This window comes from Notolabrus celidotus, chromosome 23 (assembly GCF_009762535.1).
Source record: "Notolabrus celidotus isolate fNotCel1 chromosome 23, fNotCel1.pri, whole genome shotgun sequence".
Lineage (NCBI taxonomy): Eukaryota > Metazoa > Chordata > Actinopteri > Labriformes > Labridae > Notolabrus > Notolabrus celidotus.
This window is the reverse complement of record NC_048294.1, coordinates 12,153,199-12,281,405: the sequence shown is the minus strand read 5'-3', so window position 1 is coordinate 12,281,405 and position 128,207 is coordinate 12,153,199. Positions and strand designations below refer to the sequence as shown.

The following is a 128,207-nucleotide window of genomic DNA, read 5'->3' as shown; positions in this document are numbered from 1 at the left end:
AGACATCAAGAGAAAAGTAAAGTCATTATAAAGCAATTACCAGGCATAGCTGTGTAATTACAACACCAGGCTTCAAGAGTGCACGAGGTGTTCACTGCCCAGCTTTGTGATCAACAAATACAGAATTTCAATATTAGCTCCTAGGCATGTGTATATTTGTGTATGTATAGTTAAATTGTATGGCAGAAATCAAATATCCCTGATGATAATGATACTATACGTCATGAGGGAAAACACCAATACCCAGCCCTCTGCATTGCAATTGCAAAGTTTGGTGGCTGTTTTCCAGCCTCCTTATAAAGAGAGAAATCAGATAACCGCAGGCTTCCTGGCTGTCCTGACACAGGCCTGATAATGGATTGAATAGGAGGACAGAATCAATATGGCTGTCCCCACTCTGAGCCAGGAAACCAGCACTGGAGAGCAGACTTTTGTAATCTGCAAGGGACAACCTGGCTCGTACGGGCCTCTTAGCGACCTTAAAGCTGGCAGAGTCAAGTGATCTGTCAACAGCCATCAGGAGCCATTTGCAGCAATAATTCTGTTTCCATTTCTGCTAAATGTTGGGATCAGAGGTGGTTTCAGTGCTCTTTAGCACAACTGTGTAACTGGAAACCAAAGAGAATGGTTTGTTTGACATTTTGAACGTTTTGACTCATTGTTCAATTTTCTCTCCTGGAAAAAAGAATGTTTTACCTCAGCCATCTATCACAAAAGAGATCATCTGAAGGCATTTGGAAAAAAGGAAAAGGTATTGTTGGTAGTTTTTTGATTTGTAAAAGTTCACAAAATCAACTTCTGTTTGATGAATTTTTTATTCAAAAAGTTAAAAGAAATGTACATGAACAAGTAGCTGGTTTTGGTAGTGGTGTATAATTTAAACAACATCTGTTAAACTCAAATATTTTAAACTTTTGTGACTTTATGTTACCCTTATGCCAGATCAGAGCTTTTAGTTTGCTTTTACTATCATTTCCTTTTTGACGTCAAAATTTTCAAACCAGTCATCAGATGATAAGTAATCAACTGTTTGGATCTAAGGGTCATTTATTAAAAATACGTTATGGTAAACAATATCCTTTGGAGAGGTTAAGTTCAGATCTTTGTCTTGGATTCATGAAAACAGATCAAGCGATTAATGTAGAGACTGGCTTTGAGCTTCATGACCCTTCTTTTCAGATAATTTATAACATCAGCAAAAAGTTTCCTAGAGACCTGATAGTCACAACTACTAGTGTGCGTCTTCTTAAATACAGCCTGGTGTTATTTTTAATTTTTTCCTATTCAAATTTAAATCCTAGACTGTATAAATCATGATAGTCTCTGTGACATCATCCAATGGTATCTGAATAGTCTGTTTGAAGCCTGACAATGGCAGTCACCATGTTGGAAATGCTGACTCTACCTAGCTTTGTGTCAACCTAAAAACAAGCACAGAGTTGGAGCTGAGGCAACCATAGACATATAAAGAGTAGACGCCGCATTGACCACTACTACCTATTGGCGTGGGGCCGCCATCATAACTCGCTGAATACTAAACTGATTTTCATGTATTCTTTTTTTTCCGCAAACGTCATACATGTATGTCTGATACAGGACACATGGTTTGGCATATTTTAATATTCATAGTGGGCTTAACAGTAATAGAATATTCTGATATGTGATATATTTGATGTATGATAGGTATTCTGCCACACAGTACTCTGGCATCTTGAAGTCTCTGCTGCTTCAGTTTACATTTACAGGTAGGATCATGGGTATGATCATGTGGATGACCGGACCAAGATGATGGCTGTATTTCTTGCGCCCCAGCAGCCAATGTGGTGTCTACTCGTTATATGTCTATTGAGGCAACCTCATGCCCCCTGGCAAACAGCTGTAGAGCACCCTGCCTGATGTTAATGGAGCTTCATTGGTTTTAGGAGGCAGTCTCAAGTAGATACCGAAGGGACTGGAGATTTTCCGCCTCTGCATTGGCAGAGGTTCCTGCTCGATTTCAAATTATTATTTTTTAAAGTTATATTTTTTGGGGCTTTTGCCTTTATTTGATAGGACAGCTGAAGAGAGACAGGAAATGTGGGGAGTAGAGAGCAGGGGAAGACATGCAGGAGATAGTCGACTGCCGGGAATCGAACCGGCGACCCCTGCAATGAGGACTGTAGCTTCTGTACCTGGGGTGCTTAGACCGCTAGGCCACCAGCGCGTCCTCAAATTAAATTTAATACGAAATTGAGTATTGAAAGTAAAACTGCCTGTAGTAAAGCATGCTGTTGGCCAAGACGGACTTCAGGCCAAGATGTGTCTTTTCTGTGCGTTATTTAATGTTTGACTGAGCAGCTTGAGACGGGCAAATGGAGTTGAGAGATGACATCCAAAAAGGGAACAGCTAGTTGCATATGCCAGCAAATATTTGTTTATTGAGAATAATTTAAGATAGTGTGTCATTTGTTGACTTCCAATGAGTTCCAGAATTTCATTACTGGATTTTGGTCTCCAAACAGATTGTTTTCCTGAATGCTGCCAAAGCCCTGAGACACACTAGAGGATGATGCCACTCTTAGAGCATGAAACCTGAACACTTCCAGTGCCAAAATCCAGTAACACCATAAACTGTATAAAATATGGACGTAGTATCCGTGACGTCACCCATCTGTTTCTGAAGAGCTGTTTTGAGGCCAATCGGCAATGGCAGCCATATTGCTGCTGTCGAGCCATTGTGACGTAAAGAGGCGGGCTTTGAGCCTCCTAGCCAACAGCTACAGTGTTCCCGCCAGTCAATCAAGTCAGCTGTGCCTCTAATTGGAAGATTCATAATCTTACTATTTTTGAAATTGCTGCGTTAGAAAAAAATTCACCCTCCGTACAGTGTGTGCCGATCGAGAAATGAGCTATCCAGACTAAACTGGTCTTTTGTACCAGGCTGTAAACTTCCGGAGCCAGCCTCAAGCGGATCCTCGATGAACTGCAGTTTTTAGCACTTCCGCATTTGACTCACATTTTTAGACCGGAGGTTGCCGCTTGAATAACACGCATACAAATTGTGAAATTTAACAAACCAGTAGTAGCCTCATGGTGCCCAATTCTTACATAAAGTCTATAGGTCAGACTCATAAACATGGCTGGTATACCAGAGCAGGGTGAAGAAATGGAAGGGATTGGAGGTAATACTCTTACTCTAATAACAGCTCTGTCCTCAGGATAACCTGTGTAAGTTAAATATTTTGAGCAGAGTGGAAAAAAAGCATCAAACACCGGTTATAAATAGAAAAAGTCACCCTTTGAATAAATTAGGAGTGTTTAGTGCTTGGAGATTCCCAGGTGTGCCGGCTGCATGTGATGTATCCTTTGCTCGTCCTTTGTACAGCAGGTAGTGATAACCAAGAAACAGCAGGAGAGCTTTCAAAGACAGGCAGTTCGGAGGGCCGTCCAGAGACAGGCGCAGATGCACCAGTTCCTCAAAGGATGACCTTTGACCCTGTTTTAACCTGACCTATCTCTGAAGACTTCTCAAGGCTGACATTAAAGCAGAAGAGGGAAGGTAGAGGAAGAGCTTTGACGGATTTCGTCATTCTTTGTGATTATTGATGCTCCAATGAGCTCAAAGAAGAAACTCAGATTGGAGAGCTGTTGAACTGGTCTACCAAAAAAGGAACATGAAATAAAAATGACGTTTTTAAACTTCAGAGAAAGGACTTCTTAAAAAAGCCACCAGACAGCAGATGGACTCTTGTCCTAAAAACAGGTTCTGTTGGTTCAGTGTTGAGATGTATCTCTGCTCAGACACGGTTTAGCACTTAAATGGAACTGCTGTTTGTACCTGAGAGGTTTTTAAAAAAAACAAACAAGTAAAACTGAGGAGAAAAAGCTTCTGACCTCAGCCTACAGTTCTCATTGGATAAAGCTCTGAGGTGTTGGAGGGCTAATTGAAGATAGTCTTTTATTGAATTTCTTTCTTTATCACAAACTTTTCCCAGGCAACACCCACAGTGCAAACTTTCTGGGAAGAACTTTATCCAGTTTTTAAGCGATAAAAAAAAAAATCCTTAGATGTTTTTCATAAACTACTGCCTCCACCTGTCAATATCTATCATGATTTAAGTTATGTATTAAAAAGGTTTTTATCAAATCAAAAGTGTCAATGCCTTTTGTTTGCCTACTGGAGCTGCTGAGTTACAAGAGGCAGTAATGAGCTGCCCTCATTAGCTTAACCTGTAGGGGTTTCAAGATACATTCAGCACACAGATGAGATGATACATGATATTAAGTTCACAAAAATGATCAAACTGATACCAGATCAGACATTATTTTAGCACTATTTTGAAGAAAAATATGACTGGATGCTCATTCCAACAAAAGTCACACAAAGCAAGAACAATGCAGGTCCATATTGAAATATGTTAATGAGTCATCATCTTGTAATGAATGTCACTTCAGTTTTGCTTTCTGAGGATGAATCATCAGAGGCAGTAAAAGACACGACCAATAGGAAGGCACTGTGAAAGGTTTTGACACAATCTCAATGACTGAATTCTCTCTTGTGTGATTCATCGTGAGTCTCTTCAGACCTTCAAACCTGATAACTGTGTATGAAACTTCTAACAGTGTGAGTGTTAGAAGACTTTCCAGAAATACAAAATAAAGAGAAATAGAATTCACCCATCCATATGCTGTACCTCTCATCCTGTTTGGAGTCACAGGGGCTGGAGCCTATCCAAGCTGTCATTGGGGACAAGGCAGGGTACACCGTGAACAGGTTGTCAGCCTATCATAGGGCTGACATGTAGAGAGAGACGACCATTCATGCACACACTCATGGCCAAATTCCACCGGGTCCATGTCCGGTCTTTCTCTGACCCATCATGGCACCAGATCTGATGGGTTTCTATTCTCAAAAATGCATTAACTCCGACTGGATCCACACTGTTGCGTTCCAGCTGCGTCTGAGATCCGGCACACCAGAGCCCTCTGGATCAGATACGCAATACTTCTATTTTGCAGGATGCCGGAGCATGATGCATCAATCTCAACAGAGCAAATCGAGTGGGACAGGAAGTCAGCCACCAAACAAGATTAAAACATCCTGTCTTTTCAGAATAAAAGACTCCATGGTATCACCAGATCATATTTCACTTATACGACAACAAACCATTATGATGAGCAGAGCCAGGCCTGGAGTCAACAGGTCAGCAGTTTTTAGACACCAATAAAGACAACATGGATGAGAAGAGGAGTCAGATACTCATTAATGCAGCAATCACTGCATTAACACCTTTACTCTGATCCGCAGGGGATAACACACGGACCTGACACGGATCTGGTGGAAGTCCGATGTCACACCTATGGGTAACCAATCAACCTGGTGAGCATGTTTTTGGACAGTGGGAGGAAGCCGAAGCACCGAAAGGGGCCAACTCATGCAGAGAGAACATGCAAGCTCTACGTAGAAAGGCCCTAAAACCAGTGTAAATGACAAATATAATAACTATGTCTCTGACTGAGTAAGAAACAAGGCTAAAGTGACTCAGAACACTGGGACAGAAGTAATCTGGAAATCTAACACCTGGAAGACAGCAGGTGCTTATGCTGCACTATAAAACAGGCTGTAGGCTTATTAAAGAGTCTGGGGTGACACTGACCTGAAGAAAGAACAAAAAAAAGTTTTGTTCTAACAGGCCAATCAGAATGACTGATATAATTTTAACAGTACAGTATAGAAACTAATCATTGTCATGTCTCAGAACAGTGCTATACTGAAGCCAAACACGTCAGCATATGAGCTGCAATAAGTTACGCTGGTGTATAAAAAAAATGGCGAGTACGCTGGCGTATGTTGCATAAGTTATGGTAAGTTTAGAGCACGCTGAAGCACGCTGGTATACGTCGTAGTCGGGCGAGTATGCAGCACACGTCAGGCATATGCCTATCATAAGTTCTTCGTAAGTTATGCGATGGTTGACACACATTCACACACGTAGAGCTGTGTGTCTGCGTGTGTGTCAGTGTGAGAAGCCTTGGAGCCCTCACTCAGTGTCAAATAGCAGAGCCTCTGAAACAGAAGCTGAAGCCAGCATGTCGGAGTCTGGTGGTGTTCAACGATGAAGCTGCTGTTGTTCGATTAAATGAAGTTCAAAATGTCACGATTTTGAAAGCGCAGTAAATAAGTGTAACTTCTTGTAAAGACCAGAGGCTGTGTTCCTGTTGGTTTCACTCCTCTGACACTCCACGGCTCATCATGTTCTTACAAAGAGAGACTGCAGAGCTTTTAATTTTTTTAATCAACAATGCAAGTGCATCTAATTTCAAAACATATACATTGTCATGAATCTTGGCGTAATATTTGATGACAGGCTGAAATTTGATCGACAGGTTTGTTCAGTTGTTAAAAACAGTTTTTATCACCTGAGGATTTTATAAAAAGTAAAGGGGTACCTGCCACAAAGAGATCTTGAGACGGTAATCCATGCTTTTATTAACACTAGACTGGATTACTGTAACTCACTATATTTTGGCCTGGACCACTCACTATTGCACCGCCTGCAGCTGGTACAAAATACTGCTGCCCGTCTCCTCACTTGCAAACGCAAGCGTGACCACATATCCCCTGTCCTAGCTTCGCTGCACTGGCTCCCGGTTGCTTTTAGAAAAGATTTAAAAATGTTATTGTTTGTTTTTAAAGCTCTTAATGGCCTAGCCCCCCAGTACCTGACTGAGCTTCTCCAGTATCATGTCCCTGCCAGGACATTGAGATCATCTGGTCAGTTGCTATTGGTCACTCCCAAAACTAGGCTTAAAACCAGAGGTGACCGAGCCTTTGTGGCGGCTGCTCCTCGGCTCTGGAACAACCTTCCCCAACATATCCGCTGTGCTGGATCAATCGAGATTTTTAAATCCTCTATTAAGACTCACCTCTTCTCCCTTGCTTTTAATCAAGGTTAAGTGGACATCTGGCATAATCTTGAATTAAATTTAAACTCATTTTATTCTATCTTATTTTATTATATATTTGCACTGTTTACGTATTTTAGTATTGTATTTTGGTATTGTATTGTATGCTATGTTTGTCATTTGTGCTGTTTTTGATCTGTACAGCACTTTGGTCAACCCTGGTTGTTTTAAACGTGCTCTATAAATTAAGTTTGAGTTGAGTTGAGTTGATTAACGAGCGGCAGCCTTTTCATACATTTCGTCAGCGTTATTACGCTGCCGCACGTTTTGCACAAGTGGACTATAGTTAGGCATAAGTTATGAATATGCTATGTATACGCCCAAAATTGAAAAAAACACTGACAATTTAGCGTATGTCAGTGTTTTAGAGGCATTTTGATACGTCAAGAAAACGCTGGCTGAATTGTCAAGGTGTGACAGGGCCATTAGTGAAATCTAAAAAAGTCCAGGATGTAACTCAATCACTACTGACCCCACAGTGTTTCAGACTGAACAGATTTCATCACACTGGATAAATTGTCCTAGTCTTTAAATTTCTGTTTTCACCACAGGTTTGAAAAAGTATCACTAAATCAAAGAGCATCCAGAACAAATATATCTCTAAAGAAATCCAGTGTTGCCGCCTCACATACAGAAGGGAGCTCATTTATATTGTTCACATGAGCAGGAACAGCTCAAAGCTCTCCTGCTTTTTGAGGTTAATAAGTGGCGAGACGTACTGATAAATTATTTACGTGTCTTTCGTTTGCATCTTCATTTTGTAGTCACTGCTCATCTCCTCCTCTGCTACATACCTGAGAGTGCTTGACCCAAACTTGTGTGGAAAATGATAAAATGCAGGGGAATCTGTTCCTCCCAAAAACGTCAATAACTCGAAGGGAGGTGGAGCAGTGGAGTGAAATAAACATCTCTTTCTGAGCGTGTGGAGAGGATTGTGTCCCACAGCTATCTGAGTTTTCTTGAAAGAGGTTTGAGCTGATTTTTTTTAATCAATGCATGTGAATAAAAAGATTTACATTTAGGGGGAAATTTTGCAACACATTGATGATAGTAATGTAAGTGAATCATACATTTTTGCTGGTGATCTTCTAAAGTGACAAATATTTGCTGACATTTAATGGAGTCAACAATCATCTTTATTTCTGAGCCTGGCCTTTCCATGGCTTGACATTTATCCTGCACTTGATTGGTTGAAGAAGAGGAAGTACTCTAACCTCTTATGCACTCCATACCTATCCCTTGTTCTCCCTGTCCCTTTCAATTAAGGACTCTGCCCTCAGGGCTGCCTTAAAGGCGCTCGGAGGCTTTAAGGCTTCTTGTGTGGCCTCACAAAGGGCACTTATTTAGCATTCATTGCATTTCTATCGGCACGGAAGGGCTTCAACACGCAATAACTCGTTGTTGAGGCAAATGGAGCAGTGTGTACAAACTGATAGGCACGGTCCGTGGCGGTAAAGGCTATAAATAGTGTAAAAATATTCCATTTTGAAATTTTTCTTGCTTGTCATTGTGAGGTTTTAATTAAATTCAGAGAAGATGAAATGCAGTGTGCACACAATGTGTCCTGTGATTCATAAAACGCCCAATCAACTAATAATCAACCAAGTGTGTCCCTCTTATCAGGCCTGAGGCATGTGGAATAAATTAGTTGTCATGGAGTTTCCATGATAAGATGGATGTTTAACAAAGAGAAGGAATGAACCCACCTTAAAATCAACCTTTTCAAGGCAAGGAGCCTATTTTAAAACACTCTTTAAAATACAAATGAAATGCCTCTGACACCATTCTTTCAATATGTTAATTGAGTTGGCTGTGAGGGAAAATTCCACTTAATTTACAATGTCCAGCGGCCATTTATCAAGCACATCACTGCCCAAAGAAGTCCTTCAGTATATGTCAGATAGAACAGTGAAGCCCTGAGGGGATGATGTTCACCAACGTGAGTATGACTGACTAATTTGAATTATGTGACATATTCTGAAACCCTGAGTGATGTTAAAGTAAGCTAGAGTAGACTCTAGATGAACCATTATGTATAGAACACCATTGGAGTAGGCTTTTTACCGTGAACTCTGGTTCTGCTTGGGTTCTCTGCCTGTTATCAGGACATTTCCCCTCCCACTGTTACCAAATGTTGCTAAAACCTTGTCCTTGTGGTGGATTAAGACGAGTTACTATAACTAATAGAACAAAGAGGTCTAGACCTGCTCTGTAGAGTGTCAATAAATAACTGTTGTGTAGATATTGCACTAAGAGATAAGAATTCATTCATTAATTGGCTTATCAGATGACTAAAAAGTTGCCACTTAAGTCATGCTATATGTTCTGGTACATTTCTCAATGGATTGCAGAATTTGTTTCTTGCTCAATCACATTGCTCCAGAATTTACAATCGTTTTTTTTTTGTTGCATGATTTACACCAAATACCCTCCATTTGAACCACTCTCTCATCAGCCAAAGCTTAATTTTGTGTTTGCCATTGTTATTGCTATTTTTGGTCTGTTTGGAATCGGAGTATCATTAGCTAAGATAGTAGGCATTAGCTGAGATTTATCCTTGAAACCATAGGCTGTTGGGTTGATCAATAGCCTTGTGGTTGGGTCCCTTAACCCCATGTATAGAGGCTCTTTGCTGGGGTTTGAATCCAACTCTTGGTCTCTTTCCTTAATGTCATTCCCCACTCTCTTGTTGATTTCTGTCTATATTCATTCTCCTATTTCTCTGCTAAAAGACACAAAAGGCTAAAAGAAAACCCAGAATCTTAAAAACAAAAAAAGGCCATCCATTTATGAAACTGAAACTTTTTCTATATCTTAGATATCTACGTTAAAAACCAAGTGCCAGCCCACTCAGGTCCAACATGTTACACCTTTTAACTGTTCCACGTACACACCTCAGCACTCCCGGTGACAGAGCCTTCCAGGCTGTAGCACCTAGGCTCTGGAACGCTCTGCTGATATCCCTGCGCTCTGCAGAATCTGCAGATTTTTTCAAGTCTACATTAAAAACCCACTTATTTAGGGAGGCTTTTAGTTAATTATTGGATCAAGGATCATGTAACCTCTGTAATTTTTATGTTGCCTATCGGTTCTATCTTTCTTTCTGCGTGTCTTGTCGTTGTAAAGCACTTTGTGACTGTTGTCTGTGAAAAGCCCTATATAAATAAAGTTTACTTACTTACTTTTGTGTTGACAAAGGCAAGGCGGAAGTGCAAAAAACTGCAGTTCCTCAAGTGTCCACTTGGGGCTGGCCCCAAATACCAAGGAATCCCCATTACAGCTCATATTAAAATGCCAATTTTCACAGAGGAATTCAACTTGTTAACAGCGTGGTACAAAAAATAAATCTCAGTCTCGACACCTCGTGTTTTTATTTGTAACAGCAGAGTGGGGAGTGATTTTTAAATAATTAATTCATTTTGATTATATAGAGACTGAGTGATTGGCCAATTAAAGATCATCTACATATTAAGTACAAAGCTGACCTCTTTAAGTTTCTACTGCATTAATACTAAGTGAAAGGGGAGGGAAAATACTTGCTTCATAATTTCTTACTTTACATCTCAGTGTTTAAAATCATCATCTTATGTATTTGTGACTTTAATCCTAAGGGCAGAACATGCTGATGTTGATTTCCCTTGTAATAGTTGCTGATGTGATTACTAGATATGATATATAATAGATATGATTTATGAGAGTTCTAGAAGGCCCCAATCATAAATGTATTTGCTTCTTGGAACAATTAAAAGACCTCTTAACCCAATATAGGCATACAGTGTTAGCACCTCACTGACGCAACAGCAATCAAACTCTAATTTAGCCCGGGTCTGCTGCTGCAAAGGAGTGATGCAGCTAATGCAGGCGCCAGGCGACCGAGTCAAAGATCTATTATCCTTCACTTTCTGAGTGTTTTATTATTATCAGGATGAGCTATTGTTGCATGTGGGATTCAATTTGTGTGCTGTTTTCTCTCTACTCTCTGATGAGATGTGAGCAAGCGGTTCACTGCGAGGGTGTTAGATAGAGCTGTGAAGACATCAGGGGAATGTCAGTGATTCATTATTTCATTTTTACGCAGTGTCAGACATTATTTTCACAGATGTTCAGAGGATCCACTGATGTATAGCATTGTTGAGTCGCTCACAGCTCAATGAACTGATAAGTGCCGCTACAAAGCAGTCAGCCTTGTTTGCATTAGCCTCTGTTCCTGCCTACTGTGAGAGAGTAATGTCATAGTACAAGTGCGACTGACTCTCACACATGCAAACATTCATTTTATGGCTGTCATTTCTCAGAAAAACTCTCTTTCTCTTTCTCTTCAATAAGTAAATAACAGTCTTCAAATGAAAAGATAGAGGGTGTAATTACATTTGATGATTTAAAGACATAATTCTTTCAAAGCTTCAAAGCTTAAGTTTACAGCTGTGTCATAATTTGTGCTACTAGAGAAACCTCACCAGCATCTCTGTGAAGGTTATTTGGTTTAAATTACACATTTATTTTCTTCAAAGATTAGTGCCGTCTAAAACAAATCCTCTTCTTTGTATATAGTGTGGCTATAAGTGTGCCTTTCAGACCGGCATGTTTGATTATTAATGCATAAATGCATTTAATGAAAACTAAATTATCTTTTAGGATTCAATAAGAGCCTGAACTCTGAACTTTGAGTAAAGAGTCTTTAATCATCTTTTTGAAAGGGGTTTTACAGTGACTCAAACTGCTGACAGAACTCATCCTCTGAAGTGTGACGCAAAGTATTCCAAGCCAGCAAAGTCAGCCCATTAACATTGAAGAGGGCATTAATATTAATCTGGGTCTTTTATCGGCTGTGGTGCTGCAGGCTGGGGGAAAGCCCAGTCGGTGAACTGTGAGAGAGTCTTCATCTTCCTGGTGGATCTGTAGTGACAAAATCTGAGTTTGCTCCTTGAAAGATGTCTGAAGGAAGTCAAAGGCAAGAAAAATGAAGAGCTTTGCTCAACAAACGGGATTACTATTTGTAACCCAAAAACTCTGCTCTTAATGTTCTTCCAGAAATGGACAAAGACCACCGGGCTCACTAAAAAGTGAGGGAAAGATCTGAGACAAAAAATTAAAAAGATACAACTAGATCATGTTAGTCTAAAGCTTGACTTGTTCTCTCACATTAGCTTAAAGTTTGATAAGGGTACAACTGTTGTCAAATTATGTAGTGTACGATGTTAAAAAGGGAGACACATTTTTGATGCAGTGGGTTGTTAATTTCTGAAACAGGTCAGTATCTAATTTCTAAACCCATAACTTTGCTAGCTAACATGACAACAATAAACAAAAGATTTGATTATGCTAGCTAGCTAGCTAATCCTTCTCCCCTAACAGGACAGGCATCCCCCCCAAAGAAAAACACATAGCATGATGCAGTTGAAATTGATGACTACACCATGCTGTTTGAAGGTTTTTTGTTTACTTGTTATTTAATGGTTTGGTTACTACTGTGTGTGCTAAGCAAGTTAGCTATTTATGCTAATATGATATGATATGATAATATGATTTTCCTTTTGTTACAATAGGTTAAAGCCAGGGGTGCAGCTCGCTCGGCTGGAAGTGAAGCTTCCACGAAAGCGTCTGCCCCCTGGTGGCTGGTTGTAGTATAGGTCAAAAACTCTGTCTCCCCCATTCATTTCAATGGGGCTGCAGTCAAACTTTAAAAAATAAATACAAGTTGTACGAATGTTTCTCACATTTGTATGCTATAGTGATATGTAGTTATTATTTGACTGTTTTGTGTTCAAGGCCTCTTTATACTGAAAAGTTTATTTTTCGTTAGTTATTAGAGGTTAAAAAACGGGGTTTTACTCACGGATTCACTTTGATTGACAGCTGCTGTAGAGGGAAACTCCATAGGATCTCGGGACGCAACGCTGTATTGCGGAGCTCGTTACTGTGGCAACACAGAAATTACCGTGGCAACCACTGCAGCGCAGACTCATGCTGCACAATAGCTGCGCATTGGAACGGGATATTTTGGCTTCAAAACCGTGCAACAGGAAAAGGCGGAGCAACAGTGTCCATTTTATATACAGTCTATGGTTAAAGCATGTTTAATCAATTTCTTGCAGTAATGCTCTTGTGGTTTTGTTGAAAAGAAGAAATACTCTGTATAGGAAGAGCTCATAAGGTCTAACTAAGATATGTATCAACATGTGGAACAGTCCAAACCTTAAAAGCCTGCCGCGCTTAATGATGTTTGGAAAATTCAGTTATTTTAGGAAAGCATGAAGTGAATGGTATTGTGTTTATTATTATATGTTTAAAATCACAGTAAAAAACCTATTGGATCAAGAATCTTGAGCTACTGAGCTACTGTACATTTGTCCATATTTTAACACCTTAATATGCATTCACTGAACTGCGTCATTATTTCCACCACATACTCCTGCTGCTAGATTTCATCTCAATGTTGTTAGTCAAGGGAGCAAGTGAAAACCATCTGACCATACACGCCATCTTCATCCAATCATTCTGCTTAGCCTCTGGTTATGTTTAGATTTCATTTTATGCCCAAAGGATTGGACTGATGAGAGGCACTGATGCTGAAACCATTGGGAATGTGAAAGATCTGGCCTGTGGGTAACTTGAATGGCCCATGGTTTTTGTGATTGGACTTCAGATTAAGTATTCTTGAATGATCAAAAATCTGCCTGCAGGGCTGTAACAGCGTGGGTCTCCAGTCCCATTTGGTTTTTGAACTATTTTGTTCACTGCATACCAAATATGGATTATATTGTCAACTCCATCACTCATAAATCACTGTCCAGCCTGTCAGAGAGAGGTGACGTGATGTGTTATGGATTATATATGTTTGGGTTGAATTCAATCATCCAGCCATTTTCTATACTGTTAATCCGGTTGGGGGTCAAGGAGTGCTGACCCTAATCCGACGTTTAAATACAAAAATGAGGTCCTGAAATGTTTACAGTTAAGTTGTACTTGTTTTTCAAGAGCATAATGACCGAGGGTAGAATTTGCATTTGTGATATGACATTTTAGGGTTACAATGCAAAATTTTGAGCATTTGAACTTGTACACATTAATTACTGGCCATCCTGAGTGAGTCACCATGAGAAGCTGCTGTGGTCAATGTGCCTTTTTGAATGTCAAGTAGAAACTGAACATAATACTCACTCATTTAAGGAAGCACTGTTTGTGTACCACCATGTATGTCCAGTCCCTGTTCCCCTTTTGGCTCTGCTTTAGTCTCCACCACCCTGAGAAAAATGTTTTCTTCTTTAGCTGCCACTCCACAATATAATTCAACATTTTGTCACTGGATGTTGTTGGGAGCGTAGTAATGAAGTGCATAAAAAGGTTTATCAGAGCTTCTTTGCCCAAAATTTCAGAGGTAGAGCTGAAACAAGGAGCTGAAAGAAACCAAAATGCTCATGAGAGCTACTGATGGAAGTAGAGTATCAATCTCTAAAAATGAGGCAACAAACTACTTTACAAAATTTAAAGAAAACTGTCAATAAATGTCTTTCAATTGAGCTGACATATTGCAACTCTCTTTCAGTCTTCTGAATTTTTTTCCAAAATAAAAGATTTGCAGTCTTAAAACTATGATAACTTACTTCTTATTCTTCATTAAATCCACCTCACTATTGTCTTAACGGATTTCACAAAACAACAGCTTTTCATTGACCTCTTTCTGCTCTGCTCTCATGCTGAGCACGGCTTACAAATGAGTGACATGAATGTTTCAGAGGGTCATGACAGCACAGCAGAAGCAGCATGGTAAGTGTCCCTCCAAGTAAAAGAAATATATGTATATATTTCCCTGATTAAATGTTCACCCAGAGCTCCTTATGATCTCTTTGAGAAATACAACAGTGGGTGTGAAAGCAAAAGCTCCCCACAATTGCTCACATGCTGCTGTGGGTTACTGTGATAGTTCACATATTATTATAGCAGTTGCAAGCTTTTTTTTTTAATCCCCCAAAGAAGAAATTATCATAATGTAATAATATATGGACACTTAAAAGAGGATTGCTTTTTGGTGTGGCTCCCTCAGCTGCAAAGTTCAGTCTCGTTCAAGGACACTGAAGCAAGGCAGAGATGTATTCACTGTGAAACTAACTCTTATATTATTCTGGATTAAACACAATGGCATCAGCAGCTGTCATATACAGATGCTAATTGATGTTGGTTTCTTTAAACATGCGTGTAAAATGTATTATAATGAAGTATAATGTAAATAAAGTGCCACAATGAGCATGGTTGTATTTAACATGCATGAAAGGTTTTGTTTGCATATATTAGCCAAAGTTAGAAAAACAGACGCCTTTATGAATCCCATTATGTAAATGATTTAAGTAAACAGATTTCACAGATTTACATCTATTTGAACTCACAGGGTCAATGTCACTGATAAATATTGATTTTTGTCACATGACAAAACTCATCTTGACACAGATGAACCAAAATGAGGCCAAGAAAACATTTTGTGTACAGACACATAATGGCCTTGGTTTGGCCAAAGGTTTGCATATTGAGATTTCATGACCAAGAATTTAGCCCCAAATTATGAGTCACTTTATTAAAAGGGAGAATATAACTAGCTAGAAGAGAGAATAAATAGCCAACCTCAAAAGTCTCAGGATCTTGTACACTAACAGTCATGTTATCCTTTAAAAAATTGCACATTAAGAATCTTAAGGGTCTTCTCATCTACACTCCAGAAGTTCAGAAGAAATAACAGTCAAACTTTTCAAACTTGTTTTCAGGGACATGGATTTAAAGAGATTAATCTTCTCATTTTTTTGTTGAAAAGCCATTATTTGCGAGACCAAAGCTTTTATTTTGTTACTGATGAATGGTTAAAGCATCAAGTTAGAAATGAAAATTAACTCAACGGAGAAATCTTTTGATCTGCAGAGACTTGTATTAATCGATCACAAGCAACAAAAGCTGACTTTTTCAGTTTCTCGTGCTTTATTCATCTTGTACAAAAGTAAATAAAATACTTCCGCTTATTAGACTGCTGCTAACTGGAAAAAAAGAAATCAAAGAAAAAAAATAAGATTAAATTGCAAGGCACTCTCTACTGATGAGTAAAAAAAGACTTTAAAAACAAACGAATGTGTTTCAGCATTTACAAATCTTAATGCCACCTATTTTAAAAAAGTTGTAGCCCCAATGTTTTCAAAATGGTTATTTACCCACCAAACAGTGTGTAAGAATAGAGAAATGGGCAATAGATTGTTGTAGTGTTAGTGAACAAAATTACATTTTTTGATGGGAAGGGCTTAGATGTGTTAAATAGTACTAGCAAGCAAGTGGTTTTTGGCTTGTTTTCAACAAACTTTTAAGACTCTTATGACACCTACTATCCAATTCAGATTCGCTCCGTTTTGCCTCCCACTAATACTGTGACGTCATTGTGACATAGCCCCTGAAAGCCCTTAACCCGGTTTTGAGCCAGACTCTAAACATGTTTATGTGACCAGTAGAAATGGGCATTTTAACAGGGGGGCGCTAACAGGGTTACTTTGGCTTTTGTAGCCAGCCTCAAGTGGTCATTTGAAGAAGTAGTGGGTTTTAAACTTCTGCATTGGCGCCAAGACTGGAGTTTGCAGCTTTGTTCCACATCAGTGGCAGCCATCTTGTTTGTTTAAAATAACAGTCCCTTTCAGTGATCTTATAACATCTGCCCCATTCTTGATATACAGTTGTGATTGGCTCGACCTGAATCACGTCTGATAGAAATCTGTCCAAGCAGGAAGTGAACCAGCATTATCTATCAGAGACAACCAAAAACAAGAAAAGACCTCTAGACATCACCAAAATGGGAAGATGCCCATCACTAAAATGACATCCTAAATTATGATGAAGTGAAGCAATGATACAAATATTTGTTGGCTGCAGTGCTACCCACGTTTTTGGCCGACCCAATTTAAAAGTATTTGAAATAGTCGCACCCATATAGCGAGCGGCCAGGTTTGACTCCCAAAATATATATAGTTGTTGCCAAAATTATTAGAACACTGGGCATACTGAAAGGTTTAGTTGTTTTTGTTGAATTAGTCATTGAATTACCCATAAAATGAATGAAATTTCTACAAAGTCATCATCATGCTCTATTAACCAGAGAATAAAGCCATCATAAAGAGATTTAGGCCATTTTCCTTTAAATAACAAGCTAGGCCTATTTCACAGTCAATGTCACACAATCATGTTCCTTCACAAGCCAAACTACCTGATTTACCATTGTCAGGTGTGATTGTGTTTAAATTGATGGTGATGCAAGAGTCTTAGGTCACAGCTGTGTGATTCTTTTGAATGTAGAAGGCCTATCCTGCTCATTTAGTGATTGGTAATATCAGGGTTTTGCCACTGAGGCAACACCACCAATTTGTATCAATTCAAAGCCTCTAGAAGTAGTCTTGAACACATGTTGCTCTCTGAACATGGCTAAGGGGAAGAAAAAGCTAATGAGTGAAAAACGGGTTCAAATAAAGGCCCTTTGTAATGCTGGCTGGAGTTACCACCGCATAGCCAAGGACTTGCAGTCCAAGAACTGTAAAGTACCGCTATGATGCCACCAATTCACACCACAACAGAAGGTGGAGAGGTAGAAAAAAGAAACTTTCAGACAGACAAGTGAAGCATCAACAGGTGGCATATTAATAATTGATGGCATCATGGATAAGGAAGTATACCACAAGATTCTTGTGAGGCACGGAGTACCATCTGGGAGTCATCTTATTGGGCCTGGATTTATTTTCCAAGAGGACCATGAGCATAAACATTCTTCCTACTATAGCCACCTGCAACAGAAGTATTCTGCTGGAACTTTGAAAATGATGTTACAATGTTACAATGTTACAATGTCATTTAGCAGACGCTTTTATCCAAAGCGACGTATATACGAGAACAAGAACAACACAAGCAAAGATCTAGACAAGAGGAAACAAGATCAGTAAGAGTAACAAAGTGCTTCAAGTCCATTTTGTAAAATAAGGAACATCTACAATGAAGCAACCAAACCATTTAAGACTTTAAGAGCCGTTATCATCATCAACAATTAAAATCACCAAAATAATGACCAAAGTACCAAGTGCTGGGTCACTAAAGAGCTCAACACAGATTCCCAGAGTAGAGCAGGAAAGTGCGAGTCAATTGTAGCTGGATGACATGGTCTGCCACTGGGGACAACAGTGGAGAACAAAAATGATGGACTGGACCCCTCAAAATCCAGACCTCAACCCCATCTTACACACATGGGGCGAGTTGGAGAATAAGCTGGACAGATCTATTGTACATTCAAAGGAAAGCCTTTGGCTTGAGTTGCAGAAGGCATGGGATAACATAAGTGTTGAAGTTCTGATACTATGTCCGAGAGATGTGCTGCAAAAGGTGGACATGCCAAATATCAAAGTTAAAAGTTAAAAACAGCAGGACTCACTTCATTTGATATTTGCTGTGCTCAGAGCAACCATCTGCATGTTGCATGAACATTATCAAATTAAATCGTGTTTTGGAGGCACAAAAAATGTCAATATATTCAGATCTGTCAGGTGTTCTAATAATTTTGGCCACCACTGTATCTATTTCAAATATTCTCAAATATTCTTTATAAGAGCTTAATTATTATTCTGCCCATCGAATGTAGGCGCCTCAATTGAAACCCTGAACAGGCATGGTAAGATGATAAAGAAAAATGTCATATGAGAGACCTTTAAATGAAATATACCGTACAGTATATTGCCATATTGCCCCAAGCCTTAAAGCTCCGTACAGCTCCATTTTCTTTATGAGTGCTTCTCACTCAATGTTTTCCCTTATTGGTTTTTGAAGTAATTAGTATTATACTAATAGTAGCATTGAATTAATTGACAGTGTTTAGAGGAATCAAACTGTTTCCTAATGTACACTGTTACTGTATTGTTGACGTGTAGTGGAGCCTTCACTGAAGAGAAAACACTTTCTTTTGTGTGAAAAAAAAAATCAATTCAGGATATCAGTGCCTGGCATCAGCCTCGGTTGTATGATGGATTAGTGTTAGAGGAGCTCTCCTCCCATTAGGTTATCAATCTTCAGAGGCATCACTGCTGACAATGTTGGATAGAGACCGAGCTGCTTTTTCCCCTTGTCAGATGTCAGTGAATCCAGATTACTGAGGAGGGAACTGCTTTTTTATTTAGTCATGGAGCTCGGCCAGAGTCACATGAGAGAAAATTGGGAGCTATTGACGTCTCATCATGAGATAAATGAAGGGCAGAGAAGTCTTTTGCTGCTTTTGAAGGAACTTAATGGAGCAGGGAGATGGCTGGAATGACTTGAGAATTTGCATAAGTTGTATGCGTGATCAGCTCTTTTTGATTACAGCTGCAGTGTGAGGGTGTGAAAGCAGATCTACTGTAACTCTCTGTAATACATCTGCTGGGTTTAGACTCAGCACAGTATGTGGACAAAACTAAGCTGCTCCAGCTCTCTGGGAAATCCCAATCCCCAACAAGATCTCTCCATTACTATTGATCAAAGCAAAGTAACACCTGGTGTACTACATTCAACAAAACCTCCATCTGTCGAGCTCCTCATAACCACCACACAGTCCATTCTCTGACAGAGAGTTTGTCCAGGGAGCTGCAGACTTCTGAAAATCTCAAATGTAACACTGCTGACATCTGAAAAGTCTGCTTTGAGGCCCTGGAGTATAAATTGTTCACCCTACCTCCTGCCATTTCAGTTCAATGTTCACATTCTAGCACACAATGATTCCACTAACTTACACAGTAACAGAAAACCAAGATAAAGCACTAATAGTCATGTTCCTGTATCTTAATGTGCATTAGGAGAAGTTTGGGGTTGGTGGCTAACAAGGTAAAGGATTTTCATGAGGTGCAAAAAGATCATGGAATAAACTCAAATAAATAAATGATTAAAGTCCTGAAACTGGGCTCTGGATAAGGTATCAACAGATATTAAAAACAACACTTAATGTGCTCGGACATAAAAAGGAAATGACTAAATACCTGCCATAAAACTGCCTGAGTCAACAACTCAGGCAATTCAGGCAGGAGCTAAAGATCAGGGTGATGGCAAGGAGACCCTACAACCTGAAAGAGTTGGAGCTCAGTGCTAAAGATGAATGGGCAAAATACCAGTGGAGATGTGCAATATGCTGGTCAGCAATTATAGGAAGCGTTTGATTGCTTTAGATAGCCAATAAAGGCATTTCTATTGATTATTAAGAAGGGTATTAATAATTTTGGACATGCCACTTTTTGTTTAAATGTGAATAAAAGCTAAAAATCATTTTTTCCCCAATGATGCCTCTTGTACATCGTCTTATTACATTCTGGGAGATGCCTGTGTCATTTCCAATCAAGAAAAACCTTGCTGGTTGAAAAAAAAGTAACTTTAAGTCAAAATTTGCCAAGGGTATGAATGATTTCAGGCTTAACTGTATATACTCCACATAACGTAGATTATGTGAAGTAACTAAATATGCACCTTTGTTCTTTTTTTTTTTTTAACCTTATCCTAAATCATACAACGAAACTTCTGGACTTTATGGTCGCCGGTTTGGCTCTGTAATTTAGTTGTGCACCTCATGTGCAGAGGCAATAGTTCTCAAAGCAGGCAGCCCTCGTTCAAATCCTTGTCCCCACTTTCTGCCCCAAGTTTGAAATTCTATCAACAGTCCAGTAAATAATGGCATGAACACCTCAGAAAACTGACCCCACCCCACAAAAACGTCTACACTTTGCACTCAAGATATCATGTAATCACATGGTTTCCTTGACTAGCCGGAGAAGCTAACGAAAGTCTATGAATATCAAGCTGTCTGAAACCAAGAACAACAACATCTCCTCTATTTTAGCAAGCATGATAAGCTCTTACATATCGGCAGATTAACTCCCCTCTTGCACTTTTTACGCTTAGAAAGGTATAATGATGGGGTGAAGCTGTTCAGACTCTGATCCACAGTGCCTCTCACGCTTTCGCAACCAACATCGTGCCGTTTCAGAGTTCAGTTTTTAAGCACAAATGTGTGTTAATGGCGAAACTTTGTTTCAGTGCTGATGCAGAATCACAATGTGTAATCGGCTTATGTCATCCAGTGAAACTAAAAGTTTCAATCTGACTGGACTTGTCTCCTTTATTAGATTTTTAGGACAATGCTAATGCTGAATGGACATGCTTGTTACACAGTTAGATTGTAACTGTGTGTTAACAAGAGAATCTTAGCATCAAACACTTGGCTGCCTGATTTAATGATAACTACCCTGCAAAATGGCATCAAACCAAACATTACAAATATGGCAACACCATTTAGGCAAGTGTGTGTCAGTCTTTGCGTTTTCAGAGAATATGGCTAAAGCTACAAAGTAACACAACTTTAACTAGTAGACTGGATGAAAAACAAGAGGCTCGGAAATTTGGAATTGCAGAGAGATTATGAAAAACCATCTGGCACCCAGCGAGTATGAGTTTCTGGGGCTTCAATGTGCTGATAACTGAGCATTATATCCTCAGGAAATCCTCAAAAGAAAGCTACAGTTAAGGTACTTTAAGCTAACTTCCCTTAGAGCAGTCTGAGGCTGAACACTTGGGAAGAAGAAAACAGTCATCAATGCATTTCTGGATCATCATCATCAGCTCATCTTTGGCAGAGCCCCTATTAAACAGCCATCAAACCACAGAGTAAAGCTGAACACCCTGCAATGATGCATGAAATCCCCCGTCACTTATTAACTTTATTGCTGCGAGGCGGGCGGCTCATCGATCATTATGTCTGAGTTCATTACTAGTGCAGAGTACTCACGGTCAGCTGTGAATTATTGATGCTTTTTATAAATAACATTTCATAACTGGCATGAAAAAGTTAAAGTCTTGTTCCTTAGAGATCTTGTGATGCTGTGAAATATTTCTGTGCTCGAGGGCGAAAATGAAGAAGTGGGATTATTTTGTGCCTATAACTCATTCTCCAAATCTGTTCAGCGTCCGCTCTGCTACTCTTTGAGACTTAGAACAGAGAAAAACTGATGAAACCACTGTTAAAAAATGGACAAAGTTGCCACAAAGATCAACTTGTTATCTATTATTTTACTTGCTGTGTTGAATATCAAAAGGATGTTGTTGGCTTTCAAAATCAGTAAAATTACTCAATGTGCTTTTTTGTGTACAAGCTCCTGAGTGAAGACATAGCCTCTCCAAAAACTGGATGATGTATAGTGCCAAACACACTGGCAACTGAGATACGAAGCTCTATGCACTGCTAGCAGATGGAGACTATACTGAGAAACTTTATATTGTGTTAAACTGGAAAGAAATACAATGAAACATCCAACCTCCACTGCAGGGAAGCTACCACAGTGACACGTTGGGCCCGTCCATCTCACTACCACAAACCACACTAACCCTTAAAATATTACTGTGCAGAGACTGAAGCTATATTCTACCTACAATGGATTACACTTGAATGTAACATTAACATCTTTAATTAAAATAAATGAGCATTACCATCTATAAAATGACGCAATAGAAGAATGAAATCAGCTGTTTTTAATAACCAATGCCGGCTGCGTTGAGAAAGTGTCTGTTAAAATAACAGAAACACAACTTCCTGTGAAGAATATCAGTCAGATATTCAGTTTATGTTAAAGCAAGAAGAGTTTGCTTCATAAAACTTTTGTGGTGATGTTTTAATTTGACCTTTTTTACTGTCTTAGGCCAAGGTTGTTTTATTTCAGGTTTTGATTAATACTTTTTTTGAAGGCTTTTATTTTGAAAGGACAACATGCAGGAACTGCAGTTTTTAACAGAGCCGCATTGGCCGGAGGTTGCCGCTTGAGAAATACTAGGGTGAATATCTGGTCAACCTTTCCGTGCCTCCTCCTGTATGTCATTCTTTCCTTTCTTTTCTTTTCTGGAATCCTGATTTTGTCCAACAGTGTCATAGCAAGCTGCAGAAACAGGCTTTATTTTCACTTTTTACAACAAAGACTCTTCATGAGGAAGCAGGAAGTAGTACTGCTTTTGACCACAGGAAGCGCCAAAATTGCAACTTACCAAAAGTTCCTCACAGGAGCTTTAAAAGGCCCTGAATCCATATATTTTAACTAACTGCATCTGATTCAAGGTGATTGGGTCTGACATGAACATGGTTATCTACTACAGTAAAAAAATTATTTCACTTTAAGATTTCTGTATTCGTGTTTTGGACTGTTCCACTAAAAGAGTATTGGAAACATTTAATTCAAAGTCTAATTACCGCTTAACAGCTTATTTTTGATTAAAGTTTTGAATAGTTGTGTCAGTAAGTTATAGCTCCAGCTCTGATTGCTGTGTTTTAGTCAGACATGCTTTGTGTTGGAGAGTCATTGTTGGATTCAGGGACTTTTTCAGGGTCTTTTAGTTCTACTGCTGATTATTGTGCTGTCTTTAAATAATCCCCAGTAATGTATAAAACCAGAGTCAGCACTTTTAAATGTTAAAGCGATAAAATCAATTTTTCTGAACTGCACCCTTTCAACCTCTGCTGGCCTGGCTCCATTTTCCTGAGGCTAATTTCACACAATCTCTCTGATTGTGTTCCAAAAAGGAAAAAAATCCAAATACCCTGTGAGTGTGTTTGGATTTTCTCCCCTATGAGAGGCACAGTGGAGAAGCCTCCTACATCACGCTGTTCTACTTGAAATTCAATGAAGAAGAGTTGTGAGGCACTTAGTGTGAACGATGAGTGTGTGTGTGAGGTCAGGTCAGCTAATTGAACCAGTAAATTTTCTGTAACGTGTCGCACGGCAGATCAAGAGGGTTCTGTCAGCTGGGGAACATTACTGCATCACTGATACTGCCTGGTGTTGATACAGATTATAATCGACACTTGCGTTGACAGCTAATACATTTTGATGTTTTAACCCAGCATAAAACAGCATTTCTAGAAACTGGAATAGTAGTATTCTGATAGAAAGTATTCAAAATGCACCAAATACACTGGCAGTCAAAAGCTTGGAAACACCTTTCATTCAAGAGTTTGTATTTATTTTAATTATTTGAAACAATGTAGATTAATATCAAAGACATCAGAGCTATGAAATAATATATGGAATTATTTAATTCACAGAAAAGTGTTAAACAAACCAGAATATGTTTTATATTTTTGGATTCTGTAAAGTAGCCCCCTTTTTCCTTCATGACAGCTTTGCACACTCTTGGTATTCTCTCAGTCTGCTTCATGAAGTGGTCTCCTTGAATGGTTTCTAATCAACATCTTAATGTGTTTGAGACCATCAGTTGTAATTAATCTACAATGTTGAAAATAATTAAAATAAATAAAAAACGTTGAATGATACAATTCAAGTACTCTGGGTATAAACTACATTTTAGCAAGAGTGAACTCTTTCCCGTTAACGACCTAGCCAAGCAAATACCAGAGTCTCATTTCCATTTTAAAGTTGTCCCAGATGGTTTCAGATACCTGGGGGTATTCATAAGTAGTTCGTTCGATGATCTTTTTAACATGAACTTTCGTCCTCTGATGGAGAACTACAAGCTTGATATGGCCCGATGGTCCTCACTGCCCCTATCCCTGATGGGTAGAGCTAACCTGGTAAAGATGGTACTTCTCCCCAGGCTCCTTTACTTATTTCAACAAGTCCCCATTTTTATTAATAAGTCCTTCTTTCGACAGTTAGATCAGATGGTGTCCTCTTTTTTATGGGCTAATAAACCGCAGCGAGTCAGAAGGTCTGTGTTGCAACTCCATAAAAAGTGTGGTGGCCTGACACTGCCTAATTTCATCCAATACTATTGGACATGCAACATTGACAAATTGCGGTATTGGATGGACAGCAGGGATGAGACCTGTCCCTCGTGGGCCCGCTTAGAATCTCTTTCCTCGAATTTCTCCCTCCAGTCCCTCCTAACTGCGCAGCTCCCTCTTAAATTACAGAATATCTCCCTCAACCCAATTGTATTAAACTCACTTAAGGTGTGGCTACAGTTTCGTAAGCATTTTGGTTTGGACAAACCCTCTACCTTAGCCCCAGTTTTTAAAAACCACCTGTTTACCCCCTCTTCTATTGACCCTACTTTTCGAATGTGGCACGACAGGGGTTTACGCAACATCAAAGACCTGTATAAGGAAGGAGTATTCACTGACTTCTCTGAGCTGTCGACCAGACTAAATCTCCCCGGCCAACACTTCTTCCGATTCCTTCAAATCAGACACTTTATTAAAACAAAGTATCCTCATTTTCCCAACCACCCACCTGGGTCCCCGATTGACTCTTTCCTCACCTTTGACCCCACTCAAAAATGCTCCATTTCTTTATTATACAGCGCCATTGACTCCCTTAACCCCGACCCCACAATCAAACTGAAACTGACATGGGAGCAGGAACTTGGCATTACTATACCTGATGACCAATGGGAGCAAAGCCTTGCTCTTGTCCATTCAGCTTCGCTGTGTGCCAGACACGGTCTTTTGCAGTGTAAGGTTATATTCAGAGCACACTACACAAATGCACGACTGGCTAAAATCTACCCAGACACTGATGACACTTGTAACAGATGCAAGAATTCACCTGCTAATCACTCCCATATGTTCTGGTCCTGCCCACAACTACAAGGTTTTTGGAGTCAAATTTTTGGTACACTGGGAACAGTATTTCACACAGTCCTTCTCCCTGACCCACTCACTGTCCTATTTGGTGTCCCACCTTCTGGAGTGCCCAACCTCTCAGCGGCCCAACGGCATGTCTTAGCCTTTACAACTCTACTAGCTAGACGCCTCATCCTGTTCAGGTGGAAGCACACGCTCCCTCCTTCCCATAACAGCTGGCTCAGGGAGATCCTCAGTCATATCCAACTCGAGAACATCCGATTCTCACTTGCAGGATCAAGGAATTCTTTTGACAAGACCTGGAAGCCCTTCACCGAATACTTAGACAAAACAACTGTTCATCCAGATGAAGCTTAGTTGCCCCCCCCTCCCCTCTCTCTCTTCCCTTCTCTCCCCCTCTTCCTCCTATCTATCTTTAATGCCTTAATGTTTGTCTAGCTTTTCCATTTTTAGTCCTTTATTTATCTATCTTCCCTAATTTGGTCTGTTTTGTGTGTTTTGTGTGTTTTTTGTTTTTTGTTTTTGTTGCCTTATGTAAGTAATGTGAGGTTTTGGGTGGGAGGGACTTGGGGTTATGGTCGTGAATAGGCCACTAAAATTGTTGCAATATGTTGCATTGAAATGCTGTCATTTGTGCACAGATTCTTTGTACCTACTTTTTTTCACACTGTCAAGCTTACATGCACTGTAATATCAAAATCAATAAAAAGAATTGTGAAAGAAAAAAAACATTGAATGAGAAGGTGTGTCCAAACTTTTGACCGGTAGTGTTTATAAAAATGTAGCGATGAGTGTTACGCTATCATATCACAAGATTTGTTTTTTCACGCACTTCCATAAAAATATGTCAAATAAATATATGTAATTATGATCACACTTCCTACACAGGGTCAGGCTCTCTAACTTTTATGAAACATGATGAAATTAATATCTTAGAGTGAGTATACTTATTATGACATAATCAAACATTAATTTCATGATATAACAACATAAGTTAAGCATATATTTATCACCTGTCTCTGATAAATACTTGATTCTGATTGGTCAAACCCCTGTAACAGCGTTTTTTAATTCTCAACAGCAAAAATGATGCCAGGGACAACCTGTTTGCATATGAGATCAAATCAATATGCAGAAATGAGTCCAGTTCATTTCACCTCTGCCTGTTGACACTGTGGCAAAAACTACGATTGAAAATAACTAAGGAAAGAAGGGATGAGGAAGCAGCCCGAGGAGCTACTGGGTCCTGCCATCTCTGAAAAGTGGAGGGAGTTCCTGTTCTGCAGTCCAGGCACCAGCAGTTATTTAAAGGATGTGTGATCCCTCTCAGAAAAAGGAGAGCTGAGTGAGGACAGAAATGTCAACATTAATATTCCTGCAGGAGTCTCTTTCACCCTCTCTAACCTTGTTGGAGGAAATGTTCACTTCAGTGTGAATTATAACAAATAGGCAGGCTAGTGTTTAACTTGACGGCGAATTAAAATGTTCAGCTCAATGTCAATGTTTCAGGCTCCTTCCGACTGGAATAATTTACCTTGAAATCTTTGTTTTGCTATCTCAAAACAAACTGTTTATGTTTTCAGTAAAGCCCTCACTGTTCCTCTACCTCATTTACTTATTTATCCATTTATTTTTTAGGACGATTATAATTATTTTGTGTGTGTTTAATCAATGCTCCTTTAGTTTATTGAATTTTATTCTATTTTCCATTTGTTGGTTGTACCTTGTTTAAGGTTGTACCAACCCCTGTTTTGTTGTTGTTGTTGTTGTTTATTTGTTTTAGTTTTAGTTTTAGTTTTGAAGGATTCATGTTTTGTTGTATATTTTGTATTGTACTGTTTTCTATTTGTCATTGTCTGTCTGGGACCCCCTCAAAAACGAGATGGCACATCTCAAGGGGTTTACCCAAATAAATAAAGTTCTTCTTCAATTTGTTACATGAGGAGACTGATAAGAATCTGTTGCCATGGAATCAGATGGACTCATTTTTGAAGTTGTATACATGAATAATTTTAAAATCAATGTAATCAAATTCAAATTGAAATATGGTGTCAACTTGTTCAAGTCTAGCTGGGTAATAAGCGTGGTGATGTAAAGTGAACAGGTGGCTCTCCACTTCACAGAGTCCTGCTCACCCTGTCGCAAATCTAATTTGCATAACCAGCTGTTCACTATACATTACCCCACACATGTACAGTGGTCTGGGTGAACACTTGATTCTGAATGGCTGAAGGCTGTCAGATTACTCTATAGAGTAGTTGCATATCTATGCATTAGTTTCCTGTAAATCTGTTATGAATTGCAGGATGTTGGCCATGTATCTAAACTAAGTGACCAAAGCAACTTACACTTAGTCAGAGCCTCCGGTTATACTGATGCAACTTGTTTACAAGATAACATCTCATCACAACAATGAGGGAATAAACATTCTTTTATCTATTTATGCTTCATAAGCAGCCCTGCAGGGGGGAATGACTTTTTCAGGTGTTGTCAAATCTCTCCTTTCCAGTTAATGGAGTTATAGATTGTTAAAAACTTCTTATTCAATAGCAAAAACACATGAAAACACAACTTAGTAGTCTTATTTTTTATTTCTAGCAAGTGCTCATGGTATTTTATAATTTGTTATGGACTCTGCACTTTGTACAGTTATGACCTCCAGGTCATCCTTGTACTTTGGTAATGGAATCCAAACAGGGCATTATATCTTACGTAACATAAACATAAAAGTTTTCTTTTTTTTTTTACATGTTGAGTTTGTATATTAGAATAATGCAACATATTTTGTCATATCTTAGAAATATAATGTTGTAATGTTAGAGTTTCCCTTTTCATTAATATAATACTGGTTTGTGTTTCTTTCCTTGTGTGATCAGAGATATCATCAGACCTTGTTTTTAATATTCGTCGAGATTACACACAATGACAGTATAATATTTTGTATCCTAAGGTGTTATTTCTCGGTTCAAACTTTTCACCCTATTTGTGTTCAGTTTAGAAAATGACTGAGATCTGTGCCCTGAGCTCCACCAGAGCACCATTACCTTCATGGCATCATTATCCTGACTGAAGGGAACGACTGACAAATAAAGTCATTAAACACAAACGACTGGAGGGAGGAAGTTATTCATGTGATTGATCAAAGCTCCTTTTTCTACACTAATTATACACTCTGTGGCTCTGTTGGTACAGCTGCAGATGAAAAGACATTTTCCTCATAAATTTGAGCTTTTTACAGGGAGTTCCTTTCACAATAAGAGCGTCACATGCTGAAAATGTGTGGATCAGATTTGTTCATTAGATGTAGACCATTTGTCATAACATACTTTGTGTCTACACTGATATCGTTACAGCCAAGGGGAGGATGAAGCCAATAAATAAAATGCTAAAACTGTCAAGAGTAAGTTTCTGATACAAAACGTGTCATTTCTATAATAATTCTGAATAATAATTTGCACTTAGGTCCTATTAGGGTTGTGAGACTGGCGGCCTATAATGATCAGGCAACAAAAGGGTTCATACTGAGCTTTTACTGGCCTGGCTTACCCTCTCACAGTCCCTTGTCAAGCCTCAGAAGCGCTTTTTGTGTTCATTAAACAATGTGGGGCTCGGTCCTCAGCAGAGCTCTCCAGACACTGTTCATTGAGCTCTCCTTAACTGACCTCTCTGCTCTGATAAACAGGTAACACTGCTTAACCCATACTTCAAACATGAGCTTTTGTACAAAAATCTCTGATGTTCAATTTATTTTTTGCTGTTTTTGTTCAATTTTAAAAGTTGTTCCAGCAGGAGTGATTTCAAGTGACTCACCAGCTCATTTAGCTTATAATTAAAGCCTCCCTGTGGGGATTTTGACCTCTAGTAGCGCTTTGAAGCTGTTTATCCACAAGTTAGTCCTTGTTTTGTGTCAACGCACGACTCACATGTTTGCAGATGATGTAATTCTTCTCCTGCCAATGGTTTCACACTATCCCACTCATCTTCAGGTGGTGGGAACACGCTACAGACTCAAATCTGAATCAAAAAAAAAAGGGAAAAAAGGATTCAACATTGTTTTTTGTTAATTGTCCTTTCATCTTTTTAAAAGTTTTATGTGGAGGTAAAAGTATTCAACACATTAAATGAGACATTAAGAATGCACAGTGTGTTGGCGGGTTTATCCTGTATAATCACAGTACAGCTGAATACACTGACAAATTTGTGGGAAAGGTGTTTCTGATGTGACATACAGTTTCAGCTCATTTTGAGGATTTAGGACTGCATAATAAAACTGTTCTGTTCTCAAAAGTGACTGAGGAAGTGACTTGAAAGAGCAAAATACTGAGAAAAATAACAAGAGTGTTATTTTTGGAGCAAACTGGAATAAATATTAAACACTACTCTGACCCCAAAACAGCCGCAAATACTTATGTAATCACCAAAGAAAGAGGTTGTTGAATCAAAAAAAACTTTTAATAAAAACAAGCAAAATAAACAGGTCAATGAAACACAAGACAGCTACACTAAATCTTCAGAAAAGTGAAACCACAAACATTTGAGCTCCTCTCACTGACAGGCAGAAGTATAAGTCATAAAACCCGCCTCCTTCATGTAAACAGATGGGACATGGGTTAAACTTTAAATTCACAATACGCGTCAAATGCATTTCTCTCCAACATGGTTTCTGCCATTACAGTTAGTCCTCATCATGCTAATTTATGCCTAAGTGTTGATTATTCCCAGTAGTTTAATTTAATTAGATACTTATTAGATGCTATAGCAAGGTCTAATATGATTGACAGCTCTGTTAACACATGTGGCTCTTGCAGCGCTCTGTACTGGATTAGCAGAGGAGGAGCAGTGACAGAAAATGTAGCAGGCACTAACAAGAGTTGCTGAATATTCCATGAGTGTCTGCTTCAAACTGACACAAGGCAAGGCAAGTTTATTTATAAAGCACTTTTCATACAAAGAGCAATTCAAAGTGCTTCACAGAGTTAAAAACAAAAACCAGAACAGTGACAATCAATAAAAACACACAGCAAACACTTCAAACATTAAAATTGTATATGAGGCCAGTTATGTTTGATCTGATCTTCTTTCTCTCTCTCTGTACTTATGTAACTTAACGTACATAGATAAATAGGGTTGGGTTTTATTATGTATTTAAATTAGGAGGGATTATTATAAATAATCAGCCCCCCTTCACTGCTCTGAAGTTCGTAACTTGCAGAGTCTTACTGTCCCGCCGGACACAGAATCACAACTGATCTCGTCTTAACCGAAATGAACCTTAAATCTTTCGATTCATCTCAGAACTTCTTCCAAAGGATTAAGACTCACACATTGAATCTTTTCTGTGTTGAGTCACAACCAAAAGCTGGCTCAGACCTCTTGACACCCCCGCAGGGTGCCCGTATGCCCAACATTTAATTGTAGATCCAATATCAGGTTCATTCCATAACGCCACACCTTTTCAGAAAATATCCAATTTAAAATATGACATTAAACAAACTTAAGCATGAAAACGTAGACATTTTTAAATACAAGATCAAGATAAAAAGAAAGTAAATTTAGTTACAAAATGTCATTAAAACTCAGTTTGTTAAAAGAAATTAAAAGTTTGTAGTTACAGACAAAATTAAGATGTAAAATTAGTTAAAGGTTTTAAAAATTGGTTTGCATCCATTGTTGAGCAGTACAAGCAGCAAGGAGCTGTCACGATGTGGTCTGCAGTGACCTGAGGTAAAGGAGAGTCGAACCTTACTGGCTCCAAAATAACATCACCAGTGCAAGATGTCATGTGACTCATGGAATGTTTTAGCGTCACTTATATTGTATATTGGACGGAGATAGAGATGCATCATATATAGTCAATGATCTGGACCACTTAGTGATCTCCTGTATGAACCAAAAACGGTTACAGTGTAGACACTGAGGGATCTGTGCTGTGTTGACTCATGACAGCAGACTCTGACTCCAAATGACATCATCAGCGTAATATATCAGCACACAAGAGAGGGGGTAGGGTATTTTGGCTTCACTTTTTTTCAACAGGAGGACGCAGAGATTCATTTTTCACCTTAGGGAATATAAGTGACCTACAACCACATTCACCCAAGATCTAGGACACAATAGGCGACATTCGGTCGGGGACAATAAAAGACCACCAATTCCTCCGCATTGACACACATGAAGAGTTACAACCATTGAGAGCAGAGGAGAGACATCATTTCCCATCATTGCTGAGCTCATTAAACAAACAGGAAGTACATCTGCCAGGTGTATACTCATCTCACCTCCTGCACCCTCGGCACCCTAAACCCTGCAGACCAAAATCCTCTGTTCTCTGCTTCAAAGGAGCATTGTGTGTAATTGGGTTAGTTTTTAACATTGAGAAAAGCTCCCAATCAATAAATGAGGCAAATGTTCAACAAAACAGTGTGTGTATTGGTAGTGGGGAGGAGGATGATTCATATCTGCTCTGTACTCGTTTGGTATTTCTGGTTCTTTGGATGTTAACCTGGACCTGCAGGTCGCACAGGGAGCTGTGTGAGGAAACTGAGGGAGGAAGACTCCTGACTGGGAGGTCACAGGTTCAACTCTGTGAACAAGCTATCAGTACGAGTAGAGAGAGTGAGTCATACACTCACCTCCCTCTAGTACAGATACCGAAGCACTACTGAAGTAGACTCCGGTACAGATGTTAAGTACAGACGTGCAATTGTACCAGGAATTCAACACTGATCTTGGAGATGAATTATAAAATAATCTTGAATCCCAAGCTAACAGGCCTGCATTATGGAGAAACTGAAGGGACAAGATATCACCATCACTTTAACATAACTAGTTTTTCAGACATTATATTAAAAAAAAATGTACATAGCCACCCAGTAGGTAACCCATTGGATCCTTAACAACCATTTTGCAACTTAAAGGTGACATATTATGCTCTTTTTCATCAAAATATATTGGTCTAAGGTCCCCAAAACATGTCTGTAAAGTTTATTGCTCAAAAAAACACTTTGAAATCAGATTTTGGTCTGCCTGTAAACCCTTCTTTTTCAGCCCTGCTCAGAACAGGCTGTTTTCTGTGTCTGTGCCTTTAAATGAGAATGAGCTCTCTGACCACGCCCCCTCAGGCAGTGGATGTGGCCTCGGCTGTCGATCTAATGTTTACATGTTGGCTGAATAGACACGGCTGCTCACAGACCCGCGTTACTTCAACCCTCTGAATTTGATCCAGAATCTGTATTTTATACAGTCTATGGGCTGAACAAGCTCCGAGCTCTGACTTCCGTTACAGACCGGATGGCTTTATGACGTATGAAAAACACTGAAAACTGAAGCGGCTCGTTTCAGCACACATTTACAGAAAGGTGGAGAAATCAGAACAGGGGCAGAATGGATTTTTTTCATTTTTGGGGGGTTTGTAGACATGCCAGGGACACATAATTCAGGTAGAGAACCATGAAAAAAAAGTCGATTTTGCATGATATGTCACCTTTTAAAAACATAAAATTTAGCCATTACCATCTTGTTTTTTGGAGCTAGAGGTGACAACATTTGGGTGACAGTTCGCTATAGTAGCTACTTGTCCATCACAGGTAGCCACGCCCTACAGCACACTATCAATTTTACCCAAATGAGGCCATGTGTAGCGACGTAGTCTGTACTTTACATTTGATACCACAAGCTAATTGGACAATGTTTACTTTGGTAATAAATCCACTAACTAGCATACTAGCATACTAGAATTAGCATACATTTTGACATCTTGTTTGCATACAATCAGGCCCTTTTTCTGCAACGAGTGGAGCACCCCGTGCTGGCCATTACAAATAATACAAGTTAAACCAAGTGGCAACCTCTGATGTTGATAAATCAAGCCAATACAGAAGTGCTAAACACTGCAGTTACTCAAGTGTCCACTACATCCATGTGGGGTTCACACAACTTTGTCACCAAGCTGCTTCTCACTATAGACAGTTTATGGTTGAAATCCAGCCTGTGGCTGGACTGTATATGGCCATTGTGCCTATAGACTTTAGACTTTATTGGCTCGCTATAACAGCAGGGATCAGGCTCTTGCCAAGGCAAGCCCTTCTGCACCTCAGTGCTCTGTACCTGCGTCCTGAAGGGAGTGGGATGAGGTAGGTGTTTAGTGGATGTGTGGTGTCCTGTTCTATCGAGGTTGAAATGTGTATGATGGCCCTGTGGTTTATGTCTGGGAGGTTTGGTGTGGGGAGACCAATTATTTTAGAAGCTGTGGTGGTTATGCGTGTGAGTTTGGCCTTGTTTTTAACAGATAGCATGTTGTAGAAGCAGGTGGAGCAGTACAGGAGGATGGATTGAGTCATGATTTGATATAGCAGCAGAAGGAGACATATAGGGCCATACTTATACAGGGAAATCAATCAATCAATCAATCTTTATTTGTATAGCGCCAAATCACAACAAACGTTATCTCAAGACGCTTTTACAAACATAGGAGGTCTAGACCACTCTATGTCAAATTATATCTAATCTATCAGAATATATATCTAAAAAAGAAATGTTCATCAAAGACGACAGATTGGCCATAATCCTCCTGTCAGCCACCACCTCCACAGGGTCCAGGACTGTGTTCAGTCTTGCTCTCCTGTATCCTGTCCGCCCACAGCAGGTTTAATCCTTCTAATGTGGCGTTTGTGTCTGGTGTTTGTGTCCGGAAAGTCAGTGGAAGTGCCAATATGGTTTTTAAAGCCTGCTAAGGATGGAATGGAGGACTGGGCTCACCAATCTGATTGGATAAAAAACCACCCATTGGGAAATTCCAACACTCAACCACCCATTGGTGTTACTTTATCACTCATGTAATTTGGAGGTCTACTTTTTATTGTGAACTCTCATGAACAGGCTCCCTATCAATAACTTATCCTATATGTAAATTCAACCTCAGAGAAAAACCTTAACCCCTGAATAAGTTTTCAAAATTTAGAAAAGTAGGGATCGAACTGGTGGTAGCATGGATGTGTGAACACTGATGAAAGGGTGTTAACATTTTCTAAAGTTCATGACATACATAGGTTCCAACAGGTAAAATAGCAAGTGACATGTTGAGTCCACGAATAGCTGATCCTTATATATCAAGGATTAAATGTCAGTAGTGACACCAGGATCTCTGTGTTGTGTTTTATTTTGTGAGGCTGTTTTATATATTTTATGTTGTCGTGCTGCTTTTGGTGAGTAGGAAACAGTTTAATCTCACATGAACAAAAAGTTCAATTTCATTTTAATCCCCTGTGGGATTAAGAAAAGCTGGGAAGTTTTGTGTTTTCCAATTGCATTTTCTCTCTCCCCTGTACTTCTAGAAGCTCATAACGTATTTCTTTCATAGAGGAACATTTCTCGCTGTGATCCACCAGCAGCCTCGTTCAACATGAAGGATGCCAGAGTATCTCTTGAGCTTGTTGACTGTGAGGCCTGGTGTTCTCCTGAGGTACTAGTACCAGCTCTTTTCTGTTTTCAATTCCAGAGTTCTCCGCCATCTACTCAAGCTGGAGACGCCGACATACGATAATAACAGACTGAAAGCGGAGCAGTGTGCAAGAAAGCCACAGAAATCCTTTGTGTAATGTTACGGGCTGCTTTTAGTTTGATTATTTGACAAGTGTGTGTGTGTGTGTGTACAAAACTGAGTGCCAATTCAAAATTTCTAGTGCCAATACACTCAGGAAACAGAAGACCAAGACAACCCTTTCATAATAAAATCAGAGACAAAATGGACACAATGAGCTACCTAGCATGACAGAGGAATACACTACCTAATAGAATGAGCTACATGACTTGATGTAATGAGCAACCTGACAGAATTGGCTACCTGACATGATATTAAGGTACCAGACCTGACAAAATAAGGATATTTGACAATATTGGATGATCTACATGAACCTGAGGAAATGAGCACACTTGTTAGTCCAAACTGTATGTATTAAACAATTGTTCTTGTTAGAATAAACTTTGTAGTGCAAACTTGTAAGAGCACACTTGTAATGGCACCCTTTTTATAAGTGCAAACTTGTAAGTAAACACTTGTTAGTGCAGACTCATGAGTATGAACTTCTTACGAGTGCACACTTGTAAGTACATATTTGTTAGGACACACTCCTTATAAGTGCACACTTGTTGGTACACAGTACTAACAAGTGCACACTTGTTGGTACATACTAGTTAGCGGACACTTTATAAGTACACACTACCTACGAGTACGTAGGTAGTTGTAAGTACAGACTTACTTACAACTAGTAAGTACACACTTAATGTACACATGTAAGTACACACTTGTTAGTGTACACTAGTAAGTACACACTTGGTAAACACTTGTAAGTACACACTTGTTGAGGCACACCTTTAAGTGTACATTGGTTAGCACACACTTCTTCAGGTGCATGCTTGCAGGTGTTTTTCATCTATAATTATTTTCCATTTTATTACGAAGTTAATTTTATTTTTACACATACTAACTGCATTCCCCACACCACTGCTTCAGAATTAATGGTTGACAATTAACTTTTTTTTCTTTATTACATTTTCAAGGATACATTTCAAGAAATATATTTTTTCCAGGAATTCACCTCTGTCTCCTGGATAACCTTGGCTGAAATCTAATTATCTATGAGTGATGAAGGCTTTTCATTGAATTTAACAGTGATCCACAAATGTCCCCTTTCACAGACTGACTTCTTCTTTCTTCTTCTTATTTGTTTTATGTTAATTTCAAAGCCACAAATGTGAACTATTTCTCCACAGCTCTTCATGACTGGAGAAATGTTGATGTTTGTAGCTTACTTCAGCACTGCTGTGTGTGTGTGTGTGTGTGTGTGTGTGTATGTTTGTGTGTGTGTGTGTGTGTGTGTGTGTTTGTGTGTGTGTGTGTGTGTGTGTGTGTGTGGTGTGTGTGTGTGTGTGTGTGTGTGTGTGTGTGTGTGTGTGTGTGTGTGTGTGTGTGTGTGTGTGTGTGTGTGTGTGTGTTCACTATTGAAAGTTGATAGAGTTACTTTAATGGGAAATGGGACACACTTTTTAAAATCCAGTCTGTAAGTTTGAGTCAAGGAAATTTAAAGCTCCTGTCAGTAACTTTTGGTTTGCATGGGTTTTGGTGCCTCTTGTGTGCAAAGCTGTGTATCATATCTCTTTGCTGATTTTGTCCTGTATGTGTGTATTTCATTAGTGTGTGACATCAAAAATTACAAAATACACAAAATCAATTTTGACGCTGATGATTTCCTTTTTTTGCCTTTTGTAAGGCATAGAGAAGCTTCACTATTGATATCAGTCAGTTTAATACCCACTTAAAAAATCCTCACAGGAGCTTTAAGTCAGGAAAATGATTCTAATCTTACTGTGATTTTTGCTGCAGTATCAATAGTGCCTTACTGACACTGGACATCTTCATGACTTTTCCATTTATAACTAAGTTCTTCTCATCCTTACCCTAAGGAGCCAAATCTGTATCATTTTGACTGCTCAACCTGGAGAACACAGGAGAACATTTTTGTTCCTTGAAAATGAAGACCTTGCATAAAACAGTTCAGGAAGTGTAATAATTGTGACCTTTAGAGCCTCCTCTCCAATCAATGATAACCCTGTTATTGGAGATAAACAACAGGACATGTTTTCGTGAGAGTAAATATTGCAGAGCAAAAAGGTTTAGTTCCTGTGCAATAAAATCTGCTCCCACTGAGGAGCCCATGCCTTCACAAACACAGATGCTATAACACTGGAGCATGAGCATGTGTCTTATTCAACCTGTAAATACATTACACACAAGGCAGGGCTCACAGGAAACACTTGTATGTTGATGATGCACTGCTTTATGTTGTAGTCCGACCTGAATGGGTGTGTTTATGCAGAGTGTGCGGATGTGTGAACACCTGTATGTTGATGATGCACCGCTTGAGGGTGAATACGAAGAGCGGCAGACACCTGGGAGGCTAATCCATTTATCTCTACCTGATTTACACAGCGGTGTGTCTGAAAGAGCAGACTGAAACCCCAACAAGCCTCACATCTTCACTGTCCCATGACTCACCTCTTCCTCATCCACTCACACTCCCTCTGCCACAGAAACACACATATACAAACACACACGCATAAGGCTCCATACCATGAAATCCTGCAAACATCTGTGAGGTGATTGTTTACCTGAAATAACCTGAAATCATCTTTGCTTTCTCTTTACAGACAAGATGGAGCAGGTGACAGTGGGAAATACCTTGTTGGGTGTGCAGGAATAGTGAGATCCAGTGAGATGAGGGTTTGAAGGAGGATAAGACACTAAAAAAAATAAGTGAATACCTTTAAATTCAAAGGTTTTTCCTCTGGTACCAAGACGCACAGTTGGGGAAATCTCAGTTTTCTTGTTTAATGATTTTAATCAGATTTTTTCGGCAAGATTACAACCTTGTCCCTGCAGTGTTATCATATTCCAACAATCTGATATAATGCTGTGTGCAGGGGGCGGGGCAGCAGTGAGGGAGTTTTATGAGAACAACACATGGGGCATCATTAGGAGCGCGAGCGCACCATGCTGAAGGAGAGAGAGCTGCGGCTGGACTCAAGTCCTGACATCCAAGAGAGGCGTGAAAAGACTATTACAGAGCGCGTGGAAGATTATGTATCATTTGAGTTAGATCTATGTGATGAACAGGCTGTAGGTGTCCTCCTAAAGACTCAATCTCTGCGCGCGTATCCATGTCGTCAGATTTGTCGAGAAAAAGCGCGCTTTTGATGGACTCCTCAGTAAATAAAGGGCTAAGTGTGAGTTCATGCCAAGATCCAACCACTCCTGGATATCTATAACGCGCACACAGCCAGGATGGATCCGTTTAACGCCACCGGAATGGACGCGTTCACGGTCATCCATCTGAATTCCTCCTGGAGCGCGGACAGTGGATATTCTATAGCAGCGATCGCCAGCATCGCCGCGCTTGTAAGTTTCCTCATCCTCTTCACGGTTGTTGGAAATATTCTTGTTGTGATCGCGGTGCTGACGAGCAGGGCACTGAAAGCCCCTCAGAACCTCTTTCTGGTGTCTTTAGCCACCGCGGACATCCTGGTCGCCACTTTGGTGATGCCGTTTTCTCTCGCCAATGAGCTCATGGGCTACTGGTATTTCGGGAAAGTTTGGTGCGGTATTTATCTGGCTCTGGATGTTTTATTCTGCACTTCTTCTATCGTTCATCTGTGCGCAATAAGCCTGGACCGGTACTGGTCCGTTACGCAGGCTGTAGAGTACAACCTGAAGCGGACTCCTAAGCGCGTCAAGTGCATCATCGTTATAGTGTGGCTCATATCTGCTTTCATCTCATCCCCACCTCTCTTATCTATAGACAGCAGCAGTTACATCAGCTCGCTGCCTCAGTGCCAGCTCAATGATGACACCTGGTACATCCTCTCCTCCAGCATCGCCTCCTTCTTCGCCCCCTGCCTAATCATGATCCTGGTGTACATCAGAATCTACCAAGTGGCCAAAACCAGAACAAGGAGCATGTCAAGTAAAGAGCCGAGGCCAGATGGTGTCACACAAACTGAGAACGGATTGAGCAAAGCCAACTCCCCTTACCTTGGAGACAGAGAGAATGGTCACTGCCAGTGTCCGCCTACGCCCAGCCATCGCACAGTCACCATGGGGCCACAGACCGATGATGCTGACATGGACGAGAGCTCTTCCTCAGAGGGCAAAGGTCACAAACCCCAGCAACAGGACTCTCAGAGAGCCAAGAGGCTTGGTCAAAAGAGGAGCTCCATCTGCAAACAGTCCACACGTATCTCCAGAGTCAGCAACAAATCCATAGACCTGTTTGCCTCCAGGAGGAAACGTCGCAGGAGCTCCATAGCCCGGAAAAAGATCTCCCAAGCCCGGGAGAAGAAGTTCACCTTCGTGTTGGCTGTGGTCATGGGGGTCTTTGTGATCTGCTGGTTCCCCTTTTTCTTCAGCTACAGCCTGTACAGTGTGTGCAGGGTGTCTTGTAAGATCCCTGACCCGCTCTTTAAATTCTTCTTCTGGATTGGCTACTGTAACAGCTCCCTGAACCCTGCTATCTACACCATCTTCAACCGAGACTTCAGGCGCGCTTTCCAGAAGATTCTCTGCAAGTCGTGGAAAAAGTCCTTCTAGGTCTGAAGCACTACCATGACAATTTTAAGGGAAAATATCAAAGTGAATTTTTCTATAAGGATTCGTCTTGTCTATTGATGTTACATCTCATCGTCCTGTTGTAATTAATGGCAGCTCACTTTCAACCCCCTTACTGGGTGTCGCTACGAGCTTCAACTTACAGTATGTTTACATTTCAGGCTTTTCTGATCTGATAAGTGAGTGCCACTGTCTGTTTATTCCCACTGATATGTGTTGTAAAGCTTAATAATGTCTTTAACATCAGAAAAAGATGCGCACATGGCCGGACCTATCTTCTGAGGGGCCCCGGGGCAACACCAAAGTCCTGGGCCCCCTTGGCCCCCCTGGTTAACCCCACTATCTGCAATGTGTGAAAAATATCTTAACTTTTTGTGCTAACATTTACCACAGGTTTGCTTGAGTAATAATTCAATTTATTTTGTTTATTTGAGTAACTAAACATATATGCCAAAAAAAAGGAGAAATTAAAGGGATCCTTATGACAGAACCTCTACTGAGAAGGTGACACTGTGGGACAAATTGCATTTGTGTTCTTGCCTTAAATTAGATGAGAACATCAATAATTTGGTAACTCTTGTACAGTAAAAGTCTTGTTGCATCATGCAGCAAGTTAGCTTAGCATATATAGATGGACAAAGCTACCCTGACTCTTACTAGAGACATTCAAATCGGCTGTATAGCACTTTTTACCTTCACTTTTCAGCCTTGTTTGCATAACATGTACAAAAAAAGATAATTCACAGTTCTAAAGAGGGTAATGCTATCCTTGTGGCGATTGGCTGCAACTAGCACAAAATCCATAAACTTACTGGTTAAAAACTGTGGATTGTTGTTTTTATACCCCAGGATTTTGCACAGATTAAACAGCATTAAAAAAGTGTTAATTTGTGAGCTTTATGGGTATTAGTAGGTGGATTAAATTCATCAAAACATTCCAGGCTACGCATGAGCTGCCGAGGTAAGCTAAGCTAACCGGCTGCTGGCTTAAAGCTCCTGTGAGGAGTTTTAGCTGATCATTAAACCAACTGAAATAAATAAGGTTAGCTTTTTATGATTCATAAATGGAAACAATACCAGATGACACTCAAATGACTATTTCTATGATTTACAACAAGCTGAAGAGACAGCTGTTTTTATTTTTACAGCTGCTAATATTCAAAGTGAGTAATACATTTGATTGCAGAAATAGTGCAGGATATTTATTTTTCGTCAAAAGAAACTACTAGGACAAGATTAGCATAGACATTAAAGGTATCACTCTGTCCACAGGGGGCTCCAAAATCAACACAGACATGAAATTCATCACAGGAACTTAAAGCATACTGAACAGACTGTCAATCTCCTTGTCCAACTTCCAGCTGGATACAAATTATTCAAACTATTCCTTTAAGACATTTAAGTGATACATCAGAACATGTTCAAAGGTCTTCGTTACATCAGTGTTGTGCTCATGTTCTGCACATTTCTGAAAAATGTTCTACTTGACTGGCACAAATAAGTTCAAAAGCAGTTTGCATCAAGCTCTTTGGGTCTCTGAGTTCTAAAGGCCACTGACCCCTCAGTAGAGATTAACAATCCTGTGTACGCACTTGTGATTTTAAACCTTTTCCGCTTGTGTTCCTCGAAAATGTCTCTGTTCACATGTGACCCTTTTAACACATGTAGTCAGTCACAAGCAGTGGAACCACATTGATGTACCCAAAGAATGTTATCTTCTCTTTATTTTTTTTTTAAATGACATTTCTGGAAGAAAGTCTGAAATATGGCTTCACTACATCTGGACCTCTCTGATAGGAAACCCCTGACTTTGTTAGATCAAAGAGTAACCATGTCTCATAATGTCTTTGTCTGCTCGTCATGATGCTGTCAGCCGTGTCAGCTACGCAGCTTTTTGAGCCTCTGCTGTTATAACAACACAAGTGTAACCAAAGTGTTGGTGGTGAAGTCATGATGGTGTTTCATAACCCAGCTGACAAATGGTACAGCACAACAGCAGACTAGTTCTCCACGGAGTCTTTGTTCTGATCTCTGACTGCACTTTAAAGATTTGAGGCGATGCTAAGAAGGGCTGACACTCAAGTATAAGCTTAATTATTTTTACAACGCACAGACAAGGGCATCACCTTGGCCGTAAACTACATAGTATAAGGGGAGAAATGGATTTCATGTGTTTTTACTTTCAAAGGAACTACCTCTATGTTGTTGTTTTTTGTTGCTGATTTATGTTTTGCACACGTTTCCTCTGCTCCTTCAACTGTCTGCTGTCGTATGAAATAAAACATGAACAAGTCTTTTATGTGAGCTTTTTGTGTGATGCTGCCATATGGAGTCACTTGAAAAAAGGTCACGCACACATATCAAATGCTTACTCTGCGATCACAGAGTTGTTTCTTGTTGCTGCTGTTCCACTTTTCAGTGTCAGGCTCAAGGGTAGAGCCTTTAAAATCGAACAGCTTTAACTACAAGGTGATCACTACTTTTCCTTTGCTTTATATTCATTATTAGATGGATGTGGAACGATTGAGTACAGTGTGGATGAAGCACTTTTAATGAAGCTCAAATCTGCCTTGTGTTAATGAAATCCAAATTGGTAGTTTACTTTTCAGCTGATGGAGAAAATCCTCATTTATGCAAAGCCAATCAGATGATGCATCTGGTTTCAATTTGTTGTACAGCCTCGGTGTAAACAGTGTCTTAATTTGTTGAAAAACTAAAACAATCAGGAGTAGTCGACTGCTGAAGAGCTTATTATCTCTTCCTATCAGGGGACCTTAAGCAGACAACCTCACCAGTGAATTTAAGTTGACTCAATTTCAAGCGCAGGCAATATTTAATTCTCAGACATCTCAATGAAGATGTAATGACAATAAAAAAAAGTGGGCTGTTATTCTAGGGTTCCCTGGCTCAGTAAAATCTGTTGTAACTGTTCAAAACGAAGGTAAGACTATTCTATCTTCTTTCAACTCCTAAATTAGCCATTAAATGAACATAAATCTTGTGGCTTACCCTTAAAATGGCTTCAGGGTTTTATATAACCTCAAACTGTCAGTTGGACATTCAAACATTTAAAGCTGGCTGCTCTCTTAGTCTTTCAATTAACCTTAGAATAATGTTATCATTGATTTGTTTGTTGGATTTCAGTTAGCTAGTTAGCTTAAGTTAGAAGCCCTGTTTTCAAACAAGCTAGCAGTAGCCGTTATCCACCTCTACTAACGTCTGACGTCTTCAGTCGTTTCACAGCAGACTGTCAACACAACATTAAGGCATTTCCAGTGTTTTCTGCTTTCATACAGTCATTAAAGCAAAATTAGTTTCCATTTTAATCAACCAAGCATAGAACTTTAATACTCTAGTGGGCTACAGTTAAGCTAGCTAAGCTCACAGTCTGCTGAGAGCCTGCAGGATATTATCTGCTTTATCAGGTGTTTTTACTTTAATCATATTTTTTTTAACATGGGGAAGGGGATGAGACCTCTGTGGATAATTATTTTAGTAGTCAAAACCCAGTGAACACATTGCAAAAACTCAAAATCTTACCAAGTGAAATTGTCTAATTTTTAGTCTAAATGTCTTATCCCACTTGATTTAAGATAACTTAAATAACAAGTAACATTTGAGCAAGATAGAGGGATTTGTTTTAAGACATCTTAAATGTCTTGTTAAGTCAAACAATCTTAAAATGATCTTGTTTTGAGTTGTAATTTAGAAGAAACAAGGTTTATTTTACATTTCATACATTTTTTAAGCTGAGGTCTTATTTGTAGAAGACGGATAATCTTGATTTAAGACACTTTACTTGATTTAAGTAAATGCATTTTATTGGAGAATCTATCAGAAAACAGCTCCATTGATAAAAGAAGAAAAGAAAGAAAGAAAGAAAGAAAGAAAGAAAGAAAGAAAGAAAGAAAGAAAGAAAGAAAGAAAGAAAGAAAATTTGTTTTTTTAAGGGTGGGTTACAGTTTTCAGGCTCTGTTTCTTCTAAATTAGATAAAAATAAACATCCTCAAACTACATGCACACAATGAAACACCTACTTTTGAGCATAGCTGGCTTATCCTAAAAAACAACATGACTGAATATTAGTATATCCAGCTCACTATGAGAAGACATTATATCTCAAAATGCTCAAATTAAACTTTGTAATCTTATTTCAAGTACAAGATGGTCTTAAACCTAGAGAAGTGCCGTTATAATACAACTCAAACTAAGGAGAATATATCTCAAATGAAGAAGTTGACATGAAATGTATTAGTGTAATTATCTTTTTTTGAGTGAAAAAATACTAATTGTTATCATTCCTGGGACTAAGCTTTAAAATACTGGTCAAATATTGCTTCAAATAAGTTTTCCCTGCTAAATTTAAGATCACAGTTTTGTAAATATTTTGTCTTATTGTAACAAATCTTACCAAGCAAATTTCCACTGGGTCTATTGGCAGATTTGTTCTGCTTATTTCAAGGTAAAAGTACCTTGAAATAAGTTATTTTCTCTTCTTTTGAAGGGGCATTTTTTCCAGTGCAATTAATCCTAACCTATAATAAGTCTCTGCCCCACCTACGATTTAGCTAAAGGTAGCTTTTCTTGGAGCTACTTCCAATGTTCTTACACTACATATTTAGCTTTCAAATGGTTAAAATCTGTCTCTTATTTAAAACACAGAGAAATTGTAAAGTTGTTTTGCTTAGTCAGCAACATAGGGGCAACACAGATGTAACAGAGGCGTAACAGAAGCATAACAATGTCTTTGTAAACGGGATCTAGCAGGACAATAATCACACTAAGTTACAAGTTTGTGATGTAGTATTTAACTGTAGCTGCTATGTCTGTTTCAGGGAGGAGGAGACCTCTGGAGGTAACTTAATAAACTGTTCCTGCCGACTCTCATACGTTCTCTGTGTTCTATTATGTAGCTTAAAAATAAGTGAATATAGGCTATATGACAGCCAAATGCAAGTCAACTCAAGGTCTCCCTGACAGATGATTTGAATTATTAACTTTTTGGGGGCAGCCCTATTTCAGCGAAGGTGACCATTCCCGTTTCAAGGCTGTTGGGACCTTTTAACACAACAGCTTTGATGTTGAATCTGACCGTAGGCAGGGCTGAGGTGAAACTGGATTCCCCTGCATCACATAACTCCTGTTTCTTTCCTCCTACTGCTCTGCTGTAGCTGAGTATGTGCAGCCAAAAGCCGTTTGTAACATGTTACAAGTCCATCTGCTGTTTGAACAAAAGAACACAGTGTCCTCGCCGGTTGAATTATTGAATCAGGAGATTAAACATGTAGGTTCAAAGCAGCTGATGCAGAACATTCAACACATCTCTCCTTCACCAATCTGCTTATATTGTATTTAACCAAACTGCTCCAACAGGTGGTATTTTGTTTTTTCTCTCCGCCACTTTATGTTCAGTATGTGCTAAATCTTTAACCAAACCTGAGGGGGTTTCTTTATAAGGTCAAAGACAAGGTTTAGCGCTCTCCAGATGCAATGATTTTTATGGATTGATAGGTTGAGGGAGGACATTGTCTTCCATAGTAGGATAAATAAAATGCATTTGGCTGAACATTATCCCTTTCTGTTCTCAGGAGTGGGGAAACAAACACTGGTTTATTAGGGTTTGTGATCGATTGCAGTGACTCAGCAATGAGTACACAAGGTGCTGAGACTTTGTTGTTTTCAAAACCCTCTGGACTGCTCTTTGTTTGAAAAGTCAGTGCTGTGGAGTAATTCAGGAAATCGAAAGGTTGTTCCCTTTTTTTTCTGGCTTAAAATCAAGCTCTAGGTACCACTAGGGAAAAATATTCTGCTGTAGGCTGGGGCCAGATTTGTTTCGCAGTGTTAAAACTATGTTTAAAAAAAATCTCAAATGTTGGATGCAAAGCAACTTTAATGTTGCTGTGAGGAACATGTCAGCCTTCATAATACTCTGCGATGAATGCTCTTTGGCTCTCTTAAGCCAGCACAGTTCCAGTCATGGCCACTAGGTGGCTCCAAAAACCTTCAGTAATTTTAAGCAATCCCTAAGGAAGAAGACTGTTCACAAGAAACTTCCAATACAGACGATAGCTGTTTTCAAAATGGCCTGCTACATACTACCTACTAATGTAGTAGTCAGTAGGTACTGTCTACTACATACTGCGTTTGAATTTAGTATGTAGTATGACTGTTCTGTTCGATCTGTGTTGCAGTATGCTGTGCATTGTGGGAAACAGTACGCGAGGCAGACTGATCCGCTGCATACTGTGAAAGTTTCCCGAATCAGTAGACATCCGGGGTAGTTTTGGCATACTGCAGATTTTGCTTTTGTTCATATACTACATACTACATACTGAATTTTGGCCAAATCAGTACGCACTGCTAGTATAGTAGGCGGTTTAGAAAACAGCCGTAATGACAGTAAGACTCAAGTGAATATTCAGACGAGCCACTTGGGGGCAGCAAGACTAGCTGTAAACACATCGAAATAAAAAAGTAATGCTGTGTTCCAAATCCGGTGACAGCATGCTATTGATTTAATGTATAGTGTCACATTGAGTATGCAGTACGTTTCAAAGTCATTGTGTGCATTTTATAGTGTATGCGAGGAATGCCAGGATGTATACTAGACTGGCCAAAATTCTGGAGTATGACACGAGAGATCACTAGTCGTACTGAACTGCCAAAAAGGGCATTGTGGCTCTTCAAACTAGGCAATAACAGATCCTATCAGTCAGCAAGCAGTGTACGAAGTAAGGAAGTAATACATTTTGTATGTATTACTTACTCCGTAAGTGTAGTTACACAAGTTTACAAGTAAACATGTGCATATTGTTGTCGAATTCTACACACTGCACAGCAGATGGCTAGCTTAGGCAGCGTAGATGAATGTGTTGTAAATGACATGCTAGCCATCAGTATGTAATACATAGCCTACTGAGTTTGTAGTAGGTTCTATGTTGGCATGGTTTCAGACACAGCCTAAGTCTAATATCTGGTTAATGCGCCACCCAGTGCTACGCTGTTAGCACATAAGCTTGTATCTAACTCTGTCGTTATGCTAGCTAACTGGTAGTGTGAAGTAAAACAGATGCCAGCTATTCTATAATGAGGTTGATAGAAACAATAAGAGTGAATGAAGCAGGAAGTTTTTAGACTATCGAACCAAAATAAGAAGCTGAAAGATGCAAAAGGAGTGAAAGGAACTGCTAAGGATAATGCTCTGCTGGTTTTCTACTCCGAGCCACGCCCATTTCTTCCAATGTTTCCATAGAAGTTATGACTGTTGCAGCTTTAATTTTACTTCTACTCGACGCAGATGAAACACTTAGTTATTTAAGTTTTGAGAAAATCATCAGATTAATTGCGTTGTGCTGCAGCTTTTAAAAAATCTGCCTCCCAGGTGATGGCAAACTCTCACTAACTCACACAAAGATCTAAACTTTCCAAAACTAAGCCCAGTGAGGAATCTGAAAATGTTTCCATCAAGCGAGGGATGTTTGCCTGATGTTGCATGTCTTTGGATGTATTAGTCAGCTTGCCTCCCATAAACCCTGCCTCAGCCCCTCACAGGTTCAATCATGTAGAGCAAATTACTATTTTATGGCTTCAGACAAATGGCAAGATGGTGATGAGAAAAACCAAACTGTAGACCATAAAAAGGTTCTGTCAGGTGAAACGTGTAGTGTGGAATCTTTGACACCACAAGTAGGAGCTCCATGCATGAAGTTAAGAATCCAAAAAGTCACAAATATTGTAATGCCTCTTTAAAATAACCACATTCGAACATAAAAATCTATGTGACAACTAAGTTTTGTAAACAGGGGAATTGTCTGTACATGCAGATGACACAGAAAATGCTCAAACAAATAGCACAATAGTATAGCTTACTGTCAAAAGCTACAACAAGAATCTGACAAAGCTTCTCTTGATGCCGTCTAATATCAATATACTTTAGATGGAAATACCCTGTAACAAATGGTTCACTAAACGACAAGAACTCTATGGTAGGAAGAATTAGCATAATAAGTGTTTCTCAATAGTTTCAAGACTGCACTTCAAGAAAATTGCATCCTTGTCTTATATTCAACAGCAACATTTCCAGTCTCCTCTCCTAAGTGTACTTTAGTCAACAGCAGTACATTTTTCTTGTGTCACCATTAAGTTTTGTGAAGGATGAAAGGCCTCAGAGTGTTGTGGTTGTGGCGCTGCCTGCAACACCTGGCTGGCTCCAATTTTCTGCCACACATCAGACCCTCAGAGTGAGGAAAAATGGGCCGACCATTAAAAGACAGCAATGGTTCTTCCCAAAAGAACTATTTGGTGTCCGAGCCCTTCAAAATAAAAGTTAAAACTAAATTTATGTTGACAGGTTTGCCTTTGAGTTTTCCCTCTTTGGACCTATAATTCCTAAAAGTACAAAATGCACACTTGATTTATTAATTTCTACATGCTGCTCTCTGAAAATAATCCACGGAGCATTATTTTTGTCCCACAGCGTTAGATTAATATTTGATGTAATGACATAGAGTTTGCTGAACCAGCATCAAAGTACTGTGACTCCTAAATCTACATCTCAAAGTGTGATGCATTGTCCTATCGACTGACTTCAGCCAATCATACATCACAGTGCAGCTGTCAGGCATAATGATGAAGAGCACCCCTGATGCTATCTCTCTCACAGCATAGATCAAAAGTCTTTGCCTGCTCAGAAAGCCGCCTGGACGTCTGAACTGCTCAGTTATGATTAAGTGTGGATGACTCAACTAGAAACAGTGAACACATAAAGACTCCCTCCTCCTCACAGTGGCCTTAAACCACACCCTTCTGCAATAAAACTTTAAAAACCTGAACTTTGTTTTTTAATATTCTTTCTCCCAACCCAGTATTATCATCACATGTGAGGTCTGCCCCACTTTATTCTTTATTAAGCTCAATAAAGTCCTAATGTCATTGCTCATAGACATGTTTTTGTGCCATCTAGTGGTACTATAGCACAACCCACAGAGAAGTGTGAAAATAAAGATGGCTGCCATCTCTGCCAAGTCAGTCTACAGCTGAATGTTTCCAAACTGTTATTTTTAAAGAGGTGTTATTGTTCTTTTTCATAGTTTAAAAAGAAATATTGATTCAAAATGTTCGATGTCAATTTAAAATTGAACCGCTTGCTCAAAAAGTCACAATAATTTATGAGAGGGACACATGACTTGCTCTATTTGTGATGTCACAGATTGGTGAATCTCCTAAAAGAGCATAAAGGTAAAACAAACCGAACAGAAACAGTCTTCTTTCTCGTTTGTCCTTTTCCAAGCTTTCTGGTTCAGATTAGGGGTCCAAATACCCCCTCATTAAGGAGACATTTTATTGTACTTCTTTCGCTTTACTTTTAATGCAATAAAGAGGGGATGCTGTATCCAACATGCCCCGCCATCTTTGTAAAAATATTCTGCAGCTTTGTTAAAATAATATATTGAACAGTCCTGCATGAACTATGTGCTCGTTAAAAGCCATTGTTTTTTTATAAAACCATAATTAAAGCTACTTGCAGGTTGAGATGATTTTGGCACCCCCTGTGGAAAAAGTGATTCAGATTATCTCTTTGCTTGCTCTGTGCATGTGTGGGTAGTTCTTTGTCATCCTTACTTATCTTAAAGGTCAAAAGCCCAAAGTCCACAGGATGCGTCGCGTTCCCATTCTAGTCAATGCTCTAGGGACCATAGGGCGCATCGTGTCTCAGCTCCGTCTTGGGCGCGTGCCCCCTTGCTTCTCTGCCAGAGATACGCTTCAGGTTATTTTTGCGCCTAGCACACGTCAATATGCACAGCAAAGAACGACCTTGACAGGAAGTCAGGCACGAGGATCACATGCAACATCCGCCAATTTCAAAATAAAACATCATATACGGACTCCCGACCGTTTAAAGATCGCATAGATCAGAAATACTCATCGATTATGGATGTAAGATACAAACAGCCAGATATCTGTGATCCATGTCGACTACAACAGGCCTTTACAGTTATGCAGCATACTCAGTAATGATTAAAACACAAAAGTAATGGAATACTATCTAAATGAGCAGAATTCAACTACAGAAAGGCTCTGTAACCTGTTGCTTGTATCTGTTGCATCCTGTGGTAACATGCAACTCACAATGAATCTTGGGGGTGGGGGGAGAAAGGCTCATTTCAGCAGTGTGCTGTTAATTGCCTGTTCTTAGACTTACCCTGTGGCAGTGTTTACAGGCATTAAAACAACTTCAGAGAAATAACCAATCCTCTCTTTTGTGGTCTGACATTTTTTACATCATACAGAGGCATTATTATTCATTTCAGTCTGTTTCATAACCAGATACAAAGTCTTCACAGGAGCTTTAAAGTATAAATTTAATCAATACAGAAAAAGGCCCTGTTGCTGTTACCTGCTACATATAACGTTCTAGGTGATGTTTTAGCGTTGTAATACTGTAGTTGGGTGAGGTATGGCTACTTTGAAATATTTTATTAAAGGTGTGTACTGTAACTGAAGCTGTAGAATAAATGTACCTTGGTGAAAAGTCAAATGATTCCATCTATAATTTATCATGTTATCTATGTTTTTTCATATGTACTTCGAGTCTCCACTGTTTTTATTATCTTATGTTCTTTCAGTGAGATACAGAAGAACAGGAGGGCCCTTAAAACACCCCATAAGTCACTTTTATGGTTGTGTTTGCTCCAGCGAGCTCATCCAGCCTCAGGGAAGACAAACAGCACAGCTGAGGTTGACTCTTCTGCATCGCAAAGTCAAATGCAAAGCCTGTTACAGCTGTTCAAACTCAATCACATATAATCAGGCATTTTTCCATGGAAACAGTTTCCAACAATGTGGCAAGGCCATTTTGTCAAATCTAATTCATTATTATAATCACAGCCTGGAGCTCAGAGCCTGAGGCGCAGCGTGAATGTGGTGATTGTTACTTGTTCAGGGGGCTAGAGGGCACGGGAACTAAGATGTCATTTATTATCTCATAATGATGCTGTTTTATGCGCCAAAGTTTGTGCTTTCACGTAGCAGAATAACTGTGGATAACGTCAGCGGCAAGGAACAGAAAATTGAACATTCATTTGTGCGTGAGAAGGAGTGAATTATTATTCTCAGATTTGACCTTCAGCCCCATAAAGAACAACAAATCAACACGACTTAAAAGCCCATTCAACCCATGTCCTCAGGCCTGTAGAGCATGTTTACACACATAACACCATTAGCCTTGCACACTTGCTTGCAGTTCAATAGTTTAAGTTTATTTCTTATATTTCACTGCTTTATAGCTGCATTTGGGATTTTATGGCCACTTGAGGGCAGCAGAAACAAGCTTCACTGACATATTCAAAAGCTGATACGGCAAACACGTTAGGAAACCGTACTTCCTGTACCTTTACGTATTAATTTGGAGTCATGTTACCAGCCAATGTCATGCTCTCTGCAGCTCCATTTAAATGTATTGAAGGAGTTCTGATCTTTACAATTATTTCTATTTTTTTGCCAAAAGTCATGTAAGGCCAGCGTCTCTGATGGGGACTAGCATTACAGGGTATGGATAAATGTGATAAAAAGGATGGATGTTCTCAGTTCCACTAGTAATATAGGTCACTAGACAACAGTGTATACTGAAACAGATCTGGATAATCAAAGGAAACAGCCTGTTCCTGCCCCAAGGCCTCATGATGCATCTTTATCTCTGTCAATTAAACTCTTGTAAACCGATCAGTATGGCTCACAGAAGCACACGTGTAGGTGTCAGAGGAGTTTTCACAGCAGTGTTTTTTCTACCAGAACCACCAATGACCAGTGTTGTAATGTGTTACTAAATAACAAATCACTGTAACTTTAAATCAATCACTTTCCAATTCCATAACGCCTTTAAAATTATAGAAGTTTAAAAGGACCAGTTACTTGTTACTTTATGTCAAATAACCAACAACTAATATCATCTAGTTTGATGAGTCAAGTCAAATTAATTTATAAAGCACATTTAAAAACACAGCAGAAGCTGACCAAAGTGCTGTACAATACATACAAAAAGAGACAAACAGACAAGGAAAGCACATCATTGGGGATTGAAACCTATTTAGGCTAGAGGACTCAAATGCTAAAATAAAAGTGTGTTTTGAGGCGAGTCTTAAAAGAGTCAACAGAGGGGTCAGCCCTGATTGAGGAGGGAGGCTTCTCCACAGACGCAGGGTCTTTACACTAAAAGCACGGTCACCCTTCAGCTTATATTTTGACCGGGGAACTGCCAGGAGACCCGTGTCAGAAGACCTCAGAGGCCAGGAGGTTTTGTAAAGGCTCAGGAGATCAGTTATATAAGGTGGGGCCAGACCATTCAGAGCTTTGAAAACAAAAAGCAACATTTTAAAATCAATTCCAAAGCAAATTTGAAGCCAATGGATGGAAGCCAAGATTGGTCTGATGTGATCCCTCTTCCTAGAACCAGACAGAAGCCTGGCTGCAGCGTTCTGGACTAAATGCAGGCGGGACAAGGCCGACTGACTGGTTCCAGAATACAGGGAGTTACAATGGACAAGGCATGATGAAACGAAAGCATGGATTACTATTTCAAGGCTGTTTGGAAAAAGAACTGGTTTTAACCTTGAGCTGGTTCTGAGCTGGTTCTGAGCTGGAAGAAACTATTTTTCACCACTGATTTTATCTGAGAGTCAAAAGTGTCTATGTCAGGACAGTATCCTGGGCAAAAGAATATCATTTATCACAGATAATTACCCAACCACAACGTCCACCCTATAGCCTAAGCACTGAGCCCTAACAAGCTTAATTTCACATCAGGTGTGTAGTGGGTTCAGGATCATTCAGTGTTGAAGTTTCTGTCATATCAGCTTTACTTTTCTCTCCTCAAGGTGTAGGTCAGGAATATAACTGTGAGTTGAAGTCTATTCGTAGCATGGGAAATTTTGTTCACCCCCAAGGTGAGTCATTTTAACTTCACAAAGCATCTCACCAAACTTCACACAGCTCGTGGCTGCTCGCGAGCCTGGCACTGCTAACAGTGATGACGCAAGTGAAGCTCAATCAACAAAAAGCTCCCTAATTTGTCCAAGGAGGACTAAACAAACTGATTGCAAGGTATGTTGCGAAAGACATATTTCCTAAATCAGGCGTTCCTAAAGTGTGGGTCAGGACGTCCTGTCTTCCAGATTATTATTCTTTTTTTAAGTAATCTAAATGAGCTTATTGTATCCATTATAGTAAAAATAGAGACACAAATAGTTACATTTGAAATAAAACCCTACAAATAAGTACATTTCATTAGTGTTCTGCCTTTCTTTGTTGCCAGATTACTCCTAAAGTTAGGGTCAGGGTTAGCTAACAGTTAATTAACAAAAGGATCAGTAGCAGCAGGTTAATTAACAGCAGCACAGGAAACACAGCCACATGTGCATGTAGTTAAACTAATTTTGAAGTATGAAGCAACATTTAACAACTCCGAGGGACAGTGAGGGTCACAAGTCTTTGGCACCTATACTTTGGGGGTCACGGGCTGAAAAGTGGGGAACCCCTGTCCTATATCACTAATGTTTACAGCAATAAGAGTATTGAGGCAGGTAACCAACTGACTTGTTACGTTTATGATGCAGTATCTCACATAGTAATTCAGTGACTTTTTAGTTATTGTAATTTCTTATTTTCGGTATTAGTAATGAGAAATGACACGTTTAAAATGCATACCTACATTTTGTCTTCCTACCTTCAATTCTGTCACATACTTTCAGCTCTGGTCTTTAATCATCTGTAGACGCACAATATATGAACATCAAAGTTTGATGTGACTCTGAACTTATCTCACACTGTTCCTTTAAGAACCACTTAAATTAGCTTAGACCAAAAAACACTTTTAGAACAACACCCTTGGGGATCTACTACATTTGCAGCAAAACAAAACTTTGTCAGAATGATGAAGAAGGTTATCAAATCGCTAAAGAAAATTCAACCTGCACCCTGAAGCGTGGATTACAAAGTCAGATAAACATAATTATGACTTTATTGCCACCTGAGTCAGGTTTCAGAGACTGCAGTTTAAGATCAGGTAGGTATAATTTAAGAGGATGAAGGTGTGTAAAAGCGTTGGTTTATTGAAAAAACGACTGATGCCACCTCCAGATAGTTGAATCCATCTGTCATTAGAATCAGTGCCTTGCTTTTCTAAATATCCACTTCACATCCACATCAATTTCAGTCCGTCTTTCACACAGGGAAAGTTTTACGAAGAGATTTCAAGCAATTGTGAACAAAGTTTCAATATCATCTGTGTTATGAGTCAGTGAAATGTTATTCTTCCTCCTCCGACATCTTCAGCTGAATCATGATTGTACTTGTGAGTCAAAGCAAACAATTCAGGAGACAAACTCTTGAGAAGGGAAGGAGGGGTGGGGGGTGGGGGGGCCATATCGTTGGACCACTCTTGCAAGGACACAAGAGGCTCAATAATACACTGTTGGCTTCACAGTAACACAAAAAAGTGAAAGAACAGAGCAGAAGGACTCGAGATATGTTGTTTTTTTTAATTCTAGGGCATAATCCTACATTACCCATAATGCAAGTTGTGCCTAAATACATAAGCTTCTTCACAGTTATTATAGGAACATGAGTTTTGCAGGTTGAAGGTGTTTGGCATTAAAGAAAAGTACTGGACATATTTAAGGAGAGAGATAAAGCCAGGAGATCTACACATTCAGATTCAGGACAGACTGATGGACCGTGTCCTCTCTAGAGATGAAAACACAAACTTCTTCATGCTGTACGGGAGGAGGAGTTTTTTATTAATTCTACAAACTTACTTTCACCTTCTTCTCTGACCTGCTGAGACAAGAAGCACTACAAAAGTAAAAGGCTGTCTCCCCATCAAACATTCAAGGATGTTTCACAGCTGTACTCTGCTTGAAGTGACTCTTAAAAAAGACAAAGTATAATCCCACTTTGGATGGAGACATCACTAATGTGTTTCAGAGGCCTACAAGTGACCTGAAACACACACACACACCCACACACACACAAATAAGTGATGAATAAAAGGGTTTTGGCTCTTAAGGTTACCTTTAAAGCTCATGTTTTTCTGAATACTTTCAAGGTGTTTGATCAAGGAAGCTGAGGACATATCTTTTATATCTTTTCTGAGAACGTTTTTAAAGAACATTTGATGTTTCTTTGATAGGACAACTGAAAAAGAAACCAGCACTACAAGGAAGACAGAGCTGGGGTTTAAGATCAAGATTTAGAGCCTCTATAAAACTTATTGTATTAAGAAATATGAACAACACGTCTCTATAGATGTAAGTGTGACTGTTTTCAGGCAGTTGCACGGTATATTGTTAAGTTGTATTGTAACAAAACGTAACGTAATATAACAACATAGAGTTAAGTAACGTAGCGCAAGGTAACTCAACATAAGGTAACATGAGCATGGCATAGCTTAGCATAGAATAGCGAAGCATAGCATAATATTAGGCAATGTTGCCCAACACTGTGCAATGCATATCATATTGTATCGTATGGGATTGTATCGAAACACATGGTTTCCTAGCAAATGTTCTTGTATAATATTGTACAGCATTATTTCTTAGCGTATCATACCAAAGTGTATCATATCGTATTGTATCGTAACTTATCATATCGTAACTTATCATATTGTAACGTATTATTTCCAAGTGTATTATATCAATGCATATCGTACTGTATTGTAACTTATCATATTGTTACTTATCATATTGTAACGTACTATTTCCTACTGTATCATATCAGCGTATCATATCATAGCGTATCATATAGTGTATCGTATTGTATCGTATCGTAACTTAGCGTATCGTACCATATTATTTCCTAGCATATCATATCATAGCACATCATAGTGTATCATATCATATTATCATTGCCTAGCCTAACATATCATACTGTATCGTATCGTCATCTTTTTGTATTGTATTGAATCACAATGTATTGTTACACACTGTAACATATCGTAACGTTCCTTTTCCAAGCATATCATATCATATCGTATGGCATCAGATATCTTTTTGTATCACAGCGTATAGTTTCGTAATGTATCGTTTGGTAGTTTATCATTGCAACGTAACATAACGTATAGTAATGCAATATTGAGTTAAAGTGGCACCCCAGAATTTGGAGATTTTTTACAATCTATTAGAAGCTGTCTTTCCCAAATTACAGACAAATTGCACAAATTGAGTTTTTTTGAAGGACTGGTTCTTGTTAAATATCTAGAAATATGACTGTTTTTCAGGCCTGAAAACATATTTTTCAAAGAATTCCAAGGGATTCAGCATTTTTACAGTAAAACTACTTTGCTTGAAGTGTGATGAATTATAACTTGACAGTTAAATGAGTAAAGGGCTGGCATCGAGTCACAAAGCTTCACTGAGGTGGTATATTTCAAACATCCCAATATGACCCCATGTGAGCAGCCCTACTTTCCCACTGCGTTGGTGTATTGTGCAGTTTGAAGTGTGTAATGAGGAGAGAAACGGGACAATGCGCAAGATGTGAGAATTTTAACAATGCACTTCAATGTCAGCTCCTTTTCTAGTCTCTAACGGCTTTATAACAGCCTTACAAGATTGGGACAGGACTTCTTTTTCATGCCGCACTAGATGGGCCGCTATGGCCTCCATCAGAGACGACATGTCTGTGAAAAAACATGTTTGAAAAGCGACTGTGTTCTCCCACTGATGTTCCTACGAGGCTGCCCACCCACACAGAAAGTTATAAATCATAATGTCCCAGATGACTAATTCTTACTGTGGCTGACACATATTGTTTGCTGTTTGATCACTGGATCAGTCGCAGCACCTGCAGGCCTAATGATTAGGCTTTGGATTCCAACTTGTTGCATGAAAATTGACGATTTCAATCAAACTGAACACCCTAAATTAAATAGGAGTGAAGTTTTGTGAGTGTTGGTCAAAGAAAAATGTCTGAGCTAAAGTATCACTTTGTATTTTTTGACACAGCATCATTTAAACAGAGGCAAAGAAAATCAGATTGAAAAAATGACTAGAGAGGGTAAGCCAGTTCTGAATTAATGTGGGGTCTGCTCAGGTCAGGTCTGAGATCTTCAGTAATGGAGAGACTCGTGCCTCCTCATGCACCACACACCACTCAGAGTTTGTCTCCGATTAAGAGTTATTGCTGCCGACATGACAGCTCTATCCTTAATTGAATATCACGTTGTAATTTACAGACTGGGCCATCTGGGAAATCAACAAAGTCTTGTATGAGATAAAATTCTCGGTTAAAATCTCAGCAAATCTGATTAAAACTTGCTGCAAATGATTTCAGATGTTTAGTCACTTAAAACTTGACCAACACCTACAGCAAAGAAACACAGGGGAGAAAACCAGGCAAACACAGCTGTCATCGACACCAACGAGGTCATATTTATTATTCACCTGCCATCATATGTGATTTAACACTGATTCACATTCAACAAACACGCTGCACTCAACACAACCAAGACGTTGTAAACAACTCACTATATTTTACTCAGTGTCACTTTCACTGTCATTCTTCACAGGATTATCACCTTGATGAGATTACACATTTGATGCATTTGTGAAGTAAACAGTGTTTATTTGTGCCAGAAATAGCAGCACTTTGGACTGATTCATGTGATTTAACAGACCTGTACACAACAAAACGGAGTGTAGCACTGATCTCATTCATTTTGTTGAGTTTTTTCTGTTACATGTAAGATGCTGTCATTTTGCTGTATAGGTATCGGAGCTCATGGCTTCAAACTCACAGACTATGCATGAGTGGATTCTGATGGCCACTTCAAGTATCTGCTAAATGATGTACTACCAAACATCTGTCAGTATGTTGACATGCACAATTAAGTTAAACTACAGTTATATGTACCAAAACAACCTACAAACAAGTTAGCAATAAGCAAACTGGTTGTATGTCAGTGAAAAAATTGTAAACTTTACACCGCTTTACCTTCTGAATGAAACGATACGATATGACACGATACAATATGACACAATACAATATGATACAATATGATACAAAGTGATACGATACCATAAGACATGACACGACACGGTCCATCTTGTTTATTTCTTGGTCAAAGCCTAAAATGCGAACTGTGAGACATGCATAGGAAACCTTGGAAAGTTTTGGTCCAACCACGGTGTGCACATACAAGAATAAATTAATCTCCACCTCAATATCTGAGGGCTGCACAGAGCATAAATATTTTTAAAAACAAACTCAAGACCTACCTTTTCAGTCCCGCTTTTAACTAAGTTTCAATAAATAATTTATTTTATTTTATTTATATTCATTTGAGGAAAAGTATAGCATTTTACCTCCAGTGTTTCCTCATCAAGATATCATGACAGCGTTTCCTCAGTTCGTTCAGCAACTAATTTTTTATTTGTATTTATTTATTTTATTTTTATTGCTTTTATTATTATTGTTGTGTATGTTGTGTTCTTAACCTTAGGATTGTGGGTGGGTTTTGGGGTCGGGGCTGGGTTGGGATTAGGATGGGGGGGTCTTTAATTTTTTATGTATACCTTTATTAAATTTTTTTCCTGATTTATTCTATTTTTTATACAGCACTTTGTGTTACAATATCATTGTATGAAAAGCGCTTTATAAATAAAGTCTGATTGATTGGTTCAGGGTTCCCACGCGTCCTGGAAAACCTGGAAAACCTGGAAAACAGTTGACCAGTTTTCCAGTACTGGAAAACACCTGGAAAATGGGAGAAAAAGTAAAATGTCCTGGAAAATCACATATTGTCCTGGAAAATGATTCCAACATGGCTGCGTTTGACCTGACCCTATTAACAAAACACATCCCCATTCATTAAAAGTTGAGTGCACGCTGTGCTGGAAAAGACAGCGACACTGCACAACTTTTTTCACATCTTTTCTCCTTCACTTCATAATCATGCATTCACAGAAAACGGGGGTATATTGTTTATGTTTTATGGTACATTTGGCTCAATTACCGTACTCTAGCTCAGTTGTTCTCAAAGTGGGGTCCTGGGACCCCTGGGGGTCTGCGAACCATAGCCTGTGGGGTCCGTGAAATAATTTGAATAAATTTCTAATAAATGATAAAATTGTGCTGTGTCATTACAAAACAGCATACACCATTGTTATGATACCATTTGGTGGCTTGAAGGGATATGTGAGTCTTGTTACTGTTAATTTTCTGAAAGCGTTTAAAATCAATTACTTGAAAAGTATAAATGCTGTCATGTTGAGTCCACAAGGAATGAAATGACCCTCTGTTTTAAAGTATATAAGTGGTATTTGCTTGATTCAAATTGAAGTGTTATGTGTTTATCACTATGGTACAGGTCTGAAGTATTTACATTGATACTTTTTACAATACAAATAGTTCCAAGGGCAACTAAGAGTGCAAATGGTAGTAAGCATGTGCTTTAGTGATGGGAAGTTGGGCTCTTTTCAGAGAGCTGGCTCTTTTAACTCGGCTCCCAAAGAAGAGCCGGCTCTTTCGACTCCCGAACGGCTCTAAATTTAGGATCTTTTGTAGCCGTATATTTTACCTTAATTTTGCAAAAACTAATGGTTTGTGTTGAAAACCCTTTTACGTACAGTGTTTTTATGAGAAGCCTTATTATTGCCCAATTGTAGGCATTTATTCTGTTACAAAATCATTCTCACCCTGATCCTAGGGTTATGATTAGGGTTGGGGTTAGGGTCAGGGTTAGGGTTGGGGTTAGGGTTGTGATTAGGGTTAGGGTTAGGGTTGGGGTTAGGGTCAGGGTTGTGATTAGGGTTAGGGTTGGCGTTAGGGTTAGGGTTGTGATTAGGGTTAGGGTTGTGATTAGGGTTAATGTTGTGATTAGGGTTAGGGTTGTGATTAGGGTTAGGGTTGTGATTAGGGTTAGGGTTAGGGTTGTGATTAGGGTTAATGTTGTGATTAGGGTTAGGGTTGTGATTAGGGTTAGGGTTGTGATTAGGGTTAGGGTTGTGATTAGGGTTAATGTTGTGATTAGGGTTAGGGTTAGGGTTGTGATTAGGGTTAGGGTTAGGGTTAGGGTTGGGGTTAGGGTTGTGATTAGGGTTAGGGTTAGGGTTGTGATTAGGGTTAGGGTTGGCGTTAGGGTTAGGGTTGTGATTAGGGTTAGGGTTGTGATTAGGGTTAGGGTTGTGATTAGGGTTAGGGTTGTGATTAGGGTTAATGTTGTGATTAGGGTTAGGGTTAGGGTTGTGATTAGGGTTAGGGTTAGGGTTAGGGTTGGGGTTAGGGTTGTGATTAGGGTTAGGGTTAGGGTTGTGATTAGGGTTAGGGTTAGGGTTGGGGTTAGGGTTAGGGTTGTGATTAGGGTTAGGGTTGGCGTTAGGGTTAGGGTTGTGATTAGGGTTAGGGTTGTGATTAGGGTTAGGGTTGTGATTAGGGTTAGGGTTGTGATTAGGGTTAATGTTGTGATTAGGGTTAGGGTTGTGATTAGGGTTAGGGTTAGGGTTGTGTTTAGGTTGTGATTAGGGTTAGGGTTAGGGTTGGGGTTGTGATTAGGGTTAGGGTTAGGGTTAGGGTTGTGATTAGGGTTAGGGTTAGGGTTAGGGTTAGGGTTGTGATTAGGGTTAGGGTTGTGATTAGGGTTGTGAGGGTTAGGGTTGTGAGGGTTAGGGTTGTGATTAGGGTTAGGGTTGTGATTAGGGTTAGGGTTAGGGTTAGGGTTGTGATTAGGGTTAGGGTTAGGGTTGTGATTAGGGTTGGGTTAGGGTTAGGGTTGTGAGGGTTAGGGTTAGGGTTAGGGTTGTGAGGGTTAGGGTTGTGATTAGGGTTAGGGTTGTGATTAGGGTTAGGGTTGTGAGGGTTAGGGTTAGGGTTGTGAGGGTTAGGGTTAGGGTTGTGAGGGTTAGGGTTAGGGTTGTGAGGGTTAGGGTTAGGGTTGTGAGGGTTAGGGTTAGGGTTGTGAGGGTTAGGGTTGTGATTAGGGTTAGGGTTAGGGTTGTGATTAGGGTTAGGGTTAGGGTTGTGATTAGGTTTAGGGTTAGGGTTGTGATTAGGGTTAGGGTTAGGGTTAGGGTTGTGATTAGGGTTAGGGTTAGCGTTAGGGTTGGGGTTAGGATTGTGATTAGGGTTAGGGTTAGGATTAGGGTTAGCGTTAGGGTTGTGATTAGGGTTAGGGTTAGGGTTGGGGTTAGGGTTGTGATTAGGGTTAGGGTTAGGGTTGGGGTTAGGGTCAGGGTTGTGATTAGGGTTAGGGTTGGCGTTAGGGTTAGGGTTGTGATTAGGGTTAATGTTGTGATTAGGGTTAGGGTTAGGGTTGTGATTAGGGTTAGGGTTAGGTTTAGGATTAGGGTTAGGTTTAGAACCAGAACCAAACTCATGCAAATAGAACCAGAATCAAACTCAACCAGAACCAAACCAGAACCGAAACAGACCCAAACCAGAACCAAACCAGAACCGTACCAGAACTGAACCAGAACCGAACCAGAACCGAGCTAGACCCGAGCCAGAACCGAACCAGAACCGTACCAGAACCGAACCGGAACCGAACCAGAACCGAACCAGAACCGAACCAGACTTGAACCAGAACCGAACCAGAACCGAAACAGACCCGAACCAGAACCGTACCAGAACTGAACCAGAACCGAACCGGAACCGAACCAGAACCGAACCAGAACCGAACCGGAACCGAATCGGAACCGAACCAGAACCATACCTGAAACGAACCAGAACCGAACCAGAACCGTACCAGATCCGAACCAGAACCGAACCAGACTTGAACCAGAAAGTCCTGTTTTATTCACAATAAATCTTTTTTTTTTTAACATTAAAGCTGGGGTTTGTAGTCAGATGTAGATACACTTTTTGTTATACTGGTTAAAATGATCTTTATGTCCTGATAGCAATCAATACATAATGTGTTCTTAAAAAAGAGCAAAAAAAAAGCAGCTATCTACAGCCGGAGTAAACCTGGGAAAACACCAAGCAACATTTCATGTTTGTTTGTGTTTTTTAACTTTCACTATGATAATGTTTTTTTGTTTTCTTACCATCAAATGATGTGCTGGGGACCGGTTTTGAATCAGTCACGATCATATGGTTGCGACTCAGCGGCGCTCGTGCATGTGAGCGGGGGCGTCGTTTTGGAGGAGCTCCAAGAGAGGGGGGAAGGAGTTAGACGTCCTGAGGAAATGCTACATTCAAATTCATGCTAGTTTTCTGTGACTTCCAACCGTAGCCTTAAGTGTGTTTTATGTAAGGGATAATGTATAGTGAATGGATGGTTATGCAAAGTAGAATGAGAAGGAGTGCGGCAGTCTACTCTAACCCTGATGGGATCACATTTTTTCCTGACTTGCAAGACCAACCTGAGACAGAAATTGACATTTTTGCCACAGTGTGAACAGGTGGAGGTGAAATTAGCCGGACTCCTTTCCACAGATTGATTTGTTAAGACGTGAAATCAAGATGCTGTTGAGAATAAACCATCATTGTTGCTGGTTTTTGACCAATCAGAGTCGAATATTCAACAAACTTTAAGTAGATGCCACATGTTGCGGATGGAACTAGTTCTACCGATTTATCACACCTTTAGTTGGTTGGTTGTAGCTTTCAGAGGTATTTCGATCAGCCGATAATTCCTCTTTAAATAGAATAACTGATGTTCTAGACTAACTCACAGATTGTTACTGTTATCCTTGGAGTTTAGTTGATTCTTTTACACAAGTCAATCAGTTGACTGTGAACATGAATTATACCACTGGTTGGCAAAGAGCCTTGAGCTGTTGACCAATAACAGCAAACAGGGGGGCTGAAAGCAGGACGTTTGGAGAGTTCAACTTCTAAAAAGTTTATTCAAAAAGCTTGAAGCAGATTCTCTACTAAGTTTTAATGTTTATAAGGGAATGCTGCCAAGATTGTCCTGTTGCACTGTTGCCAATATTCAGGCTTAATGCATACTCTCACAGAGTGCTAGCACATCTCCACAGTGGAGGAGCCCTGAGAAAATAACACCCAGTAAGGTTTAGGCAGTGTGGTCAGACTGTGTGACAGGGGTTTAGACGCTCATTTAAGAGCTGCAGCTTGTTAAAGGTTGGGTCACGCTGTGGTCAAAGAAGCTTGAACCTGCATGTGTCGTGTCATTAATGCTACTAATGGTCACATTAAAGTCTCAGTCATGCAGGTCGAATGTCGCTCAGGGATCAATTAAGCCCAAGCTAACCTTTTGATGCATGAAGGTATCTTAACATTTCTGTTGCATATGAGCTGAGAACTCTGATCTTGTTGAAATGTTTTTGCAGCCTTTCCTGCAGAGCTTTAATGATTATTTTTCAGTTTTTCTTCTGACTTTTACAGTTTAGATATTTGGAGATGCAGAGAACTATTCAAACCCCTCCAGCTGCGGCTCTATCACTGTATTCCTATCCAGCATTTGTACCTCCAGTCTCCAAATTTTATGCACATCCAGCTGCTGTGTCAGTTCTGGTGCACTCACACTGTGGGCTCCACCTGCACACTGCGATGAATCATTGAATAAAAAAGCCAAATGTCCATGTTTGTGACATCTGTGTTTATCGTAGGAGGCTTTTTGATGTCTCAGACCCAATTTTGACACAAATTCTGTCAGAGAAATGGGACTTCAGCGGACGGTAACCAGATTAAAACCACCTCATCTTGAGTTTCTCGTGATAAATGTGTCGTAAGATTCAATAAACCACCTAAATAATAACCTCTGTATTCCATAATGTCTTTATCTGCATTGTATTTGTACAACCAAGTGATGAAAATGTGATATAGATACCCTTAAGATATGGCATATCACCAGCCATTACGCGCAGCCACAGCAGGGAATAATTATATATTGTTTTCCATCCTCTAGGGCTGCGCCTTTAAACAAATTTCATAATAATTACAGCATCACTTGTAATTTACATGAGGACTCCTGTGAAGACAAGCAACAAATTCCCAAGCATGAGCCTACATATGGAAAGCATTGGCCGTGTTGTTAATGGATGCATGAAACTAGGAGTGAAAACCCCCGAGGCTGCGCTGCATACGCTGCTCGGCGGTTCTTTAATTACTTGGAAGGCTGAAAGTTAGCAGACGGACTGGGCGAGACAAATGAGTCCCTTAATCATGACCTACAGAGCTCTGTTTATCAGCAGGAGAGATGAATGGACACGCCATCTGATATTGGAAACAGACGATAAAACAGATCCAGGGTGTCAGATATTAAGAGTTGGGCCACGTTAGACCTTGATGATAGTTTAATCGTTTTTTTTTATCTCTTCATTTAATTTCCTACACAGGTTTGCTTTCTGAATGATTTTTTCCAGGATCATGTACAAACTTACATATGCACCACGCAGCAACCTCCGGTCTTAATATATGGGGCCAATGCGGAAGTGCTAAAAACTGCCGTTCATCGAAAGGTGTGCTTGAGGCTGCCTGCACAAAACACCGGAAACCACATACACACCCATTCAAAACAGCAATAATAAACATGTTTACAGGCTGGTTCTAAAAACGGGTTGTATCTGAATGGATCATTTCTCTATTGGCACACACTGTAGGGGGGTGAATTTTTTAATAACTTGTTATTCTTGAATAAAATTAAACTTTCAAGTTTAGCCCATTTAAGAAAATGGCTGACTTGACTGACGGACGGGCACCCTGTAGCTGTTAGACTACAGGGTGTCCAGACTAGCTCAACAGAGGTTAGGTTGAGTTCAGCATTTCCAATGTGGCGCCCGCTGACGATTGGCTTCAGAAACAGATGGGGGACGTCACGAATACTACGTCCGTTATTATACAGTCTCAGAAATGAACCTCTAGGAATTTGCATCATCATAGTTGAACGTGTACTTGAAACCAAAGTTTAAAATCTTGTTGAGCATAGTAAAAATCTTTGAGAAAAACCTTCCGAGCTATTTGAAAAAAATAGGTCAAAAAACAGATAATTGGGGCGCTGGTGGCCTAGCTGTCTAAGCGCCCCACATACAGAGACTACAGTCCTCGTCGCAGGGTTCACCAGTTCGATTTCCGGCTGCGACCATTTCCTGCATGTCTTCCCCCACTCTCTCCCCACATTTCCTGTCAATTCAATTCAATTAAAAAAAAATTCATTTCAATTTGCTTTATTGGCATGAACAAAGACATGTTGTTGCCAAAGCACATAAGATTCAGACACATACATTACATATATATTCATTACATATTATATATATTACATATACATAGTCAAGCCTATTTGTTGTTTCTTTGTATTTATAGCTAAGGTTATTGTTATTATATATATATATATATATATATATATATTTTTTTTTATTGTAGTTCTTATTCTTATTCTTATTCCTATGCCTTGTACAAAGAGACCACAGTTTACTAAAGTCAAATTCCTTGTGTGTTCAAGCATACTTGGCAAAGAAAGCTGATTCTGATTCTGATATTTTATACACATGAATGAACAATGGTGTCATCCATACAGCATATCTTCCTGTCTCTCTTCAGCTGTTCTATGGAATAAAGGCAAAAAGCCCATAAATTCAACTTTAAAAAGAAGATGATTTTGCTGTTTGAACCATTTTTTGAAACTGTGGAGGCACATCACATTTTGGTTGACAAACAGCCCGGGGTGTGTCCAGACTTTTGTCACTGAGGTGGCTCAACCAGGGCAGGGTTGCATCAAATACGTTTTACTGCTTTTTATTTGTTAGCTACTAAAAGTGCATCTAATTCCAGAAACTTTTGCAGTATTTTTTTATACTTGAACATGTCTTTTATTACAAATAACCACGTTAATGCAAGCCCAACTCTAGCCCAACATCAGGAAAGTGGAGAGTAATTTAAATGCTACCATTTTGGACTTGGTTTGAAACAATGACTGTCACTTTAAGTTGATGAGATGTGAATAAGATCCTAAAATACATTTGATGTTAGAAGGCTGATGTGGGTTTTGGTTTGGACTGCAACTCTCAGACTGACTCATGTTTGGTCTTCTTTTAGGTTTTAGAGCTTGAGCATTTTATCAGCTTTATTGGTTTTAAAAATGACTCCCACCTCTACAAATGATGTTTTGTATAACTGTCTGATCAACAATGACCTCAGGAATGAATCTACTTTAATACTTCTTCATATAACATCCAAATGCATTCACTGAAGTGTGTGAAGTGACAGGCTGAAAAGTGCTGCAGATGTGATTGACAGCTTTGACTTCACTAATTGCTCACTGCGGAGTTCATTTCCTGCTTTGCTCGTTTCCATCTACACTAAATGTACTTTTAAAGCTACATGTGAAGCATACCGATGTTAACTCAAGGTTGGGATGTTGATCTTTAGTGTGGTGCGTTGACAAGCTTTAGGTCCTTGTGTACAGTGAGATGAACACCATGAAGATGATGGTTATTGCTTTAAAAATGGATCAGTGTCCCTTGATGGGCGCAGACATGAAATCTTCCAGTTATTCCAAACACCACATGAATGCAGAGTGAAAGCTCACTATACAAATGTGATTCTAGCATATAAAACCATTATGTGTCTTAATATATTTATTGATTTTGGCATCATATTCTCTCATGTATAACCTATTTTACAGATCCTGGATGTTAATTTACGCCTCCGTAGGCGCAGGACGAGGACAGGTTTACACAAGTATAGAAAATCAATAGACTTCATGAACACACTGTTAAACAAGTGACTGTGGATGCTGTATCAATCGGGATTACAGTCCCTGGGCAGTCTATAAATATGTAAAATATTGATTTTAGTGTGAAATATATCGTGTAGAAGTGTAATGACCTGTAAATGTAGTGAACTCAAGGTCTGTCTATAAGCCAGAGAACATCACATCTCCTCTTCAAACCTCTCAGGCAGCGTCTCCAGTAACTGTTACATCACCGCGAGCCGCACACAAACTGACAAGAGCCATAAATACAGGAGAGACGGCAGCTATTGTGTTTCCCGCTGAGTGCTCAGACGTGATGGAAGTCCCACGCTGAAGTGTTCAACAATCAAACCCATCCTGTTGCTCAGCAGCTCTGACGAGACGCTTACTCCTTGTTGAATATGACAGCAGTTCGAGGCACGATGCTGCACGTACAGGAGCACAACGTTCACCAGGTTTACTGTTATGTGATCTTATTTGTTCAAAAATAAATGGAATGAATTGTCTTGATACACTGATAAATGAAGCTCTTATTGGTGACCCTGTGTTGCGTTTACTGTCAATGTCATCATGTGATCTTGCTTCTCTCAGAGTGGATATCAATTTGCTTCTGCAACAAGCCAATTCTCCTGAAATAGAAGGTTTGCCTTGCTGATTGTCTCCGCCTCCTCATCACAGAGGAATTACAGCTCCTCTGGATGATTAATTAAAGAGATTGACTTGTCAATCAGCAAACTTTAGCGTCATGCCTCTTGAAGGCTTTCTATCTCTCCTGGTTTTTAGTCCTTCAATTGAAGCTTTTCACACTTCTGAGGGAAAAAAGAACATCCCATGTTTAAGAGCTTTGTTGGGGCTCGGTGAGGGGATTTTCTATCCGAGAGCAGCTGTTATCTTTGCACCTGCCTCAGCTGTGGCTGTTATCTCTGAAAATCCTCTCTCCTCCGCCGACTGATTCCCGCAAAGGTCGCCTAAAGGAGGACTGCTGACCGAAAAAAACAGAGAGGTTTTCCATCGGAAGCAGGGGATGTAATCTTGTTCCTCTCCTTCTGATGCTGCAGAGATGAGAAGCATTTATCCACGATGTCATTGTGTTTCAAGAAAGCGCATGTATTTCTTTACCTCATGCATAATATAAAGCCCACAGACTCACACTTTCTCTCGGTCAGTGTCAGGGTAGGAGGGCAGTTGTAAATAATTCAGCAGAAGGAACAAGAACAAGTCAAGGTCTGGGTGTGGATGAAGTGATTGAACAAGAGCTGGGTGCACAGAAATCTGTTCCAAACTTTATTAGTATGCATTAAACTGAACTCTCACTGATAACTTTGAAACTTTAAATTGCAAATTGCAGCCCTTTTATTATCTTCAAATGATAATCAGACTTTAAGGGGCAAAAAGACTTAGTCAGCATAGAAGAGAAAAAGTTTCATTTTAGAACAGAAGGTAAAGTTTCAAGGCGGAACTTTTCATTAATGTTTATAAAATTACTACTTACATTTTAGAGGTTGCACCAGCTGTAAATTAAGGGTATAGGATATGCTTCATCATATTTTGCATTCCCTTGTGCTGTTTGTTGATTAATTGGAGTCAATGCGATTAACTTTCATCTCCCTGATGACCAATCAGGTATTAGAGGTGACACTGTAAAAACACCCCTTTATGAGAAGTGCTTTTTTAATGATTGGCTACAGGAAGTGAACATTTCTGTGACGATATTTTGGCTAGTTTGGACGTTACGCTCTACTAGCTAAGACAAAGCTTATGTCTCCATGGTGCAACTGAACAATCACATGACTTATGTTACAGTGCTGGGAAATCCAACCAATCTTAATATTGACAAGAGAGAAACAGAGTAGAAACAAAATGCAGTTTTTAAATGATGATGTCATTTATCTAGGAAAAGAAGAGATTCAACCCTACTTGACCCTATTTGAAAAAGTACTGTATTTGCCCTCCTTGTTAAATCTCAACTTAACTGTGATTAACTTTTTTTTTGGAAAGCTGAGTTAAATTTCACTATCCAAACCCATGCCTGATTACTCACAGACCTGCTGAATCAAGAAATCACTTAAATAGAACCTGTCTGAGAAAGTGAAGTAGGCTAAGAAACAGGCTGAGAAACAACAGTCTGGGAAAGGTTACAAAGCCATTTCTAAGGCTTTGAGACTCCAGCGAACCACAGTGAGACAAAAATATAAGAAATCAGGCAGGGGTCAAATATTTTTCACAGCACTGTACAAACTAATTACTTCAAATGTATGGTGTCATGTGGACTTTGCACCCTAAATTAAGACACCACTCCAACAGAGCAAACACAGGACACGAACGCCACATTGGAAGGATTTCACCTGCTGTGGGCGGACAGGATACAGGAGAGCGAGACTGAACTAACTGGTGAAGAAGAGATTTATGGCCAAGCTGTCGTCTCTGATGGACATTTTTTTTCTATATATATATATTCTTGTTGAAATTCTTGTACTGTACACCTTCTTGTTTGCTGCTGTAACTCCATGAATTTCCCCGTTGTGGGACGAATAAAGGAGTATCTTATCTTATCTTACAGAGCTGATGAAAGAGGCCACTGGAACATTACCATTTTTTCTGCATTGATACAAATATAAAATACAAGACGTAAGAGTATGTTAGCGGCCTGGTGTCTAAGGTTAAATGAAAAGATTAAAAACAAAAAGTCAGTACATTTGTTACATCCAAAACCATTTTTATTTTATTTGATTTATTTTACCATTTTTTAAAATTTGATTTCATAAGTATAATATAATTTTTATTCCCACATTTCTGACTACTCTAGCTTAATAACAGCATGTCTGACATTTTTCAGCTTCTTTGTATTATATCAATCAATCAATCAATCAGACTTTATTTATAAAGCGCTTTTCATACAATGGCAGTGTAACACAAAGTGCTGTACATAAAAACAACCTAAAATAGAAGAGCCCCAAACCCAAACCCACCCCACAATCCTAAGGTTAAGAACACAATATATGGAACAATAGTAATAAAAACAATTAAAAAAAAAACAATTCAAAAAAGAAGTTGCTGAAGCAACTGAGGAAACACTCATGATATCTTATCTTAATGAGGAATATAAATATATCTATTTTTTAAGATTTAATTAGTGTACAATTTCCATAACAGATCCTATTTTCATAGTGACAAAGGAAAATTCATACAAGGTATTAGGTAGTAGTTTGTCTTGCTGTTAACAATGAAAGTATGAGGCACAAGCTCATAGATTAACTGGGATTTAAATACTTGTGTAATTTGGGATGAGTTAAAAGGCTGACTGTGGATTTCTTTATGTGCCCTCAAATGTGACTTTGAAAAAACATCTTTTGTAAGACCTTAAAGAACTAAGCTTAGAAGATTTATGCCACTTTGTCAGGCGTAATTTCAATGAATCAGTGGTCTATAGTCTAAATTTGTACAACAGAACAGTTATTTCCATAGTGGCCCATTTACACTGTAGTAAAACCTGAGTAATAAAAACTACTAAATAGGGTATACTGTATAATGGCACTCAGTGGTCTCATTCAGTGGTGTATTACAGTATATATGTTCAGCAATATCATCACATTTAGGTATTTCCACAGAGAAACTACAGTGAAAGTCAATAGCAGGAAATATTTCCAACAGACATCAACAACATAAGTGGTAAACATCAAGCTCTTAGTCCTTGACAATACAATAGAAAGCCTTCTCTATACATTTACTATTATGCACTAAACGAAGGACGATCACAGGTAGGGAAAAAAATCCATTAGAGAAAAATCTGAGCTCTCAACATCTCTGATAAAAGGGGGAGGCTCAATAGACTACAATAACCTCATACTTTAAATACTACAATGCAGCCACAAGAAGGAACCGTAGCTCTAAAATATGTGTGCGCGCTGTTATGCATACCAACAGTCCAAGATGCTTCACGCAGAGAGGACACACAGGACCGTGGTGGGATTAGAGAGTGCTTGTGATTAGGTCTGTGACAGGTTCGCTGGCCACCTGCGGCCTCTCTGCACGCTCAGAGTCATGTGGAAGAGCCACACACTCTCCATGAGCGGGGGAAAGTGAGGACACAGAGCACCACGAGCAGCAGAACCATCTGGGAGGATGATAAGGAGGTGAAGGGCACTGCGGTTAGTGTGCTACCGGCAGATCAAGGGCGGAGGAAAGTGAAACCGAGGTGATTTAATGCGACAAGCTTGCTGATTTACCTGCAGAGAACGTGAATAATACACAAGGGGTGTGTACTGAGGAATGCTTGTTAGCATTTACAGCACAGCAAAACAGCAACACATAATTCAAAGAGGTGAACCTAAATGAAGACTCATCATCAGTCAATCAGTATATAATTGAATAGCACCAAAACACTACAAAAGTTTTCTCATGACTCTTTGCATGAAGAGTAGGTCTTAACCATTGAGTAGGTCTTGACCGAAGACTAGGTCTTAACCGAAGAGTAGGTCTTAACCGAAGAGTAGGTCTTGACTGAAGAGTAGGTCTTGACCGAAGAGTAGGTCTTGCCCGTACTTGTTTAGGATTATTTACATAGAAGAGATATTAATTCCATTCAGGGCTAAGAACAATAACATTACTGTTGTTTGAGTAAAATACTATAAAAATGGTTGGTCATCAAGATTTTGAAGCCCTTAAGACATGCCTTAAGTTTGATTAACAGATTGGTTTCATCTGGCTGCATTGATAAATAAAATTGAGTATTATCTGCATAACAAGAGATAATAATTACAGGGTTTGTCTTGGTGACATTACTGAGAGAATGCATATGAAAGGAAAAAAAGAAAGGTCCAAGTACGGAACCTTGAGGAACTCCGTGACCAACTAGGAGGACATATCAGTAACAAAGTTAGCAGCAATCTGAGGAGTGGGTAACTGAATTTGAATGCCTGTGTTTAAGTTCAATTTTCCATGACACAAAGGTAAGTTAATATTCGGCTCTGTCTAAGTTTAGAGCTCAACTGGTACATTTTTGCAGTGAGAAGTAAGGTAACAGGCGGGAGTATTTTTGGTCTTTAGATCATTTTCTTTTCCCAGAATGGTTTGTTCTCGTGGCTGACGGAGCAGGATTAGAAAAAAAACAGGAAAAACAGTGATTGATATTTAGCTTCTTTAATCTTACAACACTCTGTCAGCAGAACCCTGTCTGTTAATTTCCCATCATGATATACCTGAAATCAAGGTATTTGCTACTCTCAAACAGCAGTTTCCAGTGGCTGCCACATTATTTATCATTGCTATGTAGACTACTGTTTTTGAAAATAAGGAGACCTTTTTTAGAAAGGGGTTTAACGAATTATAGCATCTGATTCAGATTTGTGCATTGGATGGCATACGTACCAATATACCCATACCAATATTGTATTTAAAAATATATTGGTGGAATTTCTGATACTGGTATTGGTGTTTGAACAACTCTTGGCTTAGTTCTGGGATGAAGTGAGTACCTTTGTCAGTATGTGAAAAAAGAAAAGGGTTTGATTGTAGATCTGAGGAGGGCAAAGTCTGAAGTGGTTCTGCTTCCATCTTAGGGAACATTGCAAAGGCTACAAGTACCAAGTTTAGAACAAGTATAAATTGGCAATGAATTGGACTGACATAAGAACACTTAAGCCCCTGCAATTCACAAGCCATGTCTACTTCCTGAGGATGCTGAGGTCCGTCCAAATTCGCCCTACAATGCTTACTACATTAATGTTATGGTGGCCAGTGCCACATAGCTGATGTCAACAGACTGGAGAAAGGATCTTTAAGGTTAGTGACCTTATGCCGTTCCAGGGGGACTCTGGCAGCAGTCTCACAGAGGAAGATGCTGTCAAAGCTATGTCTCATTTTGGATAATGTCACCCACACACTCCATGACATGCCCTTTCAAGCACAGGAGTCCATTCAGTGTAATGCTCATTACACTGAGATACACCACAGAGCACTGCAGGGAGTCATTGTCATTCCTGCCTGTCGCCGTCAGACTTTTGAACAAGTCCTTCATGATCCAAGGCGCTTTGAATCATTAGTCTAGTAGTTCTTGGACTTATTTCACCTCTGAGTCGACAACCTACCATTTTATAGTAAATATATTTATTATATTTAAACTACAATTTGTTATATTTAAACCATGGTATGTATTGGGAATGCTGTGCACATTTTTCAGCACTTGCTACTTCTTATACTCTACTATCCTATAATTTTTCTAAGCAAAAATTTCTACTTTAGAATACACATAAGTATAATGAACGGATTCTCACAGTAGATAAATATATATTTCTGACTGTTTTATTTAATACAATTGCTGAATTTATTTTTTATCATTTATGATATCATTTATGTGTTTATTAAGACAACAGTTGAACTTTGAATTTGATTGAATTGACTGAAAAGGACCATGTTAAATACATTTTTAAAAGGTAGCAATGACTCATGCACATAGTAGATACAGATACAACTGGCTAAACTTAAGGTGTTTATTTTTTCTAGCATTTCCTCATTACAACTACATTTTTAACTTTTTATTAGTTTCTTTCAGCTACTTTTCAAAAACAAATATTAACACTCACTATTATTGCCCTAACGAAGTCAAAGTACCTCTCTTAAACTGTTTGATGACCAAGCTAGTTTAGTTGAATAGTGTTAATATTATGTGGTGCATGAAATGTTCAATCTGTGTTAGAACTAGCCTAAAAGTTTACTGATTAGCTATATAGCTTAAAGTGAGCCTCACCTAACAATGAATTCATGTTAACGAACTGAAACATCAGTAAGATCATACTTTGGCTTCAATATACTTTGTTAAAGCAAATCTTTCAGTGCTAGACTAACTGAGGCGTTAATCTTATCAAAATTCAACAACGTTTTTATGCTAACATTTCCATACAGTGCACTTACAGAGCCCTGGATTCAGAAAAGTGATGACTGCAGAAATGTGTCCACACAGCTTGTTCTCTGCTGTTCTGTGTCTGGTTAAATAAGATGTTTTATGTTGCAGAATTAAATGATCTCAAATGCGTGGTTGTGCCTGGGATACTAAAATAGAGTGGCAGCTGGAGGCAATGCTAATGGCCACGTCTGAATGGACTCCCAGGATCTGGCCATGCCACCCGCACACTGATTTTAAAAATCCTGTTAATAAGAAAGCCCAGGAACACTAATTTGCATTATTATGGAAATGTTCTATCCTCACAAAAGATAGTACTATGCATTTATTTACCTTTTTTTTTCTACGTTACTCTCTTTGCATGAGAATCCAACAGGCAATAATCTCCTCTAAGCCCCTCTGAAAGACTAATTTGATTTGATAGGCTGCAGAGTGAGTGTGCATGCGAAGAAGCCCTCTGTCTCTCTGTAATGAATTAAGCTGTACATTATACACGGGGGCCCAGACACAGCTTTAGCCTCAGATGTGCACTCGTCGGGTCTCCAGTCATCCATGTCTAATTACAACAGACTGGTGCATGTCTTCATTTTCAGTCCAGGCAGGTGTTAAGTCCACTGAGCAAAGTGCCGGTCCGCTCAATAACCAGAGTGCTCTATCTGTCTTATTTTGTAGATTTCAGTGACAGCTCTGGACCTCAGACTCTGGCTCTTAACCTGATGCTGTAATGGTGCTGCGGAATTTTGTTTAATCTCATAGGTTAGCGTTGACATGAAAGGGAATACTCTGACCTCAAGAGATGAGGGATTTAAAAACTGCTTTGAACAAGTCTCTAATCTACAGATGTTGTTTTAGATGTTAATAACATGTCTGGGTTGTACAATGAGAAAATACGGTCATCTTTGCTGTAGCTTACTTTGACCCACACTATCATGCAAAACCCAAGCAGGAACCACAGCTGTTGGAAAATGAAGCCAATGTAGCAGTGCAAAAATAATGCAGTTCCTTGAGTGTCCACTAGAGGCTGGATCCCAAGGCAAAGGACTTCCCAATTAAGCTCATACTAAAACGTCTGCTTTTCCAGCAAAATTAAACACGTCTACAGCCTGGTATAAAAAATGGTAGGTCGCTTTGGTTTATTTTTTCATTTGATTACACTGAGTCTAAGAGTTTTCAGAATTAGAGGCGTGGCTTATTTGAAGTTTTTCAGGTGGCTAGGCTAGGCAATGGCCTCAACACTTCCAATTTGATGCTTTCTAGATTAGCTGAAAAATAGTTTGAGTCATTTCAAATATGGTGACTGCCATCGTTGGACACATTTAATCAGAAACCAATGGGTGACGTCATTGAGATTACATCCACGTTTTATACAGTTTATGGTTAGACTGCTGCCTGTATCTATCAATCAATCAATCCATCAATCAATCTTTATTTGTATAGCGCCAAATAACAACAAATGTTATTTCAAGACGCTTTTACAAACAGAGCAGGTCAAGACCATACTCTATGTTATATTATTAACAAAAACTCAACACCAGGATATGATCCAGTCCCCTCTTACAGACAGAACTCAGTCTGATCTCATCTTAATCCACCATGAGCATTGCACCTCGCAGTATTTAGCAAGTAACAGCGGCAAGGACAAGCTTCCTTTTAACAGGCAGAAACCTTGAGCAGAACCAGACTCATGTTAGACTGCTTCGATCGAGTTTGGGTTGGAAAGAGGGATAGAGGAAAATAAGAGAGTGAGATGAAAGTGATGAGGCGAATAGTAGTAGTAGTAGTTGTTGCCCCGCTGGAGTCTGGAACGTTCTCAGCATTAGGACGTCTACACCAGCGACTCATGTTGGCCTCTGGTGGCCGTATTAAAAAAGGCAGGACTAGAGTAGGCAGCCAGGGGACTTGGTGAACAGAGTAGTGAGGGGTCCATAAGGAGGCTCTGGAGGATGGATGCCTCAAAGATGCTCGCCAAGGGGATTGGTGTTTTTGTCCTGTTTCTGTAAACCACAGGTTAAATGAGTTCTGAATTGTTACTTTGTGAAGTAACCTTGTGAATTTGGATCTGAAGAATTATCTTTTCCAAAACCTACATGACGAGTTGTAGCATTAAAATAACATAATTGCTATGCTTGTCAGTTGTTCTCTCCATCACTAAAAAATGCTGCTTTGAGAGTCATAAACACACAAACTGGATTGCCAAGTTGCCAAATACTCCAAAATAGATGTTAATATTTCAGTCTCGCTGAGTGCATTTGGTATTTTTTCGTGGAAACAGTTTTTGTCAGTGTGAAGGGAAGATTCTGTTTATTGGGATGATTGAGTGTAACACTGAAAGCTTCATAAAGCTGGTTAGAAAATGCTGACGCTTTTGCATGTTGTTAGTTGGTGAATAATACACACAAAAAAATTAACCTAAAAATAACTCATAAAGTGGAGCTCATAATTAAGGGAGTAACTGCTTAGATTGCATTACACATTTTCTAGTGTTGATGCTATTGTTCCCACAGAGCTTGAGAATGTGCCTTGAAGGGCCAGTTTTCTGCGTGCTCAATTATAGTTTTACCTCACAATGAAGTGCTTTACATAATCTGTTCACATAATCTGTCATAACCTAGAGCCAAGGTGGTCAACACAATACAAAATAGACACTTTCTCTGTTTAAAGTGAAATACCCTCTAAGGATGTTATATTGTTATACCCTGGCCCCAGTAAGCAGTCCTGTACCGGCGTCGGCAGATCTACAATCAGTTACAGGAACAGAAATAGTCAAACATCCCTGAGGAGCAATCTCGGCACAGTTCAGATAGATGAAGTCTTTGAATATGACTAGATGCACCTAAAGAGCCATTGCTACGACTAAATCAATGTAATGTTCTACATTATCTAAAGACATGCATGTGAGCACCCCTCCTCTCGTATACATCCCAGTCGTCAGGAGGATTGGATGACATTCATTCGGAGACTTTATAATCTCAAGTAACACATGATAATGTCATTTTGCTCTGTACAGAGAAACACTATCCTCTTGATACATGAGGCTTTCCCATTTTCATTCATGTAAATGATCTATTAATGAGCTTCACATTGATTGGCTTTTGGCTGGTGCTGGAGCTTTATGGCCTCTCGGTGTACTGAGATGGACAGAACAAACAGAAGAGATAGTAACCGTGCTGTGCTGTGAATACTAACTGTGCCCACTGTGGGGTACAGGATGATTTCAACTTGATGTCTCACACTGTGCACTTCACTCAAGGTGATATCAAATGATGAGGCGGAATATAAAGTTACATTAAAAAGAATAATTGTTTTACATTTTTAATATTGTTGAGGCTAAATGCTGAATTTATTTCATATTTTGAGAGGAATTAATCTTGACATAATACTTTAAATTTAACTTTATTGTAGTAACAGTTTACTGATTAATCCTATATTAAAGCTAGGGTTGGTAGTCACGGAAAACTAGCATGAGTTTGAATGTAGCATTTCCTCAGGGCTCCGTCTGACCACTCCCCCTCCCCTCGGAGCTCCTCCAAAACGACGCCCCCGTGAACATATGATCCTGACTGATTCAAAACCGGTCCTTACCAAAACATTATCATAGTGAAAATTAAAAACACAAACAAACATGGCTGCTGTTAGTACTCACAACTGAGAGCCCCCGTGGTGAGAGCTTTTTAGACTCTGATCCGGTCTACAGTCCTGAGCAAAGTACCTCATCGGGTCAGAGGGGACAGGCCCGAGGCTGAGCGAGAGGGGCAGTAAATAGAGGCAGGAGACAGGGAGTGCACGCTGGAGAAATGTATGCGCAGGAGACGGGCAGAACGGCAGGACAGGATTTGATTTGTTTAAAAAATTGGACCCTAAAGGCGGTGATTGGTTGGTGTTTTCCCAGGTTTACTCCGGCTGTAGATCGCGGCTCTTTCTCGCTCTTTTTTAAGAACACATTATGTATTGATTACCATCGGGACATAAAAATCATTTTAACCAGTATAACAAAAAGTGTATCTAAATCTGACTACCAACCCCAGCTTTAAGTAATACATAGAGTTCAAATGTCTAGAATACAGAAAAATGGCTGCAATGTTCATTTGGTGAATGTGGCCCTGTTATACAAAAGCATAGCTGAAACTTGAATAATGTTCTCACATGGTGCACATTCATCCCTTAAATTGTCAAAGCACAGAGGCCTTGGGGTTAGTTAGGGACTCTCCAGGTATTGTCTCCATAATAAGGTGATATTTGTGGATGGATTCACTCTCCCTACAATACAAAGAAGGAAGAAAGTATGGCCGGAGTTTAGGTGTCTATAAGGGATAAGCACCAAATATTTGGAGAGGCCCCTAAAATGGTTACTCCGGCCCTGTTGCTCAGAAGGTAAGAGGACAAACTGCTTAGTATAAGTCCTAATTTGTGTCACAAGTAAGCGGCTTGAATACAAATTCTACAGACATTTTAAGAGACACTGTTTTCGGTTACCTATGATGATTATCTCCAGGTTTTCTGACAGATCAGGGTTGAATGTATTTTAGTTTGAAGACATATATCCTGAACCTCTTGCATTTTCTGGTAGGAACACTCAATTCTATTGTCAGGGATTAAAATAAGACATGGGAAGAATTTGCAGTTGACTAAAGTATAACACTGCCATCTAGTGACAGAGGAATATATGACAACTGTGAGACCTGCATTATCCAGGAGATGGTGTTGTCCTCAGACCTCTGCCATTTACTATAAGCTGTTTTGGACTTTTGAATGCTGGATTTTGATTTTCTGAACAATATTCAAAAATATAGCGTTTTTAAAAAGAAGGAATACAAAGAACCAAAATAGTGGTTTTAATTAAATGTCCTCAGTTTCACTCAAACTTTGACAAAACAATCATATATTTTGCTTTTAAAGTAGCCAGAATGGAAAAATTCAGATTCAGGTTTTAATAAATATGAAAACAAAAGCTAAATAATATGGTTGTTAAATAGGTGTATTTATTTTACACAACCACTGTCAGCACTAAATGGAACTAATACTCTTTTCTCTCAATGCCCTTTAGATATGCACACAGTGAGCGTTGCTTTGCTGCCCTCTGCTGGCTGACTGAAGTAAAACAGTTGTACAACTAATTTGTATAATGAACAAACTTTCTCTTTTGATAAGTATTATGACTTACTTTTTTGGATCAATGATTTTCATCTGCATTCACATGTATTTGGCATAAGTCAAGCTGAACTTTTAAACCACTCAGAGCTCAAACTGTGTCTTATCTTCACCACAACAAGTGATATAAACCAGAGAAGCATTCATCACGAAACAGGCATCAGATCAAAGTGCCTGTTTCTATTTTTCCAAACTGAACTTAAACAGCACATTATGAGAAAACGAGCATTAAAAACAGCTCCAGGCTCGACAGTGACCTCTAGTACTGACTCCCTCAGAAACAATCTGGCATCAGCTCGTTTCTTTCATGTCAAACCATCGAAATAATTAGCACAAGTACTGGTTGTAGTGGCGGAGCTTTTACTCTGTAGGGGTGTGTTTGCCATTTCAGAAAATAGTATTACCTTAAAGTTATTTAATACAAGACTATTGCAAAAGTTTATAAAAAGTTAACATTTAATTCTGCTTTATTTCAAATGAAGTGTTTAACTTCTACTAAAATTGCCCCCCATTTTTTGAAACACTAATTTTGAATCAAGGATAAAAATCTGAAAAAACATCCTACAACTCATCGTTAAAGCACCCCAGATTCAATGACTCAGTTTTACAATTTGTAGGCCTTACACAAACATGGGAGAGAAAAATGTGAGTATAATGGGTAATAGAATCAAATATCACCTCACGTCCGAAGCAGCATGTGCGGAGTTATGATGTCTAATTCGATTAATTAACATTGATCGATGTTTCTTTCTTTCCTCAGATCAAGGAAAGTGTTTCACAAAGTAGCTACGCCGAATGAAAGGTGCGTTATCCAAAATTACTTCATGCATTTAGTCGAATTTTTTTAGTTTTTAGGTTTTGGCCTCATGGGAATTTTAATGTAGAAAGTTGTGATGTTGTTCTTTCCGGTGTGACTCGTATTAAAAGGAATTTGTGATAAACAAATATGCGGGATGAGGTCGTCTACATTAAAGGCACACGAAAAAATGTTCAAAAAAATGTCATCAGAAGGAAGGCCTTGTAGTTGCATGCCTATATCAGTGAGTATTGTTTGAACATATGAACATGTTTTTTTAAATCGAAACTCTACTGTCTTAAGAAACTGAAATGTTAAACTGTAATAGACCTATATATATTTATTCAAAAACTAATACCTACGCTCGACTACGTTTCCGCCAAATATACCTTTGTAAGTAGCTGAACTGACTTTTAAATATAAAGTTAAGGAAAAGCAGTATTTACTCCAGCTTTTCAAGCACAAATAATTTACTACTCCGTTTTTTTAATGCAGTGATTTCCAGTGAAGTGAGATTTCCACTTCTACAAAGAGTTTACTTTGAGTATCTGAATGTTAACTTCCTTTACATCTATTTCATCCACTTATGCCTGACAGCAAGACTTAAAAACATGTAGAGCTAGATTTTAAAAACAAAGCGTAAACTTAAAACATCATATGCACATAATGGGCTATGTACTGTAGGTCTATAATGTGGATTTATTTACAGTAGGTCACATGAAAATGCTGCTAACGGGTTACGACGTCAATACAAATAATTAAGTAGTAGGCTATAATATCAACACTCGTTTCAAGTACTTTTTTTTAACCTTTATTCTTTTGGAACTTTGAAAAATGTACAAAACCAAATTACTGCTCTTGTTAGTAAACAAAGTAAGCGGTAACCTAAATTATGTTGTACCACTAATGGATATGCTTCTGATCAAGTTAAGGCTTCATTTTAAGGACTTTTTAAAAAATTGATTATTTTAATTTTTGTATGCTATGTATAGAAAATATTGCTATACATAGGAATACATAAGTGTTTGAGTAGCTTACTATTTATTTGAGTGAGGGTTATTTAACGCTAATAACGCCTATAGGGGACCAACACGAAAGTGTCTATTATTTCTATATAACGAAATATTCTTAAAGAAACTACTCCACGTGCAATAATGCGCCTTTTAAATAAGCTCGTTTTTCATTACCTCAAGATTTTCTAGCTTATTTTTGGATTAAACAATGTCTTTAATCAACCAAAACTATAGGCCTATACGTATTTAGCCTATAGAAAGGATTTTTGTAATGTCTAAATGTTCCATTTATTCAAACGTGTAAATTTAAAACTAGCCTATAATTAGGATCTTTGAGGACTTCACAATAAAATATATAAAGATGTGATTATAAAATAAATCCGCGTCACCTCGTCGGGTCGGAGTGGGGCTCGCGGGTCACTCGGCAGCATTAAGAGTAAAGCGGAGGACTTGCGTGACAAGAGGAGTGAAAACACGAGTTTGTGTGGAAATCTGTCCTGCAGGCAAACATGAAAGTGGACTCTTTCATCTTTGCTCACCCTGCCCCTTTGCATGTATGTTTAATCATATGAGATGGCCCTCAGACTCCGCGGAGACTTAAAATAGGGCGAGCCCCCATTTTAATGATGGAGCAGAAGACGACAGATGAAACATTTTTAAAGGGAACAAATACAAAAGTGGATTTTCTTAACCTTTAGGATCAGTTTTATTGATTTCAGAAAGTTGATTTTCTCTGGTTTCGTTGCTCATTTTTGCAACTTAATAACAAATAACAGCATCTCCAACCATGGTGATCAGAAAAATGAGGCCCTGATAAGTGTAATTTAGCAAACATAGATGGAGGAGGAGGAGGAGGACGTCCACAGGCTGGCCTCCTCTAATAGCCCGTGTACTCCCAGCCCTCCTTCAGGGCCATGATTTATTGAAAAATATGGACCCTGTGTATAAGCTAATATGACAGAAGTGCTTTGACCTCGGGGGGCAGTGCACTCTCTCCTCCACAGTCAGCTGCTACCTAGAGTGTGTGTGCTCTGCTCCTTTCTCACGCGATTCCTCTATTTGAGTGAGACTAAATGTCCATCTTCCTTTTGGTTTTTAACAGATTTATTTAATCATTTAAAGGAGCAATCTTAACCTGGGGTCACGGGGGTCAGATAGAGTGTGCTCAGGAGGACAGGCCAGGGCTATTTTTACTGTCTGCAGCATTTAAAGTTTGTGAATTCATCACAAGTTTTCCTACATTTCAACATATTCCCACGGCAGCCAATTATCCTCAAACCTCAAGCTCACGTGGGAAGCTCAACGACTACTGCTAAATTCCAGATTTACAAATCAAACTATCATATGTACGGTGGCCCTGAAGTGCAAATCACAATGTTTTCTATTTTCTGCCGTTGTGTTTTCTGATTTGCCGTAGTGTTTTCTGAATTGCGGTTGTGTTTTCTGATTTATAGAAGTGTTTTCTGAATTGCCGTTGTGTTTTCTGATTTATAGAAGTGTTTTCTGATTTGCCGTTGTGTTTTCTGATTTACCGTTGTGTTTTCTGATTTATAGAAGTGTTTTCTGAATTGCGGTTGTGTTTTCTGATTAACCGTAGTGTTTTCTGATTTGCCGTTGTGTTTTCTGAATTGCGGTTGTGTTTTCTGATTTGCCGTTGTGTTTTCTGATTAACCGTAGTGTTTTCTGATTTGTAGAAGTGTTTTCTGAATTGCCATTGTTATTTACGCGTTGGACAGGAACTAAATATAAAACAGTGAAAATACAGCCTGAATTATAGGCTTAAACTGGAGATGTGATCACTTATTGCTGCCAATAGTCAATTCTACCGTTAAAGCTAGCATTAGCTATGATCCTTTCTTAATGAAAAATTTCACCATCAGAAGTTAGCCAATGTAAGCTAGCTAACATTCACTGTTAGTTGTAAGCTAACACCGTTTCACACTTTTCCCATCCTTCTGTATAACACTTTGAAAATAATATGTAAGCTAGGAAGTGCTAACATTAGTCGCCGTCTATTGTTTAATCTGATTTGAAGTATCTAACAAAGTTGTATAATCTCATTGTTCTTGAATTAATCAAGAACTGAAACATTTAAGTTTTTGAAAACTGGTGCATATTTTAAGGTTCAGCTGCATATTTGAGGACTAACTGGCTACAAGTAGCTAAGTCACATCAGATGTAAACATTCACCTGATTACAAGCTAACATTAGAGAGAGCTAGCTAACATTGCCATAGCTGCAATTCCACACCTTTCGTTGTGTAATGTGTAACACTAACAAACTGTTACATTAGCTAGGATGCAGCTAAGAATATTACCTGTTGTTTGATGGCAGCTAGACATTTAGCATGTAATTCAACTTTAAAAAATTCGACTAGTTGACATAATATCACTGATCCTTAATCGATCGGATTGATAAAGAAAAAAGGAAGAAAAAAATAGATAGCCTATATATATATATATCCCCTGTAACCATCAAATGTACTAACATCTTTTATCCTTGGTGTCAATTTGACCCCTCTGATCTGACTCATTCATATGTTATCAAAATGTATGACACAGGACACACCATTGAATGTCTTTAGAGACATGGTGGCTGGAAATATTATATCTCAATATAAATGTTGGCGGTTTGAGCCCAGCTCCTGCAGTCACATGCAGAAGTGTCCTTGGTTATAGTGACCTCAATATCATCCAAAACAACCAAAACAAATGTGTGTAAAATGTTGATATTTCTTATTTTATATACAACTAAAACAGCCTGGGGTCAAACTGACCCCAAGGAACACCGGTGCGAATTTTTTTTTTTTTTTTTACAGGAAATTGGAACATGAACATTTTAATTGTATGTTTTCCCAGTTGTCCCCATTAAATTAGGAAAAGTTATGAAATATGAAGCCAAAAAACATTAAACGTTAAACATTGAATGGGGTCCAATTGACTCCAAAGATAATAGGAGGGATATATAAAAGTCGGGCTATATTTCAGATTGAATAGTATATTTTAAACTTTTCATAAATTATTAGCTACAGACAGCTAATGTTAGCATCCAAAGAAAATCTTTGCAGATATTACTTTAAGCAAGATAACATTACCATCAGTCACATTGTTACTTAATTCCTCTTTGTAATGTGTTATGCTTAAGTATTAAGAGATACAATTAGCGTTTGCTAATATTCACTGTTGTCCATTATAGCACTAGATAATCATATTTCTATTTTGAATTGTCAATTTTTCAGAAAGCAATGTAATGAAAGCGATGTATCTTTTATCCTACATGCTGACCTTAAATGCTGTAGTCTGACATTTATAAGCATTTGAGCTTCCAACCCCGAGCGTGCCATTAGAGTGAAATGACTGCCGTGTTAATTTGGTGAATTATCATTTAGCTGAATCTCAAGAATCAAGTGCTTTGTTAACACTTGACCCCACAGTTCCTGGCACAGCTTAAGACATTAGTGGTCTGACGGGGAGGCTGATGAGTTCTCATTGATCTGATCTCCGATAAGCTGTGGTATTTGTGCAGGGGCCTGTGATCCATCAGAAGTGCCTCCTTCTTTCCCAGCCCAGAGGGATGAGGCATGTTTCCTGTGGAGGTATATTGTACCTGCACTTATCTCATGTGATTAACCCTGATTACTTTAATGTGCGTGGGAAAAGAGCCAGTTATTGTTGGGTCTATATGCACTTTTCTAAAATATGACATCTTATTTTCATCATTACAAGATGGGTAAAAGGGTGTTTTTAAAGTTTTTGAAGAAGGACATGTCTTCTTGCTCCAGCTTTCAAAATAAAAAAAGACCTTTTGGGCTTTCAAAGGGGGGAAAAATGTCTTTCTCACACAAAAGAAGGGTTAGAGGTTGTGTAGCCTTAGTCCATAATGTGGTTAAAATATCAAGCCTGCATCTCCTTTGTGCTGAACTGACAAGCTGGCTCTAACAGGGGTTAATTTGCCGTTCAAGGGTTAAACAAACGGGCATTAGTAGTTTATTCCAGCTCAGGCACTAAAGCTTTTTGCTTTCGAGGCTTTGGAGATAAAAATTCAAACCAAAAACAACAAGGTTATTATTTTTGCTAACAGGCTTTTGTGCCAGGCAGCGGGAGGCTTTTGCAATAAACCAAACAGCTCCCAGAAGGCCTTTTGGTTTTGCCCCCAATGAGCGCGCGGGGCTCTGGGTGCAGTAAGGTGAGGGCTAATAGGGATTAGGCAGGAGAAGTATGTGTCAGTTTCGATGCTTGTAATCTGGAGTGTTCCTTTTTGGAGTTTGTGAGCAGGTATAAAACGCAGATTAAGAAGCATTTCTGATAAGTGACAGCGGGAGCCTGGAGGTCTGTTTTCACGCAGGGTTCGACGCTGACCTATTTGACTCGAACTGCCAGCAGAACAGCACGTTTCAAATCTCAGCTGATGGGAATTAATTTGGCTTCTTGAATGAGAAAAATTAAGGGGTTTGTGGTGATTTGAAACGAAAACAGAGACGGGGAGTAGAGGTTGCAGGGGAGCTTTAAATCAGACAGATTGGTCAAAAGCTCCGCGCTCGATGTGGCATAAAGGGGCCTTCTGGTTGACTGCCTCTGTTCAGGCCAACCTAAGATGTCTGGACCTCCCTGACCTCATATACACTATTGCATTGTGGGCCACGGCTTTAACCTCAACAGCTTGCATCGCTGCAGAGGCCCATTATAGAGGCAGTAATGATGTGGAGGATTCCCCTAGCAGACTACTATTATTAATACAGAGATTCCCATCCTGCAGTAAGACAAACATACACACTGGTAATGATACTGGATTAGAATCCCATCTGGATTACGTTCACAATGGTTTTGTTATGGATGAGCTGTCGTCAGGGAATCAGAGTAATCAGCAGGGTGGAAGGGGAGCAGATTTTCTGTCATGCATGTTTTCTCTGCAGGGTAAAAGGCTATATGATCAGATTCAATGTTACTTTTGATCCACGAGTTGAAAATAGAAACTAACATGTGCAGCTTTAAGGCCCTTTTCCTTGATATTTCTTCATGCAATATGTCCTACTTTAAACTAACACTTATCCTCATTTCAGCTAAAAATATTGTACTTTTGACTCAATTGCTACTTTGCCGATTTTGGCACTACCCTCGTAATCATCTGGTAAAATAATAAATAGGCTGCATTCAAAGCAGCAACAATGTTAAAAGCTGCTTAAAACATCAGTAATGCCATTGTTCTAATTTCATACACAATAATGCCTTTATTTTAAAACTGTGCATTTGTGATTTTTTATTTTTTTGCAAAACTACCACAAAGAACTTAGAAATTAGCATTTTAAGTGTCTTTTTGTAATTTAACTTAAGGCTCTACTTTCTTCCTCAACGACTACAAATAAGACCTAAAGTGTTAACAGTATGTTGAAGTGTAGTAATCTCACTTTTAAAAATTAATGAAGTAATTCACTGGATGCCAGTAAACTTTCTGCACAACAAACACAAGAAAAGCATAATATCTTCGTCCTGTAAGTGGCAGAGAGTGTTAAAGTAAAGTTTTTCACATCATATCTACCTGATTAGATCCACTCTCGCTTTCATTCACTCAAAGACCGTGAACTTTCCCTGTTCAGTGCTCCACAATGAGACCAGACAGGAGAGGAAGTGTTATCTCGCTGTGGCATGAGGTCACTTCTAGCTCGCTTCAAACTGACACAAAAACATGTCCGTCCAAATTACTGTTGGGCGACCATTATAGGGGGGAAAAAACAGCAGAAAGCAACATTTCTCGTCATTTTGCATCTTTTTTAATCGTCAGACACCTCAAACTTTTCAAGCAGACTCATGCAGGCGTCTTTAACACAAGGCCCAGCATAGCAAAATAGTTTCAGGGAGGTCATTTAAAAGCTATTAACAAAATTATGCGTGTGACTTCATAAACTGCTTACTGAATTATGTGTATTCTGACATTATATGCTTCAGCTCCATATACGTCCACTCGAGCTAGATAGAAAGGTCTGGGATGGAATTACTAAGATATAACCACACATTAACTCCAACACTTTCACTGTAAATAAAACAAACCAAAAAACAACTTGCAAAAATGTACTAAACTGCCTCAAAGATCAATGAAATGACCAAATATCGCATCAGTTTTAAACTTTTTCCCAGCCACATCTACACACTGAAAACAAAAGGAGCCAACATGGCTGAAAACACATACAGTATAGAGAGTCTCTGGGTGGTGCAAACAGACGCTGCTTCATTGTAAAGGACCTCAAAACTAATTTTCTCCATCAGTTTCTTCCTGTACTGCTTTTCCAACATTTACAAACAGCTGGATGATAAAGTAAGAAAAGCTTCATCCATGAGGTATCTGTAATTCTGCTCTTTCCTCCATGCTTTCTTCTTTGGAGGGGGCGGGGCTTTGAATGAAAATGTGACGTCACGTATTTCCATGCACCAATCAGGGTTCAGAAATATTTGAAACAGGATATGATGACGGTTGGAGAGTAGTTTGGTTACTGCACACAACCAGTCTTGATGAGGGACATTACCTGATAATGAAGTGATTAACAGTCAACGAATACCTGAAGATCAACACATTGATTTTGTAGTTATAAAGATAATCAATGCATCAGTGTTATTTTTTTAGTGTGCCAAATTCAAACAAACACCATCTCATTGCTATTGAAATGCAGAGCAGGTCTGGACTAGACTCAAAATTGTCAGACAGTGAGAAAAGACTTCATTTTGACAGGCAGAAAACTAGAGCAGGACTAGACTCATCTGTAGCAGCCTTCTGTCAGGGCCAGATTAAATTATCCACTTCATTGAAAAAAGTTTGATATTAAGAGGTTTTAAATCGCTTTTAATTTTGAATGATGGCAAGAGAAAAAAAACTTCCCTTCAACAGGCAGCAAAATCAAGCAGGACCAGACTCATTTGGGAATAGGGGTCTACCACGATTAGTTAAAAACAACCATTTAATTGAGACTGCTTGAAATATTGAATCATCCTGATTGTAAAGTTTTTTTTAAACTACTGTAAAATGTACTGTAAATTTCATATGAAAGGAGACCTAACAAGCAGAACCAGACTTATCTGAGTACAGCCATCTGCCATCTCAACTTCAAAATTTGTTTTTTAATATGTACTATGTTTTGCCAATATTTTATTTCTGCTTTATGCTAGTTTTCATCGCTGTAAAGCACTTTGAATTGCATTTGGTTAGTATTAAAGGTGCAATAAATAAAGCTTGATTAATCGAGGAGCTGGTTATAATATCCAGTTTATTGAGAGAATTTTGAAGTCGCAAGGGACCTAAACCAAGATGTTTGGAACATAAACATTGTGGTTTAATATTTTTTTTTAAGTAGGAATGACTTAAGACAAAAAGAAACAAGACAAAACTTTCTGTTTAACAGGCAGAGACATTGAGCAGGATCAGACTAATTCAGGACAGCTGTCTGCTTGGACCTGACAATACTTTTTTTGCAAGAAAACTTTGAATATCAAGGAGTCCTACACCATGGAGTTTGCAAACAACTTTAAATAACATTTCTATTTATTTTAAAGGATACATGACTTGTCAAATGAACGCAATGAAAAACCTTTCTTAGAGAGGCAGAAGCCTCAAGCAGGACCAGACCATACATTTTATTGAGACAATTTTAAATATTAAGAGGTCCTTAACATCAAGTTTGGAAACTACTGTCATAAATATTGCTTGTAATTTTAAATCTGTATGTTTATAATCTCAAAGCAAGTGCCTTCAAAACAAAAACGTTTTTATATATTCACTCTATTATTTATCTTACTGCTATTTTTAATGTTGAGCACAATTGTTCTATTCGACAAGTGCAAAAAACTAAGAACCCAAACATCAGATTAGGATGAAATGACTTCCACATGTAAAATACTGCTTTCTCAACTTGACTAATGAATTTTAAATGTAAAGTAAATTCCACATTGCTATTATAGAGCAGTGCAAATGCAAAATAATACGTTCATTTACTTCTGCATGACTTGGGGTTTATATCCAATCCTATTGTAATTTGTGAATTCATGTACAAATGTCTGTGGAGGTGTTAACCCACAGCCACAGAGTATTAGGTTGATAGGCTATTACTTCCAAAGAGGCTTTAACAAAGTCAATTTAGTGACACAATGGGAACAATTGTGAGCAATTCTCTTGAGAAAACAAACGCTTGTTGTTCTCTGCCTTTCTTAACTGACGGCTGGTCAGCTGTGCAGATTAAATCCCCTCAATTTCCTTTTTTAGGAGTCTTAAACTTACATTTCTGCCAGTATTATGTTATTTCTGTGTAAAGACAGAGAAAAAGAGTTGGCTTGAGTGAGGTTGATCAATATGTAGCCTGAAAACCTGGAATGTTCTGAGTATTTCTTCAAGGCTGCTTACACATGAAAGTAAGCTGTTCATAGTGTTTCAATCCTATTACAAGTCCAAATGCTGTGCTGTTTAACTCCACTGTTCACAGCTTCAGAGCTGACTAAATATTTTCCACCTTCAGCGTTAATTAACTCACACTAAGCTACAACAGACCATCTACGGCCATTTAAGGCTGCATGAGGCTCTTTCAGGAGAAAAAAATAAATGTGTTCTTCATGGCTAAGCTACACTTGAGTGTTCATATCAGGCTTTAGGAAGATTTCTTAACCACGCTGAAATGCCACCGTCTCAGCAGCTTAACTAGTGTGAAAGTGAGACAGGGTTTGGAGGCCTGCTGCAGGGATAATTATCAAGTTTCATACTATAGAGGGAGAATGATGTTATGAGTGATAGGGCCAGTGGGGATGTTGTTGTCAATGTGGAAATGTGTGTTTGCAAACAGTGCAGAGCACGCTTTACTTGGTGAATTAAGATTGTGTTAGTTAAAATGTGCATGGTGCTCCTCATAACAACACACTTTTGTCATTGTAGACTCACAAAAAAAAAATCTGTTTGATGACTCTTAAGGCTGAGAGCACCACATAAATTAATAAAATACCAAACATTAAAGCCAACATTTTAAAACAGGAGATCTTCAAGTTAATAATGTATGTTTATAAAATCTGGATATTGTATGAGCAAAAAGAAAGTGTTAAAAATATATATAATAATGACTTTGTAAAACTTTATCATGGGAAAAACAGGTCTGACAGGCCGGCCTACAATTGTTCACTTTTTAAAAACATTTTTAACATTACTTTTTAACATTCTCTATAAAATCAGTTTTTTTTTTCCCCCAGGTGATATTTTACCAGGCAACTAATTGTAAACATTTGAGGATTAACAAGATGTAGACATTAGATAACACGCAGATGTAAAGACTTTGTAATGATACGAATTTCAAAATAAAAACGAAAGTGAAACAAGTTTTCAATTTTTTTAATTGTAATTTAATTTAATTAATTAATGTAAAGTTACGGTTTGTAGCATCGGTTGTAGTAGGATTCTAAGAAAAATATTTACATCTTCTGACGCTAACGACGCGTGTTTGGCCTAAATGTTAAAAACTCTGGTTTTCAAATAATATCACTGTCGATTAGCCATTAGTGTCTAATGTTAAAAAAACAACAACTTGATTTTCATTCATGCCTTACATTTTTTTTGTCCCCAGTTACTGTCTCAGTAAGAGAGATGTGTAAGTTATGCATTAAATATTTGAGCCTCCTTTACACCACTTTGGTCTGGGTAAAATCAGTGATGCGGATGTAATGAGAGACTTATCTGTTTTTCTTTTCTTGCTTTTTGGTTCTTTATTTAGTTTTTCTAATGTTTTTGATTGGTTGGTTATTTTCATACCGACCTAAAAGCAGTTTTTTTCTAACTGAAATGTCAAACTATAGTGGGAGGACGCTTAATGTCTGAAAAACATTGAAGTGTTGATTTCAAGTGTTATCAATAAATGCACGTGCAGTTAGTTATTGGAAAAAGAACATCACAGTATGAGAGCTAGAATTCGTAGTGTTAATATGTAGGTGACTCCAGGTTTACAGTGTGCATGGTTAATCCACAGCGTGCATGGACAAATGTAACCAATAGGCGGTACTGTGCCATTCTGCATGAAGCTCGTCCATCTCCAGCCTGAGGACAGCTCCGTGTCTCCGCTCCGCTCTGCTCCCTGCTTGACCTAAATACAGCGTCTCTGCTCCCTCCAGGCACACTATCACACAGCCAGCGAGAGAGACTCTGGATAACGAGCCTGTCTCCTGTGTTTTTTTTTTTTTTCTTTTTTTTCCCCGGAGTTACTCCCTTCAAGACGAGCATTTCTGTCTGGATCTCGCGCAGTTGCGGCTCGAGCTCTCTTCAGCTCTCATGGATCGCGTCGGGATGGTTGACGCGGAGCGGCAGACTCTCCTGGTTGGGAACGAGGAACATTCCCGGGAATAATTTCAATAAAATCTTAAGGAAATTGGGATTATTTTATAGAGGAGTGAAGGACAGATAAAAGTAAATATGCTTGACGATAAAGCGCCAAGATCGAGGCTGGGTCCTCCGTCGAGAGGTTCGTCTTTCTACATCGAGAATCTGCTGGGGAATACATTCAGAGGGGCTGCAGCGGAGGAGCGGGTGGAGACGCCGAGCTTCAGAGTGTCACACAGCCCGGTGAGGTGCCCGGGACTGGAAACTGAACGAGTAGAGGACAGAGAAGTGCTAAACTGGAGAGGGGCATCACCGAACTCAAGAAGTGAGTGCAGCTGGAAACATTTCTTCCTCCGTCTTTGTTTGTTCACAAAGCTCGCAGGAATCACACATTACATGAAAGGATGAAATATTTTATCTCATATTGTCTGCAAATTTGATGTTAATCGGCTGACATGCTCTGATCTTGATTACATAGTACACTTCAGGACATTGTGTCACATTCATGTAATGTATGCCCGTGCGTAAAAGCCGAAAATAACCCGAACCAGGCGAAAGTAGCGTAAAGCATTTGTTTTTCACACACAATACTCTGAATGTGGTTATTCAATAGATTTCAAAAGGAGATACGTCACACCGGCTGTTATACTGTCCCTACCTCCGTGCGTAACCACCAAAACTCCCCAATTATCAGCCCGGTTCGAGCCAACAGTGTTTGGCTTCCACACAACAATCTCACTGACGCTCCAAATACGCCCTCAGCGCAGAGATGAAGGTTATTTATAATCTTGGAAAGTGCAAAAAAAATAATAAGTGTGAAAGTGCACATTTTCGTGCAAAAATACGTCAAATTATCTGCTGTTTTCACACAAAGCCTGGTTGGTGTGTGTAAATATTTTATCACTCGTAGGTCCACAGGATGAACACTCAAACCCCGTGCACACGAGCGACCGGGACTCCCCTCCTCCAGCAGGGCGCGCGGAGGAGCATGAGGAGCCAGAGGAGGAGAAGGGGGATGAGAGTTTGACGGATGACAGAGAAGAGGAGGACGTGCGCTCCTCCTGTTTCTCCAGAGAGGACAGCTGTGATACAGGTGAGGCTGACATGCTCCTTCCTAACCTTTTGAAACATGTATAGTCCACTGCGCGCTCTTCAGCCTGCCTCAACACGCATGCGCTCTCCTGTTGATGTAAATAGAAATTGTTTTCCTGTTGTTTGTTTTGCTATGTTTAAGATAATTCAGGTTTTATGTGGTTTAATTATGAGACAGAACCCTTTTTTTCCTGAAAAGTTCAGCCCTATTATGCAGGGGTGTTGCTAAAAGTTTTGGGGTCTGGGGAGCCACCTTTTTTCAGATCGAAAAATTATTCATCAGTAAGTTTCTGTGTTTTTTTCCGAAGATATTTAGTTTCTAAAATAACTGAACTTTATCAAAATGTTATCCACATTACACCCAAAACTTTCAGAGGAATGTTGTCCAGCTTTATTTTGAAAAATATGTCCTACTTCCTCCTCTCAGGTGATCTCAAAATGGCCCGAAAGAAGAAGACCCGCACCGTCTTCAGCCGCAGTCAGGTCTTCCAGCTGGAGTCTACCTTCGACCTGAAGCGCTACCTGAGCAGCTCGGAGCGGGCCGGTCTGGCTGCCACCCTGCAGCTCACTGAGACCCAGGTGAAAATCTGGTTCCAGAATCGCAGGAACAAGTGGAAGCGGCAGATCGCAGCTGACATGGAGGCCAGCAGCGCCATCACTGCTGCTGCTGCTATGCCCTATGCCGCCCAGAGGGTGGTCAGAGTTCCTGTGTTGTATCGCGAGAACATCGCCACCCCTGTGACGTCACCAGTGGTCGGCTTTTCTAGTTCTATCGGCTACCCATTGACTTCCCCCTTTACCCATCCCTTGTCGTTCATATCGCCACAGATGAGCGGACTGGTGGGACTTTAAAGAGGCGGAGTGCACTTGAGACTCTTTTTACACCAATCAATCAATCTATGATGCTGCAGAAATGTTCTTTTAGCTTAGTTTCAGAAACAATAAAGTCAATTCATTGTGTGTTTGGTTCTTTTCAGTCAGATTTAGATTAAAGTGGATCAGTCAACTCGTGGGCCATAATAACCTTTGAGTGGCTGCTTCATGATCCAATAAATACGACCAATTTACCCCCATTAGAAATGATTTTCCCTCTTGGTTCATTTTCATTTGGACATTTTTTCCACTATTTCAGCTGCCCACATTATTATTCTCATATTCAGGACAATTCTCTCCAGGTCAAACATGTTGCAAATATAGTTATATTTTGTGATGCTTTTCACAGAATTTGTATGAATGATGCGCACATAGGGGATCAGATATGTATGCCAAGAAGTTTTTGTGATTGTCAGTTTATCCTGTGTCCCAGTTTTTAGAGCTATAAAAAGAAACTTTGTGAGAAATTCAAGATTTTATAGAAGGAAACATCTGAGTACAAATTCAAAGCTAAGTAAAAGTGTAATTTTTCACCCCTTTTTTCAGCCAAAACGTTCACTTTAAAAATTGAAGATCAAGTTCAATTTACTTATTTTTGAACTTGACATATATTTTTTTAACTTTTGTGTTCTGTTTACAACCACAAACTTGTTTTTTTGAACAGAGCTTGGTCATTAGCTAAACAGCTACATGTCCTGAAATGCTTATTAACACTATGTCACCTCTTTTTGATCCTTATTTGACCCCATACACACAGGACAATGCACTGTTTTCATGTACTGGTCTGCGGAATATGAACACTTGATCAATTTTTAAAAGAATTTTGGTGCTTGTGAGTTTTGATCTTATGCTAGCTGTGAGCATGGATACTTGTTAGCGTTACTTTTTGACACGTTTTTTTTTATTTAAGAGGATTTTAATACAGACTTTTGTACACTGATATGTTCACATATGAATAAAATTTATGCACAAATTCTGCTGTTGCTTTTAATCTTTGGGTCTGCTGATATTTTGTCACTTGATACTTAGCATCTAGATATTTGTCAATAAATTTAGTTTAGTTTTCTGCCACAGTGTTACTCTTAAATGATCTATCCTCACTCCCTGTTGTGGGGCAGCAGAAAATACCTTTTTTTGCCGGCCTCACTGCTGCCAAGAAGTTGGTTGCTATTAGGTGGAAACACCCGAATAGGGAGACGGTCACAAGCTGGATACTCACCTTCCTAGATATAGTTTACTTAGAGCTTTCCACTGCTCGGATGATCACGGTTAAAGAGTGTAATGTTCAAATGTGAGCTTCTTTTGTGGGAAAACTGAAAGCACAGATCTGGCCTCTCTTAGGATCTGTGTTGTGGTCTGCAGCTGGTGGTCTCAGTTTCTTCTGGGGTGGGTTTTTATTTATTTCAATTTTGTTATATTATTTCATTTATTTATTTATTTATGTATTTTATTTTAATTTATTTTATTGTATGTGTTTTTACATTTATGTATGAATACCCAAACTTAAATTTGTGTGCGGCAGCTTAGCCATTGTACTTACTTGCTACAATGTACCCTATTTGTCATTTTTCTAAAAAAATAAATAAAACTAAAAGATTTGATCAAAAAATTATAATAATTTAGCTTAGCGCAGTTAGGCTATGTGTGTTTGATTTGGAATATTTAACCCTCCTGTTATGTTTGTTTCTTAGGGACAGCAATAATGTTCCTCGGTCAACTTGACCCGGGGCATATTTAATGACCCAAAAGTGTCAGAACCCAAAAAATCCCAATAAACATTTTTTAAATCTCATTAATTACTCCATCACGAAACATTTAAACCAATATTTAGTGCAATGGTGTTCTTTAATTCGCACAGATCATGAGTGAACACAAAAAAGGGTCAATTTGACCTGCAACATAACAGTAGTGTTAAAAATAAGTTCAAATGGAGGATGAAGGAGTCAATAAAGTTTGTAGGATTGAAATATAAGCAAAACAGTCACATAAAGTCATAAAAATTCATCAATTAAAAGACTTTGAAGGAGGACAAAATAAGAAATTATAAAGTCTGATGTTTCTCCTAGGAGTTGCTTTTTTGAGGAGATCAAATATTCAATATGTTTTTACACCTCGTGACCCAGACTGATGCTGACCCGGAGCTCATAAAGTAAAAGACGAGGGTGGATAAAGTTTTATTGCATGTCAAGATAGCATGCCTGAATTCTGATGACAGAAAGGTGTTTAAAGCTACAATATGGCAACCAGACGCAGCTCTGCATCCCGCCCTCATCTTCCCTCTCCACCCCGCCAATCACATGCCGACAAACCACGCTCTTCCGGGTCGCAGAGAAACGTCGCGCCTGCTCTTCTCTACGCGCGCTAGTCTCAGCCGGGGAGCGATGGTGCTCGGAGCGTCTGGACTCGACGTCGTCTCGGGATTATTATCGGAGGAGCGGATGAAATGCCGCAGAACATGAGCAAAGAGGATGCCCCGAGCCGGAACGCTTCTTTGACATTCACCATCGATAATATCCTGAACCTAAAGCAGCGGGACGGAGGTGGAGGTGGAGGCGGAGGAGGCTCGGAGCGCAGGGACGGGGGATGTAAGAGTGAGTTTCAGGCGCGGGGTGAGGAGGTGTGGGACGTCCGGAGGAGGCAAGACAGCGGGTCAGACGAGACAGGTAACTGTACATTCAATGAAAGTACAGAAAATAAGTGAAGCGACGTAAAAATGTTGCAATAAAAGTTGTTCAGAGGGGATGGGCTGATGGAGTTTTATAATGCAGGGGGGGCTCGCGCAAGGTTTATTTATTCATCATATTTTTAGTGCAGTTTCCTAGAATGTTTCTGCAAGCTTAAAAAAAAGTGTCAATGTTTGTTTTTACTGCATCAAAGCAAGTTTTCTCGCTTCTCTCGCAGCGCAAAAGAAGCCCCGACTCGGGGGAAAAACTCCACCGCTGACTGATGGCGTCAGTCCCGGGACGCAGAGGGCTCACACCGCCGAGCACGCGCCCGAGCAGCAGCAGCATCAGGAGCAGGAGCAGGATCAGCAGCATCAGGCCAGCCCGGACACTAAAGCCATGGTAAAGAAGAAAACGCGCACTATCTTCTCCAAGCGGCAGATCTTCCAGCTGGAGGCCACGTTCGACATGAAGCGCTACCTGAGCAGCTCAGAGAGAGCGTGCCTCGCGAGCTCCCTGCAGCTCACCGAGACCCAGGTCAAGATCTGGTTCCAGAACCGCAGGAACAAGCTGAAGAGGCAGCTGTCCACGGACATGGAGGCCCCGCTGGCCGCAGAGCAGCTTTCGGAGGCGGCGAAAAACGTGCAATTACCGACTTTTTACAAAGACAGCAGCGGCAGCGGTGGCGTGCTGGGCGGATGTTTGTTACCCATGCCTTTCCCCGTGATGTACCCGGCTGCCAACAGCGCGCCGTACATCTACTTCTCCAACACTGGCAAATACTTCGGCCTGTTTGACGCAGACTGACGGTTTGCCCTGTTAGGAGCACGAGGACACAGTGTGGACATACTTAGATAGGACTGACACTTTGTTTTTATTTTTATTATTTTTGGATTTCATAAAAAATCTCCCAACTTTGATGTCAACATATCAACGACATGCATGTGCCACTTTTGTCCCTCTGCAATTCATTATTATTATATTATAATTTTATTATAATAATAATTATTATTATTATTAACTCAAAGGTTATCGTCAGATAAATTTGCATGCATTCAACTTCCTCTGAGCAGTTTTATTTTTGAAGTCATCTAAATGAATGTACGGTAATAATGAAGCTCAGAGCTGCATCTTTTCCTCCCCCCACAACTTTTACACGTCTTTCTTTATAGAGCAATAATTCATGTGTATTTATATGGCCTTATTTTCAGTCTATATATATTTGTCGTTCTTCTTGTTTTTATTATTAATGAAACACGCTTATCAGTTGTTTCCACTCGACTTTTCTTTAACAGACTGTCAAACTGTGAATGCAGTTCGTATATCATAACTATGACGATTTTTGCAATAAAAATATGTAATATTTGGAATTTAATCGAAGTGTTCTGACTCGAGCTGAATTTTTTATGTGAAAAAAAAAAGTCGTTAGGATCCGTCCGCCATTTTTTTTCTTAACAATTGTATTGTTTCTTTTTAATTTTCTTTGTACGAACCTTGGAGTCACAAAAAAACCAAACCAAAAACATATTGTTTACTTAAAAAAAAAACTTTAGAAAACTCTGTTATGAGAGGTAATTACATAGATGATGTTACCTTTATTTCTCCTCTGCTCTGTCAAAGTTTATACAAACTTTATGAGCAGTAACTATAGACTGTATATTTCATTTACAGTCTATGTCAGTCACTCAGAGGAGAAGGAGGTATCAAAATGTCTGAAAAAGACTCAATTGCCAAAGTTGATTCACACAAAAAAAATTATATTGTGGATTATTTCTAAAGTCAAGAAAATCAGTGCAACAGTAAATCACATCTGTAGTGTACCGATGTATATTTTTATCATGGGTTTATTCTCTGTAACTTGTGTCATGAACACAGACTAGAGAGCATCTTAGTGTGTTTTTAGTGACACACTAAAGTGTGCAAAAAAATCGCTGAAGTGTACTTAAGAGTTTCTTAAAATATTGTGAACCAAACTGTATTTTTCATGAGTGAATTTATAATTTTCAATCAAGTCAACTTCCTTGAGAAAATGAGAGTTGTTTAGACAGATTTATTTGTTAGAGAGAAAGCATTACGTATTTGGTGTTACTTGAGATCAGGGGCGTCGGATTGTGAGGATAAAGGGTACCATGTATACAGGGCCCTCATGTGAGAGGGGCCACAACGATAAAATAGTGAATGGATGAATGTAGGTTGGGGCCCATGAAGAATGCTTATTTATATACGGGGCCCATAATAGTGTGCTTGCTCATAGACTTCCAAAAGAAAGCAAAAAGTTGTTTTAGTAAATCTACACTTGGTACAGAAACTTAAAAATGACCCTCTAATTCAGTTTTAAAAAAGACAAATCAAAACAACTATATTTACAGTGCAAAAGTGTAATGACAAGTTCAGTTATGACTCTTAAAGAGAGTGCATTTAACATTTTTTTCATCAAGTGGCATTTCTGCTAAAAAAATATTAAAACACAAAGGGGCAACACAAAGAGGTTTTGGGGCTCTTGCTGTTTTTTGTATTGTTTTTGTTTTTTTACCTAAATCGTGGTAACATGAAGATGAATGTGCATCAAGTGGCTTTAAAATTTGAATTCATGCTGCGTTGTTTAATGCTGTAGTCTTCAAATGAGACTGATCTTCCTCTCTACACTGCCATGCATGTTAAATTCAAAAGGGTAGAATCTCTCTTAATATATAAAATTAATCTGCCCTGTTAAATAGGTACAGTATGACATAGATGATCTAGATGTGAGCTCAAATGATCTCCTGTTTTTGCTCTCCATGAAGACAGTTGTTCTTTAAAAACGCGGCAGGAGAAGAGACATGGCTGAAAATCTATTTTTTATGTTCCAGTTCAAAAAGTAGTTCTCACGTATTGATCCAAACACATGGGAGGGACGAGGGATAAGATATGAACAGATTATAATCTCAGTAATCCTTTTAATAAAAGTCACATTAATGTTTTATTACATGAAACAAAGAATTGTAGAGCTAACTATGTCTGATAAAAGTTGTTAGACATACTCTGGGTCCGTGTTTGGACGACTGAAAAGTGTTAAAAGAACTGGAGTATTTGGTCCTCTGTCTGATGCATTCATCACTTAAACTCACATTAGCTGTTAGTATGGTTACTTTAATGATCATTTGAAACAAAGTAAGAAGTGAAGTTCAACTTGTTACTTCATGAAACGATCAATACCATGAAGGCTCTTGCATAATTGCACACTTAGCTCTACTTGTACATAATGTACAGTTTAACTCTTCAGAAGTAAATCTGAGCACTCTGAATAAGAAGCTCAAGAATTAAGTAAGGTCATGAGAAGTCATGATGCTGTGACTCATGGTGCAGACGTCACAAAGCTGCGGTTTTTCTGTAAACTGAAAAAAGTAGCCCTCTTTCTACATTTCACAGAGAAACTCCTCAGTTTTAGAATCACTGCAGGTTTTTGCAGGTAATACACACAGCCAGAGGTTTCCCCCAGCTATCTGTTTGTCTTAACATGACAGTGCAGAGTGTGTCTGAGCGATGCATGTGTGCAGAAAGCGCAGCAGAAACAACAGAAACGTGGATTTAGCTGGACTTGCATCAGTGCTCCTGCACAGAGTTTTTTCCTAAAGGGCCCGGCGAGCTGCACTTACACACCGTTTCCGGGTCACTTCCCCCATCAGTGCTGGAGCCTCTCGCTGCTTTCTCGCTGTCACAGCCATTCAGGGCCCCGTCACTGTTAACCTGTTCACTCAAGCACTTAGTCTGCCCGCAAATCTGTTGTTTTCTCCGCTAAATTCCTGTCTACCTTTACTGGGCACGTCTGCTTCTACTGTATCTCATTATTCTCACAGGAAATGGGATCTTGAATTTAGGATGTTGAGTTTGAATAATCAGGTTTTTCAATAATTAAATATATTAAAGTGAGGGAAAAAAGAATAACTTGCCGAGTTTTGATACTTAAGCGGTTTTGCTTTTGTCAAAAATTCTGAAACATATTTAAAAATTGAAGAACTGACTTCAGTCTTTTAAAATATATTATCCAGTAGTTAGTTTTTCCCCCCTTTTTGAATCTGAAAAGAAAATCAAAGTACTCTAAACTGAAGTGTTTCAGGTCATTTAACTTGTAATCTCATAAAGAATCCGATTTCAGTGTTTTTTCCACCAAGAAAACCAGCAGTAGGCCTTTGAAATGTCAATAATCCAACTCAGACAACTTTCAGCTCCCTGCTTGAACACCACTCACATTAATCCTATTTCAATTTACAGCTTTCATTATACTGTAGTCAGTGTACGGAGGATAAAGCAAGGCATGGGTTAGAGCTGTTGAAGAAGTTCAGTCTTACTGGACACAAATAGAAACTGATGTATTAAAAACAGTGCCAATCATTGTTGTCTTCTCATCACATCTATGGCACAAAAGTTATGCCAGGGTGTTAGATTTTTTTATGTTTTATATCCAAGATAAGTAAGTTTGCTTGCTGATAATTTTCTTAAGATTTACTATATGTTTCTACATGCAGTGCACCACTTAAAAAAAAAAAAAAAGTCTACATTCAAAATAGCCAAACCTCGTATCTCCCAAACCACTGCTTTTCCTAAAAAATAAAAAAGCTTGTTTTTCAAAGAACTTAGCACTTTAGGAGATACAGTCACAAGCTTATTAGTACTTATCATTTGTTGGAAGTTTAGAAAGCGTGACTGATCGCAGTAATTTATGAAAATAATTAAAACAATGAAATAGCAGGTGCCAGTTTGGTCTAGTTAAATCGTGTATATGTGCAGAGGCTAGAGGCCTCGACGACAGTGGCCTGGGTTCAAATTCAACCTATTCAAGCTATTACACTCTCTCTCCAAGTTTCTTGCTCTATCCAATGTCCTATCCTCTAAATAAAGGAACAGCCCACAATTAAACTCAAAATGAATACAAATAATAATGAAAAAGTATGAAGGAGATACAAGATCTCAGCTTGACAGAGGTGCAATGTGTGCATTAGGAGTGGGACTGTGAGACTATTCTTAGGCATGCAAAATTTTCACACATCACAGAAGCAGTAAACTCCTCGTTAGTCTCAGTAGTCAGACTTGGTGTTAAAGCAACAGTCTGTTTTTTTTCCTCCCATCTAAATTTAAAGCTCCTGTGAGGAATTTCCATCTGCTTATTAAACAGACTGAAATTAATATTAATGCATCTCTATGACCTACAAAAGCAAATGTAGTGTGTTAAGATTAATTATTTCTATAGTCATTTGTAATGTCTAAAACCACTGACAGGGGGTAGGTGTCAAGTGACTTGATACAGAAACACAGTTTTTTTTTTACATTTTCTATGGCAGAGGTTTCTGATTAATGATACACTTTAGCATGAAAAATAAAACGGTGTGTCTGTTCAAAACTTACTTGCAAATGTACATGAAAAAACTTGGTACCACCACTTGTCCAGATGGGGCGCTAAAATCAACACAACCCGAAAGTTGCTCATAGGAGCTTTAAAGTTTATTCAGCTAAATTTTCAAATATTCAGAGTTAGGGATGTGCGCTTGTAGTTGACTACAGGATTAAAAGTCCCATGTTTGGCCATATTAAAATACATTTTGATCAGTTTTTACTTTTTTTACCATTGATCCTGAACCTTTGGACGAGTCGGCATCTGGTCAAAACTTCAGTTTCTATTTGAACGACTAGCAAATAAGCTGCTTTGGAACAACCTGAGTCAGATTCACTGATGACGGGAAAAACTGCCATTTGGTGCATTCACAGATGTTTACAAGTCAAAATACAGCATAGCCATGTTTTATTGTCGTGTAATCACATTTTTGTCATTTAATAAAAAAACATAATTCTAAAATATGAATCAGGATTTACATTTTCTGGTTGATTTTTGTGTGTTTATGACACTTTCCTATAAGATCAAGGGACTTCCCTTAAACCCAATAATTATGAATGCTGTGAATTAAAAGTAAAGACCATACATTAAAAGATTATTTTTAGTACGAGTGAATGTCTGCCAAGAATGAATCAAAGTCAATACAAATGTCCCCACAAGTGTAGAAATACAGGTGTGTGAGCATAAGTACCCACTTGGTTTGTCTCAGAGTGTGTGAGAGACGTTGGGAGGGGCGGTGGAATAAAGGGTGGGGGAGGGGGGTTGGCTGGTGGGGTTTACAGTCGCCAGACTTCCTGACTCTGCCGCTGTCGGACACTTGTGAGCGCAGCGTTTGGCTCTCTGTGTCTCAGCACTCTGCTCTGCAACCACAAGGTTCAAGTGACCCCACCGGCTGCCTGCCGTCTGCCCCTGGCCGGGCTAAAACCCCAACCCTGACCCCCTCCACCACCCCCACCTCACCACACACCCTACAGCCTGGTCTGTCAGAGGCGAGGAAAAATCCATTAAAATCTCAACCTGATCAAAAAGACGCCAAGATGCCGCCATATGCACTCATTTAGGCCCTATCGATGACTGCCGAGCATTGTGGGTAGTTTAATACATGCGATTGACTTCCTGCCAACGGTGGCAACAAAGACGTTTTTTCTACAAAAAGAAATCGAGCCAGAGTTATTCTGGGTTGACGTGCACCTCGAGGCTGTCCAGCGCTGTCAGCACGTTTCTGCAGTTTGACCTGTGTAGCACATGGTTTCCATTCGGGGTTAAATGTATGAATGCCGACCGCTATTGTTTGAGATCATTGATCCCCGGATTGTAAGTGATAATGTGGTCGCACTGAATGATTGTGGTGGGAGTTCCTGTCGTGCTGTTAGCATGCAAATATGGAGACGTGACCCTGCAGCTTTGGGTTTGTTTTATCATCAGATCTGTATAAAGTCGTTTCAAATCATGTCCAAAATAAAGTGGGAGTAAATGGATACCAATGTGTGTGCATAGTGAAAAAGAAAAGCAGCACTTCTTTGTTTAATGTGTGTTAAAGCTTCAGGATCATCATCCCGTCTTCGCCCTAAAGAGGTCAACATGTTGTCGTATCCCATTTCGTCTCCTTAACGCGGAGTGACATCTTTGATTGAGATTTCCACATCAATCACTCACCACTGGCCTCGTTCGTAACTGGACTCCAACGTCTCAATAGTTGTTTAATAACCCGTTAATCTTTGTTCACACTACTTGGCGCCAGAAAGTGAAAAACAGGCCTGTTTTGCCATGAGCTTTGTTTGTGCATTCTCAGATGGGATTTATAATTGCTTCCAATTACAGTTGGAGCTGCCTCGAGGAAAGCTGGATCGGGAGCAGCCACGCACAGTGACGACTGAACTGAAACTACTGGAAATACTGCAAGTGGTTTATTGTGGTAAATTCTGGCAGAGATATATGGGCAGAAAAAACTCAGACATTGTAATGGTATTTTAGAGCTGTGAGATTCAACATACTGTTTAAACATCAATAGACCCATTGATGTAATTTGAACATTTAAGCATGATACAGTGTCATAATAGAAAGAATACACGTAAAAGTCCTGTTTTAGAGGCACAACTTTGGCCATCTAACCCTGTACTGAAGCATCTGTGTCAGGTACTTCTAATACTGCAATTACACCAATAATTGTGACATCAGCTGCAATTTGAAATATGCAGATATTTGATTTTGTTGCCACTTGGGTACAGCAAAAAAAAAGCAATAGCAACATTTCCACTGCAAAATCTTTTCCAAGAAGGTACAGAAACATTTCAAGTGTTAAAATGTGTGTCCACTGCAAGAACTTCTCCCAAGAACTATAGGAGCATTTTGAGGAAATAAATAACTGTCCCCAACAAGAAATTTTTCAAGGGAGTACTGGAACATTTTAAGTTTAAAAGAAACATTCCCACTGAAAGAACTGTTGATTTTGTTGCCACTTGGGTACAGCAAAAACTTTTCCCAGTAGGTACAGTAACATTTCAAGTGTGAAAATGTTTTTCCACTGCAAGAACTTTTCACAGGAACTATGGGAACATTTAAGGAAATAACAGCTTTCACTGCGAGAACTCTTTCAAGGAGGTACTGGTACATTTTTAGGAAATAAATAACTTCCCCCAACAAGAACTCTTTCAAGGAAGTATTGGAACATTTTAATAAAACAAAAAATGTGTTTCCAATGCAAGAACTTTCCCAATGAACCATAGGAGCATTTAAGGAAATAATTGTTTCCACTGCATGAACTTTTTCAAGGACTGGAACATTTTGAGGAAATACGTATATTTCCACTGCCCTTGGTCCAAATAGAGTCCTAGTTAGGCAATTCTACCCCCCCAAAAAAGTCCCACCCTGAGGTACTATTTCCCAAAAGAGAACCTTTGGAAGTGAGGGTTTTGGCACTGAACATTAGGGATTGGTCACGTTCTTTCAGCATTTTATTTTAGCCAATGAGTCCAAAAACTGAACCACAAACTGGTACTGACGTTCTAAAAGAATGAAAAAAATAACCGTACCCATTTATCAATGATCTATAGTTGTTTACAAGAATGTTGTGGGAAAAGTAAGCGATCTGCCTTATTTCCCCAAGCTGTGATTGAGGTTCAAATGCAGACAACAACGGTCTAAAAGAAGCTTCAAACATCACATGAGAAGTAGTTCCGAAGACGCAGAAATCCAGGAATACTGAGTGGTGATTTAACATTTAAGGTTTTATCAGCTTCTACGGTTGCTATGATTGTTGGCTGATGGGAACTTTTTGATGAAAACAGCTTTAAAGACTTGTTGAGAGGAGTCAGAGCAAACAAAAATAGGACAGTTTTGAGGTGTAAAAACCAAAACACAGGGGCTTAAAGATGCTAAAAAGGTCCACAGATGACTACATTTCCAAATTGAGGAATCATTTTCGGTTGGCTCATCCCTTCAAGTAACTACTTTTCCCATTCCCAGTAATCATCTGAACCCGTGTTTACACAGGACAGTAGATCACCTCTGATTTAAGCAGTTCACACTCAGGCTTGATTTTAATCTGAACTCAAACACTTAAAACCAGCTGCAGACTCAAATTACAATACCAATGTTCAAACGCAGCACCTTTACACTCAAAACACTAAATTATTCAGCTTAATGAGCTGAACAGTCAGTGAAGAGATCAATAAAAAGATAGTGTCATATGTTACTGTCATCACCGAAATATTTAAAGATTTAAGCGGTCAATATTTCTGGAAGGATCCAGAATGTACAATCCTTCAAACAACCTTAAAAATCACAGTTTGGAAAACTTCAAGAAATCTTCTTTTCAACCTCTGGACTAATCCTACCCAATGATTTATACAACTTACTTTACAGTGTGGTAATAACACGCAACACATGGACACAATTCAAACCCAGTGTTGTGTTTCCACGGTTTTGCTCAACGAGCTGATCCACCAGGAAATCCTGAAATAGCTGGGTTAATTATTTTCACCCAAATTAAAATTTTCAGTCGTCTCGACATGATCCTACAGCCTTCTTATGTTTCAATCTTAGTCATGAAACAAGCTGCTGAAGCTCTGCTTTACCACCAGGCAAAACAGAAAGTATGACATGTAGAGACATGAAAAATATGGTTGTACTGTTGGAAAATGTTAGTTTCTGTGAAGCTGTACTTCAAATTAACTATTATGTTGTTGTTATTTTTTCTATTAGGTCCTGTTGTCAGTAAAGATTCATGTATACAGATTTTACATTAAGAGAAACAGGTAATTAAATTAATTAGTTGTATTTCTATGGATATAAAACAACACATTAAAACTAACTATTGGATGGGGTGATGTAAAGTCACGACGCACAAATCATTATGTGAAACATTACTGTTTTGGACTTTTACAAACAAAACAATAAGAAGTTAGCAGAACATTTGAATACAATTGCAGCCTTTGTATATTGTAAATTTGTCTAAAAGATAACCGATGGTCATATCATTGTGTATCAGTCAATACGATGCATGGTTAGTTTTTCACAAGTTTGGGTTGCCAGGTTGTGAATAAATCCCATTTGCTGGTATTTTTCTCCGTAATTGTTGTCGACTTTAACCCCTTAATAAATGCCTAATGGGGTCTTAAAATCGCATATATGTTCACAGCTGTTGTAAAGAGTTATAATAATGGTCGGTCGTGTTTAAATTCTTATAAAGCTGCTAACTAAGGCTTCCTGAGGGAAGTTTAGAAAGTATTCCTCCTGATAAACTAAAGATATCTAAAAACAGAGTAAGTGGTAACACACACACACCGTTGTAATTGATACCATAGAACAGAAGATTTATGATCCATTAATCAAACAAATAAAAGGTGTTACTTTAAAGAATTGGTACCATTTTCCTGATTTTCAGCTCCCTCATCACAAAACTCACCACTGGTGAACAGCTCTGTCTCAGGACTGTGGTTTGTCCAATGGACTGGGTGACGCTGCACTTTACAACATAAACAACACCCCATTCATTATGACACGTAACTTGATAGCGAGCTGAGGGGGGATCAGAGGCTTTCAGGGGGCTTATTGATCCATTAATTTGGTGGACTTTAGCGCTCTGCAGTGACAGAGTGCCTCTGCGAATTGAATGGGGGCTGAGGGATTACAATGAGCGGATCTGATGAAAAGGTCCTGCATGAGTGGCGACGACGTAAATAAAGCCAAAAGGTCGGCCATCTTCCTGTCTCTGGTGTCGGTGTACTGCGTCAAGAAGTCTCTGGTGTCGTCCCTGAAGGCCCCCTGGCGGCAGATATGCTACAGCAGTGGAGAGTGGACATATGTCAGTTTATAGGCTTCACACTTTGGATGCACTGGGACGAGCCAGAAGGAGGTTTAATGTTTTAAAAATCTATTAGTAGGAGAAGTAGAAGTTGTAGAAGTAGTAGTAATAATGATCAGGATTTATCTAAGCTTTCTAAATTTGAAGTCTGGTGTAAATTGTGTTTGCAGGCTCCAGGATGAGATCACACTACATCTGCTTTTAGTCCTAAAATAACCAAAACAAACTCAGCATAGTGTTTTAATTCAAAGTACTCTTCATCCATAGATACTTCAACATAAGAGGTTTTAAAGTTTTGTTATGGACCACCCAGAAACAGCAGAATAATCTCACTACGATGCTGCTGAGGTTGTGTGGTAAACATAAAAGCTACAGAACTGAACTGTGGTAAGATTATTTTGTCAGCTGTTGTTTCCAAGGTCACGAATATATATTCAGTGTCATATCTAATAAAAACAATCCAACATATTTGAGCCAACATGCATTCACTGAGTGAAAACCATGACGCAAGATCACAGCTCCAGAACTGAATACTAATGGACCTTTAGGATTTTACTATATATTATTATTATTGTAAATTTTTTTTAAGTTATATTTTTTGGCTTTTACACCTTTATTTATAGAGGAGAGGACAGAGGATAGTGTGGGAAAACGGGAGAGAGTGGGGGATTGACATGTTGGAGGGAGGCCGCAGGCCGGATTCGAACCTGGGTCACCTACTACATGGGCGCACAACTTATCCATCAGGCTAAGTCTGCGCCCAGTGGTTTTGCTATATATTTTATATAAGATTTAGATGAATAATTAATTATTATCACTCTGAGGAATATGCCAGAACTGATTAACTTTTATAACTCTGGGCCTAATTATCCGCTTTAAGCCAAAGAGAAAAAATTACTTTCAGCTCACTGCTGTAACATTCATAAATATGTATCTATATACATAATATCAGTCCTTCAAACATTCATGATAGCTTTAATTTAAAATTATTTTAATATTAGTTTATTAAAAGATTTACTGACAAAATGTGTGGTCTATAAAAATGTTTGAAAAGGGGAATATTTTATATTCAAAATTCATAACATATCATGTCGTATTGCACCATACATATCAAAGCGTGTCGTAGCGTACCATACATGTCATAGCGCGTCATATCATATGGTATCGTGACGTGTCGTATCATGTCGTATCGCGTCGTGTCGTATCCTATAGTATCGCATCATATACTTTCACATTGCGTTGCATCGTGTCGTATGTCTTTTCCACATGCACACCAATTAGGGTTATATCACATCCAAAATCCTGTCATCTTGTCTCATGTCGATCTCATCACTTCAGTCTTTCCTATGAATGAAGAGGACGGCTGATATGTCTCCTATCACACCAGACAGACACCATTCAGTAACAGATGCAGGCAATAGTGTGAGTGACCATGCCTCTGGGGATAAAGAAGCATATTGTGCTCAGTGTTTGCTGTGATATCTGACAACAACAGGTCACTTCATCATGGCCTCAGAGATGAAAAGCCCTGACCTCCAGGGGCATGGGTTCGATCAACTTTTAATTCCGATCTGGCATCAGATGTTGGCTTTTTTTCACATATTTAGAGCAGCTGTGAGGCAACAAAAAGTAGTGATAAGACTGGCATTTAATTTGGTGAATATTGGAAATATGGAGTAACTTTTGTGTTGGTCCCATCAAGATGACCCCGTCTCTAAAATCAGTGCTTGTTCAGTTACAAAAGAGCCCAAAATCAATAGTACAGGTTGGAGGAAACAGATATTTGAGACTAATGGACACTGGGAGTCACAGCTGATGGGCACAAAGGGCTGAAATTCATATTGATATGGACATCACAGGGCGGTGGGCTCCGAGGGGGCGAGAGGAGGTCGCAGGTTGCTTTGACAGCCGACCCCCTCTTAATGGAAGACTATCGACTGAATGTGGAGAAGCTGTGGTGAAGAACATGTAACCAGGAGGCACAGAGTCTGTGTATCCCTGAGACAGAACAAATGTGTCTGTAAGGCGTTTGTACGTGTGTGCGAATGTAGAATATCAGTTTCTAAGCAGTCCAGAGGGAGCATCAGTCTGATCAATAGGTTATTAGTCACTCAATAATACTTTTTCTTTTTAGAGCCAGGATAGTGTACACATAGATTCTAGCTCTCAAATCACACTATTTAAAAATACCAGTCATGTTCTTCGTCAATCTCAGAAACCCATGAGCAATCATTGTCTATCACCGTCTGATATGGCTCTGGAAAGTGACGCCAGCTTACAGTCGCTAACAGTTAGTGATAATCCAGCCTAGGCTTCCTTTTCCATGTAGCATTTATGTCCACAACATAAACACCAGCACTTTTTGGTCCATTACATCCCCCAGAGTAGTGATATATCATGTGTTACTGGTAGGTCTCAGTTTCACAGTAAAAAGTAAGTTACACAGAGTCTCTGGATATTTTCAGCTGTATGAGCCCGAAAAAGAAACCAATTTTCTTGACGTTGAAGTATCTGACATAAACTAAGTAACTGACATTAAACAAGTCAAGGAGAAATCTATGTTGTCTCAGACTCTCAAGGACATTTAGATAGAGACCCCCTTCCTGTGACTTGCAGGGATAAGTTTTGCGGCCCTTAAGTCAACAGAGCCAAGGACAAAATAATAAAAGACTAGATGTTAAGATAAGTTTGTTCTCTGTAGTAGGCTATGTCACTGGCTCTAAGACCTATAAGAGGTGCTGGTAAACTGCAAATGGGAACACACAGATTGACACGCTGTCTTCCAGGCATTCCGCAGTGCTTTTCCGATACTGGTATTGTTTTCTTGTAATAAATGCATTACTAAACAAGCAAGCCAGTGTCACGAAGATTCCTTCTGCATCTACACATCACGGGCGATCAAGATACGACAACGTTTACCTGCAATTAACAGGTGTTACCAAAATAAGATTTTCTTGGTGCAGATTTTTTAAAAAGTGAAAATGCAAGGTTTGTCAGGTCTGTCCTTATGAAGAGAAGGAAACAACTCCTTAAATGCTTGTTTTCTAAATGGAGGTCAGATCAATCCTTTCAGTTGCATTTAGGTAGTCCAGAAATCTTGATGCTGATGGGCTTTGGCCACACAGAGTGAAACCAATCTGTCACTCAAGTTGCCATTTTTTATCCTGAGCGGATTGCTAGCCACACTTGCATGCAGATACTCGTTTATTGAGATATATAAAGCATAACTGCACAACTGCAGGAGCTGGGATGTCATCTCAACGTGTTCTGGTCTGCCTGATTTTGCTTTCCATGTTTTGCAATGTAACACACAACATGACTTTTATTTTTAAAAATGTCCCATTGGCAACAGCTAGTGATATCCCAGTTGATTGATTAGTTTTATACTTGAAAGAAAGCACATGGAGATGGAAGTTTAGATGCAGTGTGAATGTTAAAAATTGGTTCAATCAACATGCTGATTGAAGTAAAAAAAAAAAAGTGTGCATATTTGAGTCGGTTTCATGAAGATGATCATCAGTAGGTTACAAGCTAGTGGTATGTTATATCAATACAAAGCTGTAGTGTAAGATACATTGAAAATTTTAGCTGAGGAAAACATTGCTTGGAACATGGCACCACCTTTGAATGGTCTCCTTCAGGTGTCGTATTAAAAGGATATTGATCTAAAGAGCAAAGGACCAGTTTGCAACCATCCAGTAGTAATTGTGTATCAGGTGTGTGGATTTGTGAGTGCCAAGAGAGCGTGAAAAGAAAACTCTCACTTTGGTTTGCAGATAATGAATCAATTCTTCTGTCCTCCATTTCCTGTGCTGCTGAAGTACAAAGTGCTGACTCAGCATGCGATTGTAGTCTCAAAGTGACAGTCAATTGACAGCTGGTGTATTTCCTGCTGATTTACCCTCCTCTTCCAGGCAATTGGCGACAGGAAAGTAACCTGACCTACATCTCTCACCACAAACACACAATAATCTGCGCTCTAACTATTTCCCCTTCCTTCTGAATTTGCAGCATGTTCTCTCAGCTCAAATCTCCCAGAGGGCCGAGCAGCTGCTCATCGCTCGGCTCATCCAGTGTGACAGCCCCAAATCACAAGTGCAACAGCCCAGTCATGAGAATTTATCATCGCAAACACACATGTGAGTGAGCAATCAGCAGCTGAGTGGAACACAAGCGGAGCAGTGTTTGATGCAGTGATAATAAGGATCATTGGATTGTGAGCTGATAGGCTGAGTGGCAGCCTGCCAGGTAGACGCACCTGCGGCTCTATAACAGGCTGTGTCATCGCCGCAGTTAAACCATTACACAAAGCACCAGGAGAGCCATTAACTCACAGCTGCTGGGAAACAAACCTAACACTCAGTAGCATTAAAGTAGTCTGTCAGTGTGTGGAGGGAATGATGATGTGTTTTGTGGAATATCATGTTTATTGGATTTTTTTAAAATTTTGAAAAGTAATGTGGCTTTTTGAAAATGATGACAGATTTTGTGAAATGTCACGCTTTGGAAAATGTAATATTTTTTAAAATATTGCGGGTACTGAAATTATTTTAAGAAGTTGAAAAATGTCATATTAGGTCTACGGTTATCTTCCAAAGCTTTGATGTGTTTTTGGAAATTCTGTTGCATTTTGGGTCCTTTACAAATGTTGTTGTGATGTGTTCAAGGTGTTGTGTTTTAGGAATGTTTATGGAAGTGATGTTGTGTTTTGGGAACGGTGTGGTGATGGTGGAATGGTGTTGTGTTTTAGGGGATGGTGTTGTGTTTTTGGAATTGTGTGTTTTAGGGGTTGGGAGTTGTGTTTTGGGAATTTTGTTGAATTTTTAGAATTGTGTTGTGGTTTGGAAATGTTGTGTTTGTGTTTTTGGAATGCTGTGTTTTGCAATGCTGTTGTGGTTTGGGAATAGTATGTTTTGGGCAATGTGTTGATTTTTGACAGTATTGTTGTGCTTTGGGAATGGTGTAGTGTTTTGGGGATGGTGTTGTGTTTTGGGGATGATAATGTGTTTTGGGAATAGTGTAGTGTTTTGGGGATGGTGTTGTGTTTTGGGGATGGTGTTGTGTTTTGGGGATGGTGTTGTGTTTTGGGGATGGTGTTGTGTTTTGGGGATGGTAATGTGTTTTGGGGATGGTGTTGTGTTTTGGGGATGGTAATGTGTTTTGGGAATAGTGTAGTGTTTTGGGGATGGTGTTGTGTTTTGGGGATGGTGTTGTGTTTTGGGGATGGTGTTGTGTTTTGGGGATGGTAATGTGTTTTGGGAATAGTGTAGTGTTTTGGGGATGGTGTTGTGTTTTGGGGATGGTGTTGTGTTTTGGGGATGGTGTTGTGTTTTGGGGATGATGTGTTTTGGGAATAGTGTAGTGTTTTGGGGATGGTGTTGTGTTTTGGGAATAGTGTAGTGTTTTGGGGATGGTGTTGTGTTTTGGGGATGGTGTTGTGTTTTGGGGATGGTGTTGTGTTTTGTGAATAGTGTAGTGTTTTGGGGATGGTGTTGTGTTTTGGAATAGTGTAGTGTTTTGGGGATGGTGTAGTGTTTTGGGGATGATGTGTTTTGGGAATAGTGTAGTGTTTTGGGGATGGTAATGTGTTTTTGGAATAGTGTAGTGTTTTGGGGATGGTGTAGTGTTTTGGGGATGGTGTAGTGTTTTGGGGATGATGTGTTTTGGGAAAAGTGTAGTGTTTTGGGGATGGTAATGTGTTTTTGGAATAGTGTAGTGTTTTGGGGATGGTGTTGTGTTTTGGGGATGGTGTTGTGTTTTGGGGATGATGTGTTTTGGGAAAAGTGTAGTGTTTTGGGGATGGTGTTGTGTTTTGGGGATGGTGTTGTGTTTTGTGAATAGTGTAGTGTTTTGTGAATAGTGTAGTGTTTTGGGGATGGTGTTGTGTTTTGGGGATGGTGTTGTGTTTTGGGGATGGTGTTGTGTTTTGGGAATAGTGTAGTGTTTTGGGGATGGTGTTGTGTTTTGGGGGTGATGTGTTTTGTGAATAGTGTAGTGTTGTAGTGTTGTTGTGTTTTGGGGGTGATGTGTTTTGTGAATAGTGTAGTGTTGTTGTGTTTTGGGGGTGATGTGTTTTGTGAATAGTGTAGTGTTGTAGTGTTGTTGTGTTTTGGGGGTGATGTGTTTTGTGAATAGTGTAGTGTTTTGGGGATGGTGTTGTGTTTTGGGGATGGTGTTGTGTTTTGGGGATGATGTGTTTTGGGAAAAGTGTAGTGTTTTGGGGATGGTGTTGTGTTTTGGGGATGATGTGTTTTGGGAAAAGTGTAGTGTTTTGGGGATGGTGTTGTGTTTTGGTGATGATGTGTTTTGTGAATAGTGTAGTGTTTTGGGGATGGTGTGTTTTGGGAAAAGAGTAGTGTTTTGGGAATAGTGTAGTGTTTTGGGGATGGTGTTGTGTTTTGGGGATGATGTGTTTTGTGAATAGTGTAGTGTTTTGGGGATGGTGTGTTTTGGGAAAAGTGTAGTGTTTTGTGAATAGTGTAGTGTTTTGGGAATAGTGTAGTGTTTTGGGGATGGTGTTGTGTTTTGGGGATGATGTGTTTTGTGAATAGTGTACTGTTTGGGGATGATAATGTGTTTTGGGAATAGTGTAGTGTTTTGGGGATGGTGTTGTGTTTTGGGGATGGTGTAGAGTTTTGGGGATGGTGTGCTTTGGGGATGGTGTTGTGTTTTGGGAATAGTGTAGTGTTTTGGGAATAGTGTGTTATTGTTTTTGGGAATCTAGTGTTGTTGTGTTTTGGGAATTTTGTGTAGTTGTGTTTTTGGAATGGCGTTGTGTTAGTGTCAAAACTGACTGAACATGCTAACTTGCCTGTGATGCTGCCATAGTATTATTAATTTAATCGTGATACATTTAAACTTCCCCTCTGAACTTAACACCTTGGACAAGTCCCTGAAGCAGCCGTGGTCACATCAGAGCTCCGAGAGAGGTTCTGCATCTGTACTAGAGTCAAGACCATTTAACCAGCCCTTTTGCCTTCAATGAAAAATGAAACATCATTTTTACAGCCACACTATTTCTGTTTGAACCACTCATCCAGACTAATCGGGTGGCTGTGATATGCAGATACAGATGGTGCAACTCAGCTGAATGTCCTGCTAATGACTGCAAGATAAAAACACAGACCATCTCTATGATGATTAAGCCAATAAAAAAATCAAACAAACAAAAAAGAAATACTGGATCTGCAGAGGAAGACCTCACATCTTCCTTACTGTACATTTCAAACGGCAGACGGATCCAGGCTGACAGCAGCCTGAGGTTGAACTCACATCAACGACATGATCTGACGCTCAAAAGACTCTCACACAACCTGTCATCTGCTCACCAAGCTGCTATTAACACGTCTGTTAACACGTCCGACTGCATCGCTCATCAGCGGACATGGATGATGTGCAGCAGAGGTCAGAGTTCACAACCACTTCTCACTGTCAACAAACGTCCACGTCAGTCCAGCTTCAAAACAGAATACACTAAATATCATGTTTTTTTTCTGAGGACATTTCACTCTGACCTGTTAATCTACCATGAAATATCTCCTGTAATGGTGTCTGCTTTCATTAATTCTACCAAAGGTTCATTTTCCACAGAGTGCAAGCTCAGAAATACCCAACATAACTTTGTAGACAAAAATGTTCAGAAATAAATGTGGCTGCATCACACAGATGCACAAAGTCAGAGAATTAGAAAGGAAATGACTGATAGTGCACACCATTTATTCTCTTACTTATAATATAAGGCAAACTAATATAGTTTATGACATCTACAAGTATCCAGTTCTGCAGCATGAAGTTATAACGTCTTGAAAGTCAGAGCAATGCAGCCAAATATCCACTGTGAGTTGAGATTTTGATGCTTGACTCCATGAAATGTGGTCAAGCTGAAAGAGTCACTCAAGTGAGTCAGTGTTGCTCTTCCATCATCTGCCTGATGCCAAAGACAGAGACAGATTACGCAGCGGAGGATGAGACTTATTGCCTTTAGGCTGTAGAGCATGAGTCAGACTCCATAAAACGCTAGATCCTACATGTCCCATAATGCCACTCAATGGCATTTGGGTTATTTTTAGTCTTCAGGAGTTCTGTTACAATTTGTCTCTAAAACGGTCACATTATGTTCCAGCTTCTTAAAGTTTAAAAACCCACTGCTCTGGAAATGGATGTGATATATGATGTGCTTTCTAATGTCTGGTACTGTTGGGTTGGATTACCCACTTCATCACAAAGCTAGTAAAAAGGACATTTACTTGGGCAGAATCAGATATTCTCCAGACAAAGTGAGGAAGCCTTTGTCACATTAGGGGGAATGTCTTGTTTCGGGGAATGTTTTGCTCTATTATGTCGTGTGAAATGTAGTTCGACAGATGTTTGGTTGAGGTCAGTATTTCCAATATGGCACCGGCCGACGTTCAGCTTCAAAAACAGATAGGTGACATCACACATACTACATCAGCCAATGGATTCTCCAGACAAAATGTGTAAGCTTAACCAACCCAGCACAGAGAAACCTTCCGTGTTTGACATTTTTTCAATTTATAAGTGAGCCCACACAGCATACTTTATATGAGTGGTAGCTATAAAACACACTTGAATAATGGCCATCTAAAGCACACTCAAGTTCATTGATAAATTATCCATACAGTCACTCGAGGATGCACTAATCTGCGTTTTCTGGTACCTGAGCTTTGGGTATCAGCCAATCCTGAGCACCAATTGGTTACCAGTGTTTAATAAATAAGACCCATGCTCCCACATTGAAGGAGAATTTGATCAATATTTGATGGTTTAAATTGTTTTGCTATATAGTATAACAAATTTGCACAGACAACACAGCCGTGGAAATTGTTTAAGTGGCGAATGTGACATACCTGCAAACTGCTGACACAGTGGCTCCCTCCATGTAAACAGGGATACTCCTTCCTTCTTCCAGTAAGTTCCTGGCAATCTCTTATTTAATACAGGTAACCTAGAATGTAATAAAGACTTAAGTTAACTTCCTGGATGTTATTGTTTTTTACTGAGGCGCTGAATATCTTGTTACCTTCATCTGTCAGAGGTGGAAGTTGAAAAGGTGATATGGTTGGTTATTGGGTCTGCAGTGTGCAGTGCTCTTAAAGCAGGTGAGTGGTGAAGTCACTTGACAGAATCAGTTTGTTCTTAAATCAAACAACACTTCATAAATATCTGTGCTGACTTGCCTTCAGTTCCCTTGGTATCCAAAAGAGGCAGCTCAGAGAGAGACGGATGCTTTCAGCCATGCATTATTTACGGCCTTAATTCCACAACCCTATAAAAAAGAGAAAACACAGGAGTTTGTGTTTATTTTATTTATCTCGCAAATCCACAAATAGATAGCTGCAAAATGTTCCTCCTTAAAAATTTATGGCACAGCTTCAAATAGTGAACCCTTGCTCGCGCTGCCCTGAAAGTGTTATGACCAATACCTGGGTTGGTTTTTTATCTGAAGTCCTAATCTATGTTGAGAATAGAAGGACTAAAGAGGAAAGAAGAATACAATAGGGACTTTATATTTCTACTTTATCTTTCATATTTGGACCTTTTGGGGGTAAAATAAAATCTCACTGGTACGAATCTTTAGACAAAATATATAAATCATAGTTTCCAAGCATATTCTTCAGTAAATAAGACATGAGAACCTTTTTATTACTAGCTCTGAAGAGCTACGTAACCTGCTGCATAACCACTGAAATTTTAAATCTGAAAAACTGGGTACTTGAAACCTAAGAAAACAGTCAGAAAAGAGTCAAAATGGAGCACAATCTATTTCGGAAACACAGTCTGTGGGTGAACAATGTCAAACTGGTTTGCTGAGTGTGGCTAACACTAGGAAATCTAGCACCACCAGCTTTCAGTCCTTCTTGCAGGTATGAAGTCCACAACTTGACACAGCCTACATACAACTGTATCTCTATTCAATCAAAATACTGCCAAACTACATTGTGCAATGAAATGCCATCTATCATCTGTGCTTGTTTACATCCTGGTAGTAGAGCATTACGGCATTGTGGTAGTAGCCATGTGGTAGTAGAGCTACATCCCTGGCTCCTTAGGCACAACATCTGACCGGCATTTCAGGCATTCATTGATCAAAAAAAAAAATAATGCATTGAAATGACAAGTAATTCAGGTTACAACTAGCAAAAGTGACGATGTATAATTATTTAGTCAACCAAATGCGCACATCCCTCATTTTGGCTCACTGTGAAGACGAATTGTCGGAAATTAATCAACGGTTGGTAGCCTCTCAATTCCTTCGTCTTTCTAACAAGAACCAAAACTTTAAACCAACCATATTTTGTTTTCAATATATCTAGCTCAAGCGGTAACCTCCAGTCTAAAAAATATGAGTCCAATGTGGAAGTGTTTAAAACTGCAGTTCATCAAGGACCTGCTTGAGGCTGGCTCCGGAAGTACCGGGAACCACATACACACCAATTCAAAAAAGCCGATCTTCACAGCAGAATTAAACATGTTTACAGCCTGGTACAAAAGACGAGTGTAGTCTGGATAGCTCATTTCTCGATCCCCACACACTGTACGGGGGGTGAATATTTTTCTAATGCGGCAATTTTGAAAATATTGAGATTACGAGTCTTCCAATGAGAGGCACAGCTGACTTGATTAACAGGCGGGAACACTGTAGCTGTTGGCGAGGAGGCTCAAAGCCCGCCTCTTTACGTCACAATCGCTCGACAGCAGCAATATGGCTGCCGCCAACGCCGACTGGCCTCAAAACAGCGCTTCAGAAACAGATTGGTGACGTCACGGATACTACTTCCATACTTTCTTTTCAATGTATACAGCTATATAACAATTAGCCTAGCTTAGCATAAAGACTGGAAGCAGAGAGAAAAGCTAGCCTGACTTTCACTCAAGTTAAAAAAAATTACATGTAGTGTCATGTTTGTTTTTTCCTAGCACCAGTTTTAACAGTGATTATGGCAGCTTGTGGATTCATTAGTTTTATGTTACAACTACTTCATAGAAAACAATTAGCTCAGTAGCCTAACTAAAATGTTGCTAAATTCATCTCATTTATTCAGTTTACCATCATCCACGTGTAAACATGTTTTGGATTTGGGGGTGCTGAGGGGTCTGTTGTCTAGCCAATCAGTGGAGTGTTTTGCAAGTACTTTATCACTTGCAGTTGACTCCTAGATGCATCAAGTTTTGTGCTTTTAATTTGAAAAGACATAACACAATTTCAATTTTATCAACAATATAAGCCAAGGAATGTTAGAGTCATAAGAGAGACTTTATTAATCAATCAATCTTTATTTATATACCGCCAAATCACAACAAATGTTATCTCAAGATGCTTTTACAAACAGAGCGAGCCTAGACTGTACGCCATGTTATACTATTACCAAAGACCCAACATCAGGACAGGATAAGACTCAGTCTGATCTCATCTACTCGACCATGAGCAGAGCACTTTGCAGTATTTAGCTAGTTACAGCGGCAAAAAAAAAACTTCCTTTTGACAGGCAGAAACCTTGAGCAGAACCAGACTCATGTTAGACAGACATCTGCTTCGACCGAGTTGGGGTTGGAAAGAGGGATAGAGGAGATTGAGAGAGAGATTCAGAGAGAGATTGAGAGAGAGAGAGAGAGAGAGAGAGAGAGAGAGAGAGAGAGAGAGAGAGAGAGAAGCCACCTTCAGTGAAACCTCTAGGCTTTGGACACATCAGGCTAGCAGTTTCCCCCTGCTTCCAGTCTTTACGCTAAGCTAGGCTAATTCCGTCCTGGCTGCTATTCCATCTTATTACAGGGACACAGGACTGTCATCACTCTCCTTTTAAAACAATAAACTAATGTTTAATTGGAGGTTAGTCTGCAGTTTGAAACAGTATTAAATCGACTGCACATGTCATATTACAGAGGATTAGAAACATCAGGTTCTCAAATCCTGTTGTGTATTGTTGTTTTTTTTCCTCTCAGGACATTTATCACTCCGACATTGAGTACAAGCATAAAAAAAAAAAATGTAATAAATAAGAGATGAGCCGGTCAAAGCCACATTTCAAACTCAATTGTGTTTAAACTCACTCATACTGAGGGATTTTCAAAAGGCATCCCTTCATGTAGAGCGGAGCACTCTTAAAAAAAAGGGGAAAAAAACGCTTTGAGATTTGGGGGGAAGTGGCTGAACAGATTGTTATGTCACCATTAGGGAGCTGTAATAAAGTCATATTTCTTTTGCATTTTGCATGACTGGAGGGCCTTCCACTCTCGCCTGTCTGCTCCTCTCACATCAGCCGCCCTTAAGTGGAGCAGTTCTGGGCTGCAGGTTTTGCCTCGCTGCTGCCAGAGAGTGTCTGTGCCGGATAGCGTTGCATGATTACACTCGGCAGTGCACAATTTTGTCGACAGCGTTATAGCAGGAGAATAAAATATCTTAGGCCTCATTAAACGCCCACACATTTGGAAATTAGAAACCAGTTATTCATCATTGGGAAGGGAATAGAGATGGTAAAAATTAAATGTTTTAACTGGTTATTTATGAAGAGATTGGTGTAGATAACAGACAAACATTTGTCAGAAAACGTCTGTAAAACAGATCTGGCATAATAATGGTCAAAAAACTTGCGCTAATATTATCAAGAATATTCTCATTTCTAGATTTCCCCCTGAGTCAAACTCATGAACACTACTCCCATGTGTCATTATTTTTGAGCAAAACTAGAAATGATTCTGATCCTGATAAACCGTGACGATCAAGTGCCTAAAATTCATTGTGTTTCCTCAGAGCTGTAAAACGCTAAAGCTGTTCTGACAGATTATCTTTCGCCAGGAGCTTGAGCAAACAACAATAATGTTTTCTGCCGTACATGTGAAAGTGCTACACAAAAAGCCCGCTGTCATATTAATGCTGCTCCTCTTTTTTAAGTGGTATCCTGAATATGAGGCCCAAAAGTTTGCTCGGTGGCTCATGAATATTTCAGCAGCTGATGAATTAATAACAAATCCTCATTGTCAGCTGGTAAATTATGAGGCAGCAACCGTGGTTTTATGGACAATTTCCTCTGTCTGCTGCTTGGGGCTGGATTTTATTGTTTATCTGGGTATAAGTGAGTGAAATTTAAGATGAAATCAAGCTAAGTTAGGATCAGGAAAGAGTCACAAACATGATCAAAAAGCTCAAACTCTTGAGACGTGCATGAGGAAAGATTTTAAAAATCCTTGTGAAACCACTTCAAGGTATTAAAATCACAAAAAAAGCATATTTCTTTCTTCCTTGGTGCATTTTGAAACATTTCACAAGCATGTGTTGCACAGGATTTCAACTAAATTTTAACATGAGAGCATCTCATAGGGGTGAAACACTGCCCCTAGTGGACAAATTCTAAAAGAGGTCTTTGATCTGTTTGGAGAAGACATGTAAGCACTGAAAACTGAAACATATTGCACAATGATTGTGAGGTTATGAATTAGTAATCCTTCATTGCAGTGCTAGATCCCCTAGTGGTTACACAGGGTCAGCAGCAAGAGTCTTAAAGAGCTAGTGTCTCATGAAATTCCCTGCAGCCAACACTTCTAGCTCCACGAGCTGCCTTCAGTATTATGATCACCTCAAATAGCCAAACGGATACCGACTTCACAGAACACTTAAAGTCTGTAGGCTTGATGTTTTAATTTATGCGCCCAGTTCTTGAAAAAGCAGCTTTGACACAAAACTGCAATAACCTGAATTATACGGTGGCCCTGAAGTGCAAACCACAAAGGCAATTCAGAAAACACTACGGCAAATCAGAAAACACAACGGCAAATCCCCCGAGGGTACCTACTTCTTCCGGTTTGGTTAATGTCGTAGTGTTTTCTGATTTGCCGTAGTATTTTCTCATTTGCCGTTGTGATTTGCACTTTAGGGCCACTGTAGAATTAAGTTTGTAGTTTTCTGAACACACAAGTGTTAAACCAGTAGTGTAACTCTGTTTTGGAAGTAGCTGTGTGAGAAAGTGTGGGTGGTAGAGCAAGTGAGAGAGAGAGAGGAAATTACGTACGTTGTTCGGTTATGCTAGTTGATGCAGTGCAGGAGTAGAGAGAAATAGAAGAGAAATAGAAAGAGTTAGCAGTGAGGCTGCTTATGAAAAACAACAAAGCCTCCAACTCCTCAAGACTCGAGCCAGATTTTTGTGTCTTGCTTGTTGCTGATGAGTTAAAGTAAAGGGGGTTAGCACCTATGTTATCATCAACAAAGGCGTTTTTCGACCCCAGGAACTCTACCCCGGAACTAGGGACTTTACCCCTGAACTACGTGCGTTTTGACTGGAGGAACCAGGGTCTAAATTTAGTTCAGGGGTAGATAATCTCCCCCCTGAAAAGCCCCTGCTTGGGGGGGTAGCACTTATCAAAGGTCTTGGGACTTTCGGCTGAACGTAACAATGTTTGTGGAGTTAACACAGTTGTTGAAACACAGAGGGAGTTCCTGGGAATGCATACTAGTTTAGTTTTTTATTAAGATTTCAAAATATTATTTAATATATATTTTTTCTCCATATGTCACTGGCCTGATTTACACAATCCAACGGGAACTTCTGCCCGCTGTTGAAACACACACAACAATGGGGGCACAGGAACCTTTTAATTACGGGGAAATAGTTCTCGGGGCTAAAAGGCCCCCGGAACTCTTTGTCGAAATGCACCTTAAGTCTCCCCTGTGCTTCCTCGTTACAGTCGTGACGCTGAATATGGAAAGGTTAACACACACATCACGTACAGTACATCCAGGTAATATGACAGACCCCTGTGGCATCAGTAAAAATTCATGTTATAGAACATAGAAAAACTGTTAGCGTAATGCCATTAGCCAGGGTGAAGTGAATATGTTTCACAGGGATTTTAATAAGCTAGTTCTCTACTCACTGCATTTTAAAAATATATATTAATAAAGGTTATATCTAATGTAAGTGTCAACCTCCGTTACTGAAAAATGAAACCATGCAGAAGTGCAAAAAGAGCAAAGAGGAGATCTGCAATTCTTCATTTGTCCACTAGAGGCTGGCTCCAAAAGCGAGGTGACCCCATAAAACAACATATTAAAATGCTCATATTTACAGCTGAATTAAAAATGCCCCAAGCCTGATCAAATGAATGCTTTTAGTCTCTGTACACAGTCTCGAAACATATCATTGGATTTGATTAAAGCTCCTGTGAGGAACTTTGTTTGTGTTGACTTTGGCACCCCCCTGTGGACTAAGTGATCTTGCTTATTTTGCCCTGTATATGTGTAAATTATGTTATCTCCTCCTGCTTTCAACTAACAGTGACTATTTCACTCATTAAGAATATTTACCACAGAAAAAGGGTTTTTCTTGACGTGCTGTCAGTCACTTTATCTGACACCTACCCTCTCACAGCGATTTCAGGCTTTAAAATAACAAAACAGAAATTATCAATACATTTTCTAACAATCTATTTGCGCTTCTAGGTCATAAAGAGGTTTCACTGTTCATTTCAGTCCATTTCATGACCACTCAAAAACTCCTCACAGGAGCTTTAAGTGAAGGCCAGGCTAAGAGCTAGGCATCATCAGGAGTGTGGCTATTTGACTGACAGGTGGTGGCGTTGGAGTTGTTTGACAGGAGGCTTCAGCTCCACTTCTTTGCCAGTTTCTAGTTTGATCAAAAGATGGCATGAGTCAGCTTTTCCGCCATCTAAGCTCCTCAGAAACCACTGGGTGATGTCACGAGGCTACGTCCCTGCTTGATACAGTCTATGTCCTTAAAGATCACACACTGTTTATCTGCCAACTGTCAACACAAACTGATCCAGACTGACACGGGCTGGCTCCAGCTTGGTCCCATCAACTGTCATCCTCATATCACATTCATCTCCGGCTCAACGGATGAATTGTGTGTGTCCTCTGCCTGTACTAAGAAAAATGTTTCAGACCTGAAAAAGGATTCATAAATCAAGGAGGAATTTGCAACTTTTAGCACTTCTTTTAGCTTCAAATAATCGATACCTTCTTTCATCAACATGTAAACCAGTCCAAACTTATGAGTTAAAGTCTACAGATTGTCATGCATCCTTTACTGTCTTCATCTCTTTGATACAGACTACTTAATGATTCTAATTAGCAATGAAAAATGAAGAGTGTCTGGTCTGTCAGGCCAGTATTTCCTCCTCTGTGATCCCGAGCTCACTTGTCGAAGGATAAGATTACCGTTTCTGTCTCGAGTGTGGGCACTGCTGCTGCTGCCCGGCTCGTCTTTGTGCCTCTCTGGCTTTGATTTGAGCCAAAAGAGCCACAGGATATAACTTCCAAGGCATTAGCATTCTCAGCAGTCACCCAGAAAAATGTCAGATCACGCTAGTTTGAAGTGACAGGGTGCTTAAACTACAGTACATGAGGGTGAGAAACAAGCACCACATGCTAACTACAAACACATTATGTAAGGAACGACGACGGCTCGTGGTCTTTCATCTGCTGCAGGCCGCGTCTTACAATATTTCCCAACAAGATTGTGTTACATCTCCCGGCTACAGACATGCTAATGCCTTTCGAGCACTGTCAGACGATCATGTGGTTCTGTGCCAACGGGAAAATGTGATGAATGTCCGTGAGTTTTTGTCTCATGCTAACTGAGGCAAAAGAGAGACAAGTAAGCCTCCAGTGATAAACTCGACCGGACTGTAACTTTTGTTGTCTTGTGAGTGAAGTACTTCACTATTTTGATACAACAGGTCTTCAGTTTCATGATGAGAGTCTTAAGAAGTATTTAAAAAAGCTAACTCTGCCTTGAAACAGTCGGAAATGATGAATGTAACAACCAAACACAACTAAATTCCAATATCCTCTGCAGGAAATTAGGCTTAGTTTCACGTTTTAATGCAATATGTGAAAAGCTTTTGATAGATATGCTCAAGTTGTAGCAACTTATAAACCTTTTTTTTTTTACAGTAATACTGTGGGGTGTTAAGAGCCAATAGAACACATTCCCATGTCAGCCATGTTCCTGTGAACCTGTGACTTCAAGCTCAGAGGGGGAATCTCACGATTAAATCCTTACCCCCGTCTGTGGTTTCAGAGAATTAAGAGAACTGTATAGAAATGGTCACGCTTCTTGTTAATGGTCCTTTTTTGTTTTTCAGGTTATAAGGAGACTTCAATATTAATTTGAGTCTGTTTCATGACCATACAAAAACTCCTCACAGGAGCTTTAAATCATATGGAGCTCGTTTTGAATAAGCATCAATTCTGCACTCTATATTTTTTGGGGCATTTTGTATTCTCCAATTAATAGTATGTCCTTATGTATCAATGTATGATTGTCTTGCAATTCACCAGTAATCCAATAATCTATGTATTGTGATATTATGGTTATGTATGGTATTGCATCATATTGTGGCGTGGCGTTGCATGGCATGGCATGTAGCGTTGTATCGTGATGTGTCATTTTGTTTCGTGTTGTGTCGTGGCCTAAAGATTTGTGTTGTGTTGTGGAGTATTGTTTCATGTTGTCTTGTGGCGTATGGTATTGTATAGTGTCCTGGCCTATGGTATTGTATCCTGCCATGGGCGTATAGTTTCGTGTCATGTTGTGGCGTATAGTATTGTATCGTGCAGGGCCGGCCCGTTGCATTGGCAGCATAGGCAAATGCTAGGGGCGCCGGCCATCAATAGGGGGCGCCGCTAAATATGTGAGGAAGAAAATTTGAAGATACTAGGAAAAACAATATTGTTTTATCTAATCTAATTTTGGATTAAATTGAGGAAGGATGCCAGTAAACATTAAAAAGCTTGTGTTTCACTTTTGGTTTTAAAAATAATGGTGTGCAAATCAGTTTTTGAAGTCTGTAAGTGTTCATGATTTACTTGTTTTTGTTTTGTTGTTGTTGTTTTCCTTACACTTTGGAAGCTGGTAGCTTAATTAGATAGAAAATGTAGGCTAGGCTTAAATAAGCTTTTTGCTTCTGCCTTTCAGACATCACTTAACACATTACTGCTGCTTTGTTTAAAGTGTCTGTACTGTGAAAATGATGACTGAATAAATTCTACTACTATTGCATTATGTATTTTGAAATTGCATTATTATTTTCCTGCTAAATATCAGTGTTATTACCATTTTATGAATGTTCTTTTAGAGGTTATTTTTATTTTAAAACAAAGGAAACCTGTAAAACATAAAGCTGGATGTCAGTTGTCTTTAAGTGTATATGTGATGTGATTGTTGGAGTTGGTTATAAGAAAACGGGCACCAGTTCAAATCTTGCCTCGGGCACCAAGTCAGTTAGGGCTGGCTCTGGTATTGTGTTGTGTCCTATGGTATTGTGTCATGGCGTAATGTTTCATGTTGTGGCATTGTGTAGCGTATTGTGTCGTGGCGTATTATGGTTTATCGTGTAGTATCTAGTTGTGGTGTAAGGTATGGTATGGTAACATATGGTGTTGCTCCATGTTGTGTTCTATCCTACCTTGTTGGGGCATATTGTATCATTGCATCATATCGTATCTTGTCGTGTTGTGTTATGCGACCCTAACTTTGAGGTTGCCTGCTATCATTGCACAAAGCTTTCTAAAACTTTGCTGCCTGGCTCCATCTGTAAGTAAGCCTTTAATGCAGACGTTGCATGTTCTTGAGCCTTTTGATAGACAAAACAATAAATGGGTTTTCCATAAATCTGTATGGAATTGATTCTCTTTGCCTTTTTGTGTAAAGCCACCAGATTGAGTCCTATTGGAACGACGAGTATCTTATTTCTGTCCTTGCTTTAGACCACTCTTTCCACAGAGTTTCATGACATTTTGAAACATCCTGTTTACAGGCCGTGCGGGCTGAAAACAGAGCCCCTGACTGACTCCAAATGGGGAGAGTAATTTGGTGTAATTGCAGCGTGGGTGAAACCTTTGAAGACCCAGTTTGTGTTGTGACTGAAACAATGATGATTAGAGCTTGCTCAAGTGTCAATTGTGATTAGGAGAAAGACTACTTAGAAAAAGCAGATCTTTCCATCATGCAAGAGTTATTATCCCAGATATTTGTTTTGAAAGTGCCCAATTTTTTACTTTAAAGGGATTAAACTTACAGTATTGTGTTGACCCTCTACTACAACCACATCAGCTTTTAGTTTGCGCATTTTAAAGAACAACTAAGATGGTAATCAGCTACTCAAATGGAACTTAAGTCTATATTTACATTCTAGCTGCAGGGTGAACCCGTTTCAGTGAGAAACAATATACTGTGTGAGCTAACTTGAGGCTAAAAAGGCTACCGCTAACACCACATGATATAGATTACCTTTAGGGAAACCTGGGCGCCCATTAACACGGCTGTTTGATCTCAATGGCACAAATTGATCCAAGGTGAAGAAAATGTTGCGTAATTATGATTGATGATGACAAGAAGGGGAAATGATTCGTGCCTTTACATTCTCAGAGAGAAAGTAGTTCCTTAGTTCAGACTTCACGGTCGGAAGCTGTTGTTCAGGAAGCTGTAATGAAGTGTGGAGGTTCAGCTGATGAGAGGTTAAAGATCTGCTGTGTGTGACCCCAGGTAGAGGGAACTTTATTATTGTAGGATGTGATTTTTGTACTTTTATTAAGTGGAATACTGAGCATGTTTTAACACCTTTATACGGCTTAGGTCTTTGCTGTGTAAACCTTGTCCTGCAGGCTACAGTCCCATTGATGTTGTACTTGAAGATAAACATATTTATGCCTCAAAGTAAAAAAATATATATTAAAAAACATATTTTGATATTTCTTTATACCATTAACATTTTTATAAATCTTCGAAAAATCTGTTTTAAATTGATCTTCAAGGTTAAAGCTCCTGTGAGGAACATTTAATTTATTTATGGTATCAAAGCAGTTCCTCTGATCTTATCCCATAGCCTACATGTGCAGAGTCAATCTTACCATATCACTCACAGTGAATCTTTTGCTCTGGTATTATAAATGAAAGGCCGTTTCTGCAGCATGCATTGACTCACTTTGTCTGACACTCACCCCTCAGCAGCAGCAGTTACAGAGATTTAGAGTTAATTAATGAAATAACTAACAGTCTCTTTTGCTTTCAGAGATCATACTGAGGCGTCAATATTAATTTCAGTCTGTTCCATAACCCGCTAAAGTCTCCTTACAGGAGCTTTAAGTATTGACTTGAATATCAAATAACACATTGACTATCTTGACAATTAAATAATGGGTTGGAGTCATTTTTAGTATATTAGGCTCAAAATGATCTTATTTCAGGTTCCCTTTTGATGTTTTGGGGCCATTTGTGTCCTTCATTGGAGATAAACAGCTTTAAAGATGGAAAAAAAGCAGGGAAGAAGTAAAGTGGATGAAAAACAACAAGCAAAAACAACAGCAAAACACCTTAAATATGAATATGTTTTAAGTGTCTCCACTTTTAAAAACCACTGATCATCTGAGGTTGTTTATCACTAATATTTTCTTGACCAAATTCATGTCAATTTATGTAGTAATTAACAACAATGTGAATAAAATCAACGACCTGGTAATTTAAAATGTTGGTTTCTGCTATGTATTTGACATTTAGAAAAAGCTTTACATACCTTTTCACAGTTTGTCTGATTTAAGTACTCCCCCCCCCCCCCCCCCCCCCCCCCCCCACACACACACACACACACACACTCATTCTGCACTAATCAAGATAAAACTACAATCTGAAGGCAGCTCTGTGAGACTTTAAAGCTCCTATAAGGAACTTTCTGCTTGTGTTGAATTTGGCGCCCTCTTTGGATAAAGCTGCTCAGCACATCTCATCTCTTCGATGATCTTGTCCTGTACCTGCTTTAGTAGCATTTCCTTTCAACTCATCCTGCTTTGTTTTTAACAGTCACTCAATCCTTGCTGTGGCATCAACACAGGTTTCGAGGATTGAGTTATTATACTGAAACAATCTATCTACTTCCTGACGGTCGTGTTTGCTTCTGTAGCTCATAAAGAGGCATCAGTATGAGTTCCAGTCTGTTTAATAACCAGCCAAAGAATTCTCACAGGAGCTTTAAGTTTGATGTTAACATACATACAAGTATCATGTTTAGCATGTTTGCATGATAATTGCCAAACTTTTCTCTAAGTGCGGTAAAAGTCTTCAAAAACTATCATGGGAGTTTATCAAACTGTTCTTGAGATGTATTCTATTTTACGAAAAAACAACAAGGCTGCTAATGAGGCTAAAAAATTATTAAGTAGAGTTCTGTGTTGGCTAACAAATAGGATACAATTACTTTTAACCTCTTACAAATGTCTCCTGCATTTCCGTATTGTATATCTAACCCCTTGTTGTGCCCTGATTCAATTAGTCTGTGATAAATCTGGGTGAAACACATCACACCAAGGATAATTTAACTCCATGAATGAGCTGGATACACTGTTTGTGTAGGATATTAGCAATATGGAGCACATTAAGGCGCACACATCTGACACACATTAAGGCTCCAGGCCAAACATTAGTGTGAAAAAGAACACATTTCATGAAGCATCCCTGTCTGTTTATAGATACACTAAAGTTCACTCACACCTCTAGTAGCTGTGTGCTAACCTCTTTTATTGTTACACGACAACAAACTAGTCTATTTATGTTATAGTGTCACTTTTTTTTCTGTTTCCTGCTACCCTACTGTCTCGGGAGGGAAATAATGTCAGCAGCCAGACTCAGTGACATATTTACAAATGAAAAAACATGTTAGAGAGGACAGAAAAATCCACGATTGCTTTTCATTCTTCCCCACAGAGACCCGGGCCGTCAACATTTTCCTCCGACAGCCTCAATTGAGCACGAAAGATTTTTTATATGATGGCGGGGCATCTGTGACTCAGTGTCTAGAATAACTCTCTAAATAAAGAATAAAAGCAATCTGCTCTCGTTTCACTCAGTGCACCTTCCCCGTCCCTGTTGCCAGGGGGATGACCGAACGCATTTCATATGCAGCCGTCGCGCTTCACTGCCTCCTGAGCACAGGAACAGAATCGTGTTCCACTTTAAAGATGTTAATTTTACATTTTTAATGACCGCGGCTGATGGCTTAAGTAAGTGAGTAGCACTTACGAGGGGAGGATGTTCTGGAAACCCTCCTCCACACATCTCAGAATTCCTCGTCCTGGGTGAAATAATCTGTCCTGTTGAATAAAGGACGGAGACGCGGTTTTTATTCATAGAATACGACTTTAAAAAATGTGCATTTTTCTTCTGACTCACTCTCTTCTTTTTTTTTTTTTTTTGCAATTGTTTCATTCTGAACATCACGTGTAAGCTTTCCTGCAGTGGAATCCAGTCAAGGAGATTCCTCAATTTCATGGCTGATTAGCCTGATGCCAGGATTATCTCTTGTTATTTTAAGGCAGATAATACAAGATTATGACCTTAATGG

General features: G+C 39.2%; 3 protein-coding genes and 1 long non-coding RNA gene across 4 annotated transcripts; 3 read left to right on the top strand and 1 right to left on the bottom strand.

Moving 5' to 3' along the window:
* Positions 1-11,625: 11,625 nt before the first annotated feature.
* LOC117807858 lies at positions 11,626-114,806 on the bottom strand. The gene is made up of 4 exons (XR_004630040.1): positions 114,707-114,806; positions 29,473-29,563; positions 14,107-14,189; positions 11,626-11,880 (listed from the first exon to the last, which is right to left on the bottom strand). It is a non-coding gene; the product is annotated as an uncharacterized LOC117807858 (long non-coding RNA).
* On the top strand, positions 38,106-42,000 carry LOC117807855 (alpha-2 adrenergic receptor). Its single transcript, XM_034677265.1, has one exon. The coding sequence runs from the start codon at positions 38,388-38,390 to the stop codon at positions 39,687-39,689; it is 1,302 nt and encodes a 433-aa protein (XP_034533156.1). The 5' UTR covers positions 38,106-38,387; the 3' UTR covers positions 39,690-42,000.
* Positions 89,981-92,623, top strand: hmx1 (H6 family homeobox 1). Its single transcript, XM_034677267.1, has 3 exons — positions 89,981-90,863; positions 91,449-91,631; positions 92,058-92,623. The coding sequence occupies exons 1-3, from the start codon at positions 90,632-90,634 to the stop codon at positions 92,480-92,482; spliced, it is 840 nt and encodes a 279-aa protein (XP_034533158.1). The 5' UTR covers positions 89,981-90,631; the 3' UTR covers positions 92,483-92,623.
* LOC117807857 (homeobox protein HMX3-like) lies at positions 94,841-96,491 on the top strand. The gene is made up of 2 exons (XM_034677268.1): positions 94,841-95,166; positions 95,405-96,491. Exons 1-2 carry the CDS (start codon positions 94,947-94,949, stop codon positions 95,971-95,973), a joined length of 789 nt encoding a protein of 262 aa, XP_034533159.1. The 5' UTR covers positions 94,841-94,946; the 3' UTR covers positions 95,974-96,491.
* Positions 114,807-128,207: the final 13,401 nt, after the last annotated feature.

Bases quoted from the DNA above. Each gene is read 5' to 3' on its own strand.
- LOC117807855 (XM_034677265.1), top strand. From the start codon at position 38,388: ATGGATCCGTTTAACGCCACCGGAATGGACGCGTTCACGGTCATCCAT.
- hmx1 (XM_034677267.1), top strand. From the start codon at position 90,632: ATGCTTGACGATAAAGCGCCAAGATCGAGGCTGGGTCCTCCGTCGAGA. The intron at 90,864-91,448 runs GTGAGTGCAGCT...TATCACTCGTAG, and splicing joins GGCATCACCGAACTCAAGAA to GTCCACAGGATGAACACTCA. The intron at 91,632-92,057 runs GTGAGGCTGACA...TCCTCCTCTCAG, and splicing joins AGAGGACAGCTGTGATACAG to GTGATCTCAAAATGGCCCGA.
- LOC117807857 (XM_034677268.1), top strand. From the start codon at position 94,947: ATGCCGCAGAACATGAGCAAAGAGGATGCCCCGAGCCGGAACGCTTCT. The intron at 95,167-95,404 runs GTAACTGTACAT...CTTCTCTCGCAG, and splicing joins CAGCGGGTCAGACGAGACAG to CGCAAAAGAAGCCCCGACTC.